Here is a 144,179-nt window from a genome sequence, read left to right as displayed (position 1 = left end):
GGTACGACAACATGAAGGGATTGGAAGGGCGGGAGTTCAACGATGAGTGTGCTTTTACTGAGCCCTGACTGCGTTTATGAGCGTGAAACTGCCCGGGTGCAATGGAGCAGCAGCCTGGTTTATCCATCCGCACTTCACCCACATGGTCAGTGGAGAGTGTTTGAATTAATGGGATTTGGGGGGGGGAGATATTTGCTTATTTTTTTGTGTTTTTTTTTTGCTCATGAGAGCTTGGTTTCGAGACAGAAAAAGAGGCCAGTGGCTGTTTGAGAAAGAGGAGATGCGGTTTAGTTGACACACAAACATGCGGCCTGAGCTGCCGTGCAAAAAAACCCAAAGAAAAACTCAAAAGGGAACATGCACTTCTTTCCCCTTCTGCTTCGGATTCTCAGTACTCAGCTGCAGCACGTCTTGTTATGAGTCTGTCTAACCACTTCCTCATGCTGCTGGCAGAGAGGTCAGGGTTCAGTCAGGTCCTCTGACAGCCAGAACAGGCTGCAATAACAAGAGCTCTCTTTCATTTTCTCTCTTCAGCTGCTACCTTTTTCCTCTACCCACAACCCCTCTCCTTTCCTTCCTGAATCCAGAAATTATATTACAAGTGAATTCTTTTTCACAGGTGGCCTAGTTTGGTACATCTACTATACATGTCAGTGTCTTTGTGACACTTTCCGATTTAATCAACCAAAACCAAATCTTGAATGGAAATATTTAGAACTTTACATAAAAGTCACAGGTTTATAAACAGCATTCATGCAAAAAGCCAGACATGCTGCCTAAAAATGATGCTATATCCATGAATGCTGTTGTGAATAAAAAAAGTATTTAAAAAAAGTATAATGCTCACAGCAGCATGGTGATTGGTTGGTTGGATGGATGGTTGTTGACACTGGGATATTGACTTCATCACAATAAAACAATCTTCTCTGTGGGGAGCGGCATTGTTAACTATACTGTATGTCAGTGAGCTCATTTTGCTGCTTCAGGAAGAGCTCTACGCTGAATTAAGCACTACACACATGAGGATATGCTGACCTCTGCTGGTGAAAACTGATGCTGCAGCTGCTTAACTTACAAAATATTGCATGCTCACTAAAAACAAAACGTAAACTAAACCTACAGATGAAGAGTAAAAACCTCCAATGCTGCATGGCCAGCTGAATCTTTGCATTTTCTCACGTGTGTTCATATTTGTTTGTGATATATCTTTCAGGTGTTGGAATAACTTTGATGTTTTCAAGGAAAATAGTTTTTAAATCCCCTTATTAACTGTTTGACACATTTAGAGTGAAATAAGCCGGAATGAGGAGTTAGTTTTGGAAAAGTGTTCTGATGATACTTTCAATAGTTTTTTGTTAAAATCATAAAATTCTTACTTTACTTTGTCAGTGTTGTTGAATAAAAACAAGTTGTGGAGAACTAAAGGGACTTAGGACATCTTCAAATGTTACATAACTTTTCTCTTTCAGCACATCAGGCTTTATTCAGCGCTCTCTTTATTCAACTTACTTTAGATGCCTTTAAAAATAGTTTTTAGATAACAATAGATAAAAATCATCACTATTTTAAAAATGGGAATACAGAAATACTGTAAAAAATATAAAAAAAATCAATAAATAAACATTAAATATTACAACTGTCTTTTCAGGATATTCTTTGAAATACATTCTTAACAGTCAGTGAGTTAAAAGGTTTGAGCTCTGTTTTTACAAAATGAACGAAATGTTCTCATATTTGAAAACATTAAATACAAAAGTGTCTGCATTTCTTTAAAACCATGCACAGCTCCTACAATCTCAGCCATGTTCTGGCTGATCCTACACCTTCATCCTTTATCAAATCTTCAGTTCCTGTTTTTGAGTATAAATAATTCAATGCATCTTTAGAGATGGCTTTAAGTCTAGTAGTTCCTTATTTAATCAATCAGTCAATCAATCAATTTTTATTTGTATAGCATCAACTCATAACAAGTGTTATCTCGAGACACTTTACAAAAAGCAGGTAAAATACCTTACTCTTTGTCTTTTAACGTTACAAAAGAGCAGGTAAAAAGGCCATACTCATTGTTATGTTACATAAAGCAGGTAACTTACTTATTGCTATATTACAAAGATCCGGCCTATCCATCATGAGCACTTTAGCAAAGCAGCAAAAGTTACAGTGGTAAGAAAAAACTGTCTTATTAAAAGGCAGAAATCTTCGGCTGGATCCCCGGCTCATGACGAAACAGTCTTCACAGGCCGAGACTGCGCCGGGCTTGGAAAGGGATAGGGGGAGAGATGGGATAATGCTTGGTAGTTTTAGATGTCAGGTAAAAAAAAAAAAAAAAAAAAAAAGATCCCTGGAGGTCTCTAGAGGAGAATCTTCTGTCAATAACTCTCTAATCTAAATGACAATTTAACTATAAATACTATAAATAACTGTTGGGCAGCCATGTGACACAGCCGTGTGTGTGTGTGTGTGTGTGTGTGTGTGTGTGTGTGTGTGTGTGTGTGTGTGTGTGTTTAACAGATCAGAACGATGCGTGTGACATGAAAGTGAGGTGAGACAGACATGTGGATCCAGAGACGCTCTGATAGGTCAGTCGGTGGACTGTGAGGTGTGTTTGCTCTTTTCTGGTGAGGGTGTTGAATCGAACGGTTTTGACCTCTCAGATCCAGCTCAATATTTGTTGTGCAATGATTTATTAATATTTCCCTTTGGTCTCACCAAGGGCAACATATCATGGCAGGGGAAAACTCTCTGTGAAGTGAGGCCAAAAAGTGAGGTCTGTGAGACACTCCCAAGCATGCACACAAACACACACATGCACTCACACGTGTGCACACACACACACAGACAGACACACGCACATGCACACAAACAAACAAAAAAACAAACACACACACCCTTTCTTTCTTTACTGTGCAACACACAGGCACCTCTCTGCAACCTATCAAATGTGAAATCCCTGATCAGGTGAAAGCACTTCCCATGAGACTTCAAACTAGAAGGCTGGAAACCTCCCACCATCGTGAATTTGAATCAAAGACATAAGGACGCAGTCATCACCAAATGAGGCTGAGATCATAGAAAGACAACTGCTTTGACACAGACATTTTGAAAAGACTTTGTTTTTAAACCCTGAAGTTATGTTTAATGAGAGAAAAAAGAGGCAGCAATTAAATCTGGTAATTTCACAGCAGGTGGTGGACGTTATGAGAGGAGACCTTTTCTGAATATCAAAAGGTTAGAGTCAGTGATTAGAAGAGGATGCTTTTCACAAACTGGCATCATCACAACAACCAATTATTATTTCATCATTTATTTAATTTTGGAGTTATTTTTGCAGCTTTACGTAACAGATATAGAAAAGCTGATGTTGGAATCGAGTAATATTTGAATCAAGCCGAGAAGAAGTAATTCTCAAAAGTCATAAATATTAACTAGGTATGTAACTTGTGTTCTTTTACATTTCATGAAAAAAATAAATAGAATGACATGAAGCCACAATCAAAACTATAAAATCTTAGTGTAAGACTTTGTCTGACTTAGCCTGCTTGATCAATTTTCCTAAGAATTGTATTGATGATCGGGCTCAATCAAATCAAAGTTTGAGTTGATCAGGGGTGAAAATTTGAATTTTATGACACATTGTGAGTAGGAGAAAAGACACTATGAAGCTCGACTCAGTTAAAACATGTAAAGTATGGGGCGCTGGTGGCACAGTAGTTAGTGCGTGCGCCCTATGTATGGAGGCTATAGTCCTCAAAAGCAAGCCACCCGGGTTCAAATCCAGCCTGTGGCTCCTTTCCCACATGTCATTCCCTCTTCTCTCTCCCTGGTTTCCAGAAAATAAATAAAAATAAATATTTAAAAAAAAAACATGTAAACTCTATGTAACTAAATGCTAGCTGCACTAATCATTTTATAAGCATGGCAGTTTTTATTCAGCCATAACTTAATCTCTAAGTCAAATAAAAACTACAGTATTTGTCTCTGATGTGTTTCACAGTGAAAGTGTGAAGTCAGCAATAAAAGGGATATGTGCAGTAGTTCAAAGGAAAGTACCATCACTATAACAAACTTTACAGTATTAAAGTTAATACTTGCAGAAAGACAGAGATCATGTACTAGAGCAGATTCACAGACTTATTTTTGACACATGCTTTCAATTGTTGAAGAGAAGTCCAATCAAAACTTGGCTAAAAAGCTTCACTTGAACCTTAACAACAGATCATTTAAACATTTGTTTGGCAAAATTTACCCCTGAAGAGTTTTTGATCGTGATCCATGCTGACTAAAGATTACCAAATGTGGAAGAAATGAACACAGATGTCTGCACTTTACAGCCTGTTTACATCTCGTGAACTCCAAAGAAAAGAGTTTCCTTTTATGTGGCTAATGAGACGGTGTGACAACATGAACTTGTATAACTCATCCAACTCTGAACCACCAGCTCAGGCCTATAAAGTGGACTTGCAGTCAGACCGAGTTAATATCTACGACCCTACATGACGATAACTCAGCAACTGAAACCACAGCTGAGACTGAGTGATTGACCTTTTAACCTCTTAGCTACTGAAGTCCCAGCTCTGTTGAGGAAATGAACCCCAGAACCACTTTATCATCGTCAAGCTGCTACAAGCTAAGTCATGTTGGTAAGGAGGACGCAAATAAGGCAAGAAGTTCAAAGTTCTGAGCTGTTCTCAGTCTGGTCTCCACTTAATGGAAACAAACAGTGACCATTAGAAACCACTGGACTTCTGTATTATCTTTAAAATTATAAAATTATCTATTATTCAGTGATTTATAATGGTTAATTCCAAAAACAATTGAGAAAAACTAATTGGGACATTTCTTACATTAAGTCTGCCCTTTTTGCTTATAATGAAACACTAGTTGGAGACTAATGTACTAATTAACTCATTTACTTGAGCATTAAGTACAGTGCTGGAGCTGGCACCATAGAGCGATAAGCTTAGCTTAGCATCACTGCTAACAGCTGTTGTTTAAAAGGCTTAGCAAATTATAAATGACTTATCCTACAGATTTACGGCTACCTGTGTATTTGGTACAGATAAGCTTAGCTTAGCAAAGCTTCAATTAGTTATTTTTTTTATGACAACATTTTCATATAGTAAAAAAAAAAAAGGATTACTCTCATGGAAACCATAAATGATGTTTTTCCTGCCTGGACAAAAATGACAAGATAGGTATGTTGGATTATATTACCTTAGCAGCCGGTTTATTGTTTTCTCCTTGTTTGAGGTCTCCCTCAGTGTTTGACTTGAGAGTGGTACTGATCTTTTTACCCTTCAACAAAAGAACAAAGCACTTTATTTTATTTTTTATTCTAATGTTCTCTCTGAAATGTACCTGTATAATAAGGTTTAGTCAATTTAAGCTGATTATTTCTTTGTGGATAGTTTTCTATTCATAATTCTTAATTAACTAAAAATGTGTGTTTCAGTGCACTGTTGTCATTCTGGCTGATAAAGGCTTTTGTTCAAGTGTGGAAAAAATATTGTCTTAATTATGAATCTTTTTCATGATAACAGCATTTGAGGGATCAGCGCAATAAATGTGTGCATTTATCTTCCAATGTCCAAAGATGGAAGATAGATCTAAGTAAGATATCAGCCAATTTATGGTATCATCATTTCTTTCCTCCTTAATATCAGTATATACCTCAAAAATCCCACATCAGTCAGGACCTATCATTAAATGGTTGAATCACATACCTTGCAAATATTCAAAATGCAGCAAATATTTCTGGTTCTGGTTCTGATTCTGGTGTGGTGATCAAACAGAGTCCTTCTGTAGAAAGTCAAAGTCTAAATATTTGCAACACTTATTTCTATATATTTATCTTGAGCCAGGGTAATATTGAACAGTTACCTCCTTGACATGTAATAAGTCTTTACTGTGGTTCTGTGGCATCCTTAGTGTCAGTGGTTTGTTTCGGATGAACTGACTTCCCAACCATCATGCCATCACAAGACGCCACTTTTGAAAATAGAGCAGCCCCCTAATACCAACATAGAGTCAATCAGTCCTCCAGACTCCCGTCTTTTCATCCAGGCCTCATCATGATATCAAACACAGCGTTTTCCAACCGCACTAACAAGCTGGAGCTAACACCCTCAGGCCTAACCCGATGTCTTTAAGATGATTGAAGCAGTCAGAGGTGGCCTTCACCATTTTTCCAAGCACCAAAAAAAACCCAGAAGCCTTGTGCTTTAAACCACATAAACCGTCATGTGTGTTGCACCACTAACAGAAACAACTGGGGGCCATTTTCCATTAGAGAGCAATACATTTAAGTTAAGAAGTGGTGGGTAGGATGACAGTCAGAGGGGAGAGGGAGATGTGGCGGTTTTGGGGCCCATCTGGTTCTTGCTAAGTCAATGAAGGCAGGAAGAAAAGCTGAGCAGATATTCTAAGCATTAGCGGTTAACCAACTACTAATGAGGGGAAAAGAAAAACATTGAACTCAGATGAAAACATTTAGCATTAAGAGGAGTGCAATGTCCTGACCGGGTTTCAGGGAAAGATGGCCAACACTCACGTAAGCCTCAAGTGTAACAACCAAAGGGATAAAAAAAAAAAGTGGTCCTGTTTCTAATATATCTGTGTGCATGCTTTAACTCCATCCTCAGAGTGTAGGAATCTGTTTTAACGTGTGTATCTCATACATGTACAACCTTAAATACAGCCAATGTCCAAGGCACTCTACTCCGCTGTAGCCTTGGCATGTAAAGCTTGATCCTGCTGCCAGGGTTTGATGCTTGAGGGTTTTCATTCCTCTGATCACCTCTCTTCCCTCACAAACGCTCCCTGCCTCGCCTCCGCCCCCCCCCTCCCCCAGAAAGCTCTGGAATAAATCCTGGGAAATGAGAGGGCCCCCCTGCCCCCTTGCTGCTACTCATTCCCAGGTGTGCATATCCCAGGTCACCCCAGGATCAGACGGCTACACTGCCATAGTGTTAGAAAAAGGAATAATAAATGACTGCAGATGAAGAGTACAGTGGGATGTGGGGTGAGGAGCAGGAGGAAGGTGAGATGTGGGTAAAGAAAAAGGATCCAGATGAAGAGAGAGAGAGAGAGAGAGAAAAAGAAGTGTTTGGTTTTGGGAGTGTGAGCCATGCTGAAACCATTCAACTCAAATCAGCACCATGTGTCCTCCAGAGCCTTATTATCCCATAAATGAACTTTATTGAGGCAACAAAGTGCTTTGGAGCTCTGCGAAAACATTAAAGGGACCTCGCCTGTCTCGGGCCCAGAGCCAAGAGTGGTCCGATGCCTCAGGGGACTAATGAAAAAAAGAGGGGCCCCTGGCCTCGTGTTCACCGTCCCGTCCCATCCCCCCCCCCCCCCCCCCCCCCCCCCAGTGCAGCCTCGCTAGCTGGCTGGCCGGCACTGGCTGAGTAATGGCCTATTAGAGGGAGCGAAATAGTTGGCAATTACATCAGGGAGACAAATATGGCACAGACTTCATGACTGACCTGACCCCTGGAATTAACCAGGAAGGAAGACAGACAGACAGGAAGGAAGGAAGGAAGGAAGGAAGGAAGAAGGGAGAAGGATGTTAATAAAAAATATGACACAACAGGACAGCAAGGCAGGACGCCCAAGCACAGCCAACAACTGTTCCTGCGCCTTTTTACAAACTTTGATTACTCACAAACTTTGGGGTTAAGTTACACCACTGACGTTAATATCAAATGGGTCCTGCATTGTGGCCGACTCTTCTTGATCTTTGTCTTAAAGACTCAGCTTCTAGACCTCTGCAACTTTCTACTCATCTCTTCATGAGGCTTATGGCCACATTGGCTATTATCACAACAGAACAGAATATATGATTGAATTATTGGTAGTCACACTGCATTATGGGTAATGAAGCTGTCAGGTTTGGCAGAGAAAATAGAATTTGAGAAGCATGAAAGACAGGATGTTCTGACCTACATTATCCAGTTTGATCCTTTGTCTGTTAAACTGTCCATCACGGGGAGGGGAAGAGACCAACAGTAGATTTTAGGCTCTTAAAGAGGTTTATGTGGTCATCAAAGTGAGAACAGAGGAGAAAAAAATCTCATGACTCATGTTGTCAAAACAATGAAATGTCCAAATGTCTGTTAAACACAAGAAGAAGAAACTCAGAGTTTGTTGAATGGCTGACAATGCGGAGCAGGTCCTCCAGGAGGTGGCTCACTGTTGTGCGAGATAACAAACATTCGCGACAGCTCTGGGGACTGGAAGCAAAGATGTGGGCGTGTTTCTGTTGTGTATATAACCACCCGCCTGCTTCCTCAGCCAGTTCACCGCTTACGAGGCATGCAGCGGACGGCCCGGGCTTATTCCAACATAAATAAAGTCTCTGATCCTTCTCAGGATGACGACTTTTATAAAGATGGGATTCTTTGTGGCCAGGAAAGAGGTTGCAATGGTAAACCAAACAGCCGCAAGTGGATGTATGGGACTGATTAGGAGGCTGGAAATGAGATTAAAGAGAGATCTAGCAACAGATTGAATTGTATTTGCCATAATTGCTGAGAACAGCTTATTCAGTGCAGACCACAAGAAAGAGAATCATAAAACCAAGGAAGGAGGAGGAGGAGAGGAAGGACGACTGCCACTTAAAACCAGCGAGCTTTCTCAAAGAAATCAAACCCAGGACAAGCCTTGCATTAATTAAAGGGAGTGTGTATGTTATGTTTGTGTGTGTGAACAGAGGATGGGATAAGGGATGGATTAGCCCACACTCATGAACTTCAAGTCCTGCTTGTTGCTTGTATTAACGATTTTTTTTAGTAAGTATCAGTAGTCTTGATTTTATTCAAAGACCAATTCAACCACATTACACTTCTTAAATGGAAAATCCCCTCAGAGCCTAGCCTGTGCATGCAAGAATGTATCTGAAATGAGATAAGTGAAATAGCCGTGACCTCAGTTCTCAGCATCTCGCTCAAAAGAGCTTTAATGAAAAATAAATCTTATAAGAAGAAAAAGAGTAACAAACAAATCAATAGAGGCACAGGCTCAAAGATAAAAGTGAGCGCTGTGTGCCAAAGAGATACTCGCTCTCATTCCTGGGTTGATTGTACTTAAAGTGAAACCACATGAACGGAGCTCCAAACCACAGGGGAAATCACAGCGTGTGGAGCTAAAGCACACATATGTGGTACAACTTCAAGCTCCTGGAAACTCTGCATTTCACTGTTACATTGTCTCTATAGCTGAATGAGAAACAACTGAGGGTTAAGTTCAGCTAATCTGCATCATCAGGTGTTGTTTCATCACTTCTGATCACCATGATCTGGCAACAGAACCGCACCTTCCAACTGTTATCCCAATGTGACTACAATTACTTTCAAGTTGATATTGGTGCACTAAAGTTTGCGTAACCACGTATTTTAAAAACACAAACGCAAATATGGAAATCTAAAGAAAACTGTTGTGATAACTGGATGACTTTACAGGCATGCTTCTTCTCCCGAGCCACTTTGAACAGAAAGCTATAACATCCTCATGCTAACAGCATCTCAGTGACAATCTTTACAAGCTGAGGTTTAGCTAGTTTATATAAGTGCATCTGAAGCTCTATGAATGTCATTATATTTCCATGAATTTGTCATAAATCAAAGTATTGAAGTTAAAGGTGCACTATGGAGTTTTGGTAGAGAAATGTCAAAGTTGGAGAAATGTACAGATTATGTGGTTCATAACTCTATACACAAACTGTCCTCAGAGGAAAATGTGTTCCCTGGAACTGTTTGAAGATAAAATCATACGCCAGAAGTTATGGTGGTGGGCCCGCAACAGTGAAACTGTAACTCTCCTGGTAGCTTTTTAGCTCCAGTCTTCCAGGGACCTGTTTTTTCCTTTGAATACATTTTGTGTATTTACTTCAGAAAATATAGCATAGAATTGTTTCACTTCTCCGACTTTCAAATTTCACAACCAAAATCTACATAGTGCACCTTTAAAGCTTAAACATAAAAATATTTTTTAATAAAATAGAACACCTTACAAAACTAATAAATATATATAATAAATAGACTCAAACTGACAGACGCTGAATATTACAAATACAGTGGTATCATTATACATAAATGTACACACATGCACATCTGTGTGTATGAACAAGTGCACAGATTTTGTACAGTATCTCTGCAAAGAGCAAAGAAGTAGCACAGACAGAATCAATATTTAAGAAAATTAGACATTTTCTTCCTGGAAAAATGCTCCAAAGTCTGTAAAGGAAAGGATGCAAAGGCTTCCACAGTCTCCACAAATCAAAAGCAATCCTGAATAAGTAGGGTTGCATTAACGACCATGGATTATACACTGCTTTTATTATGCATTGTTAGTCCATGAAAGTGCATCATTATTATTCAGTGACAATGCCGATATGCAAATGCAAAAGCATAAAGTTCAACTTAAGCGTAAGAAGAAGTAATTGGTTATCTTATGTAGTTGGCCAAACTGAAGCTTGATCCAAAGGTAACTGGACTAACCTCTCCTCCTAAAGCAGTTCAGCTGGCATGTTAAACCAGCTTGTTAAGAACTGAAGAAGCTTTTTGGAGGAGAGCTGAAACATCTTCAAGATCTTTAACTAAGTCCAGTTGTCTTTGGATCAAGCTCCGGTTTACCATGACCTGAATGACTGAGATCCTATACAGACATTTGGCCATAAGACAGAGTCTATAATTGACCTGATGATTGTGCTAGAAGAAGAACCACTGGATCATAAAAGTGATAAAAAAAATTAATCATCTAGGTTTAAAATGTATTATAAAAATATAAATAAGTACCTCTCTAGTCAGTGAAGCTGTTCCTAATCTATCCAATAAATACTTAGATGTTTTACAGCACGAGTGAAAACTTTGAATGGTTGTTGAAACTAGAAAGAAAATGTCAGGTGATCTTCAAAGTCAGAGGGATTCATCCTCTGGGGACGACGAACATATGTAGTCTCCCTTGAAATGTATTCATCAGACTTCAGAATGTTTTTTTGCTCTAGTTAAGACAAAATACTCTGCACAAAAATGTAGTTTTCTATGTTAGGCACTTTATTGATTTTTGTATTAGTGATTCACAAACACAAATATTATTGTCAAGAAATAAACAGATTGGTATATTGTTTACTTATTAAGAGATTTACCTGGATGTATAGATAATGTTAGCAGTAGAGGGAAGACAGAAAGAAATGTTCAGAAAGTTAGTTTTCATCCCCAGAAATCTGCATCACAAAATGCCCATGGTAACGTTACTAAACTAGATGTTAGTGAAAACAGAGGTTGTCCGAAATATAAAAAACATTTAACTGTGTGTGTTTTAAAATGTGATGGCAGGAGCATAAAGACAGGAGTGCTTCGAATAACACGTGTATGTCCACATAAATAAGAGGGGATGTGTTCTATTTCTATTGAATGGCTTCCTACGGTAAATGTTACCCTGACCATGTTTGTGCCGTTCTACTTCCAGACCTGCTGAATATCACAAATGTCACACTGTAGTACAGTAATCAAAGTAGTACAAATCTATGAAAAATATAACGGTGTTAAGGCATGAGAGACTCGCTCAACAATCACAACACCACTACACTACACCATCAAGAGTCACAAAGAGCTGGCTCAGGGGTACGCAGCATTCGCCATAGGAGAGCTGCAAAGTTCACTGCTGCATTAATCAGCTTTCATATTTAGACAAAATTCAGTAGGGGCATATGCAGTCTTTATAATGTTTTGTTCAAATGTAGTAGTGAAAAATACCAAATCTAGTAGATTCATCTTGTTCAGTTTAGTGTTTCTTGGTATCTCATGATTATCTGTAAGATTGAGTTTACATTTCTCTGAGGTTGAATGAATGCAGAAGATATTAGAGCTTCCTAAAACAACTGCTGCCCACCCCTGGGCCACACTGATTATTACAATTTCTATCAACTTGGCCTGCCAAGTCTCACCACTAGAGGACACTCTGGTTTCAACAAAAGGACGACGTGCCACTGCAAACTGTAGGACACAGCAAGAGACCTCCACTCCACACGCCCCACGACTCAAATCCAGCACAAACCAAGTCCAGACTTGATGCTCTGTGAGCGACATAACTGATAGCTCTCCAAATCTGTCACAGTACTATCTACTATGTACCAGAACAGCAAATAGTTTAAGATTTGGATGCCCCCACCCCCCCACCCCCTTCAGATCTTTGGTATTTGGAGTAATTAGAAAATAAGTTTGGAAAACCTGAAGATGAAGAAACGTGCCACGAGATGTCCAGCCTCAAAGAAGTAGCTGAAGTTTCACAACTGATATGAAAAATATTAAAAGGACAGGTTCAAGGTCTCCCTTTATACGGCAATACCGATATTTACATTTATAGAGTCACAAGTTAGTCAAAGCACGTAGGCAGCTTTCAAGGTAGCAGACATTTTAGTGCAGAATTTGTTCTTTTTGTATGTCATGTCGGCGGCTCAGCAAGGACACCGTCTGAGGAAACACAAAGAGAACATTTCACACTAAAGAGACTGAAAGACGCCTGCTGTATCTGACTAATTGTCACTGATGAAGCATTAGAGCTACAGTTAAAAGCATTTTTCAAATAATCCTTCATGTAGACTGAAATGGGCTTCCAGTCTGTTCTACAACAATGATCTCATTGAACAGGTTTAGTGTGTTATAATCCCCCTGTTCTTCAAACTAGGCATTAAAAGGTGCCTTCCTTATACGTCTTTAGTCTAAGTGATGAGGGACAAAAGCTTCAGTCCACAATCTCTAAGATAATCCACTGCAAAATTATCTGAAATGTATGTTTTCCCCACTATGCTACAGTCTGTTTAGTACAAAATTCACTCTTTTTGTAACTATACTGTCCCTGCAGCTCAACAAGGAGGCACTGCTTTAGAAAATACAAATACAGCAGGAAATATACATCAAAACTGAAGAAGTTATCCACTTTTTTCTTTTCTTTTTTACTTACTATTATATCATCAGAAAGCCTTTTTAATTGAATTTGAATTTAATGAAAGGTGTAACTAATCCATGACAAGGACCTACAATTCATCAGATCACATGTCAGTGAGTACAGGGGGGTTTTAAATGCATAGATATAATTGTTCAGAAATGTAAGGAACAGCATCTTCACTTAATGCTTTGCAATAGAAATGTTCCTTCTCCCTTGAAGTTTATTAAACAGGTTTAGAGGTCAGACTGATACTTTCATTGATACACTGATACATTGATACGTGCATTTATGATTTATGCATAGACTGGACTGTGTAATTATGATCTACAGGTATTCACTTTCAACTACAACACATAGATTTGGAATCCAGGTAGCAAAGATGAGCCATTCTACATTAAAGGAGATGAGTTTCAGAGCAGCCTGATTGGAGACATTTACTGAGGCACAAACACACACACGCACAAACACACACACGCACGCACGCACCCACGCACACACACACAAACTGGACACCCATGGGGGCCACAGCAGGGACCATCTGCAGTGGAAGAAGTGAAAATGACGGTTGGAGTCAGCAGGTAGCGTTTTGTTTTGTTGGGCGAAAGCTTTAACAGACAAACTCCTGTCTCATGCGGATGATCTGCAGTAAGGCGGCCTGGACATCCTCGTCCATATGACCCTATGAGAGAAGAATGGTCAGAATGAGGTTCAGTCACTCTGTTGTTATATAAATCTAACTTATGATGTGCTGCAGCTGTTGATGCCGAAACATCTTTAATGAGTCATTAATAAAGCTGAAGAAAGGCTTTAAGAAGTGATGCTTGGATCAGGTGTGACACAGGGATTGTTCATTACTAGATGAAAATGCTTAATGACAAAAGACCAAACACATTTGGGTTCACATGAATGTTTTTAAGCAGATTACGGACTAGTCTTTCAAGTGTGTATTTAAAAAACAAAAACAAAAACAAAATATTTTAAAGGCTAACAGTTCAATAAATGTTTATCAACTCTGCTATGAAAGAGTTTAAACTCAACTATTTGAAGAAAAAAACAATTGGGGGGGATCAGACAGACTTTCCTCGTCAAACATGTTAAAGCTCAGGAAGGTCAGACAAATCAGTCTTTTAAGAGAGGTTTCTAGGATGAACTTACCTGTGCAGCACTCAGAAGATGAGTTCGATAAATTGAAACCACCTCCCTGTGTTGCCTCTCAGCATCCTTTAGGAGCAGAAGACAAAAATAATATCAGTCCTCTAGTATCTGCCATCATGTGATTTGAGTTATGATATGTGCAGACGGGTTTCAGCTACAGTGATGGAGATATTGATTTTTTTTCTTCCCCCATGTAACGGAGGCACAGCAAACACTGTAGAATCACTGCTCACATCAGATACTTCATGTGGTTTGTATGTCTCACTGTATGAACTAACCAATGTGTCAGTCATCCATAATACAAATCTCTTTCGTCTGTGCACACCTTTTCTAAATCTAGAGATAACCAAACCAAAAGTTAGCAGCATTAACTTTTTCTAGACTCTGAAATAACATGCTGGATATTATGCACACTCAGAGAAAAACAATGACTGCATTGAATAGCAGACTAATTAGTACATATATATTTCTGTATTTAATATTTGACATGTTAATAATAATGTGTCTACTCACAGCCAGCTGTTGCTGTAGGCTCTTGATCTGGGCTTGGAGTGTGTCCATGTGCTGCGTCTGTCTCTTGTTGGGCACGTTGCTTGTGTAGGCCAGCTGTGACAGACCATTCAGTGCCTGCTTCAATCGCTCAACATCTGTCAGCAGCTCCGTGATCTGACGTAGAGACACCAAACACAAGCAAGTATTCATTTCCGTACATTTTTCTGAGAAAAAATGTCATACCCAGGAATAAAAAACAAATTGTGTCTTTAAAAGTCTACATGCATTTTCCTTAAAGAGTTGGAGTAGATTAACCCTCAAACAGATGCAGTTTAACTAACATAACAATGACTAAGCTCATCGGCATCTATTAAAAAATGGAATTGTGATATCATGTTCATGTTACCTTCTTGTCTTTAGATTCAGTCTGCTGAGCTGATGTCTGAATTCTCTTCTGGAGGTCACAGATGGTGCTGAGAGACTCATCATATCTCTCTTTAAGCTCTCTGATTTCTCTCTCAATGGCGTGTCTCTTCTCCTGGACGGCCTCCATCTCCGTCCTGGCTCTGGTCTCACCCTCTTTTGCTCGCGTGGCTCCCCGTTGGGCTTCCTCACACGCCTCCGCTAAGCTCAGCAGCTTGTTGCTCAGGTTGGCAGCCTCCTCCTCCAGCTGCCGCTTCTCCTTCTTAAGCTCGTTCATTTGGTCTTCAGGGTAGTGAATCTCCTCGAGAGCCTGTGTGGCTTGAAGGAGCTCAGATTGCAGAGCAGATACGTCTTCGGCTCTCTGGGCGTTGTTCTCCTCCTCTTCTCGAAGAGCAAGCCGAAGCTTAGCAACCTCAGCCTCCAGGGCGTCATTGGCTTTTGCGTGTTCTAGCAGCAGAGCAGCCTGATCCCCGCGGCGTTCTTGCAGCTCTTTCTGTAAGGCACAAACCCTCTGTGCCTCCTCCTGCTGAGCCTCTCTCGCTTTCTTGCAGTCAGCCTGGGCTTGCTGCATGGCATCGTTGAGGGCTTTAAGCTCCGTGTCATATGTTGCAATCCGGGTCAACTCTGATTTCAGACGCTCCTGGAGGTTCTGGATCTGTGTGTTGCAGTGGGCATTCTGCTCCTGAAGATCAGCTTTCTGCCGTGTTAGTTCCTTGTACTCCAGCTCTAAGTCGACCAACTTCTTGGTCAATTCTTCAGATTTACCCTTGAACTCTCCCTCCACGTCTTTGTGCTTCTCACTGGTGACTATCGCAGTGTCCAGTCTCTGTTGAACAGATTCCATCTCAACTTTTAGTTTCTCTTTCTCCTGTTTGATGCTCTCTCCAGCAGACCTTTCTTTGTTATATTTCTCTTCTATTTCCAACAGCTTTACTGTCAACTCCTTCACCTGGGTGCTGTAGGAGTTTTCTTTCTCCTCGGCTGCTGTCAGTGGGATAAACTTAGACTGAATAGCTTCCTGTATGGTATCAAGTTCTATTTTCTGAGCCTCCAACTCTTGGGTAAGTCTGATGTTTTCCTCCCGAGCCGACACATGCATCCCAGACGCTTCATTTGCTCTATTCTCTGCCTCCACCACAGCAGCATTCAACTTATCTAGGACACATTTGTGGTCCTTAACACTTATATAGTCTGTTTTCATCTCCAACTGGACTTTTTCCCACTCTTCTTTCAACATATCGTTTCTTTCTTTCACATTCTTCAGTTCTTCACCACTTTCTCTTCCCTTGGTCTCCAACTTCAACATCTCAGCTTTAACACTCTCTAAGGTGGAGCTAAACTCCATCTTCACCTGCTCATGCTGCTGTCTGGGAACATACTCGCCCTCCAAGCTCTCTTTCAGAGTCTGGCTCTGTGTGCTCAGCTGTACACATTCTTTATCTCTATCGTCACATTTCTTCTGCAAAATTTCAAGTTTCTTCATCAGGTCTGCATTTTGAGATCTCAGATCATCCGTCTCGGTCTGCTTCTCTTCACTAGCAATTTTGAGGCTGCTGATATTCTCCTGCAGCGAGGTCCTCTCTGCCTGAAGCTGCTGGACTTGTGCCTCTGCTTTTCCGTAGCGTTCACTGGCCTCCACCAGTTTGTCCTCCAGGTCCTCCAAAGCCGTCACCATGTTCCTCCGAGCTTCATCGTGATCTTTAATGGGTATAAGGTCGAGCCCGATCCTGCTGTTAAACTCATCCAGCTGCTCTCGCAAGATATCTCTTTCCTCTTCACTCTCCTCCACCTCCTGAATCAGAGTCTGACTTTTTGCAGTCAAATCCACCAGTTTTCTTTTCAGTGTTGCATTTTGCTCTTCCAGAGCTCCCAGTATCCTCTGCTGCTCCTCAGACATCGCCCCTGATCCCCCGTGTGATGATGGACCATCCAGCTTTTGATGGAGCTCAGCCACCTCCTCCAGCACGCGATCATAGTCTTCCCTCAGCTCAGCGATCTGCCGTTCTTTTTCATCGACTGCGTTGGTCAGCAGGTTTTTCATGTTGTCAAACTTCTCAGCAGGAACTGTGTTGCCATGTTTAGTCTGGGCCTCCTTCAGCTGGTCTTCCATTTCTAAAAGGGTTTCGCCTAGTTCATCTCTTTCTGCAGTCAGAGCTCCCAGGTCTTGGTTCAGCCTCTCTGCCTCGGCTGCTAGCTGGCTCTCGCTGCTCTTGTACTCTTCTAAGGCCTTCTCACTCTGTTTGAGGCGGTTACGAACGCGGCCCACTTCTGCTGAAGCACCTTCATACTTGGCTTTGATATCTTGCAGCTGGGCACGCAGTTCCTCAGTCGACTGGCCTCCCAAATGTTCCTTAACGGCGACCACATGGGCTTGGAGCTGCTTGACTTTACACTCAGAATCCAGCATCCTCTTCTGGACATCCCCCAAGGCGTCCTCGAGCTCTTGCACCTGCTGGTCTGCCTGCTTCTGGATGGCGTCTCGGCTCTGGACCAGCTCATGGCATTCTCGGGTTTTACGGCTCAAGGCAGATTGAAGCCGTGCCGTCTCTTCATCTGCTGCCTGTTGTCTTCTCTTAACGGCCTCGAGCTCATGTCGGAGTGTGTCCAGTTCACCAGAGAGGTCCCAGGCCACAGCAGTGGGACTCCTCTCTGGAGGTCGGGACATGGAACGCATCATTGCAGCTTTCTGAGGTGCCTGCAGAGAAAGAGGAAAAACACACTGAATATCACACCAAAAGAGTCACAAAAGACTGAATACATTGGAGTTCTGAACAATTTTTACCTAGGACAAGCAAGAAAACCAACCAGGTTCTGGAGACTATTTTAGCATGTTAATCTTTACACCTCTTTTGACACTTATTATATTCAGATATTTGTAATGTGAGACATTTTTCCAGATTAGAAACATACCTGATCAGAATCCAGGCTGTGAGCTTGTTTGATGAAAGAGTTCTCTTTACCTGCATGAAAAAATAAGAATTTAGAGCTTCTATTCCTCTGCTGATGACAGAGATAAGAGCTTCTGATTTTTCTTCAACATTTCAAAGATCAATGGAAGATTACCTTTGATAACAGACTGCCCGGAGTAATCCCCCTGTGAAGACACATAGATGCACATACACATTACAAATGATTGATCAAAGACATTTTAGTCTAAAATTAATTAAATTAAATGTTAGTACTTTAATGTCTAAAATGCATTGATTTATGTAAAAAAAAATAATAATAATAATAGTTCATTAGGTACATCCGGTTTAGAGAAAGTACAGCAGCCTGCCATAAAATAATGTGTACTGATAGGTGCTTCTATTTCGATCCTCCCATTAATGACAGACCAGGCTCTCTGAATAATGTTCAGTAGTAAAAGTTCACCAGTACAGACAACATCTTCAAAAACTTCACAGCTGAATCAAAGCCGCTATGAACCAGGTTCACTAAAACTGAACATTTAGTACAAAGGATGTCATGCTGGACTGTCGTGTTAGGCTGCATTTTATCAGTTGTTCCTAAATTCTACACCACTGTACATATAATAAAGAACTCACTTAGACTTTCCATAAAAAGCCTTAATTCTCTGGTCAGCAACATATTTAACACAGCTTGAGAGGCACTTGAAGATACACATATATACATTTCAAATATTTATTCTAAGTCTGAATAGGAATTAAGAAATCCTAAATCCATTGATTTCCCCCGAGGTTAAGCCTCTAAGCACATGTCTGATAAGAATTAAGTGACTGACCAAAGTGCTCCGGAGCTGGACTTTGACAGTCTCCAAGCCTCGAGCCCCTTCCTCTCTTTCTTTGGCACTGAGTAACACTTTCAACTGCTCCCTCTGGGTCAACAGACAAAAGAGGAAAAGGCACAGGTCAGGTCGAGTCATGAGTAACGAGGCACTTTCAATGACTTGATGTTAGCACCTTTAGTGGGAGTTCATGTCAGGAAACATTTTGTACTGACTTCTTACTGTAACTTTATTTCTATGATCCAGCAAATCGAATACAAATCCTGTAATTGTTAATATACGTGTTAAACAAAAACTCATTTATATCTTAATATTTGTAGATCTAGATTTTCAAACAATATATTTCACTTGTACATTACATACACTGGTATGTGTTGTCTTTTAAACTCTTACACCAAACACCTACTAAATAATTCAGTGCTCTGCAGCCTGACTTCTGTCACTACTGCAGATCCTTCAAAGGGGCTTAGGGAGGGAACTGAGAGTAAAATAATCCTTCAAAGTGCCTTAAGCACTGAGGCAATCCAAACGAGAACACACCAGGTTGCTCTGATATGTATGAATATATATGTATTAAAGGTTCTGAACCATATTGACAAATACAGATCCAGTCATTCAAAGTAACCGTGTCTGAAACATTTACTGGGAGAAAAAAAAAACACAAGGACACCACAACATAAAAGTTTCACAGGAAATACAAGTAATCTTCATTTTCATCAGTTACTTTAATGGAAATTAAATCTCTCAGTTTAATTTCCTGAAAATTCAAAATCTGAATTTTTTTACAATTTCTAAAAAACATATATTCCTTTATGTTTATTTTCTGTATACTATTAAATCTTGAGCTGCAGTAGCACTTGACCATGATTCCTGAGTTTGGGGACTTGGTAGGATGTTATCTGGTGCTGATAAGTCATAGCTGATGGCACTTCAGGCTGTGCAACTTTTATCTTCAACCCATGTGCTTTGAAACAGCAACCAGCAGCTTCCTCACAGGTTTGTTCCAGTTTCATTTGCTTTTTTAAGGTTTCAGCGGTCACACATTCATTTAAGACTGAGGCTTTATACTGCTGTAACATAATATGCTTCCAATGTAAGAGTCTTAGGAACAGATTAAAGACCTGCTTGAAAGAGGCCCACAATAAAAACGCATACCTCTTTTTGAGTGTCTTCCACAGTAATCTTCTCCTGCCGATGAAAAGAAAGATGAAATACAATCAGTTGATTGAGTAATAAACTATTGACAAGATGCCACTGAAAGTCATTCACTAAATGTCTTTTCCCCCCGCAGTGAATAGATAATGGATCCTGTTGGATAATGGTGAAATTTTTATATTAACTTAATGTAGCCTTTTAAAGGTAATCACCAATCTGTTTGTGAGCACTTTATTAAAAGGCAGCCTCCTCTAAAAGGCTTTACTGTTGTTATGTAAATGGAGCCCAGGACTATGGGATATCAAGCCGAGAGAGACGGACTCAGCTCCACTCTTATAATTATGTGTCACTCAAAGCTCTTGGAGGACAATCAGAACTGCTTTCCAACCGACAGAAAACCATGTGCACTGACAAAATTGAGCCCGTAAAGGGCAAGCATGGCCAGAGTTTTTTTTTTTTTTTTTACTGTATTGCATTGTTTCATCAACGTCACTTTCTCTTGTTCTCTTCCAGTTTTGTTTACCTGTGTGAGCTGTTGTTGCAGCATGTTGACCTTATCTAACAGGACTCTCTGCTCCTGGTGGTACTTTCTGAGACTCTCCTGCATGGTCTCGTTCTGCCTCTCTAAATCCTGGAGAAAAAAAAAACATTCATGCATAAACCATGAAAATATGCAAACAGCCAAAAATCTAGTCACTGAATGCTAAAAAATGTATTGTTCATCAGTACTTCAAAGATTTGGATATCGTGATGATTCATTTTTACTCTTAATGAAGGGAATTAAAGCAAAATTGTCTTTCATATAAGCTGCTTAAAGAAGCATTAAGTTGCATTAAAGAAAATAAGTGAATGGATGTTTTATTGGACAAGGGAGGCTGAAGTTATACAGCACTTACATGTATGATCTGATCCCTTCTACAAGCCTCAGCAGCCTCTGATCTCTCCACTGAATGCTGCAGATAAAACAGGATCCTTTTAACAACCTTGCTTTGAAGATATAACAATACCATATTCTTTATAGAAGTACGGAACAACTCTCCTTTTGAATCACTAGATGGCAGTCATGTACATCCGAACACCAGGGAGAAATCAACAGTTTCAGAAATATGATAAGGCTGAACTCATCAACAGCAAGTCCAAGAAATAATGTGTGAAATATGGAACATTGGGATGAAAAGGCAGAATCTTAAGACACACACTTCAAAGTGTATTAGCATTTAAATGCCAGACAAGAAAGGTCGTTGTTTAACAATTCCATCGAGGGCTTTGTGGTTTTACCTTGAACTTTGCCATATTTAACAAAGAAGGAGTGGAATGGACGAGACCAATTTACCCATCATGCTGTCCATAGACATGAGGGTCCTCACAAATATGTAAAGCTACTGTGATTTTAAATGGATGGGGTCAACCGGAATGCTGCAGGATTACCTGTCGCTTCCACTGTTCCATCTTTGCAGCTTCTTTATCTGTAATGAAGGACAGAAACAGTGAGTTCAGATTTCATTTTCCTCGTACGTCGTGTTATCAAGATTCAACACAAACAGCTATGTTTACAGAGCAGCATTATTTAAAGGAAGAATGTGCAACTTTTTGATCCAGTAGATGTCGCCCTTGAGCACCAGCATGAAACCAAAACAAACTTCTGTTTGTGGCACCTCCACAAGCCTCCACTCTCCTCCAGCGACACACCTCCAACCCTTCTCCACTCGCTTTCGCATGAAGGAGTTGTCAATTAGAAAGCACCATAATAAAGCACCATTAAGCGAAAGCGGCGGACAAAAGTGTCCTTTTCTCGAGCTGCAATTGCCTGAGTCCTGCATCGTTGTGTTAGCAGGTTAACGTTAGCACACTTTGGATAACTCATAGCTTCTTATTGCACATAAACTGACACAGAATGGCGTGATCTAAAGACACTTATGTGACATCCAAATAAGCAGTGTATGTCAAGACCATGGCTTTAGAGGATGGCTGTCTCTTATTATAGGATCAGTTGTACAGGATACAGCGATCGTGCTTATCATGCATGTGTTGCTGTTTTTTCCTCTCACCTCTTGAAACTTTGTCGAGATAACTTTTGACTATCGCAGCAAGCTCCTGGTTCTTGCTGAGGCGAGCGTAGTGAAATGCATCGTGGCCCAAACCGTCAACTGCCTTCACGTCAATGCCGTTCTTCAGCAACACCTCAACCGCATCCTTACAGCCAAACTCACAGCCCAGGATCAGCGCCGTTCTGAAGGTCAACAGAGACAGTTAATGAACTGAGCAAGAACAAGAGCACTGACTAGTTATGAAAAACACTGTGTCTATAAAAAAACATCACAATGAGAAGCAAAACAACAACAATGCCCTGTGTTTTGTTTCAATGATGCTGAATAATTCAGGCCTGTGGAAGCTGAGTTGAGTTGTTTGACTATCTTGTTTATTACATTTTAAAGAATGATATTTATTTGTGTAATGCTGCTATAAAGCCACAATACTATAGTTGAACTAAATATTATTATACTTTTATGATTACATTTATAGTGGAAAGGTAAGACTTTCCTTTAGATTTATATTTGCAATGATTTAAGTAAACACATTTTTAACAACATACAGAATTAAGCTTTTTTTAATTCTTCAGTGCATATTTAAAAGCAAGTTTATAACTGTCCTGTACACATTCACCTTCTATTACTGTTGCAGACTTCAATGCTGTCCTATTTTCATTTTTTCTTCCTGTTTTGGCATTAATCTTCAACACAACAAAGGTTTATTAAAATGTTGTAGAGTTAGTGTATGATAATTGTGTTTATCTGATAAGAACACAGAATATTCTGTGAATTAATTTGAATATCAGGAAGACACTGTAAAGTCTTTACAAGAAAACAAAAACTAAATTGTAATAAGCTAGACCTTTTTTGCATCATCAACCAGCACCGTAACACAAACGCTACCTTTTGTAAATAACACACATTTTGCATTATTAAAGTGCACAGTAGCCAGCCCTACCACAGACAAACACCACACGGGTTGATATATCTCACTTGTTTTGTTTGTCCCTCGTGGTGATGTCAGCCCCTCGCTCCAGCAGCAGCTGACAGATGCGTGGATGACACATCTGGGTTGCAAGAACCAGAGGTGTCCTCCCGTCCTGGAGAAGAAAAAAAAAACAGACATACAGATAAAAGAAGGCACACAGATACATCTATCCACAGACACAGCTATAATAGTATATAATATAACCACCTATACAGTCTAGACAATATTTTTGTGCTGCTCAAACCAATCATACATGCAGGTGATTGCGATTGACAAGGTAACAATTTTATTTTCTACAATAATAACTATGCATGAGGAAGAGGGAAAAAAAACATGGAAATGAAAGTAGTAGAATTTTCATTCATACAAAATCACTGGCATTCACAGACGCTCCGCTGTCACAGAGAAGTTTCACGCTGGAGGAGCAGCCGGCCATGACTGTGGAGGGAAAAAGAAGGGTGGTAGACATTATCTATAATCTAAAGCTTTGGATGATCTTTTAATGCAATGACAAACACATAGAACATTTCTGTAGTATGTAAGGGTTTTCTTCAGAGGAGGGTAGAGAAGGGAGTAAATGAAGTTAAGTTGATAAGGTCGATTTTAGAGTCAGCACTACTGCAGCACAGCAGAGTCATGTCTTACCAGCATCATGTAGAGCGGTTCTTCCTTGTAGGTCCACATTCCCAACTGGACAGTTGTGCTGTAAAATATCACATGCACACGTTGGCAAGGCAGATTCAAGAGCAGCTCGTTATTTTACTAGAACTCGAAAATCCTCATCCCTTTAGAATACATTTATTTTTTAAATAATCAACTATTCAACAACATATTGTATTTTGAAGTGCCACCACTGAGAAAGTTGATTTAACTAGCGTAGCATAAATACACAGTGCCATTATTCATGGCTCTATAGGCTAGGACAGATGATGCTGTTGAGTCACTTCCTTCTGGTGTTATACTCTCTGAAATTACTGTCCATGTAGCTGAGCGAAAAAAAGGTCAAATGGGAACAAATTTTAAAGTGGATAATGAAGTAAGTCTGATTTCACTGCAGAGTATTTGAGCCTGAATGTTCAGTTATTCAAAGCCAAAATTATTTAGAAAAAGTGTAGAGCTCATTAACACTCACATCGACTAAAACCAGATGGAAAAAAAAATCATTTTACAACGATGAATTTCATAATTAATTCCTGCCTTTCTTGCCTCAAATTTACTTTCAGTAAGAATTTAAAGTTATAATTTAATTGCAACAGAAAGGGAGTCTTGAAACATTTATTTCCACTGGTTGATAGTAGAATTTGAGCTGCACAAGAAGGTAGGTCATATTAGGCCAAGTGGCGCCGCGCTGATATGTTTGTGACATCGCTACACAGTCAGTCAGCTGGTTCAACCTGGATGGTGATGAGGGCCTGCTATGAAAGCCTTGAGGACTCAATGCTAACAGGGGCATGGTGTTGCTGGGTAAGCTTGCCAGTGAGCTCAGCCCCCCCCCCCCCCCCCCCCTATAAAAACCCAACTCTCTCTAGCAACAAGGGCCAAAAATTAGCAACACGCTCAAATGACAAAGCGCAGACGGGGGAGGGGTAAAAAGAGTGGCAATGGGAGCTGACTTGGTGCCTGGAGGAGGGATATCCTATACCTGACAGAGGGGGCTAGTGGAGGTTGTAGGGGTTGGGTGTTGGGGTCCAGCTGCTATGTCTGGTGTGATGACGGCACCCAGAATGGACGGCAGGTTTGCAGCAGGGAAGGCTTGTCAACACAGCTGACAACCCTCCTGCCAAAAGCTGTGACCCCTGTTAGATCACTGCCATGCCATGGAGGGGGGGCTAACACGCTGTGAGACCACAATATTGCAGAGATAGCTGCCTCATTGTAAACACATAAATCCTCCAGTAGGTCATGGTGACTCAACAGGGCCTACTGTTGACCGATAAGAAGTGGGCTCAGCTGCCAGAGCTGTTTGGCCATAATTATTTAAAGGAGATGAAAAGGAAACTGCTCCGACTAGAAGATGACGAGGAAGGGACTCTGTGAGTCATGCGTACAGCAGTTTGAGGATACAAAAACCAGCAGGAGCAACAACACCAAAAAAACCCTTAACTATGGAAATTAACACTATATGAAAAGTTATCTTGTAAACTGCCACAGTTTATCACAGTTACCATCAGATAGTTTGAGAGGAACAAAGGGAGGATCTCTGCACTTTTACCTGCAAGAGTTTCTGCACACAAAGCGAATGTCCATTTCTGCAAGCCAGATGGAGAGCATTTTTACCTGAAGGGATAAATACAATAATTGTTAAGAGTCAAGATTTTGCATGTCTGTATTTTCAAAGCCGAAAGCTGCATTTGAAATACTGAACCCATTGTAAACATAGACAGTGTACCTGTGGTGCGTTATTTGTTCTAATTGGTTCGTAATTGGCTCACTTTGCTTTAAGCTGCAGTTTCTCTACACACAGACTCTGGTGACATACTGCACACAGCTTTCCCCCGCCTTTCTATCTACTCTTTATGCAAAACAATTTAGTTCTCAACTCAATTGAAACTGAAAACTTTTTCTGTTAAGTTTTAAGACTAAAACTCATGAGATAAATATTCATAGTGTGTACTTTTCATGAGGATAGAAGCTATTCACAAACTCTTGATAGAAATTTTGTCAGTAGCCCTCTTCAGACTGCCTTTCATGGCATGATATTTACGTCCCTGCGATGTTTTGCCCTGTCTCGTCTTCGGAGGTAGTAACAGAGGTGTTACAGGGGTGAAACAGGATCAACTTATCCAGCCAGAGGGGGCAGCACTGTGTGTTTGTACATGTCTGACTGTGTGTGTGTGTGTGTGTATGTGGAGCTCCAGCTGTGCCATGCTTCTGCAATGCTGAAACACAATGTAATCCACAGACTAAGACACAGATAGTGCGCTGTTTCAGAATCAATATGAATGTCCAAGGACGTAATGATGGTTGAGCTTAGTTACAGCACTTTTGTGAAAACGCAGTCTGAAAAGAGCTAGTGTTTAATTTAAACATTGACCACCAACAAAGAAAGAGTGCTTCTATTCGTTCACTGCAGAACAAAATGTTCAATGTGGGGGCTGGTGTCCTTGAATTATTTAATTTTATTTTGCGAGATGGTTTTAATTAACAATAATTTTCTCAACACACAGACGCAAACCTCTGGTGTCATACAGCACACAGCATGTTCTTGTTGAATTATTTTATTTATACTGATACTGTGTGATGTTTTAAATATATATTACACCCAGACTAATAATGAGAATAACCCCAGCAGACGACTTCCATTTAACCTTAACTCACCAGTGGCGTCAGTCCCAGTGATGTCAACATTGTGTCCCAGGATGAGATTGAGACATTCCAGGTGTCCTCGTGTTGCAGCCAAATGAAAGCTGAAAAATAAGACGAGATATGGAAAATGTTAGGAGAGAAAAACAGAGATGAGGGCATATGATTAAAGGACTGAACAGCATTCAGTACATACTAGAGGAGGTGCAACAATGACAGGGTGTAAAGAAAGAGAGGGAAATGGAACCACTGGGCATATGATGTTTCCATGGCAATTAAAAGCTACAAAAACAGCATTTTCTTTTCTCAATGTTCCAGCGTCACATTTTTATATTTGAGTAATATCTATTGATAACAAAAAAAAACAGAGGTTGCAAAACAACTTTCTGTCCTTTTTTATTTTCCATTCCTCCCTTTCTTATGTGGATGTGAAGATATCACCTCTGGCGCTGTTCAAACTGAATAAACATCTACAGAAAGTGAAAAGAGTTCCAAGTTTATGAATAATGTTTTTATATCACAATGAAACTTTCATAGGGGCTTTAATCTCTGCTTTCACTTTTTGGCTTGCGTAATGTAAATGGCCTGAATGATAACACACAATATGACTCCCTACCACAATCACTGACCTCAATATTATTTCAGTTCATTACACATTGAAACACTGGTTGAAATCTAGGGGCACAACTTTTAACCCTAAATTGATAACAAAAGTAAAAACTAATAAAAAAAAACATTGTTTTGCCAATGACAACATTTCAAGATTGCACAACAGTTCTACTTTTACTTGTTATCTACTGACTCTATTGAGCAGTTTCCCACTACACGTTTGCCAACAAGTCTTTAATCATCACTTCTGACTGGAAACATTCCTGCTCCCCTTCTCTGATTTAACCCACAGTAGCTCTGCCGGCGCTGGCTGTCAGAGTCTGCAAAGCACTTGTGTGTAAACCAATCTCTGCCTGTCACCCATCAAGCTGCTTGAGCCCGTTTATACACTAACCCTGAGGTATCTGCCAAGGAGACAGCGAGGCTGTCACCTCAACACTGGCGTGGGTATTAAAAGCCGTGTTGATGGCCAGGAGATGTTGGTTCTCGGGGAAGCAGAGGAGGGTCCTGACCTCTCGGGGCAAACAGGAGACAGGAAGCAGACCAGAGCTATCCAAATGAGGGGGACATAAGAGATGCGACTCTACAAGTTCATGAGCCAAAATCCTTTCCAAAGGTTGACTGAAGGAATGCTTCTGAACAGAGTCAAAAATATATACACGCAAACTTGAACTGGGGTGGTGGATTTCCCCACTGACTTTCAGACGGGGAGTTTCACTAAAAGACTGGAAACCGTGTCTGAATAACTACATTATGACTGTATGCAACAATAACAAAACGTGTTACATTTAAATAGATTTAATTCCAATAAAATAGTCTAAAATAAAGTAAACTAACTCAACCCAGCGACCCCTGCCTTCAAAAACAGGAAAAACCTAAAAGAACAGAAAAACGTCAGACAACGAGCAAGCACAATGACTCGGTTCAGTTATATATTCTATAGATTTCAGTAAAATGGTTAGAGGTAGATTTTGGCAGACGAATGGATCTGGCTTTAAGGGAGCACATTCACCTATGACATTTCATCTCCACACCTGCTCCTTGGGCGGATTTCAGGTTGACAGCCTACAGGATAGGGTTGCTATTTTTAGAGGGAGGACAGGGAAGAGTAGACCCCAGAGTAAATGTTGGTGGCTAAGCCATATACAATATTGTGCGTCTGTAGAGGCACAACAGTCAAAGTATCGTGGCTGCTGTAGTTTCCAATATTTTCTTCGATCATTTCTACAACCTTGTGCAAGTCTTTGTCAGTCAATATAATACAAAACACTTTATAGTGTTCGGGACAAAATGTTGACGTCTTGTAAGTTGGATTCAGACCCAGTATTCAATAGAGTTGTTTTGGTACAACACCAGTTTCTTCATCAGCCTCTGATTATGCCTAAAATTATTTTTTTGTGATTAAGCCAGTACTTGTAGCCATCTGATACCATCACTTATTAGCCCCCAAAATATAAACTGGTTTCAGTTCATTTATAATGTGATAATAACAAACAATGTGATGGTAGCAGAGAGTGTTAGCCAAAGCTAGTAAAACATCAGCAATCAGCATTTTCCCAACAATAATATGGATTTTTTTTAAATCCTGAGAGATACTCAGTACCAGCCGACACTTAAGACCAAGTATCAGAATATTATCAGGAAGGAAAATGTTTCATCTGAACATCTCTAGTATTAAAAAACATACGCCGTTTTTGTTTAGGATTGTCTAGACAATATCTTCAGTCTGTTCCAAATATATAATAAGATAGAGCTCCACCTCATGTAGCTGTGAAACTCGCAGCTTGCTATTGTTGTCTTTGAAAGACACTTGAGCAGAAAATTCATTACTGCTAATCCTGACAAACAATGTGCCAGACAAAGTCAGTGCCAGTATCGTGCTGCGAGCTGCAGCAAGCAACAGCCTTGAATAGTGGTCTGCTGTCATGTGGATGACTTCTGCTGCTAAGCCCTCGTCAGCGAGCTAGCACTACTGCACAGAATGAGCAGGTGTGATGGGTTGGCTTACCTCACTGGGGTCAGGCTAATGCCATTGCAGAGATGTAAACTGTTTACTTAGCTGGAAGCCTCAATGAAATAGTTACAGCTGAATTCATTAGCTGAACACAGCGATGCTAATCCAGGATACAGCAAATTATATAAGGGGGCAAGCCGTTTGTAATTAGTTTCCCCACAGAGGTCCATGATTACAAGGAGTAGCCATGCAGCATTCCTTTGTTGGTCAGAGAGCCATCGACATGTGCTGGTCTGTGTGTGGCCCGCTCAACTATAAGCAGACATGCGATTGTGGTACACTTTAGTTTTGGCTGGAGTTGGCAAAAACATGACCTCTTTCTATAAATGTTAAGTGTTGATTTTATAGTTAACTAGTTCTACACTGTCAGCCCTGCAGGGTCTCATTAAACAACAAGTGTGCTGACTGTGTTCGTGTACAACAGCCTCCTTAAACAGTCTGTCAGTGGTACAATGGCTGCCATCATTCTTGATTTAGTTCTGACAAATTCTAGCACCTTATTATGAGACCAGGCATTTATGAAGTTGTGCGTTTAATTCCGTTTACTTACATGTATGCATGTATACAATCATTGGTCTTTGCAGTGGTAGCACCAGGGAATTTCACACACTGCTGAAAATACTCAGCATCTCTGCTTCTGGGATCTGGTGCTCCATACTTATATTCTCTAACAAAGCCTTTGGTCTGCGGTATGTGCTTCAGGTTTATTTTGACAGTGACTTATTCAGATATGTGGGATTAAAGTGAGGGCGCCTGGCCTCCCAAAGTGCTGCAGTGGGAATCTAGTTTCGTTTTGGAAGAAAACAAAGTATGTTCTCTTTTAAAACAGCTTCATGCAATTCTTTTTAAGGCAAGGGCATTATGATCATTAATAGGAACAAATAGGATCTGTATGAGATACCTGAAATATCTGTGGTCTTGCCTGGTAACCATGCAACATGTGAGAATTCCTTGGACATATTTCAGTGAAGTTGACCTACTTTTCCCCCCTACACCTTCCATTTCTAAACAACATTATCCTTCTTAATATGGTTTTCTAACTAAAACCATATAAAAGGTTTAAGACCAGCTCTTCGCAGAACAAAAGCCCCAAAAAACTGAGTTCACCGCTGAAAATCCTATCTATAAGGAATGGTCTTTAAGTTGTTTACTGATCTGGACGATAGCCTGCAGCTGGAACTACATGTTGACGATCTTACTCTGCAGGGAGTCATTTCCTGTCAGGACTAAACAAACAGACTCTGGACAATGTGGTCATGACTTAACTTGCCACAAACATTCTTTATACCAACTCCCACACTGACCTCTTCATGGACACTAGAAGGGAAATTTCTGCATAGAAAAATGGAGATATAATTGATTGACACAGCAATCATTTTCTATGGGAACATTTTCTTTTTTTTTTTTGGATGGTCATGCAGGGAGACTTGACAGACTATGTGACCTCAAGAAATTACATTATGGGGGTGCTTTTCATGTCCTTATTCTAGAGATAGGACAGTGGAAAGAGTAAGAAATCGGGGAGAGAGAGAGTGGGGAACGACATGCTGTAAAGGAGCCACAGGTCGGATATGAACCCGGGCCGCCTGCTCTCGAGGACTAAGCCTCTGTACATGATGCGCGTGCACTAACGGCTACCAGCGACACCGCCATTTATTTACTTAATTGTTCAGAATTCATAATGTGAAATATTTTTTGTGTTTGTTTACAAAGGCATATAATCTATAGGTCCTGTCTAAGTGTGCATCAGTACAGAGAAGTATTACCGATGTACAATTTAAACATGTTCATTTCTATATATGTTTGTTAAATGGGGTGTCACTCTTTGAATAGCAGCATCAACAAACTGGACATAGATGTGTGGACGTCATAGTTTACTCACGCAGAACGTCCTTCTACGTCGAGCTTGGTGGGGATGATGCCCTTTTTGCTAAGAACAGCAGCAACCTTGTCCACCTCACTACGTTCCACCGCCTTCATCAGCCGGTCGTCATACTTGTTCCAGTCTGTGTTCTGACAAATACAAAAGTAAACCATTAGACATACAGTGACAGTATTTCCTAAAATTTCCAGTCCAGCTAAGCAGGTGTTTCTTCAGCAGAGAGTAAAACCTATAAAACAATTAGCATTTTTTGGTATGACAAATTTATGCCACAGTGACACACGCACACAAAGCACAAAGTTCATGTTTGACACTAACAGAACAGACCTAATGGCAATGTAAATGTTCTTTTTCTAATACAATAACATACCTCAGATAGGGTAAGAGTGATGACTACCAAGTATGGAAACAGAAAATTCAAAAGATTTCAAAGAAGAACATTTAAACAAATCACATGGGCACAACTTGTTATAACAGCTTTGATTTAAATACAGGACATTTGGAAGAACATGAGCAGGAAGCTAAAAGAAATAAAATGCTAAAATAATAATTAAACCATACATAAACTGTACATGTACATAACAGACAATATGTTAAATATAAGGTAATTATGGAGCCTTAATGAGTCACTAAAAGGATGATAATTGTTAGCCTGAAGAGGTTCAGAAAAAATTCCAACACTGTTTTGCCACTTTGTTATAAAAATAGAGTAACCACCAGACAAGCTATGGATGAATGATACAAGTTACAAAGAATACCTACAAAGTGCATGGAGGCGCATTTCAGCCAGCGGCTCATCTTGGGTGAGTGCAGCTGGTCCTTGCACCGTGCTACTGAAAAGGTTGCCATGATTTCGTTTTAAAAAGCCACAAAAAAAAAGAGAAGAAAAGAAAAACAAAGTTTACAAAAAATGTCCTCAGTCTCTTGGTGCTCTCAGCCAGTGAGTGCAACACAAGATGGAGACAAAAGGGTGACAGTCTAAACTGCACTGGAGGTCCTCTTAAGGATCAACCTCTGGAGTTTCCTTCCCTCAAGGCAGAAAAGTTCATTTGGCAGGATTTTCTAAGCATTCCTGAGTTGCTCATAGGCTCTGCCTTGAAGTTCATCACTGCACAGCAGTTTAGTGACGGTTAAAGGGAGAGGAAGGAGGAGGAAGAGGAGGAATGATTGGAGGTGGAGAAGCAGTTGGGCCAGCCCTGCCAGCCTTGGGACCTGCCCTGGCCGGCAACTGCAACTCCTCCTCTGGAGGAAAAGTCAGCTCAGCCTGGCTACCTCCTGCTTCCCCCAAGTGTCTTCCCTTCTGTTCCCGCTTTTATCCTCAAACCTTCTTTTTAAACAAAATCTTCTTTTGTTGCGATACTCTTCCTTTTCTTCTCTGCACAGTAGAGCAGTAACTAAGGAACTTCTCTCTTTGCCTCTTCTGTCCTTTATGAGTGGTCTCCAGTGTCTTCACCCCACCAAATGGCAAGCGGCAGGCTCAGCGGGGTAAATATGTGAGCTCTCCCAGGTTTAAAATATCATCCCCTCCCCGGTAAACAGCAGTGGTGCAGACAGCACTGCAGACTGGTTACCTCTTTATTTTTTGACCCTCCAACCTTTATGTAGTGACTGATAGGAAGACAGGGGCTAAGAATACATTCTGCACATGCCTGCACCATGAGTAATGGCTTTAGTGTCTATCGGCACTGCCAGCATGAAACAAGGCCAGCCAAAAAGACCTTGCTTACATTGCCACCCCCCACCGTGCTCCCTGCTCGCCTCCATCTGAAAATATTAATGTCAGGGGGGATTATGCTTTGCACATTTGAAGTGGTCTTGGCTCTGACCCTCATAGGACACTGGGTTAAGAGCTGCTGTAAAACCATCCATCTAAAGAGAGTGGTGTGGCTCCAAAGCCTCCTGATCCTAGCAGTGTGGTAGCAAGGTTAAAGTCAGCCTTTTTACAACCACCTGTCTGAGACTGCGACCCCACAAAACTACACTTACACTAATCCCCAGACTGTAAACACTGCAGAACTTTCACTTTGACTGGCTAAAAGATGTCAAGAAGAAGATGCAGAGAAAGCTATCCAAGGAACCGTTTTATTTACACACGGCATCAGCTTCTTGTGGCCTTGTGTTACAGGCCAATGCCTGACTGGCGTTAACAGAGCAGAACTGATATCCACAAACATGCAAAAAGACCTCGTCCACATGACATGTCATATGAAGAAGTAGGTGTCAACTTACGAAAGCTGCTCAGCCTTGCATAGAGACAAAGGCGCCAAAATGGCACCTAGCCACAGAGCATACTGTACATAGGTCACGTAAATATCTCACACGGGTACTCTGGTGTGTGTGTGTGTGTGTATTTGTTAGGGAGTCTGTTAATGTACTAGTTAATGATAGGGCTGTAAGCGAGCCACTGAAAGAGTCAACTACTGGTCAATACCAATAAAACAAAGTACACTGGTTTTCAGGTACAACTTGATGTTTTTAAATCATTTTGATTATTGACTCCTTTTTAAAGATACATGGTTTTGAATATAAGGTTACTGAGAATATTTTATGGATGTGATGGCTATTTGAAAGTTAAATGGTCTAGATGAATTCACTTGACTATCCTGCCCCCTTTACGAGGAGGAAAGTTAACGACCAGAACTCATGACGATATCTAGTTTCATATCATGACGTCAATATGATGCAAAGATATCTCCCATCTTTAATTTCATACGATGGAATTGCACCCTGCTGAAAAAAAGACAACAACTTTTGGCATCTGAATATGTCTGAGGTTTGGAATAAATGGCTGAGCTCAACAGCATTTAGTTAGAGGAGTGTTTAGGCTTTAAGGCATTTGAGAATATGTGCAGTATTTTATCTGGATGCTGAAAATGAATCAAACATGTTTAAATGTTCCTGTATTTGATCCATGTTTTAAAAAGCAATAATGGCTTTAAATATCAGATGTTTCTTTATTGTATATTTACTCATTTCAAAAGGCAGATACAAACATTTTTATTTAACCGTTTCATTTGTAAAGGGACCAATATACAATATTAAACATAAATCTTGCCATTTGATGCATTTTATGAAAGTTAGCTTGGAGCTAGTTTACATCTGCAGTCCCTTGGCAGGTCATTGTCGTGTCCTTGTACACTTTTCAAATCATGTCAGAGATATAATTGTTATTGTTCATCAGATGTGCATCTTTTGCTTCTTTTTCCAAACAGAAACACTGGAAAAGCCAGACTCCCTTAGAGGTCTATAGACCCAAGAGGTTAGAGTTTACAGCCATGCTTTTAGCTGCCCCTCCCCCCTTTTTAAACAAGAATTTTTCCTAGGATTGCTATAATAATTGTGTAGGGTGTTGTCGTCATGCTAAGTTTGCTAGTTTCCACCAAACACATAGTATAACTAAGGCTGATAGAAATGCTGATATTAAATTGTGAAAGTGATGGTGCTTAGGTTCCAAAGGCCTGTTTTTTATTTTCGTGTGTATGTGTGGGGTGGGGTGGGGCTCTGTTTAGCTTGCATGTATCAGAAAGAATCATATTAAAACATTACTGGGAAATGTATGCAATGGTGTTTTGGTTAGAACAAGTTTGCATATTATGACAGGATTATATCATATATATATATATATATTATTATATATGAAAACTATAAAAAAGCAATGTATCACTTTTTTCATGTGGGTCCTGGAGGGTTCAGAGCTTTTCTAAGTTACAAGTAGGGGGGGCACCAAGGCAAACAGGCTAAGAACATTAAGAATGTTCTAGATGAATTGCCAGATTTACCAATTTTTCCTTAAAAATACATGAAAGTTTCATGGCTATTCTATAGAAAGCAGTTGTTTTCTGGTTTTACTATTATTTAATGGTGGTCAGGATTCATTTCCATTTTTTTATTCAAGCCTTAATATGGTTACAATAAGGAGAAAGATCAATAACTGCTAAAAACCTTGTAGATATATATATATATATATATATATATATATATAAAATATAAATGTTTCAATATACTCAATTTGTGTAAGACTATTGTTACTAAAATGCATACAGACTACCTTGAAGTACCCAGCTCTCCTCATGCACTGTATCCTCAACAACATGACCATATACAGTATAGGTACACTGTGATGTTGATGCCAAACCGTGTTGTGTGCAACTGAAACAAACACATTACCTAAAGCTTCCATTTTAGCACAGTGACCTTGTGGACAAAACATCACCTGACACTGTATGAGCCATGTCAGGCCTCTACCTGTCCACGCAGATTATTCTGGGTCTGAAAATACTAAGAATACTAAGGCTAAAGACTTTGTCATCTTCAACTCAGGTTTTCCACAGCTGTCAAGAGGCAGTAATTCATTCCAACGCCTCAGTTTCCTGCCTGTCTCTGCCCCTGGCGAGACTAATGGGTTGTTAATGCGTGTAATGTCCTCACAGATGAAATCATCAGCAGAAAATACCCGGCTGGTCATCTGATAACAGACTGGTGCCAACACATAAACATAAAACTATACACCAATATGTGAAGTGATAGTCGTGTCAAAAGCCAAGCTTCAGTCACTGATGGGCTTTCATAAGATTATGACTGTGTGGAGACATGATCGTAAGACACGTCTGGGAGAATACAATCTGACATGTAAAGGAAACCTTTGACATCTTGTGAGTGATAATAGTGAGTGGCACATATGATAACCATGATCGTCCTCCCATATGAATATTTGCTAATTAGCACTTACCAGAAGTCAATCAATCAATCAATCATTATTTGCATAATGCCAATTTATGACAAGTGTTATCTGGAGACGCTTTACAAAAGAGCATATGGGATAATATGCAGGAAGGATCTCTCCTGTGTATTCGAAGAAACGAAGTGCAGCTGGGTTTTAATTGTTTTGTCTTCAAGGTTGAGGTGAAGAAGGTGCAACAAAAAAACTTGACATGTTAATTTTTTAAGTCTACATGAGATGAGTGTCATGATTTACCTTTAAATTTCATCCAATGTGAGCTTTTAAGAGTGCCGTCTGTCAGAAGATCATGAAGCATTTCCAGGTGAATACCTTTTTAGTCTTTAAAAATCACATCACTGTTGTTTTTTAAACTAGCTAACATTACAAGATAAAAGATTCAAACAAACAACAGTATATAATTCAACCGTTGAATTGTTCAGCCTGCATTGCTCTGTGTACAATCATGCAGCTTAAATCTGAAGTTCAGATATTAGACTAACAAAAGGGCGAGCCAATTTTAGATCTTTTCAATGACTGTTTCGAACAATCAGCTTATAGGTAGCAGCCCTTCTCATACATTTCATGACAAACAACAGAAAATCTAATAATTTCAAAACTTGCGAGAAATTGGTAACAACACGACCCACGCAGCTTATCTGTACAGCGCTATTTGATTTCATAATATTTTGCGATGATTATATCCTGTCTAATCACACATGATCTGAATCATCATCTGAATAACTACATTTACTCATCATGATGAACCATCCTGTTAATTCACTAAGTTTTATGAGGTTAACATACCAATGCTAGCTAAATAAGTGAATGGATGACTGAGTAGATAGCCTCAGTCATTATACACTCAGAAGAGCTTAAACACAAAAGTTTTTACTACATTTTTTTACATCAGTGTTTATTTTTATCATTTGTCCTCAGAGATAGCTCTTTGTGACACTAAAATAGCTGCATGCAGTGTGTGAGTGTGAACATGAAGGCAAGGTTTCCTATAAAATAATGTCACTGTCTGAGCGAAGCGTTCCTAAAATAACCACTGATCAATTAAAACATGCAACTCCCTCATTCCTGCTGCCACTCTTCCACAATCATCAAGGTATTTCTAGGACACACACACACACACACACACACACACACACACACACACACACACACACACACACACACACACACACACACACACACACACACACACACACACACACACACACACACACACACACACACACACACACACACACACACACACACACACACACACACACACACACACACACACACACACACACACACACACACACACACACACACACACACACACACACACACACACACACACACACACACACACACACACACACACACACACACACACACACACACACACACACACACACACACACACACACACACACACACACACACACACCTCTCTCTAATCTGCGACCACAGACCTACACATGCATTGGTGCAACTGTCTGGGCATGTAGAGTGTAACCAAACCCCCTCAGGGACAGAGACAGAGAGGGCGGAGGAGGACAGAAAGACAGAGAATATGTGAGGTGAATGAAAATGTGAAAGAGGTGAGGGAGTGACAAGAATCAGTGTAATTGCGGTCTGTCTGTCACTATGGAACAGGTAACTCGACGCTTCAGAGTGAAAGTCCCACTCAGAGCGAGCCGAGCCTTTACTGATGGTTCAGGCCAGGTGTCCATTAGATAGAGACACTCTGTTTTTGGTATGTACACAGGCACTCGTTGCATATCTGGGGACTAGCTTCTAAACACAGGATCACTCTCGCTGGGCAGAGTGTGGGCTAGATGAAGGAAGACCATTAGACACAAACGCCCTCTGGTGGTGAAGACAAAAATAACAGGTCTTACTCACTCAAGTTTCTTTGTATTCTGGCACAAAGAGGAAAGGAAGAGAAACTTTCTTTATTAGAAGTTTTGGATTTATTTTAAATTCAGAAGAATGATTCGGTAAAACATAAAGAATAGCAGATAGTAAATTTGAAAAAAAAGCACAATATGCACTCTTAATTTAATTATCACACTTTATGTTATAGCAATGTTGAACAATGTAATTGTACGAAGCATATTTTTACCATATCATGCAGGCTTAGTATAAATCTGTCTACAGCAGTTGAAACCCCAGAAACTGAGAAAGCTGCGATCACAGTTCTGTTTTATGATCATTTTAATTAAAGCCTGAGCCTTCTGAAACTGCAACAAATCCAATCCAAAAAGGAAAAATGAATAATTGGGAGTTTTGTGGCGACCCCCCAAGTGAGAGTCTCACCTTGTATTCCCCATAGATCCAAAATTAAAGAAACCAGCCCTTCCAGCTGCTGGGTCACATCATTTTAGATGACCTATGACCCAGAGGGCAAAGCTTTTCCTTGCTATTTTCTCTTACTTCTGACACCCGCTGCCAAGGCAGCAGAACAGCTCTCCAGTTGCTCAAACCATGTGAACTTTGCCCCTGCCAACTCCCCAGGAAAGGCTCAACTGATCACTATAAACAGGAAGGACATAACAGAGTTTCTGCAAACAGCTCTCGGAAGACAAATGTGTTATTCATAAAACAGACGTCAAAATGGTGCACTTGGAGTTGTTAGTGTCTGAAAAAAATATGTTCATTAATCACATGTTGATATTTGCTCAATTCACTTATTGGCTATTGTGCCTGCAGACCCTTAGAAAAACAATGTGACACTGATACAGGTTCAGTTAGCAGACGCTTTGTCCAAAGAGCTGCTTGAGTAACTTTTAGGGGAAGGCTATAAATTAAATTGTAAAAAAAACCATCACAGCAGAAATGCTAAAATTGTTCTACAGTTTCTTTGTCCAGAACACTTTGGATCACTGAACATGTAATTTAGGCACATTTCAAGGAAGCTGCTGGAACTTCCACTATAATCAATGAAACTATCATGAGACAAACAATGCATAATCACCACTTAAAGCCCCTCTGCCAACAAATAAAGTGTATATCTTCAAACTATTTTCAACAGGAAATGACTCCAGCTAATGGGCTGTTTTGTTTGAGGCGTATATTTCTTCAGTATTTATTGTTTCTTACCACCTGTGTCCTTTGCAATAGCAGACTGAATGACATATGAATGATCAAAATGAAATAAAATAAAAAGATGGTTCCCGAAGCAGCATCACAACATTTTATGCCTTTGCACAACTCCATGTTGTATGTGTGCTACAGGTAGCTAATAAGTAAGATCCATTCTGCTGCACATCCACTCCACAAACATCTCATGTCCAATGTAGCCAGAGCTTTAGGCATAAAAGTTACGACGCAAGACAGCTCTCATTTGTTGGTTATTTCCGATGTTTACCAGTTAGCAATACTGATATGTAGGCTATTTGAAAGAATGTTTACAACCACAAAGCCAAGTAAAAATGATAAAGGCTGTTTATTTAATGTATAGGCACATTGTTATTAATATTTAGGGTAAATGTGCCAATTAAAACATCTGGTATTCTTAAATATTAATATATATATTATAAATTAAGGATAGACAGCACTACCTTAAAAGAGTGTATCATAGAATAAAAGTCACATTTTGCTAATGTCAGAAAATAATTAACTTAAAAGCAACAGATCCAAAATTCCAGGAATGACCATGAAGGCACAGGTTCTGCATAGCTTTCGCAAAAGACTTTAAAAATTCCTATTTCCTGTTAAAATGTCAGCAGCCTAGCTGACACATGGTAATAGCCATCATTGAAATAACAATGTCCTGAAGCTGGGGAATTCAAAACATGCAGGGGAATGGGCTTTAGTGGAATGGAGATATTATTCCAGCTGGTGTGATGATGTGGAGATAACAGAGAAAAACAAAGAGCAGACAGAAGCCGTAGGGCTATTAAATGATTTCCAATAAAGAGCTACTGAGGTCACCTAATGCAGAAACACTGCAGTAAATTAACAAGCTAGTAATTTTGGTAAAGAGCTACTATATTTACAAAAACACCCATCAGCATTTATGTGCCATGAATAACAACAGGGGAATGCACACCGGAGGGAATGAGAAACAGAAACAAACTGAAAAATTACAGAGTCTACCACCCGTGTTTATGCATGTGATAATGGTACTTTAATATTAGGTGGCTGAAGGGACTCGTGAAGAATGAAAGCTATTGTTTTCATCTCACAGAGAGAAAACCATGGGGACAATAATAGGGAAAACTCTAGAGGAGTCTTAAGTCTGACATGCCCGTATTTGGTTAAATGACGAATGCTGGGGCATGCTGGTATACGTGGGACAGATAGGGGTGATGATGCCTTGGCCAGCACCTACAAGTCATTACACACAGGCAAGGCGAGGAATGTATCTGCAGGGATGGTCAAATGTACTCATGCATATACTGAAAGCTATTCCACATTGTTTTGTAGAATTTATTAAACAATAGTTACTTAATGCTATATTAAACTTTTATCTGTTATGTGACAACACAGTGTTTCAGTTAGAGATTTTAAAAAGGTTTTCCTAAAGCCAATTTATGTAACACTCTGCAGTCAAAAGACTCATCCCAACCATAGAAAGCATAAAACATGGACGTAGTTTTATGTGATGAAGCCCAACTCCTGTGGGGAGACTGTGTGTAGTCCTGTGAGTCGCGTTGTACAGAGGCCCTACTCGACTAAACAACATCTGTAAAATAACTTTTGGAGCCAGTACAAATAATGCACACATTATTGTTTAACGATAATCAGATGCTACTGTAATGAATGATCAGGGTACATTTCTGGACAAGACCCAGCCATAGAATGGTGTGAACCAATAAAGGCATGAGCTTTTCAAAAAAAAAACTGTTTTTGTACCAGGCTGTAAACGTGATTATTTCCGCTTTCAAAAGGCATTTTAAATGTTGATTAATATGACTTCCAGGGCCTCAAGGGGACACTCCAAGAACTGCAGATTTTTTGCACTTCCACATTGGCTTAATTTTTCACCACCAGAGGTTGATGCTTGATCACACCAAACATCTGATAAGTGCACTTAAACCATCTAAATTAATTGATGTCTGTAATAGCTTTAAAACATAATGCTAGTGTAGTGAATGATATTTGAGCTGCTATAGAGAATCCAGAAAGGCGATCCAACTCCTGAAAACAACAAGACTCCCGTCATGTGAGATAAGGAGCAGGTAGTCACAGAGCAGGTAGTAACTTGTCCCTCAAGTCAAATGCTCCCACCTACTTTTCTTTACAATGACCAATTTGTGACTAAGCAGATCTTTCCTGGTTCCAATCAAGTTTCTTTCAATCCGAGTCACTTAAAAGTTAAACGCAAGTTTCTCAGAAAACAGGCTCCAAATCAGATACTTCTAATTTACTGGGTGACAGCTTCTCAGTGCACACTAAGCACAATTAACATATTAGAATCAATCCAGTGTAGGTATATGCTTGACAACTGAAAAGCTTTGCAATGCAATAAAATGCCGGCATTCAAGCTTTTCCTTTATCTTTTTTTTTGTTTTACAAAATAACTAACAATAAAATAAACTCTGTCATCTCAAATGCCTGGTCCCTGACTGAAGGGAATGTATCTCTCCTTTATGTAGTATCTTTCAGTTTCTGTTCCTCCACATCTTTTGAGTGAGTTACATAAATCATTTACTCTTACGGGGTTTTTTGCCTGTAGGACTTTTGTTGCACTTCCAGTTACATGGTGAGAGTGTTTGTCATTGGGAAAACACTGGGGACTCTCATACAGCAGAAATAAGAAAACTGCTCATGCTTCGACTTCCCTTAAAGGTCCCATATTATGCTTTTTCTGGTTTTATATGCCCTTTAGTGTGTTTTCCAAGTGTCCTGTGCATGTTTAGGCACATCCATGTGCAAACATTCGAAGTCCGCGGAAACGCCTCCTGTTAGCTGTAGCATTAGCTGCATGTAACGCTCGGTTCTAGCCCCCTCGATAAAAATTTGTCAGTGCGACGTCTTTGTCAGTGTGAGATCACTGATCTAAGCCCATTGGCTCGTTGTGGCAAGCCCTGCAGCTCATGTTGAAATTTCCGAGAAGCATGCTGAGCAACTGACCAATAACGACAGAGCAGATCGGCAGACCGACCGAAGTAGGTACATAGATTAAATGCACGAACCCCAAAAAGGGCATAATATGGGCTCTTTAAGTGTTGACGATGGCTGTTCTGCAGCTTCATAGCCAAAATAAACACTTGTGTGATAGGTGATGAAAAAAAAAAGATTGTAACAAGCTCCATAAAGTTGATAACAATCAGTCAAAAACAGGAACTCACAGACAAATCCAATGTTTAAGATTTACACAATACAACACAATTCATATCAGAGACTATAAAGCCCAGCTCTTATCTGAAATAAATGAACACCAGTCACTGCCAATTTGCTCTAATTTTTACATCATGTAATAGCAGTTACATCTATGCAAGGTGTCATTTTATTAAAGGCTGCCAAAAAGTTCTCAAACCCACACTTATCGGTCAAATTAGGCTGTCATTGTCAGGAAAAGTATAGCGTAGACCAGAATGGGGGTGTTTTTGTTCTTGCCAGGTGTATTTGACTTGGCTGTAACGGGGAAATTAAAAGTGACGTTAAAGCGGCTGATTATCAAAAGAAACCCTGTGTGCCAAATTGTCAATTTAATCAAAGAAACAATCAAAAACAATTTTAACATGCAGATTTAATCTCATCAAATTCCTACATTACAGAAAAATGCCAAACCCAACAACAAACACATTAAGCACACATGACAAAACAAGTTCAACACAGCATGCAGCACAGTTATGGTTTAATCTCGATTATCTTGTTTTCATGATAGTGGGAAGACAAAATCGTAATTGAAATTGAAACTAGATTAATTCCCCAGCCCTACCACAGGGATTTTAAAAAAAGAGACCAAACTAAAGTAAATCGCAGCTACATGACCCAAAAATGTCCACCCTTCAAATGTAGAGCTACAATTGTGCTAATTTGAGTAAATATGCAAATTAACACAAATTAGCATCGTACATGACATTCATGTCACTGGCAAAAATTTGAATCCCCCAGAGTCAACTGGATTCTTTGAACTATTTTTATATTGTTGTATTATGCAAGAATACGCTACACTCTGGTAAACACAAATTAAGGTAAAGCCTTTCTGTCACTGGTTAGAATGGGAAACCCAAAAGGCATCCAACAGTTGTAATCAAACACTGAACCATAAAGCGAGCTTCATGGAGCACAATTATGCTACCCAGAGGACCTTTTTTTGGACATTCAACAAAATGTCTCTTTATTGGTTTTCTTGTTTTTTTTGTGTGGTATCATAAATATCGACTCAAAGAGCCTCTAGCAGAATTCTCAAATCTTGTTAATAACATTAATCACCATCTCAGCCTACTCACAAGCCAGTAATTGCTTTTGACTTCAGGTGTTAATAAAGTTACAGCTACAATTTCAGTCAATGCAATCTACAGGCTCACCTGAAGGAGCAGGTTATAAACCCTCAATATTGTTTTCTAATGGAGGGCTCCTGCGGGGTTGCAGAGGGGCTTTTCAGGTGATGAAATTCAGCAGAGGTTGACTACATAGGTCTGAAGTCCATGAAGTCCTTTAAAAGACTACATGGTGATTATGTCTTGATGACGTTAAAGCGGTTCGTTTCAACTGACAACATTGAACATTAATTATTCATTACTTAACCCAGCTCTCACTGACTCATGGGACACAGCTTGATAGGGCAGTTTCTCAACCAATAGTTAATGAAAAGTCTTAAAGAGACGAAAGCCTGAAAGATTTCCAGTTGACCAGTGGTAACCTGTGAACTGCATTGAACCCAGCTGTGGAGTTGAAGACCAAAAGAATTAGCGCAACCCCTTCCTTTCTCACGCTGTCTTTTCTATCATGACAGAGTGACATAAACTTACCAAATATTACTACATTAACTTTCTGATAAAGCAGAGACACCTGTTTAATCTGCATGGAGACAGAAATATAAAAACCCACACAGAGCACAGCATGACAAGGCTTAGTCTGAGCCATTTCACAGCAGTTTGTCCCCCATCAGCAGAATCATTGTGCTCCTGTTGCCCAGCATGCATGACTGTATGTGTGTGTGTGTGTGTGTAGGTCAGCTGCAGCCCACCCAAAGTCAGTTAATAATCTCACCCCCCTCTCAGATGCTTAACTCCCTCAACATTGGTAATCTCTTCCTCACAAACCCAACATACACAAAATTCATATTATACATAAACAGCCTACAATCTGAGACTCTAAGACTCCTATACTCACTCAACAAATTAGATACAAACAGACACACATGATCTCCCCTGCGTGGCTCTCCCACAGAGTCAGCTCTCTGCTCCATGGGGACCGTCACGGGTGAAGCATGGGAACACAGACTGATAACACCCCTGAGATGACCTCATGGCTGCCCGCTGCCCCCATGGAGCCAGACACTAATCCTAAAAACACAGACCGTCACGCTACCACCCACTCTCTACAACCACCACAACATCCAGCCTAAAACAAACTGCTGTTGATCCTGTCTGAGAGCTGGCCTCCTACAGTGAATATACATTAATACCAATGTTAACAAATAGGGATCTGCAATATTACAGCAATGCAGAACTCGCTTGTTATTATTAAGATCTCAGTCAAACCTTGTCTCGAACGAAGATATCAGCTACTGCTAACCATACTGCCATATAAGTAGGCTGTATACTGTAGTATGGTCCCCTAATGACTTCTGGTGACCTTACTGATTATCAAAAGAAACCCTGTGTGCCAAATTGTCAATTTAATCAAAGAAACAATCAAAAACAATTTTAACATGCAGATTTAATCTCATCAAACATTACTTTCCTACATTACAGAAAAATGCCAAACCCAACAACAAACACATTAAGCACACATGACAAAACAAGTTCAACACAGCATGCAGCACAGTTATGGTTTAATCTCGATTATCTTGTTTTCATGATAGTGGGAAGACAAAATCGTAATTGAAATTGAAACTAGATTAATTCCCCAGCCCTACCACAGGGATTTTAAAAAAAGAGACCAAACTAAAGTAAATCGCAGCTACATGACCCAAAAATGTCCACCCTTCAAATGTAGAGCTACAATTGTGCTAATTTGAGTAAATATGCAAATTAACACAAATTAGCATCGTACATGACATTCATGTCACTGGCAAAAATTTGAATCCCCCAGAGTCAACTGGATTCTTTGAACTATTTTTATATTGTTGTATTATGCAAGAATACGCTACACTCTGGAAAACACAAATTAAGGTAAAGCCTTTCTGTCACTGGTTAGAATGGGAAACCCAAAAGGCATCCAACAGTTGTAATCAAACACTGAACCATAAAGCGAGCTTCATGGAGCACAATTATGCTACCCAGAGGACCTTTTTTTGGACATTCAACAAAATGTCTCTTTATTGGTTTTCTTGTTTTTTTTGTGTGGTATCATAAATATCGACTCAAAGAGCCTCTAGCAGAATTCTCAAATCTTGTTAATAACATTAATCACCATCTCAGCCTACTCACAAGCCAGTAATTGCTTTTGACTTCAGGTGTTAATAAAGTTACAGCTACAATTTCAGTCAATGCAATCCACAGGCTCACCTGAAGGAGCAGGTTATAAACCCTCAATATTGTTTTCTTGTTTTCTAATGGAGGGCTCCTGCGGGGTTGCAGAGGGGCTTTTCAGGTGATGAAATTCAGCAGAGGTTGACTACATAGGTCTGAAGTCCATGAAGTCCTTTAAAAGACTACATGGTGATTATGTCTTGATAACAAGACATGAATAAAATCTTTAGCTCCCATGCTATTAAGTATGACAAAACAGAGCAATTTTAAAATCAAGAACAGCAACACTTCAGCTCAATGCTGTAAATCAATGGAAAAATGTTTTCAAATAGAAAATTGTGTAGTTTGACATCCACTTCATTCATGTGCGACTGCAATCTTTGCTTCATTGTTCAGCAAGAATAACATTTTCCAGACAAAAGACAGACCAGTAATTTAATTTGACAGGCTTGTTGGGGGAGATTTTACAATCAAAAACATTCAGTCAATACCAACTCAAACCCACAGAGTAAACAAAACTCACTTTTAAATGGAGAGAGACAGGAGGAAAGAGGTTTTTATAAACCTTGAATCTTTTAACCACCATCATCAAAGGAATAAGAACGCCTGCTGGGTCCTTCCCGAATTAAAGCCTAAGCTTGCTGATGAAAGTTTTTAGTTCATGTTCAGTAGGTGCTCAGTGCCCAGAAGACTCCTTAGCATCTTCAGAAAGTTTCCCCATAGGTAGGAGACTGCAAAGTACAAATTATAACTCTGGACTAGTGTTAATTATCATTAAATCAGCAAATGAATTCTAGTAATGCACATTTGAATAACTCAGTCTGATTCAGCATGAAGTCACATCTTTAGAGATACAAGAAGTTTGCTGCCATCACAACTACTTGCTGGAAGAATAAACTGAATATCCTTTATTGTGCCTCTGCACAATTTTTTAACACGATTCATCAGAAAATTGAAAGCAATGGGAGTTCTCTCCCAGGGTTGAAATTGCAGCAGTAGACAATTACAAATCTCTCCATAGAGCCACAAAGGCCCCCTGAGCCTTATAACCCCCGTCATGTGATTATAGGCAGTTGAAAGATCGGAAAATCTTGTTATCATAATGGTTCAATTTCTGATGACGCATGTAAACTATAATTTCTGTCGGCTGTTCCTGCGCCAACCAAATAAGTTGCAGTTTTCCACAGTTTGGAGCATTCTGAATATGATTGAGGATGTCAGAAATACTCAATTTGAATTTCTGCTTGAAATGCCCAGTATTAATATATAGTGTCTTAAATCATTTTAATGAAGAATGCTACAAATGTAAGTGACTAAAACAGGCGTTCCAACTAGTTGTCTGTTTATCAACTCAATGGGGATTATTAAAAGCCTGTGGCATTTGAGGTGCAAGGGCAGTATAGGAAATGGCAGGGGCTAGCATTTGTCAAAACAAAAAAACAACCATATATATTTGTTGTGTAACTTGCAAACTATTGTTCAGGGCTTTGAATGGATCATACACAGTCAGTTCAGAAAGCTAACAACAATAGAGCATTCAGACAACAACAAACATCAACAGGCTGAATAACATTGCTTTTCAAGCGGTCGGTACAAACTAAACTTTCTGCAGGAAGTTTCAAGGTGATTGTGTTCGGTAGGTGCTCAGGGCCCTTAAGACTCATCACCAGCTTGAAAAAGGCGAAGAGCTGAAAAACATTTATTTTCAAAATGTCTTTGACCTGAGACCCACAACTGTGGCAAGCTCCTGTTGACATCTGTTATTCAAAAGTGCGACACTGTGCAGAAAACAAGATTGATCTTACACAAAAGGTTTTCTTTTTGTACAAATTTTGACGGGAAAAGAGGTTTTTAAATCAGCTTTCGAAAATAGATTTTCTTTCTTGCATAAAATGAATGATGTTGATTACACACTTTCAACACTTTCAACAACTGAGACCCTGTAAGAACATATTTTTGTAAGGCCATTCCTAAGAATATTTCTGCTACTTCAAAACCGTGTCACTGAAAGCAACAACACAATTCTTACAGCAGAGATAAGTGCTTGGCAGCTTCAGAGTCCCATTCCCACCCTCCTTTAAAAGAACACTGAAATCAGAGTTGAGTTCAACCTCCAAACAATACAGTCAAACTCTATGTGGTTCCTCTAACCTCCCCTGCAATCATCAGCTCCTCCACACCCTGCTCTCTGTTTGTAAAAAAAAATACTACTTCAAGGGCAAGCGAGGATCTAACATGCCACCCTATAGGTGCCTGGCCAAGTTGATGATACAAAAGTAAATAGCTTCAGTTCAGTTACACATGAATAAAGAGCCTTGCTGCCATGTAAGATGTGAGACACGTACACTAATACAATCGAGTGTGTGGATACATGTTGTCAACACTGGAGAGGCAGCAAATACTTTAATGAATGCTTTATCCTTGATTCACCCCTTTCATTTCATTGTGCTGCGTCTTTGTCTGAGGGAAGCTGCTCATTAGATGAGTATGAACCCTTCTCTGATGAAGGTTTTGCAAAACTAAATTACCTGTTTTGACGATGAGTTTTTTTTTTTTTTGTTGAGACTGCTTTCAAACTAACCATGCTAAACAGGACAACACTTACAAGTCTGAACCTCTCTGTCTAAGGTTTCCTGAAGTACTTTTAAAATATATAGAGGGAACAAGAACAGAACAAAATACATAAAAATAGGAGTTGTTAAACCATAACAGCTGTAGCAGTAAAAAAAAGGTTAAATCACAGAATATGTTGATGGAGTGCAGCCCAGTAAAACAATATTTCCAATGGCACACCCTTACAGGGCCGGACAGTATGGCAAAATATGATTACATTCACTTTTACATGTTGTTGAGGATGAATATTTATCAGAACATAAAATGCGATAATGTTGCAAGTTTGAAGACTGTCCTGTAAATGACCTTAAAGAACTAGAGGCCTTAGTGTAATAGTATGGTTGGTTACTCACAAAAATTTAACTCCACACATTTTGAGACTGTAACTTCATTTATTTAAAGTCAATATGATAGAAGCCCTAAATGTAGCTGTGAAAAAAAAAAACATTTCTCAATGACTCTTATGTAAGAACTCAAAATGGCAAATCTAATTTCACTCAATCTGTTATTATTCATGCATTATTCATTATCCAACATAATCAGAATTGATAAAATAAAATGTGAAATAAAGCATTATCGCTTTAAAAATCAGCATTTATTTTACAGTGTTACGGGGGCTTCGATCTGAGCTGTCACATTTAGCTTGTTTCGATCTTAACTGGGAGACGTCAGTTGATTTAATCCCTTCATCAAGTTAAGAAATATTCAAAAAATTACTAAGATTTGTAAGGTGATGTCTACAGGACTTTCAAAGTTAAATCTCCGGTGTGCAACTAAGAGGGGTGACCCATTGTGGAATACAGAGCCTCTGTCGACTGCCAGTCTCACAGTTGAGCACAAGGATAATTTTTATACATAGATTTGCCTGTTTCTCCAAATAAGTCATGGCTCATAGCCTATCTTGGCTTGAATATCACTTTATTCATATTTTCAATTCAGTTCTGAAAACCACTTTACTTACTTTACGTACTTTGAATCAATCTGCTTAGTGTATGCATGAAGAAATCACCCTGAAGTATTGATTATAGCAGCATATCCATGTTTAGAGAATTTCATTGGCTACAAGAGATGTCAGTCATCGGCACAGTCGTGTGCAATTGGTCAGAACATATCATATTGGCTGTTATGAGGCTTGAGCAAGAGGTCAGCAAAACAGCTGAGTTTCTTGAAGCAATCTGCGGATCTTTATGGATGTAATGTGTTTGTAATGTGTAATGTATTAAATCTTTTACTGGATTGAATCATGGGGACCTGTATTTGGTGGATTATTATGATCAGGAGAGTTCAGTAATTCTCCAAATGACATTGTCTGTTTATCGGTGGTCTGATAGATAGGTAGATTGTTGCTGCTGTGGTGGTTGAATCTGCACACACTGGGCCGTAAGTGGGTGTGTCTTCTTTGTTGTGCATGGGCAATATCACTATATGGTCACCTTAATGAGTGAGAAAAAATGATGGATGACGTCCTATCATAGAATACATTGTTATTCCAAATCTAGAGGGCAAATAGCTAAATGATGTGGTTAAACTCAAATGAGAAATATGGATAAATGAGCGCAAAAAACAACAACAACAAAAACATCTGATGATCAGTTGAAGAATCAGGCTCTAATACATAACTCCTAGTCAAAGACAGAACTAGTGATATACATAATAAGGTGAGGTTCAAGGTATTTAATGAAACCAGAGGGATCTAGCTCCAAACAGTCCTTCCTGCTGAAGTGCCCCTTAGCAAAAAATTAGATCCCCGTTTACTTCAAAGGCAGAGTTTAAAGTTTAAAGCTGCAAGCAATACTGTTAATCCAATAATGCTTCTTCCCAACTCCTAGCTTTCTGAAAGTATGCAACAACAGAAATCAAACAATAAGAACTTAAGTTACAGAAAATGAAACTGTTAATAATTGTTTCCCCACAACAGCTCTGTTACATGCACTCTAATAAGACAGAAATGTGAGTAAGCATGTGAGCAAGTTTTGTGTTATTTATGACACATCTTTCACGGCAACATAAATACATTATTTATTCTTAATCCTCTGAAAATTACAAATTGCAGGGTGAAAAGCAGAAAATATTCTGCAAGTTGACTCTAGATGCTACAAAAAAAAACATCCTGTGCCATTAACAGCAATTGGAAGGATCTTTTACTTCTTCAGTCTGAAACATTATCATAAATTAAAGCCACAGTGATCAGCTCAGAGCAAACAGTATTTGCAACATCACAATGGCAAAGTATCACGTCAAAGATCAGGTTGTGGATTAAAACAAGGGGTAAACTGAGTTATGTAACTTGGAGAGGCATCTTTTACCACAAATCACTCTAAAAACGACACAACTAAAAGGATGAGTCAGTAAAGAAACATTAAAACTCCTTTATCGGATGAATTAACTGCTCTGACCATTGACCATAATCAGATTATATTTAATCTGGGATCAAAGATCCCAATAATCAGCCTGCATAAATGAGATTTGTTTGCTCTACAGGGAGTGAAGCACAAACTTCAACATGTCTGTGATGATTATCGCTGAATGTCTGTGGTCTTAAGAGGTGTGGCACCCGATGACTTTCATTTCAACTCGCATAATCCACGTCATATTTAAAAATGACTCAAACGTTTTCCTGTGTAAAGAGTTTCATTGGTGTTACAAATTAAAATGTACTGTGACAGGCCTAACAATGTGTTGAGTGCATTTCTAAATTTAAAAAAGAGCTGTTTGGGAAGTGTTAATATTTTCATACTTTTTTTATTACTGAGCATTTAAAAAACTGTTCAGCTTATTCTTTTTACATTTTGACAAAGTACCTGAACTATTAAAAAAAACTGTGTTGACACTGTCACCACTCTGTTAAGAAGCTAAAAACCAGAGGCACAATTTAGATCACATGGTCTGTGTGCTGCAAGTGCATGTGTGCCCATGTGCATGCACCCACCAGTTTAACAAAACAAAGAGCCAATCACTAGTCTATACAATGTGCCAACAACACCAGAAGAAGGGGCTAAGCATTCACTTGCCGTTCTTTAGATTCAGCCAGTCTGTTTTTTCTAATCAGATTTTTTCTTTTTATCAAAGAAAGTCACCTCTTAAAATATTTAATCACTGCCCTCAAATGGAAATGTTTAGAGTCACACCAGCATCTAATCCCCACAATGGATCACTTTTTCTTGATCCTTGGCCACATTACATATATCTAAAGATTTACTTTTGGGCTTTCTGCCTCCATTTGATAGGAAAGTGGACAGAGCAGGAAACTGGCGGGAGAGAGCTGGGAACGACACACTGGAAAGAATCCACAGGCCGGACCTGAACCTGGGCCGCCCGCCGGAGGACGTAGGCCTCCACACCCTGGGCTGGACCCAACTGCTAGGCCAACCGTGCCCCGTAAGTCTGAGATATCTGATTAAATGTGAAATTTAAAATACACTATCACAACAGACATGAACAATACTACATAGGGAATTGTTGCTGAACATAATAAGACAGAACTCCTTGTTCCTGTTCCCATTACCGATGTATTAAGTAAACTCTTTTGGATGGATTTTGAGAACAACATAAAGATAGAGATCAATTAAGAGAGGATGAGTAAACTCTTTTGGATGGATTTTGAGAACAACATAAAGATAGAGATCAATTAAGAGAGGATGAGCCTTGCAAATCCAGACCAGTTTTCTTTTCATTGAGGTCTGTCAGGCCCATGGAACAAAAGATCTTCCTGAGAAGGACACATCACATGAAAAAACATGGACAGTCTCACTAAGGTCACCCATTTGTTTGTAAAGCAGATATTGAAGCATGTTGATGGTGGTCGCTATGCTGAAAATTCTGTCTCAACCTTACTTTTAGTCAACGAACAACAGGCGAAGAGCTGGAGCTGAGACGAGTTTAAAACATCCAGACAAACAGCTACACCACAGCAACCATCTGTCATCTGCCAAGCGCCTGATTAATAAATAACCCCCAGTACAGTGTGTGAAGCCATGATCTAATCAGACCAATTTCGTCTGACTTAACATTTTTTATTTCTGCTGTAAAAACCGGTATTTTTAATGGGTGTCAATGTGAATGTGACTTCGGGTGCTTCTGCAACCAGCCTACAGACTCAATGATCTGCAGGTTTTTACCCTTCGGCAATGGCTTCATTTTTCAACCTTGGAGCTTGCTGCTTGAGCCTCACATACAAAAAAAGTGGAGTCCCTGTATGACAGGACAGATGTTTGTTGTGACAACAAACTGTGACTGTGACAGCTCAGACTAATCCCAATACTAACCAGGAAATCCAGTTACTCACATTTTCCTCCCATGGCTCGCCTATCCTCTCCCCTCTCTAGATAACTCTGTATTAGAGCCAAGTTTTGCTGAAGTGGAAACATTTTTTAGCATATTTCCTTTAGAAATCTGGGTTTATGTCCAGCTAAGGTGTTGGAATTATGTCAGTCCAGACATAAAACATCAGATTGTATTCCTGTAGAGGATATCTTGAAAAGACATTTAGGCATATTCAATTACGTCTTTTAATAACGTCTTTCCTGTTGATAAGCAGCAGCTTGACATATGCCAATTTCAATTCAAACAATAGAATGATCACATTCTTGGAATTTGTTGCCAAAATCTACAACAACAAATAAATAATAAGGCTTAAAATTAAAGCCTTGTTTCTTAATTTACATTTTTGGCCAGTTTAGAAAAGATAAAGGAATCTCCAGTGGTTGACGCTCAAAGCATCTACTGTCGCCATGATAATACATTTCAAATACAATATGTGAATCCCAACTGTTTGGGGCAGATGTGGTGTATGACCCAACAGCGAATTGTAAAAAACTGAAAAGTTTCACTGAAGATCTGTTAGATAACTAGAGTAGGCTATGAAAAGGATAAATTAAAATAAATACTGATAACAATATAATTATCAAACCAAGCTGCCAATAAACTAGAGTAATTTCCTGTAAACATGTTATCTATTTTTAAAACTAATTTGACAATTTATTTATTCATTGCTATTATTTTGGACCATTTCTGCCTTTATTGACAGGACAGAGAGACAGGAAATATTGGGAGCAGAGAGTAGGGGTTTACATGCAGAAAAGTCAGACTCAATCCGAGGGGACTCAGTCTGACTTTGCTGCATGTCAACCCCTGTGAGGACTGAAGCCTCCACGCATTGTTTGGGCGCAGGCTCTATCCCCTGAGCTAGACTGGGGACTTTACACTAAAATGAACCAAATTTTTAGGAAATGTGATACATTTAGATATCATCAGCAAGTTGCTCAACAATTAGAGCAGGACCGCTTTATTGTTAGGCCAAAGTTATTGGCCTATTAAAAAAATACAACACCAAATAATCACAAGTTGCTGTTCAGTCATACTTTCTGTCTAACTTAAAAAATAGTATGAAACCTTCTTTGTTTGTACATAATTAATCATGACATTGTCAGTAATGATATGCCTTTTCATTAATCAGTCTTCAGAGAATAAATAATTGCTACACAAGACTTTAACAAAAACTGGAGCCCTGCCTGGTGCAAACCCGAGCCAACACTCGGTCCCTGCTGTTGTTGAGGGAATAAAAAAGCCCTGGCGTTTTGTTTCCTGGTTTCTAAGCGTTCAGCTTTGTTTTTCAGATACCTTAAATTGTTTGGCAAGCCTATTTAACATTCCTTGGCTGAAATAAGCGTGTGCCAATAACTTTTATGGTTATCGTAGTTGGAAAAAAAAAATGACAGCATGTGATAACACATAGAAAATGTCACAGTCAATTTATGGATTATTAGCTTAAAAATGTAAAAATAAATCGATGAATTCTTGCTTGAGGATTAAGATAATACATTTATTAGAGTGGAGGAGGATACCGTTTCCTCAGCAGATTTGTTTTCTATGGACAGCTAAACCTTGTTTACATATATTATTCCCGCTCTCCTTTCCCTTGCTTGAGAAATGCTGGTTTATTTTTCTTGATTATGAGTCAGTTACCCGCTCAGGAAGAGTGAGTGAGTTTGCCTACAGGGCATTTATACCAATGAGGAGGGCATGAATCTAAAGCTCAAAACTAGGACTCAATCTTCTAATAAAACACTGTGATGCTGTGATTTGTTTTCTAAAAACAACAGTTTCAGTTAGGCCTGAAGCAGCGTTGATGATCTCAAATGTTATAAAGGATTGATCTGCCTATACCTTTTACTTTATAAATGAGCAGTGACCTACATTGGTGTGTTTCCGTAAAGGTACTACCATCCGTCTGCTTTTCATTTGGTATCTGCCTGCACAGTGGAATGTAGAGGGGATCATCACTCAGACCTGTGTAAATGTCTTGTCTGTCTCCTCACAGCTCTCCTCCAGACTCTCCTGGGGCAACTTTTACAAAAGAAAGTTGCACAGAAATTGCCACAGGGCAGAACAACAGCCTGAAATTCGAATGGTTGTCTCTGCTTCTTGCCGTAGGGGTGAGGCGACTATCAATGCAGATACAATACAATTTCACTCCTGAAAGGCTCTCTATGAAAAGGGCCAGATAGTTTACCGCACACAGTTCCTCTGGCTTTGTGCCTTTCTCATGGTAATTGCTGGGAGCGGAGAACAGAGTGCAGTGCCAAACACCCACTGCATGTTGAACTGTGCAGCATTGTAATGACTGTCTATTCAGGAAAGTTCAAAGGCCAGATTCATAGATTTTGAATAAATAATACAATATTAAGGTCCACAATGAGTTTGCTGAACATAGTTTAAATGCATTGACCTGAAGGATATTCTAAACAGTATTGTGTATTGTGTTGTTTAATCAGTACTCTTGGGTGTTAAGTATGCACTCTTAACTTAGACAGAAAAAAAATGTAACATTCCTGCAGGGACTCAAAGTGTATCCATGGTGCTGTACAGCCTCAAAAGCTAATTGAGCCCTAAGACCTACCTCTATATAATATAGGGTTGCTAGAACCCAGGGAACCTTAGGCTTGCCCTTTTCTGTTACACCTAAGTAAATATGTTGTATGCCAGGCTTATCGATGCATAAATAAAAGCAACATTTGTAGACAGCTAAGGTGGTGTAAACTGGTGACACTCGGACACCTCACTGTGTGAAAGACGTGGTGTTTATTACCATTCTAAAGAGCAAGAAACAAAGACACCATATCCATTTAGCCATGTCCTGCCCTGTGATTATCTTCAGTATTAGGCTGAATAAAGGGAACGCACATGACATCACGGTGGGCGGAGTCACTGCACTATGAGCCAGCGAGTGGCATAAAGCACGTACTGGTGTGTTAGAAATCAATAAGAAGTAAGCAGTAAACTGCTTTAAATTAGCGAGCCGTGGGTTTATGAAGTTAGTGTATGAAGATGTTCTCTTTGTAGGCGATATAGATCATCAGCTGATGTGAAGATTTTATAGACACTTTGGATTTGTGACATTACGTTAATAAAGACGCAGAAGACGAAGTGATCAACCCTCTGTAGCGTCTTCTGAGGTAGTAAGAGAGGCGAGACGGTGTTGAGCCGAGCCAGTGGAAGTGCACAGCGCTGTGTGTGCGTGCATGTCTGACTAGGCGTGTATGTGGAGCTCCTGCTGAGCCATGCTTCAGCAATGCCGAAACACAAATGTGAATTCACAGACAGGGACACTAATATCACGCCATTGCGGAATCAACATGAATGTGCAAAGATCTGATATGGCTGAGCTTAGTTACGGCACATAATTAAGCAGGGCTATGGACAAACTGGAAATGTGTTGAAAAGCAGACGGGCTGTGTTGTGAGATGCCAAAGACCCATTTTGATTGACAAGGTGTACAGTAATATTACCAGATTTTGCACAAATATGACTCTTCTCTACAGCCCGTTGTTGAGCCTGAGACATAACTTGTGTGAGATGACTTTCTGCACCTGGTAAAGCTGCTAAACATGAGACAACGATGACACCGATACCAATACAGCCTAACATTACATTGCAATCTGTTATGAATAATATACGCAGGGACTCGGTCACGCTCTCGTTTTCTCTTCTGGCTTCATCCGTCACCGTTTTCTTCCATCTCTAAGCCTCAGCTTAGCTCTTAGCTTTAGCCATTGTATCAAACAGTACTGAGATGAGCAAACTGGCTAGTACTGTAAAGCAACTTCTTGTGAGAGAACCACAGCCTGCTGCCAAACTTCTACAGTGCTGTAAGCAACAATCGATCTGTGGACATGGGAGAGACGCTATTCTGCCTGTTGAAAGTTGTTGTACTAGATCGACTTTGAAATTTAAAGATGGAAAAGTTCAGTATTGTTGCTTTAAACTGATCTAAAACACAAACATTAACCATTATAAACACCAGTCGTAGAAAATGAATCAGTAAGCGTTTCAATAGCTGTTGTATTAGTTTAAGTCATTCCCTAACACAAATGATGCACCAATTAATTGAGTCATGACCTGTTAAGGCAAATCGTGAAACTATCCTGTAGTTTGTTATGGTGTTGTGAAAACAACAGAAACATGTTTTTAACATGTAATATTTAATAACTGATCAAACAAGTGCAGTCAAAATTCACCAATGACATAAACAAGGATCGTTTTAAGACTCAGTAGGATTTGCTACTTGTCTTTGTCATTCAGTAGATTAATGTTGAGTCTTTGGGTTTGGACTGTCCTACGGTGGGGGGAAAAAAAAGAGGAAATCTCAAGACATATTTTGGGGTCCTGGAAAAATTTAAATGTATTTTTTCCACATCATTCTGACAATTCAGAGTAATGCTTTTAGAGTAAGCAATAACGCATGCACCTTCCCTGAAACACGAAACATTATCCTTCAACTGTTGTACTAGACTGCACACGTTTTTAAGATGTGAGTAGGCCACCAAATGAATAGCAACCGAGCCTCTTCCTGGAGGTGAGCAGCTCATTTCCAGGCGAAAACTCTCAGAATCTTTACAACACGCAAACAAAACCTCGGTCCGTGTTTTAGGAAGCATGGGTGCACCTCGCCACAATCAGGAGACAGACACTGCTGCACTGATTTGCTTTCCTCCCGACCGCGCTTTAGGAAGAACAATAACACGACCAGCTGTTATAGATTCACGCCATGCCATGGAAACGTGAAACAGAAAAGCATGCTGTGTAGTAGGTAACTTTGTTGGGCCAACAGCCAGCGCAGAGGTGCAGGTGCCTAACTTGCTGGCGGTGTGTTTTCCAGCCACAGCAGCAGCAGCAGCAGCAGCCTCAGCGGGAACATGACCGCCTTTAATGTGGTTGTTAAGGACAGGAGGTCAGGCTTTCTAACAAGAACCTCCGCAATGTTAAAACACAACGAATGGGCTACCATTACTAATGTCCTTACTCGCAGTTATTTCAATAGCAAGAGACGGGGAAATTAGCTAAACTTTGTCAAATACAGGGGGAAAAAAACAACTTACTGTGATCGTAACTTCGTGCTTTTTCAATCGATACTTCAGGCTCTTCATCTTGTTAAATGTTGGTCTCTGGTTTTAAAAGTTTCCTTTGGTGATTAAAATCATAAATAGTATTAAAAAAACTTTCCAGAAAGTTCGACGTAGTAAGTTTTCATCTATCCCTTTTTTCCTCCCAGAGCGAGTTTCACCTGACGCCTAACCGCAAACACTGGTCGCGTTTTGATTGACACTTGTAGAAGCCAGTCAAACCGACAGACTTCGCGGCCTGTTTCAATTTTGATCCAATCGGCAATGTTTTGAGGGCGGGACTTCCTTGTCGGGCGTCGTGGGGAGCAGTTGGAGACATGCTGGGACAGGGAAGGAAAAACCTGGCGTGACGTCAGGCTTAGGCTACCTGACGACCGAGAACACCTGGATTCATTTCCTACAAGTCTGTGAACAAAGTGCTACACATCTCTCTATGCCAAGTGTTTAATGTAAAAACACTTTATTTTGGCTTCTGTAATAACCTGTCATTTAGCCTTCACTAAATTATCTTAAAAAACTAAACAGTCGGTTGGTTATCTTTCTGACATGCGTCACGGAACAAGTTCCCTGTACCGTGGACTTCAGGTGTTCATGACATGAGGTAGCCTAACCTAGTCCTGCTATTTACATGTTAGCTTTGTGAATCCTTTAATTAGAGTTCCTCGCTGTCTTGTCCCTTTTCAGTGTTTCAGTTTCAGTGTCGCTGCCTTTACACATTATTGTAATTCATGAACATATATGGGATCGTACAGCTTGAATGCCAGAAGAATAATCAACACACAGCTACATTTCCACGTTATATTGCTCTACTTTGTACTCTTTTGACAATCACATGTCCCTCATTAACATTGTGTAGTGAACTTAGTGATGTACCTGCAGAAATAATTGTATTAACATACAATCCTGCTTCAAAAGCCACCAGTAACTGTTATTATTCTAATTATCAGGTTTACATTAAAAAGAAAAGCTTGTGCATTTATTTAAGAAATTATTCAGCATGTATTGCTATATGTGAATGATTCATAAGGGAGCACTGACATTCAGTGTGATTCTACATTCATGAATTTTACATTCTGGATATTTAACAGCCTAATATCTAATACCTTTAATATGCAGTCATATTCATCAGCATCTAAATATAAAAACTGTTGGTTTACATAACTCAACATTTATCATTTATCTACATTCACTGCATTGATTAAATATCTGAAATATTGAATAGCCATCTACTTCTTCACACACCCTACTTTTATCTTCAGGAAAGAAGTTGTACAATATTTTCTATGAGAAAAAATTCCCTCTTAGTTTAGTTTAGAAATATTGACAATAAAGGCAGCTACAGTTCAGTATTCACTTCTACCAACAAAAGCATGTTGCAAACCACCACCTTTATCACACAATACCAAACTGATAAAGACCAGCAGATAAGAAGTTAAAAGGAAGAATGTGCGTGATGTGTTCAAGGACATAAAGACATTTTATAATTCTTCGACTCAGCGTTTTCTGTGATCTCTCGTTGAACTTCTTTATCCTTCCATTTGACGTCAGTTCAGAATAACACAGAAAAGAAACAGTCATTGTGAAACATAATGACATTAAACTGCACAGACAACTCAAAAGATGTTATTTACAACCAGAGCAGAATTTCATACCTTAATGTAATATGTTCTAAATATCCTTGTAAACATTCAAACCAATCATTGTATAGAATTATATATTACTATGTTGGGTTTATTTATCGTAGTTGGTGGTTTTTGTCACCAGCCAAGCTTAAAATACTGAACAGAGACATTTTAAAGGAGTATATCAAATCCAAAAAAAAATGTTATGTTGTTTATTTTAAAGACTAAACATAATTTGGTCATTATGTCTGCAGATACTTTTGACTGTTTTCCTGTTGTTCTCAATATCACATGTAGTCACAATTAAATTGAAATGTAGCTAAAATTAATGCAGACAGAACAAATATATAATATATATATAAATGATACCCTATAAAGACAAGATGGTGAATAGAGAGGAAGTGGTACATGGACTGCACTTATATAGTGCCTTTGTTCTAACCACTCCCTGTTCACATGGATGGATGGATAGATAGATAGATAAATAAATAGACGTGAAAGTGAAATGTTTTTTAAATTGTCAATAAATTGTAATCAATCAATTATAATCCTAGTGACAGTATGTGGAGCGGTACAGTTGTATTCACAGACTCACAGGACTCGATGTTTTTGAACACCTCGCTTTATTCAGCCCAACACACGGGTCACATAACACTGAGAGCCCCGCTCTATCTAAACCGTCTTAACACGTTAACTGCCGTAAAGCTGCCGAGTGTCATAACTCCCTCAGGCACACCGGCTGTCGTGCATACATAACATTTACCCCCCTTCAAAAACCCACAAAACAAGCAAACAAATCAACGTGTGAAACAACATCCTAACTAGGTAATCTGGGTAGACTGCCAGTTACCAACAGAGCCATGTGGATTATTTTGCCATTTAACAGGCCCCGCAGTAGATTAAAAGTCTGTAACATAGTCTTTGAGGTAGTTTGGCCGTGCCTGGACTCGAGCTGGCCTAGCCTCTGGCTCGTCGGGGGTCCCTGTGTGCCCAGTGGAGTGTCCAGCTGTAAGCTGTGGTCGTGCCCCGAGGTGGTCAAAGTCCACTGCAGAGGGGGTACAGTTCTCTGGGGAATCGGGGTGCATAAGAGGAGGCGGCGTTACCTTCTGAAGCCGACTGGCATGCCAGCGCGAACCATCCGACAGGCGAAATGTTGCGGCCCCAAGTTGTTTACAGACCTGCATCGGTGTGGACCAAAAGGAGAGCAGTTTGTGGCTCCGGTGCGGTCGACGAATCCGGACCCAGTCCAACACCGTGAAACTAGGTGGGCGTGCTCTCCTCCTCCTGTCAAACCGCTGTTTCATCTGGCTCTGCTTGTCTGCAACCCTCCTCCTCTGCTGGGCCGAGTGTGCTGCTGCGGCCTCTGTAGGTGGTCGGAGCCAATCCAGTGGAAGCTGCAAGTCTCGGCCAATCATGAGACGGGCTGGAGAGCTACCTGTAGTTGAGTGTGGTGTTGCTCGATAGTGCAGCAGGGTCTGGAGCAGTACAGCTCAGGCAGGCCATTTTGAGTGAAGGTCATATGCCACAACCAGAAAACGCTGGTGCTGTGGGACACCATGAAGTTCTCCGCAGATGTCTACTTGGATGTGGTCCCAGGGAGAGGCTGGCCACTGCACCGGTTGTAGAGGTGGAGTCGGCGGTGGGCCAGTCTTCCCGCTGACGAGGCAGGCTGTGCAGTCCTTTACCATGGTCTCCACATCCTGGTCAATGCCTAGCCACCATACCAAGTTCCTGCAGCGCTGCTTTACTTTGACAATGCCTAAATGACCATCGTGAACCATGGCCAGGATACGTGGTCGCAGGCTGCTGGGGACCACCATATGAAACTCTCGGGCTATGCAGACGTCGTTCCAGCAGGAGAGCTCCTCTCTGACCCGCCGGTAGGGTGCCAATTCTTCTGACACCGACCGAGGCCACCCCTGTCGGATGAAGGTGCGGAGCTGGGAGAGGAGAGGGTGGGCTTCGGAAGCAAGCTGTAGTTTTTGGAGCGAGACTGTGGTCTGAAGGGGTTCATGAAGCATCAATATGAGATCTGGTTCTGTAGGGTCCGTGCCCATGTCTGGTGTTGGGTGGCTAGGGATGGCACGAGAGAGCAGATCTGCCACCACATTTTCCCGGCCTGGTGTGAATTGGGGAGAGAAGTTGTACTGCTGAAGTCGCTCCGGCCAGCGATGGATCCTGAGTGGTTTATGGCCAGACCCTGATGAAGCTAGCAAGGTTGTAAGGGCCTGATGATCAGTCTGCAGTGTGAAATGCCAGCCGTACAAGTACGTGTGCCATCGCTCACATGCCCAGACACAAGCCAGTGCTTCTTGTTCTCCCACAGAGTACTTCTGCTCAGCTGCCGTGAGAGAGCGAGAGGCGAACGCGATAGGACGCTCTGTGTTGTGTTGAATCTGGGACAGCACAGCGCCAACTGCTGTGTTGAATGCGTCGCAGGTCAGGATTGTGGGGCTCACTAGGTCAAAATGCGCCAGCACAGGAGGGGAGATGAGTTGTTCCTTAAGATGGCAGATTGCTGCAGAGCGGGCTGGCGTCCATATCCAGGGCGCATCTTTCTTCAAGAGGTCACGCAGCGGGGCTATGGTTGAGGAGTATTAGGGCAGGAAACGTAAGTAGTAAACTGTCATCCCCAGAAAGGAGGCAAGCTGAGTTGGATTAGTGGGCTCCGGGAGGCGCTGCACAGCCTCCACGTTGGAGTGGAGTGGGCTGAGGCCATCAGCAGTCAGGCGAAAACCCAGGAAGTCAATAGTGGGTACAGAGAAGGCGCACTTCTCCCCCGTTCAGTGTGAGATTGTGACTGGCAAGCACGCCGAGCACCTTGGTTAGGCGCTCATCATGGACTGCTGCTGTTGGGCCATGCACCACTATGTCGTCCAGGTAGATGCCCCGGGATACCTGCAAAGATGGTGGACATTATTTTCTGGAAACAGCTGGGGGCTGAGCTGAGGCCGAAAGGCATCCGGGTGTAACGAAACATCCCGGTGTGCGTGACAAAGGCTGCGAGGTTCCGGCTGTCTGGGTGTAATGGAACCTGTAGGTAGCCCTGGCGGAGGTCCAATTTTGTGATCACAGAGGAGCCATGGAACTTAGCAGTCAGCTCCTCCACTGTGGGTAGTGGGTACTTGTCTGGGATCACCGCCTTATTGACTGACCTGAGATCGATGCATGGGCGCAGTCCCCCATCTTTTTTTTTTAGCCACCACCAAATTGGAGATCCAGGGTGACGCATCTACTTGCTCAATTATGCCCGCGTCCAGTAATTTCCAGAGCTCAGTGGAGACGTCATCACGCAGAGCAAGGGGCAGGCGTCGCTGGGGCTGAATGACAGGTCGTACTGCAGGGTCAAGCAGGGGCTGGTGGTTAAAGGTGGTGAGACAGCCCAGGCCATTGAACAGGGACGGCCATCGTTGTTGCCATGACAGGCCCACAGTTTGGATTGTGCAGCCGGTGTTATCAACAAGAGAGAACCCCAGGTCACAAAACAAATCCAGGCCCATGACGTTAGCTCCATGCTTGGACACTTGGAATGTGAATGACGTGAGTGCTCTTGTCCCATAGGGACAACAGGGAAGGATATTGTCCCTGCCATGCCAGTTTTAGAGTTGCCATAGTCATATAAATCCTCTGCATTGGGCGTAATTGTCCGTTGGGAGAAAAGTCGCCGCACACTCCATCTAGCTCAACTGTGCACCACTTGAATGGCCGGGAAGGTGAGCTCACTGAATGGATAGTCGTTGGTGCTGGAGGGCCGGTTGTTCGGGTGGCATCAGAGGGGTTAGAGCGACAGACCTTGGCAAAATGATTTTGTTTGCCGCAGCGACACCTCTGCCCTTTAGCTGGGCAGCTGGGGCTGCATGTGGTGTGCAATGAAGAGCCACAATTTCCACACTACCACTGCGATGATGTGTTACGACCTCCAGCAAAATTCACATTCAGGCAGCTCGTCTCCAGCTCAAATGGTGCTGGGGTGGGTCTTACGGTCTGCGTGACCAGTCCGGTTGGCGAGTGAGACTCAGGTGTTAGCTGTGATGCTAACTGTGCTGTTGATTCGAACTGTTATGTGCACACATAACAGGTACTGCTCTGACATCATTTATTTTCTGAGTCCCTGTCATAGGTTAAAAGAAATACGTTAGTTTAACTGCCTCGCCTCGGGGTCACAACGACATATAGTTAAATAATTATCAACACTGGAGCTTGACTCAAAAGGTGGGCATCAAGTTTTTTGGGGGGGATAAATTATTAAGAGAAAATGCTGCCCCCTAGTGAGCTCTTTCCACAAACAAAATAAATAGGTATGTAAAGTGACATAATAGAAAAATACTCAGCAGTAGGATTTAACAAAGGTTGGATTACAAGTTTGTTCTACAAGCGAACTGTACAGAGTCTGTTAATAGACTTATCAGTTTACTCATTAATGTTCATGAAACATCTTGATCAGTCCAATATAACGGCGGACGGTTATTTTTTCTAGTTGCCATTTATATTCTACTGCCTTCTTTAATGAAATATCTGCCTATGCCACATTACTCTGATTGTTTTTCTCACAACAGGGTTAACACTGAAGCGATAGGTTCAACATTAAAGGTGGGAGGGAGACATGTGACTTACTGTGACTGTTCACAGTGAGTATGTGAACCATGTACACAACTATTACTCATTTATATAAAGTTATGCTCTTGATTGAGGGATTTGTTCATTTCAAATGATCAGTTTTTTTAACCTCTTTGTTGATGAATTTCAGGTGAATTATTGTTCTTTTTACTTCACATAACTCATTTAGTACTAATACATGATTTTTTCGTATTACGATAAGGCTTGATTGCTACCAAACATAAAATAGTTAAAAGTATCTTACCAGCTGCGGCATTCAAGTGATGCATTATTAATTTTAAAACAATAATATTGTATAATTCATACTTAACTGGATCATTCTACATAGCTTGAACTTTTAGTACTTCTATTTGCACAAAGGTTGAGATTCTTCAGCTTTCATGATCTAAACTCATGTGCATGAAAGATGCATGTTTTTGTTGTTGTCTTGTTAAAGGAATATAAATCCATGCTCTACAGTGCACGTCTATGTATATTTTAAAGTTGTGCCTTGATGCTACATGCATCCATGACTTACAAAATAGCAAATAATTCAAAAGATGTGATCAAGAAAACACAGCTTACAACACAGGGATTGTGTAGAAACAATTTTTTTTTTAACAAATCAATACAAATACACAGGTTACAGATAAAAAAAACATTAAATGCTGAGTGCTGACAACATAGTCCAGCTTTGAATTGCACCACACGTGGCAAGAGAAACAGTCAAAAATACACACATGCAACAGTTAACAAATATCTATCAGAGGGAATGCACAAAAACATCAAAAGAGCTGCTTGTTGAATGTTGGTGACAGAAAACTGAATCTTTTTTTCATCTTTCTTTTAATTAAGTGCCAGAAAAGGACGAAGGGGAGAGAAAAGAACCGAGATAAATCTTTAAAAAGTTTTTCTTAATCGTTTTTTTTGTTCTTATTCGTAACAAGCTCCTGAGACCTTTGTGGAAGAAGCGAGCTGCTCAAGTGAAAAATCTCATCCATGTGTAGTTTTTACATGTGGTCTGGGAGAAGGCAGGTGTGCTGAGAGCTCTCACACAGCCTTACGGTGATACTCTGGGGGAGCAACCTCGTAGTCCGTGGCACTGAAGAGGGTGGAGGAATTCTTCACCAGGTACCTGAGGAAAATGTCAGATACATTGTTGTAGTGAAGTGGGACAGAAAGGCACATTTCTGGAGGGTGAAACAAGCTTTTAAATCAATCCAACAACAAAAAGGAACACAAGGATTTTCAAACTGAGGCAGGATGTTAAATGCCGGCTGTCTCTTGAGAAGATTTGCATAATTATCATCCTGTCAGACTAAGAAACTCCCAGCAGGAGTCTTGTTCTGTTGGAAATTAAATTTGGTTTGTTAAGATAAATATAAAATGTGATAATAAGGCAAAATTACACTCTTTTCACAGGGCTCAAACATGAAGAAAACAAACACATAAGGCCAGCTGCTTTTCAATGGAAAGGAAGCTTTTAATGGAAAAATAGCCTTGCCAAAAACTGGACATGCTGCGTTGAAGGGGGGAGGAGGTGTTAAAGACAAGTCTTTGCTGCTATAAATGAAAAAGGCTTTGTAGGAAATGACATTTTTTTTGTTCAGAAATGTCATTGGATTTAATCTTGGAGTGACATGATTAGTCACAGCCTGATAAACAGAGAGTTCACACAGTGTTCAGTTTCTGCTTCAGTTATAGTATGAACAATAGCGGACAGAGAAAGCACACGCTGACATACAGAAATGTTATTGTCATGGGTTTGAGAATGTTACTATTCACATGGTATTACTGAAATTACTGCATATGTCCCCTGTAAGTACTGTACATCATTTCTTTACTTTAATATATGACGCCAAAGCCTTCTCATCCCCCATAGCCCAATGCCTGATCCTCACTGAGAAGAAATCAGCAGAACCCCATCTCACAAGCAATAGTTCAGTGATGTCATGTATCAGATAAAGCTAATGTGTCTACCATGATATTGAACAAGATTCTGCAACCAAGTCCGACATATTTGCGTAAATAATTTGCCTCTAACTATCTTGGGCAGCTGCTGACCATCCCCCTTTTAGACATAATACGTTGTTTATATTGTTTCATTCTATGTTGTTGTTTTTTTTTTTCCATCTGATTGTTTTTTCTTTCTTTTTTTTTTTTTTTTACTTTATGTTGATTATGAATAATGTTCCAGCTATATGGTTATATGTGATAGTGTTGTAGTCCTCGAAATTGGTCTTTTATTTTTATTGGTTTCAAGACTGGTCGCGAGACCACTTTTTGGAGGTCTCGGTCTTGTCTCGGACTCCAAAGATTTGTTTACTCGGTCTTGTCTCCGTCTCAGACTGTGGACTGGATTTTAAATCAAGACCGGTCAAGAGAAAATGTTGTGTTAAAAATGTTACGATTGGCCCTTTCTCATGTCATCACTGTGATTAGAAGGAAAACCCCCCTTTCTAAAAAAACGAAATACTTTAATTAATTCACGATTAGATTTTATCACCTGGTTATGGCCGTTACCTTCTCTGTGTGAGTGACACGCCCCCTGCACACAAGATTTTTTTTTTCATTGATATTTCTGGTCTTGACTTGGTCTTGATCCCTAAATGTCTTGGTCTTGTCTTGGTCTCGGGATGACGTGATCTCAGTTAGTGTGGCCTTGACTACAACACTTATATGTGACACCTCATGCCACTTAATCAATTGTGTGGTATCCATATACTATATGATACAAATTACAATAGCTAAAATAACAACAGTGTGCTTATTGAAGAGAAGAAAACCTCATGGTGTTCTCCTTTTAACATTTGTTCAGTCTAGTACTCAAGCAAGAACTGAATCAGTTCTCTAAAACTCCATCTTGACAGTGACATACTGACAGGCTGAGTAATTTCTGAGTGTGCGGTCATTCTAACCCAAAGAAAAAATGATTCAGGGAAAATTGATTTTGCGGTTCATGTTTTCAGGTTTTTGAATAAGCTTGGTTGCACTGATGTGAATTTGGATGTAACATGACATTTCAGAATCAGCCGAACATGGCGTCAAGTCTCTGAGGTTTGGTTGGAGATAAAACTTACTTGAGGAAATCTTGGAGGTAACTCAGCAGCAACGCCAGACTCTTTTCATCCAGTGGAGTGTAGGCCAGCATGGCTCCTATACGAACTGTCAGAGGACGACATGAGTGAGGAGAGAAGACAGGAGCATATACAGTCTGAGTCAATGATGTACCAACATCAATTAGTGTGAAACAGAAATCAGAGGAATTAATTTCTTGTCTTTCTGCTTTAAAAAAATATTTATAATAAAAGGTGCTTGATGTTGGCAATAAAGATAAAAACCTTCTCCTCTTTTTTTATAGATTGTAATTTGAGTTTATGGTCTTAAGCACCAATTTGAAGTCTTCTTTATTACAGCATGATTGTTTTTCAAATTATAGCATTTAGACTAAAACAAGACAATAAGCAGAAAACGCTTTAGGACATAATTACCTGTGATTGACAAATCTCTACCATGGCAACATCTCATTTATGACAGAAGCTAAGGCAAATCATTTTTTTTAGGTCAAAAACCTGAGAAAAGCTCATAGTTTCAAAAACCAGCTAGTTATGTCCCAGCAGAGCTGGGAATCTTTGGGTGTCTCAGGATTCGATTTCGATTCTTTGGGTCACGATGCTGGATTCATTGATCCAAGTCTATTTTTGAATTAGTACTTCAGGATCTACTCCAGTCACCTGTGGGACTGGCTGAATTTCTTGTTGCTCTATTTGTCATTCTACTGAGTTAAAGAGCTAGCCTTATAGCACTTTTATTAGCAGGGAGTAACTGATTAGCCCCCCCAAATTTTTTTTTTTTTTTTTTACATAAATCGATTTTTCCCCAGCTCTTTGTCACAGTGTCCATTTGTACAGACTATGTTCCAGACTCTGTACTGTTATAAGTCATTCATTCATAAAATCCAGTGCTAGAATAACTGTCATTTAACAAAGATGATGCTAGTTCTATTTGATTGTGTAATTATTTGTGAGGTCCTAAAAATGCACTGAAAAATAATTTTTAATACACTTGATGCTTTATTTAGCGAGAAATTAAGATCAGCGTTATGATCTGATGAAGAGTAATTGGTTAGCTGCACAGTTTTTCATCCTTTTGACTGTTGATGTTAAGTATGACTAATGTGTGATATTAAAGTCATGTATGAATGACTATGAATAATCGAATGAGATCAGCAGTTCTCTTCGTGCTCAATGATAATCTCACCTCATTAAAACTCACAATGACTTCATCTGTCAAAAATAATTCATCCAAATTCAATATCAGAAGAAGTGGGAAAACGGAGGCCAGCCACCAATGATTCAGTATGACTGACTGTTATTCATTGAAATGACATTAATGCCTGTCTTAAGTATTACGTGTTCAAGCTTCTGCAGAGATAATTTCCCAAGACACGGACAAGAACGAAATAAAACTCCTTGAACATTTACACCGCCCCAGCCATTGTATGAATATGACGGTTTTCTAAGAATTATATTAAAGCATTTGAAAGAAATTGTAATAGTACAGAGAGTGACTTCTATTCCTCTTCAGTTACAATGAACTATCTCTCAGTTTAAAGCAAGTGTTTGATGTTTCAGTGTGTGTGTGTGTGTGTGTGTGTGTGTGTGTGTGTGTGTGTGTGTGTGTGTATTGTGTTCATGTGTGTGATTCAGTGTGTGTCAAGGTTCCTTACCAAATAGGCGCAGCAGGTGTGGAGCCCCGTACACCTGAGACATGGGCATGTCCGGGTGTTCAGCTAAGATCTCAGCATACTGCGGCCTCTCAAACTTGTAAAGCAGCTGAGTGCCCAGCATGACGTTAAAGTACTCGCGAATCCCCGCCACAACTTCGTTTACAGCATACTCTCTTACAAGAGGGGGAGAAAAGGCCACAAATTACATTCATGGAGACTATCACATAAAAACAAATCGTGCATTTGTGCTGCATAATTTACTGTTATAAAGTTAAGGGTTGAAAGTTGGTGTGTTCAACTGTTTGAAAATATATTTGGAAATGTGAAAAACTGTAAGTAACCAGGGATGCAGTGAAAAATGTTGTTGCATTATTTTCCTAAAAAGATGCTTTTTATTTCAGCACATGAACACACAAGTCCCGCAAACATTATATAATCTGTTTTAAAGGAAGAATGTGCGACTTTTTGATCCAGTAGATGTCGCCCTTGAGCACCAGCATGAAACCAAAACAAACGTCTGTTTGGCGACACCTGCGCTATTCTGAAGCCTCGCTCTCCTCCAGTGACACACCTCCTCCAACCCCTCTCCACTCAAGTTCACACAAAGGAGTTATCAAATAGAAAGCACCCTTCAGCGCAGGCGGTGTACAAAATTATCCTCAGCTTGAGCTGCAATTTTCTGTGGTCTGCATTGTCGTGTTAGCAGGCTAATGTTAGCACACACATAAATGGACACGTAATTACCGTGATCTAAAGACACTCAAAAGACCAAATAAGCATCGAGTATGTTCTTCTTCTTTTCTCTAGTCCTTGATATGAACAGCTTTATATGCAAAGCTGTCCTGTCCATGTAGACATGATGTAAACACGGCTCCAACAACAATACAGCTGGCAGGACTCACACTTCTCACTCATTGTAGACAGTCATGACTCAGAGAGACATTTACAGAGGATATCCTTGATTTCTGCTTTATTTATGTGTAAAATGATGTCCCACATTCTTCCTTTAAGAATCACACAACAGGGGCCACAGATGGCCTAGCTTTTAGGCTGCACCCCATGTATGGAGGATATAGTCCTCCAAGAGGGAGACGTGGTCTGACATGTCATTGCCCACTCTATCTCCCTGATACCCTTCTCTAACCATTGTCCTCTGAAATAAAGTCATAAAAGGCCCACACAAATAAACATGACATCATTTGAATAAAGCGAAGAATTCTTACTTGTTGTCAGAGTTTCCTTTAGATTTCTTATAGCTTGCATAGTCCTCCAAGACAGTCTCGACGTTCTTCTTAGCAGGCAGATGAAATAACTGTACACATCAGAAAAATGAGATTTTAAAACACAGACACTTTCTTTACTGTGGAGTCGACTTTCTAAACTACGGAAGGTTATTATAGCTGAAGTAAACCTACAGCAAACATCTGCGCTCTCAGTGTTTGTGTTTGTTTTACTACCTACCTGTTTCTGTCGAGTGATGAGGTCCCAGTCGTCCACCAGCCAGGGTTTAAGCTCCTCCGGGATCTTTACCTTCACCTCCACACGGTTGGTGAACATCTCCTCCTGCCAAAAAGACACAAATATGTAGAATGTATTGAGTGGTTATTTTAAAAGTGGGTGATTCAATACAGCAACACATCTTTTTTTTTTTTTTTTTTTAATATCTCTCTAGTGCTCAAGGTTCCTCAGTGAACCGTTCACATTTCTCTGCTACTTTCACGTGGACACATTTCCCCACGACTCACTTAGCAAATATTTCCGTGAAATTGAAAATCTGAAAAGAAAAACAAACATTTAGCTTTGCTGTAGAATGACGCAGTTTAATATTTATAGCTATTTTTTTAAACGAAGGAAAACATTTGAAGTTTTTTATTATATTGATGCTTATTTATAAATGTTCTGTAACATATTAAATGTCTCTGATTTATTTCACAACAGGTCTTGCTTGTTTATCAAATACTGCATGACACAGTATATTTATATTGCATATATTTAAATTTCCTCTGCCCTCAAATATTCAAGCTTTCAATGACATGAGAACTGTTTTCTTTTGCATAAAACTACAAGGTTTCAGAGCAGGTCATAATTATTTCTGCTGCTGGCTGCATGGTGCCAACATGGACGTGAGCTTATAGCGCTTTTCTAGTCTTTTCTAGTCTAGTCTTTCTATGTAGTGAGACCATCAAAAGTAACTAATCCCATTCATACGCATTCATACACCGCCGACGAAGCAACGGGAGCAATTCGGGGGTAAGTGTCTTGCCCAAGTACACATCAGACATGTTGCTGACGACCGACTCTACGAACGGAGACACAGCCGCACCATGTTTGTGTGTTTGTTTCAGAGGCAAATTAAACCACACCTGAAAGAACTGTGTGCTGAGAGTCTCAGCAGTCACCTGCTGCGGGACACAGGGAGCGTAGTCTCAATTCACAAGTCACAATCGTGTTTTTTTTCTTTGTCTTGTTTGTATGGACCCCAGCAAGAATGGCTGTTACTGTGGTAACAACTAATGGGGAACCAATGTAAATAAATAAACGTGATTAAATAAATTCATGCATGAATTACGTACTGAAAGAACAAGGAAATTAGTTCAGCCCATCATTTCAAATGTCCAAATTAGTTTGGAATTCTCAGGACATTTTTATTATGAATTCTCAATTCTTATCTAGCTTTCCCCCCGTCTCAGAAAGGAAGGCCAGTCTGCAGTGTTGTGAAAATCTCTCAAACGGGCAGTTTGGTGTCATGCTAAGTGTACTAAATCCCAGTGATTAAAATGCCTCCTCCAATCAAAGTAAGGACATTTCCCCACAGTTTTAAACCTAAAACAATGCAACGAAATGATTTAAGCTGAAATGATCATCTGGACATGTTTTCCTGTGTGGTTACCATTAAGTGATGATACATACACTCTCCACAGTGGGATCAACTCGAGCCCTCTTCTTCCGTGGCCCCTGCGGCGTTTCTCCGCTGCTGGTACCTTCCCCCGGCCCTGGGACTAAAGAAGATACCCATTATAACTTATGTATTATGAAGGATCAACGGTTTGGGGCTTACATTAAAAGGTTAAAGTATCTTTTTTGCATTTAATTGATCAAATTACACAATGCGTCTGAATGTGACGCTGTTTATATCCATAATATATGAGCAGGTAATCAGCTACTCTGTATGTAATTTTCTTTTTCCTCAGCCACAATTATCTCTAAAAACGTTGAAGGACCTGAATATAAAGAAGCACTCGAGTTTATTTCATCCTTCTTAGAAATCAAAGTACTCTCTGGGGATTTTTTCCTGTACATAATGCCTCCAGATTAATGGCTGTTGCATAAAAGACAATTATGATGTTATGAAGTGGTTCATCTGAAAATACAATTCATGGAATACAATTTAAAGCCATGACTTTTTCCAGGCTGTTGATGAGCTCATTTGGTATATTTCTACCCTAAAACTGACATTAACAGTATCAGAAAGAAGCTGCTAGACTGCAATAAGAGAAACAAAACAAAATCCGCAGCTAAATATTCCCACAGACAAACATATTCCCACTCTGTCATTTAGAAACATTTGACTTACTTTTCTGTTTTGCCTTCTTCACTTTCCTACGATGCAAAAAGACAAACATTCTTTTAATAAAATATAAACTCAATGGCAGCTTCATTAGATACACACTACTGTGTGTTACAGTTCAACAGCGCTGTCATAAATTCTGCCTTTACAAATAATATAATGTTCAGGTTTGACTGGTACTGTCTGAGAGCTTTGGATTGAACTACAGTTGTTATTACTGAAGTTGAAGTTTGCAGTGGTGTTACAAAAGACTGCCCTCTCAGCAATCCTCTCTCCGCTGCTGTGAACACACTCGTGTGCATAGAAATACTTTACGAGTCTCTCTTTGTATGAACAGTTTAGCAGTTTAAATCGTGCCTCCATCCCCAGACCTATAGTTAGCATTGATCAGTCATGTTAGTAAAGTCAGTGGAATATGGATGGTGGACTTAATGTGTGCCTAAAAGTACCACAAACAAAAAGTAAACTAGCTAACATGTGCTCTTTCTCTCTCCCCCCTCTTTCTTTCTTTATTCATTTTTAATAAACGTTCATATCTGTTTATAGGAGAAATCAAAAGTTCAAATATCGGGTAAAATGAATAGTGAGAACCATAATTAATTTAAAAAAATTCTGAGTGTGTAGCAAATGTTTAGTTATTTTTCATGTTCATGCACTTTTTGTATAAGATTTTATTTTGGAGGGAAGCAATGAAGGGATGTAACTTAATACATCCCTTTCCCCTCACTAGGCACAAGTGACACTGAAGAGATAAATTCTACACTCGTAACTCCAGAAATAGCTCATAAATGATTTTCATATAAATCATCAACTGTTGTATATCCCTGTTTGAAATACACTCAGTCATGAGTTTGTTTTAATGTATTTGGTTGTTCCAGTAACAGTGTCACAAATGGTTCTATTAATTTAATTTTAAATTAAAATGTGCTTTTGTGAATTTGAGCCTCTGCCCCTCTAGTGTATGTGAAAGTCAGGTACGTTACAGCCTACATGAAAAACCTAAAATATAAGTATAAATTCTGTGACAGTGTCAAGAGCAACAGATTAAACAAAAGGCCTCATGTCAGAGCTGTTGAACTGGGTCACACTGTACATTTGTAAATAACATGATGCCAACATCATGTGACATAACGAGAGGCATTTCACAACAGGTTCCATCAAAAGAGGTGACAAACAACTTACAGATCAACATTTTTCTGCTGCACAGCAGCAATCTTCTTGCTTGGTGCTAAACCCCTCATCTTTCCCTCAACATAGTGGTCCCTGCGGAAGAAATATGAGTAAGAGTTAGTTAATAAATTCACAACAAAACATCTTATCTGATATTTATCCATTAAGGTGACAATTGTAACTCAAAAAGCAACAAATAAAGAATTCATGTTCAAATAATTGAATTAAATAGCTACAAAGGATGTAACCCTTTGTTAACCCTTGTTAAAGCCATGTTGTAAAAAGAGGACAAAAGATTTAACATCAGCGAATTATTCTTTACAAACTGATTTCTAAAAACACTATTCTACTTATTTTGAGCACACATGAAAACTTACTGATTAGCCTTTTGAAGCTCTTTTTGTTTCGCAAGGTTGCTGTCCACATATTTGAGAACTCTGCTCTCAGGAACCCATTCATCCCAGCTGCAGAAAGACAAACAGCCTTCAGTGAGTTTAATCAGACCACATACAGTGCATAAGCTGACAATGAAAACAAATTAAATATTGTGTTAAGTACTGATAGAAAAATGTGGACATTAAAAATCTGATCACACAGCTGCTCACTTTTTGTTCCATCCGCTGTAATGAATGAAGTATTTAATCTGCTTCTCCTTAATGTTGATCTTTACACACTGCAACACAAGAAAACACACAGGTCCACAGTTTGTTTTTTAAAAAGTTAATAATCAACAAATAGCACGCATTTAAGGTACATGTGGAAACAAACCTTTGCCTCATAGAGCAGTGGCCCATGAAAGCACAGGACTCTTTCACCTGAGGGGACACAAAAACAAACATCTGTTTTCACTGTAATAACCCGTTACTAGACCAATATAAACTCATTGATGACTACATGATGGGCTGATATAAACTGGTTCGACATGTTGGGCTGATATAAACTGGTTCGACATTGTATCAGGGACTTCTTTGTGTGTCCATAAAGATTAAGCTCATAAACATGGCAGCAATAAGCTACCTAGCTGTTAGCCTCACGTTAATGTCAATTTTGATCCGCTAGCTTTATTTGAAGAGATTCATCTTTAATGTGTGACCATGTTTATGCTTTTACATCTTTAACTAATGTCTTTATTTATATGTAAATGGTCAGTAGCTTTTTATTTATCTGGAAAACATAATGGTGAAGCTAGAGCATCAGCATCAACAACAACAAACCCGCCCCCTTCAGGCGTTTACCGCCGTGTGGGTTTTTTCGGTACCGACCTTCTTGAAATTTAGGTTTAGGGTCCTGTTTTGGCGCCATTCACAGACTCAACTGATCGGATCTCTGAATGATCAAATTCGAGCATTGCCAGAGTCCATTTCTTCCAGGCACAAACACCTCCGACATTGGAGCCAAATCGAAGGAGAAGAAGCCGAGAAGGGCCTGCCTACTGCTGGATCACCTGACCAATATGGAGCCTCTCGGAGCTGTGCTGCGTTCAAGTGCTCCTGTCAAAACTCGTAAAACAGAAAGCGCAGTGTGGCTGGCTGGCAGACTTGCTTCTTTATTATGGAGGCCGAGACCTGACAAAAGTATAAATAAATAAATGTATAAATAAATACTGGAATAAATAAATAAAATAATTAATAAATAAATAATTAAATGGTAAATAAAACTGGTAAATAAATGGGACATAAATAATTAAATGTCTTAAATTTATTTCTACATTTATTTATTTCCACATTTATTTATTTCTACATGTATTTATTTCCACATGTATTTATTTCTACATGTATTTATTTCTACATTTATTTATTTCCATATTTATTTATTTCCACATTTATTTATTTCTACATTTATTTATTTCCATATTTATTTATTTCCACATTTATTTATTTCTACATTTATTTATTTCCATATTTATTTATTTCCACATTTATTTATTTCTACATTTATTTATTTATACTTTTGTCAGGTCTCGTCCTCCATACTTTATAGGCATTTTTAAGATTCTTCTGGCAAAAGCACAACATTGATATAGAAGAATATTTGATGTTCAAGGGAATTTTAATTTACAACACATTGTGCTGTTGTTAGCCCTCTATTCTCCCAGCCTCAATTTTCACCGTGACTAAAACATTTCTGTCTAAAATCATCACGTATCTGCATCTTAATTGAAACAGAACACACTTATTATACAGTCTGATGTGTGAGAGCCTGACACACGTCCCTGGAGGCAGTGCAGGGACAGCCCTTTGGTGGAATATTTGCACAAATCATCCCCCACATTGCCTCATGTAATGTTTTTATACGGGCATTCAAATTGATGGTTAGGTAGTTGTTATTTTGTTTTCCTCGACTGTAATTTTGATATACTTTTGAAGATCCCAACATCCAATGGCTTACATGTTAATAACTGCTGTCTTTTATTTAAGTCTACATGATTTGGGTGATAAAATGTTCTAATAGGGGTTGTGGCTGTATCCCATGATAAATCATTGCTGTGTTACTGCATCTCTTGATCTGGGATTATTTTGTCCTGTCCTGGTTTGTACCTCACCTCTTGAGAAAAAAGTACTTTGCCTCGGCAAACAAATCCACTTATTGTGGTAAAACACATTTTAAAAACAGTTTTCTGTTTTTTTATATCAAATTCCAAAATGTTTGATACATTAGGCTTTGACCATTGTCTATAGCCGTCATTGTTAAATCTATTATAGTTGGCTACCTTTAAACTCTACTCCCAACCCAGGAGAAAATCTACAATATCTACAATAGATTGTGGAACTGGCTGAATATAGCTGCCATCACTGTTTATCTAGTTCTACTGTATACCAGCCATTAAATAATGACCCTAGATCTGGAAAGTTTTTAAATGGATGTTTTGAGTGAGTAAGAAAAAGGTTGCAATGACGTTTGATGACGCTGAATTGGTTTCCTGTTATAGGACGGTTACCTCAGTGTCGCTTGACTACAAAGAGAACAGCAATGCCATCATTAAAGAGTCCAGTCCAGGCTTGTTTTCCTCAGGTGTAACTGCTCCTTTGGTGTCTGCAGGTCACTCCTGTGTGTCTGTGTTATAAAGGCAGCAGGTGTTGCTTGTGATGCTTAAAGTAAGGTGACAGGAGCAAGATCAATGAAGCATCCAAAATTAGCCTGACTCCCCGCCTGCTGCAGGTGATCATACAGCAAAGCGCAGCCAGAAAGCTGCACAGTGTTTTACAACAGCAGGATGTCCAATGTTCTCAGGGAACACGTTATTTTAGCTCATTTCTTTTCAAGACGGAGGGCTCTTCAGAGGAAGGAATTCTTTTGTACCTGCCGTGGTGACCTTTTTTAACGATCGTATCTGAAGACTGCCGATGTTTTTGGTTATGCTGGGGCTTATGCTGATATCATATATTGCCACTTAGACATTTTCCAACCTTCATTTATTCTCAAAAGGACATTGAAGTTTATGACATTGGGATTACAAGCACATTAAAACAAGAAAAAGATCAAACACACAAAATCAGTCACAAAAACAACAGAACAATAAAGGTCAAATAAAAGACGCCACATTACTGTTACAATGATGATAGATTACTACTGTGCTGTGTTCTGTAGTTTTGACCTTCCTAAAGAGGTTTATATATTTTTCTATCAGCACAGGTTATATTGCACAAGTGGAAAATCACCTATACTTCAAAAGGTTCCCACAATGCCTATAATACACTAAGCGTTGGTAAATTTGGCAAAGTTGTCGGGCTGCAGACTTAAAAAATCGTACATTTTTGTGGAGTCACTATTTTAAGGTTTCTCAGCCTTTATTTTTGGCCTGTAAACATGTTTTTTTAGGGTCACACATTTCTCATGAACTGAAGTGTGCGTTGCACTGTCATATGGATTTGATTACGACATACTTTTGTGTCAATCAAACGGTCATTTATCAGTATTTGAGGTTTTCTCTCACGCTCTTCTTAGTATGCCAGTTGAGTAGAACAAATTGCAGTGAGTACGGCTACACTAAAGAATGAAAGGTCAATTTGAGTGCAACGCCATTTTTAGACATTTTACATCAAAGATAAAGGGGAAGTACTTGGGTTGAAAAGATGTGTTGTCCGAGAAAAGACCACTGCATCAACTATTAAATGTAGGTTCATTGTCCTGTGATGCACTGATGCACATTTTTTTTTGTTGCAACATATTGACTCCCTCAAAGTTGGAAATGTCCACTAACATCCCCAGAGGAAGAGCCAGGCCACAGCTCTCTAACTAATTACCCTTTCAAAACCAATAAACATCTTTTCATTTCTTGAAATAGTGTTTATATGAGGTCAAGCTCAAATGGAAACCACAGGCCTAATGGGACTACCCTGTAGAGATTATTGATGAGGTACTGCATGAGAAAAAAACACAGAATCATTTTACAATGTCAAAAAGACTTGTTATTTGGTACAAATGTTGAATGGAGTATATGAGAAACACAGGACTTTTTGTAAATAACCTACTTCGGTTTTACTTCAGAAAAAAAACCGCTGAAGTGTAAAAACCTGCATCTCTATTTATGATTTTGTCTGCCTCTGACATTATTGGCAGAGAAGCGTCCACTCTTTTTGTCCCAGGAGAAACTTGTCTTGCAAACAAAGCTAGTTACATCATTTATGAATACATCATTTTCATTTCTTTAGATTTCCTTTTGATCTTTTTTATTTGTTGCCTTTGCAAAATAGTTTCTGAAACATTGACAGAGTGAACTGACATGGAATCAAAATGAAAATATCACAGAAACATGAGCGCATGATGCTAGAAATTTGCTCACATAAAATAGAGCCGAGAAATGTCATTGTACTTTTCACACTGAAGACACAAAGGCTAAATACGACTCTGTAATGTACAAAGTGTTACGTGTTAAAGTCATTGACTGTAGGACATTGTTCTTTTGCTAATAGTTTATCATCAGAGTTCAGCACCTAAAGGGGACTGGATAAAACAATAGCTTCAAACTGTTTGATTGACACTTTGGCACATGGCAGAGGTTTGGGCATGTTGAGAGTCTGCATGTTTTTTTTTTTTTTGTAGTTTTCATGCCTGCATACATGAGCAGAATCTGGTAGCCCAGGCAACCCTGTTTACTTTGTTAGTGTGAAGAGCTTCCCAATGTGGACAGCTATTACTGAGAATGTGATAAAAGCATTGAGGTGTTAGCTCATTGAGTAAATAGTATTGATAATGGGTGGATAGTTCAACCAGAGTTTGTACGCAGTACCACAACACAGAGAGACAGAGGAGGGGAATATTTGAAAAAAGAGCTTTAGCTGGAATAAAGTCACAGCCGGAGAAAAACTCCTCTGTCACAGTTTATACAGCGTACTGCAGATACATTGTGCTCCACAGATGCTGTTTTCTTTTAGTTAGCTGTTGAATCAATAACATAAAAACCTTGAGTTTGAAAGACATAAATGAGACAATATCATCTTTATAAGTAACTACGTTCTGTCTCAGTTGGCTCCTTGTTCTCCATCAGACATGTTGTTGGTATTCCATGTTTTTAATATATTTCTTAACCTTTGCACAAATGTTTTTATGTCTCATAGTGAGGGTGATATTGTAAGTGGTGTTGTATAGTCTTTGTTGGGTCATTTGACCCTGACATTAACAAAATATATAATCAGCTTTATGCCTCTAAAATGTTGCTGTTTTGTTTGCTGGTAATTTATCAGTTTAAAACATTACGTGAAGGTTTTGTTTTAAAAGATAATAGTATAGTATAGTATAGTAAAAGATTGTAGTGTTTCACATTTGATAACCATTGTGAAAAGGAACGTTTTTAAAACCAGTTTTTTGTACGTAACATATTCAGCCTCATATTGAATTGTAGCAGAAGTATATTTAAAGCCAGTTGCTTTCAAATCCCTTAACTCAGCTAAACTATGCCATCTTTTTGTGTTTGTTTACTTTACTCTTCAGACTCAGAGGAGCATTTTATTCACTTCAGTGATAAACACATCAAGCCTATATTTTCATCGTATCGGTCCACCCTCCCCAAAGAGCACCTGTTTGCTGTTCAGCTCCATTGAGGACCCAAGCAGCGCTCCCAACCTAATGTCTTGTAACCAGCTGAATAAATACTTGAATCTTTTCATTCATAAATCCCTTCTTTCATCATCCTATAAAGACCCTGCACTTTGAAAATGAACCTCTTAATATTTTGCTCAAACATTTTTACACAACCCACTCTTAAAATCAACACATTGTCATTTTAAAAATGTCTTTAAGGGGACAACATAACGTATCATATCCTATACAATCCTATCATTTACTTTCCTATGCTATCCTCATGTATCCTATCACATTAAACAATAATTAAACCAATTCTCCTATGTGTGTATTGTCCTCTTTGTTTTTTAAAATTTTGCTATATTTGGAAAATCATTTCAAGTGAAGGCACTCTACATGGTTATATACCCGTAGGCTATGGCATTGAGCCTTAACACTGCTTTTTGTCAAAAGCAAAAAAAGAGGCAAATCACAGCTTAAATCATTACAATTGCACTTTACTCTATCAGCAATTTGGAGCTCTTTTTTTTATATATACGATTAATCTCAGGTTAACTGGGTACCTTCAATTAGTACAGCAGCAAGCTTCAATGAAATCAGTGGAGGTAACACAGGGACCTGTTGCCATGCCTACAAAATCTCTGCTGGTGAAACATATGCTTGTACATTATGACATGAAGTGTGTGAGTATGTCAAAACACCTCAGTACATAAATGCAATCTGAACAGAAGACATTTTGTCTTTGTCATGAATAACAGGCACGAGAGGAAAATAGACACTTTACTTTCTATTCACTTGAACATTTTATATTTAGTCAACTCAAATCCAATCAACAACTAAAGACATTGCCCATACTTTAACACAAGATCAGACCCTCATTTCCAGGGTCCTATAGGACACCCAGGTGTGTATGCATGTGCTCTGCAGCTCTCACGCATTCAGAGAGGACTTTGTGCACATGCCTTGTAGTGTTCTTGCCCTACCTTATCCTCATGGTTTGGAAAGAAGTTTTAGAGAAAAAAAAAAAAATCCATTATAATCTCTCTATCATCCGCCTGTGTGGCGTTTAGGTGAAAGTAAATTCAAAGTTTATTTTATGAAGCACCTTTCAGAAAACCACAGTTGAACAAAATGCTGAACAGGTTAAAAACAATATAGAAGGACGTAAGGGAGATTACATGTTATATCTATATTCACTTTCTTCTGACTAAAACCTGTTGTGCTTTGACTTGTGCATTATCAGCTATTAAACATGTGACAATGTGAGAACACTCTTATAATTACACATAATGGGTAATACTGTTTTTTTTTTGTTTTTTTTTGCGTATTTACAACAATCACATTTTATACATGTTGTTACCGTTTGTGCAATCCCTTTACATCAGAAGGTGATGAGGTGTTGTTGCATCCACGACGGTCAAAGTTAACACATCATTTTTACATTCAGTTACAGCATTTGCTAAAAACATTCAAATATGGATTTTTAACAGCACTCACTTGCTTTCCATGTGCTCTGTGTTTTATTCAGACAAAACAAGTATCACGAGAAGAACAGGAAAAATGCAGGTGGCGCTAGAATTAAGACTGCAGGTGTCCAAGTCTGCACATGCAGATACCTGCTGCGAGAGATTTCCACGGGGCGCAGGCTGTCACACTTAACACCATTGGTCACATAATGAATACTCGTGCACAGCAATGCGTAATAAGTTTTCATTCGCAATTACGCACGCAGTTTCTCAGACTGTGAATACATTAAACCTAATTGCTATTTATCAAGCAGTGCGACAGCAGTCGTAAGCGCAAAATGTGAACACATATTTAGACATTCCTTGCGTATACAGCCTTATGTTAGCTGTGGTGGGTTATATATAGAACTTTGCCACATTTCACAAGCCTTTAAAGACATGAAGCAGTGGTAGAAGTAACATTTAACATAACATACATGAGAAGTATCGAGTCACTTATAGACGGGGTGTAACCTGTGCGCACTGGGTCCATGACAGGTCGCCCTTCTCTCCAAATGCCCCTTTTTTCTTTACGCAGTCGGCGCGTCTTGGTTAGTATTTGTCAACATGTTTTGCGCAAATTCAGTTAATCCAAAACAAGTTACAATACAGCCTATCCCCTGCGAATCAGTCCTCTCAGTTTATTCCTGAACTCCTTCCTCATGAGACAATAAATAATCGGGTTCAGGCAGCTGTTGGTGTGCGCCAGGCAGACAGTCAGAGGAAACACATAAGTGTGCACTATGTAGTACGCTTTGTCCCAATTTGCAACGTTCAGTTTGACCAGGACACTCCACAGGGTGATTGCATGGTTCGGCATCCAGCACAGGAAGAAGGACAACACGACTATGGTGATGGATTTGGTGACTTGGGATCTCCGTTTGGGGTTGCTTGTTTTCATGCTCCTCAGGCGGATGAAACGCAGCAGCATAATGTAGCTGATGGTCACAATGCAGAATGGTAAAACAAAACCTACAAGTATTTTTTGTATGTGATAAACTGCAAGCCAGTACTGCCCACCAGGAAACTTCAGCAGACATAGCTTTTCTCCGGTTACGTTGCTGACAGTGGAGAAGATCGAAGTCGGCGCGGTCGCCAGAGTCGCCACTGTCCAAATGATTGCGCAGATCCACTTGGAGGAACAGGACCTTTGCCCGGTGCTGTTGTTCAGAGCTGAGGCGACTGAACAGTAGCGGGTCACGCTCATGGCTGTGAGAAAAAACACACTGGCGTACATGTTCATCACGGTGACAGAGAGGATGATTTTGCACATGGCGTCACCAAACGGCCAGCTGAAGTCCAGCACGGTGTCCACGGCCCAGAAGGGCAGCGTGAGCACGAACTGCAGGTCCGTCACTGCCAAGTTGAACACGAAAAAGTTCACTCTAGACTTCTTCCTTTCGTGTTTGACTCTGATGAAGAAGAGGACGAGCACGTTGCCCATCAGACCCACAGCGCAGACCACAGAATACACCAGGCAGATGAGGAATCTTAGGACCGGACTCCCGTCTGCTGTCACGTCGATGTCCTCCAGGATGCTGAAGCAGTCCACGTCCACGGAGCTGTTTAAGCACACGCTCTCGTTTTCTTCGCTCATGGTGTCACCAGCTCGCAAACTTTTCTATATTCAAACCTGAGAGTAACATTCATGTTTTGATATACTTGGACCGTGATGCCATGCCATCAACCAATCCTTCATCTGAATCCTGCCCACCCTCCTGCTCTGTCCTCCCCCTCTTCTCCTCTGCTCTCCAAGACGCACAGTCATTCAACATCCACAGTAGAACGAATGTATGGCTGAACATTAGGTGTGATTCGTCCATCAGTTTTGTGCGTAAAGGACCCTCCTCTAAGCGCGAAGCTCCACCATCAGTTATGATCCAAAAATAAATGTCTGGTAATGGAAACAGAGGTTCACGTTAAGAATATATTTAGTCAATTTCATGAAAGCAAGGACTGGAGCTGATTAATTGTGCGTAATTGGTTTTTGTACCTGCGCTGCATGGAGGGAATTGACCACGACTCTCTGCTGCCACCCAGTGCTCGTTTCTCAATATAACATTAACACAGTACTTCAGAAATAAAGGGAAACACAAAGAAATAACAGAATGCATTTTATTACATCTAAACTTTTCTACATAAACAGGTAACATTCAATAAGTAAACAATTTCTTCAATGCATGTAATAAATATTTTTTTTTCACTTGGTATATGTTGTACAAACTGACAAAGGTCTACTGTACACTGTCTTCTCCTTGCCCTCCTTGAAAAGCCTTTTTTTAAAGATTTGTCTCTCAGATTTGGAGCCGTGAAACTGAACCTGTGAATGTTTTTAAGGCAGTGAGTGCAGATGTCGACTCGAGTCTGACTTTGAGATTATTTCACTTGTTTAAGACTCTTTATTGGCCACAGTCCTTTTTTTTTTATAATAGTACAGCTTTGATTTTCAAAAAAATATATAAATTAATTTATTCTCTCGCTCTGAACTGACACACAAAAAGCATACAAACGGACATCAAACACCCACGTTTGGATCTTCATTTTCAGCTTTCGGGTTTTGATACAGACATAATATACACATTGTAGATTTTTCCCTTTTTATCTAAAGTGACAACCAGAACATTTGGCTGCTTTCTCAAGGTCGCCCATGGAGAATTCTGAAAACACTGCAAATATTACTGATAATAGTGGCGTTACTCCGCTCGTTTCAGTCTGAGCAGACCCATATTTAGGTGAAGTCTCCAGTAACAGGTGAACCAGAAAACACATACAGTAAGCTGCTTCAGCAAATACGTGTTAACACCTGTGTGTGACTCAAGCATAGAGAGGGAATAAGATGCAGCAGCCCTGACTCATCCTCACACATAGCCCGACAACTTGATATATTCTAACAAGACAATTTCAGTTTGTTTAAATCAAAAAGGAACAGCTATGACCTCTTGTCTCTCTCTCTCTCAGAAAAATAACAAAAGAGAACCACAGGGTGGAGCTGTGGATCACTTCAAATCAGGAAATAAGTGGGAGGGTGAGGAAGGTGTGATTTCCTTGTAGACCCCATTATAGAGCATAGAAACACATTCAACACGGTCTGCACTCCCACTTCATGGATGTCTTTGTTACCTGCTGCAAGTGTGAGGACAGAAGAGGACGTTTTAATAAATAAAATGGTGATGAAATGAATCCATTAACTGTGACCTCTTTATCAACTGTCCAAATATGGGTGATTAACATTCATGCTAACATGAATGAAGCTGAAGGATCACCGTCCTCATCAGGACAGAAAGTCAGTGTAACACTTTATAACAAAGGTACAAACACTTTTTTGAGTCATGTAGAAATAATGAGTAAGTCATGAGGATTTTAATTGATTCAGTTTGTGTTTTGAGTTCATGCTGCTCAACATTCAGAAGTGATTCATTTGCATGATGCTTAATGGATCCTCAGTCAATGAACATTAACTCAAAGACACTTTGTCTATTCATTCATATGCCATGACAATAAGCTCGATAATTAGCCCTGCATCTTCAAAACATTTATTTTCAGAAGCTAGCGTGCGAGTCATTTCATCCTGTTGTTTACGTGTTTTTTTTTTTGTTTTTTTTTTGCAGTTGCTTAAAGAATTTGAGTGTAGCACATCAGATAATGACAAACATGTGCCAGCTGGCAAAACAGCGAGTAGACTGATGCACACTTCAAAGTCTACATCTACAAGAATCTACATGTGCTAGCTCCTCTGCGTAAAGCTAACATCAGGATGCTAAGCTGGAGACCAATACAACATTTCTACCATTTATGACCGCCTCAACTAAAAAAAGTAAGATTGCAAATGATACATTGGCTTGCATAGGTGGTCATAATGTTTGGCTGATTGTAATAGTGTTACAATGTGATACCATTACTTTAGCCTGTTGTAACGTGAGCATTACCTTTTTTAGCAAAAGTCACAATGTACAGCTGAGGCTGGTGGGAGTGGGGTTAGTTTTTCAGACAGTAAGCAATTAATCATTGGACACGCTAACAGTTCGAGCAAGATGAAATTCAGAAGATCATCTACGTCAGTTGGATCAGCCTCTGGGGAACACTCGTGTCTTTAAAGACAAAAACACTAACTTTCATAATATTTCATTCTAGAGCAAAGCTGCGAACGGACAATGAACTCTGTCATGCAGCTAGCAAGGCTGATAGCATGCTAATGTTGTTTCAGAAATCTTCAATTAAAAAATTAGCTTCATATTTCATTTCAGAATAAGTGCTGCTGCTTTTTCAGCATAACTGGATTCTTGCTTATGTGACGGCACATAGACTGATGTTGGCAGTAACTGAGTTTATCATTAATAGATGATCCATTAAGCATGGAGTTATCACATAGCCTCACAGGGACTTGATCAGTTCTTAATGGAGAACAAAAGGAAGTCATAAAACATCTTGAATGTATAACTGAATGAAATCATGGCGCACATATAAATTACGACTGTGTCTAGTGCCCTTACAATAAAGTGTCACTTATGTCATCTCCCATTAAATCACACACAGCTTTTTCCATGACCAATAACTAAGCGGTACCTTTTTTGATAAATAGCGCTGCTGGCAAAGAATAATAAAATCCATATTAAATTAAATCAAATCACAAAAGCTCCCCGGCGACAGTGAGTCACCCATGGAAATCATACAATATGTAAAAATATAATATATAGAAATAAGAATACAAAATAAATAAAATACTGCACAACACAGGAAATACACGACTTGCTCTGATCAATAGAGTGAGAGCCGGGGGTCAGCTTCCATGAGAATAACAGGAAATAAACTTGATGCATTACAAGAGAGAGGGAGGAAGGGAAGAGGGGTTTCGGGGGCTTGAATAAGTCTCCCAGATAGTTTCAGGAGGAGAGGAGGGTGGCTGCACTCAGAAGTGATTATCTCATCATGGTCGGACTAATGAGACTTTGAATTGAACTTCAGACGTCTGGAAAGTCTGACATCCAGGAGAGGCTGAGAGAGGGGATTCAGGCTGAAGACAGGGGACCAGGTCTACTGTATGTCAGCCTCAATGTGACCAGACTTCAGCGGATCTCTACAGAACGTCTTCATGTTCTAACTGACATGAAAGCGAAAAGACCAAAAGCGTGTCCACCTCTAAAAATTGTACAATACATTCATGAGCAAACTGCGTTGTTTTTTTTTTTTCCGGCTGAATTGCGAGAACATCGAGGTATTCCCAAACCTCTGCCTCGCTTTAACACTTCAACATCGCTCGATGAATGAGTGACTGATGGGTCATGTGTTTTTAAACCAGCCGGCTTTGTGCCCGGCCTAAGTTGGCATGTCCAGATCTCCTTCTAAAGCACTAAACTGTCTGCTTATACTCCTCTACACTAACACGAGCAGTTTCCCAAAGATGACTCCCAAACACATTGTCCAGACTGTCAGAGGTTCCAGTCTTTTCTAAACAACGGTTGTTTTTTTTTGACCATTTCAGACAGTCTTTGAGTCCTTCAACACGCTGTGACGCATGCACACAAACAGGCACTAGTTAAACTTGGTCACATGTCATTATAACCCGTCTGTTTTTATAAAAAGGCCTGATGCTTGACTTTTCATCGTGACTCCTTTTTAACAGTCAAGCACAAAACACAGACACTGGGACGACAAGACACAAAAGGACACAAGTGTCACAAAAAAAAAAAAAAAAAAACACACCAGCTGAAAACGTAGGAGTGGACACTTGACTGAAAACACTGGCACACAGATTCATCTCCACTTTCATTATCCTTTTCAAAGGTACCGCATGTTATTTTTGGCATTGTGCAAAGAAAAAGAAAGATACGCTTCCAGCTCAAAACTTCAAAATTGGCGAGTATAAATAGTCTAAAAATCTCCTCTTCTAAATGCTGTATGTCTGCAAAGTCTTTGTGTGAAGGTGGAAATCAAGGAGAGAATATTTATAAAAAAACGCCTACACACTCCCCACAGTATTCACCTGAAGGTCAGAGGGAATGCATATTTATATATTTATAGATATTTATAAATGTTTAAATAGTATACACAACTTAAACGCAGAATAAAATTATTAGAACATGAATAAACTGTAAATTCAGTGTCTAAAAAGTTCTTGTCATAACATAGATGAAATCATAATTCATCACAACGAAAAAGAGCTCCAGAAAGATAAAAAGCAAAGGAGAACTAAAGTCTCTAAAGGAGAAATGAAAAAAAAAACAACCAACAAAGCAGGAAAGAGCCTCAAACAGAAGGAAAGGATAAACACATGGCAACAGGCGTATGTACTGTATGGGCTTCTGTGAGAACTAACAAGCAACCTCAGTCGTCCACTTGAAAAACGCGATTGAAGAAGCTCACTAGACTGAATATGTTCTGATTTAACATACAAAAGTAAAAGAGGAAAATATATTTTGTTCTCTGTACACGGTGCCACTCGTCTGTTTTGTAAAAAAAGAGACGTCCTCTTTTGCTTTTTTGCTCAGGTAGCTTCTCTGCTGCTTGTGCGGGGTCGGTAGTGTGGCAGTAAACTCCTGCGCAGGTTTCTTCTGATCTGAAGTCAGTTCACCAACGCGCCATGTCCACAGCTGACCCCTTCAAATGAGGACTCTGTGCTGTTCTCAGGTCAGTCAAAGAGAAAGGAACCGTCAGCACTCAGAGTTACACACTCTTAATAGTAGTGCTCCTCCATAGGTTGTCTTTTTATTATGACCCCTTATATGAGTTTCTAGACTTGGGGCCAGTCTAGTTTCTGGATCAAAACTTTACCCTGCAGTAAAATGTTTGTTACCGGATAACAGCTGGACCCAAAGTGTAGTCCCGACTCTTCTCGAGTCAGTCCAATGATATAACGTCAGGTATTCCGCCGTAAATAGCTGCCACTGCCGCCTCAGCGCTACTCCTGCTGGCCACCACCCCGGGGTGTGTGTGTGAGGAGTGTGAGGACGAGTGCGTGGAGTGTGTGTCGCGCAGGCTGCTGGACGAGACCAGGCTGCTGGTGCTGCCCGAGTTGCTCGCCCCGTTGGTCTGCCCGGTCAGCGAGTTGACCGAGGATGCTCCCGATTGGTCTAAGTAGAGCTGGGAGGAAGAGGAGGAGGAGGTGGTGTAGGGGAGAAAGCGGTTGAGAAGCAGCTCGTGGTCGTCTGAGGCTGAAGCGGCGGCCGCTGCTGCCATCACCATGTTGTAATGCTGAAGGGCGTGTGAAACACAAGAGGGCAAGAAGAGATCATCAGACATAGGTTCACATCTCTTATTTTTCAGAATTGATCCAATTACTAAAAGTAGCTATGTATGTGTTGAGTGTCGGTTTTTGTTTGAAGTCCTATTTTTCATGCTATTATCTCATTTTATGTTATTGCCATTGTAGATATAATTTTTGAGCTTATAGCTGCGCAAATCTTCACAAAGCCGTTGAGCACTGACGTTCGCTAGCGAGTCTGGAAAAAGTAAGAGGCAAGATAACGAGCTTAAATGCTCCAGAGTTTGGTAACAGTGCAACATTTATGGACTTTTTCGAAAGCACACTGTAGCTGAGGTCACACATTAATCACAAGAATCTCGAGACAGTTGATATTATTGGTAACATTATTCAGCTAAAGCCACAGGTGGGATATCCAGAATAATCCAGGGATTTTAAAATGTGTTATTAATCTTTTGGATTAAACCTTTCCTTCTGTGAAATTATATTTCAAATCATATGTCCTGACACAGCAAAGTCGTCTGTCGTCCCTTTACTGTTTAAAACATACTATATAGATAAATATATACATATACTTATCTCATCTGATATTCAGCTGTGCAAGTAGTTTAGGCTTTGCTCTTTAGTGATGCTTAGCTTAGAGCTTCAGAATACATTTTAAAAATTCACCAGCAAGATCATTTCAGAGGCAATATCTCTGCTTATCTACAGAAAGCTCTGCCTTTAGTCTTCATTAAGGAGCAGCAATTTACCAGAAGAAAACTAGGAGACCATTCACAGTGATGCCTGGAGGAGATGTTAAATATCTTATATTTAATTTTATGATTCTGTATGAAGCACATTATGAAATTCTTTCACCCTCACAAGGGAAAGAAAAAAATCAAAATTAAACCGTTCGAGAATCTTCTTTAGATATTGCACCAAGGAAGGTAAGTCAGAAAAAAAAAAACCTCTTTTGTAATTTGGGAGGCAAAATATTAAAAAATGTTGGTTTTAAATACAAGAACCAAACAGAGCTGAACGTAAAAGTATCAGAAATAAAGAACTATCTTTTTTTAAAGGTATTTTTGGGCCATTTTTGGCTTTATTGGATAGGACAGCTGAATAGAGAAGACCTGTTGGAAGCAGAGAGAGCGGGATAACATGCCGCAAAGAACAGAGGTCGGATTTGAACCCACGGTTTTCTCTAAGAACAGATACAGTGGTTGATGTTAATTATTGCATCATTCATGAATTCAAACAGCGAGTCATTGTCATGGTGTGATGCTCTGATGTACGAACCTGATGATTGTCGCCTTGGAGAAAAGAGAAGAAGTTCAACTCTGGAATTAAAGCACAGACCGTCAATGCTGAGCGTTCAACAAAAATTTATCTCACAAATGCAAATAAAAAAAATTGTTTTTACTGTATGTAAGTATAAACACAAATATACAGTTTATTGTGTTGAAATGTTTTTAGATTACATGACTACTAACACTTTGTGTGTATCTGTTTGTTCCAACTCTTGATGAAGCCGTTTTAATGACTTTTCATGGTTGAATATAAATAAGTTAAATCGATCAATGTTCATCATCTCAGATTGTAAATATTATATTTGAAGGATATCAATTCTGAAATACAATATTTTATATCTGAGGACAATTGGAATGGGACGTAATATTCGTAAGAGATTTACAAGTGTGTTCAAACTAAATGGAGTATTTCTAAATCATCTGAGGTTCAGGGTGTGTTTGTTTAGTACCTGACAGGTCATTGGGGGTGTGGTAGTACGGTCTGTAGTCCTGTATAAGTGGAGGGACAGGAGGGATGTAGCTGGTGTCCACAGCGGGCATGCTGGGAGTTCGGCTCAGGGGAGACGCCTGGTGGTGCAGGTTCAACACTCTGAAAGAAGAGGAGGGAGAGGAGGCTTAAAGATGAAGAGGTGCACAAGCCTTTTTAATAAATAATTAGGCTTTTATTTCATGTGTCCTCTGGCGACCTTGAAGCACAAGAGTGTAAAGACCGACAGCTACAGGGTTCATCAAAAAGGGGACGGAGTGCTTGAGTTTCTACACAGATCCACAAAATGAATTTTAATTTGACAGAAAACAGATGTTGAAGTTTTACAGAGCTTGAATTAACTTCTTCAGTACCACCAGAAGGGCCGCTGGTTTGTAAAATATTTCTCTTGCTGCATTTTCATTTCAGGATTGTCTTTCAACTAAATCTTCTACTAACATGCAAACACAGCACTTCTCTGGATAATGTACTGATTATACAGTCGGATAATAAAACCATTTTCTTTATCCATCATTTAGGTAAGAATGATGGTTCTCAAAACTCAAACACCCATGAGCCTCTGCCACTGTTGCCATGGAGAGAAACATAGAGACCCAAATCAGAGCAGTAGAGGATTGAAAATGCCGTCTTGATGTTGTAGTTCACAGAATGTGGCAGTATGTCGCTGAATTTAGCCAAAGCCTGATCTGATGAATGTACAGATGATAACAGCACAGTCTGGAGCTGATTGTGACACATTATGTTAAGCTCAGTGATTAAATGTCTCTTACAGGGATGAACTCTGGGATTTGTAGTTGATCTTTGCCAACAAGATGTGTACATACACATTTTGCATTTTACTTTTTTTTTAAATAACAACAATTTTCCAGCCAGTCTTCTTACTTCTGTGCTATAAGATCTGTTTGTAAGCTTATAAATATTAAGCAATCATTCCTGATACTCAATGATTTAATTCAATCTTGTTTTTGATCCGCTTATGAACAAACTTTTCAAAATTATTTTGTGCAGAAATCTAACCCATTTGAAAATTTTCCTTTTCATCCATTTAGAAATCTCTAGTTTAATTCTCAAAAAACAGAAATAAGACTCAGGGTCTCTTCAGCTAGAACACTCTGCCACCTTCTCTGAGTGCTGAAAAAAATGAAACATAAAAACATAATTGTGAGCTCGAGTGCAAAACTCACGATTGATTTAAGATCCTGATACATAACTCCCCACTTGAACAGCTGAAATGAGCCTTATTTCCACATTTTACAGAACACAAAGTGTGTATGGAGAAAGATGCAATCACAGTGTTGCTGTGTCTGACCCTTTGTTGATGACAGGCGGCGAGGTTGGGGACAAAGAGGGGCATGCTCTTTTGGGTGGAGGCGGGAGTGGAGGCGGCGGCGGAGGTGGTGAATCTGGTCCTTCATCTTCTGAGGAGCTGTCGAGTGTCAAGTCGATCACCTCTACTTTTTTGCTGTTGTTGCTGCTGCTGCCGTTGCCGTGGCTGGACGACGAGGAGCTCCGCTGATCTGAGCCTGAAGACGTCCGACATGAATCTGCAGAGAAGCAGCAAAATGATCTTTTAGTGTGTTTTTAGATTTCAAATCATGATTTTCTGCCAGTACTGTGATGAGGACACACATTCCCTTTGCCCCCATATGTGATACAGTATGTTACTATGGAGACAGGCGGTTTACTCTGTGGCTTTCTGATTGATGCCTCACCAAATCAAATCTGACAATGCATAAACAAAACGGGGTGGGGATGTAAACGCTATGAAGAGCCCTCTCCTCTTACGTGAATCCTATAATACTCATTTAATTACTCCCAGCTTTGTCTCACTGCCGTCAAGACGTGAGTAACCTTACCCCTACCGCTCAAACAAGCATCCTTTCTGTTTCTTATCCCACCCTGTCCCCACTCATCTCCCATGACATGTCTCACCATCCAGCCCGTTATTGTATGAGGCAGAGGAGACCTCTTGCACTTCCTTCTTAGACCTCATGGGGGCCCAGCTGCCATCCTCCTTAAACTGGATCTCATCACAGTCCGTGCAGCTGTTCAGGATCTCCACGAAAAGCCTGAGAGCAAACACACACGTCATGCACAAACACAGCCAAGAAAATGTACACAAACACACAGAAATTAGTGGAGGTTTTTAAACAAAGGCTGAGGAGAGTGGAAAGCCCCTTCACTTCAAATGAGTTCTTAGAAACATAAAGTCTATTCTAAACAGTCTAACATCAACACTGCTCTGTAAAAGGCTCTCTGCATGAAACACTCCAGTGAGTGAAAGGACACTCTGTCTTTTTCAATAATATGCTCATCACCTGCAGGCTACTTCACAAACATTCTTCACACACTTCACATTCTCATGAATCGAACATTCATGCTGTGAATCTAAGCCGACGTTAGCTGCTGTCCTCACAAAATTTCAAAATGAAAGCTTTTCAGAGCGACCTCCAAGCGAATAGGCTCCTCATTACTTGCTGTTCTTGTACAATTTCATTTTATTTGTGAAGCACTCTTGTCAACTCTCCTTTTATCAATAAGGCATGTTTTTAAATACGCCGTATTGATAAACTTTGATTCATTAAAAAATGTTTGGTTGCTACAAAAGTCTAAACATGATGGGATTTAGAAACCTTTTGTGAGCAGCAGAAGTTCAGAGTTGTGTAGGATAAGAAAAAACTGAAACAATTTATTGATTCTTTAAAAGTCGGTATTTCAATTGTTTTTAACAATTAACCAAGTGGTACAACTCTATTGTAAAAACCAACAACTTGAGATAATATTTAATACATACACACACATATATATATATTATATTTAGTTAAAAATATGAGCAAAAATAATCTAACAAGTGGACCTTGACATTTTCTTTGACACACAAATGCAGCTTAACACTTCTTTTTAGAGTCTGAAATTAACTAGTAATTACTGTAATTATTTTCTTTTTTTTTAAAGATTTATTTTGGGACGTTTTGTGCCTTTATTGTAGAGACACATCAGTGGACAGAGTCAGAAATCATGGAGAGAGAGAGTGGGGAATGACATGCGGGAAAGGAGCCACAGTTTGGATTCGAACCCGGGCCGCCCGCCTGGAGGACTACAGCCTCCATACTAGGGGCGCACTAACCACCGCGCTACCAGCGCCCCTAGTAATTAATTCTTAATGACGGAAACAGTCATTTGACAAAAAACAATCTCAAGTCAAGGTCAGTTTCCTCGATTATTAACAGCTAACTTTAGTGTTGAGTGAGTTGAGAGCTCAGTGTTGAACATGTGGTTATTTGTCAGAATTTGCTTTCTTGGCAAAAGTTTTTTTAAAAAGGACAAAAAAAATCTCATATTTAAGAAAATGCAGCTACAGGCTGCAGCTTGTTAGTTACATTTAGAAGTCTACAGGGGGAAATCGGCAGGGTGGGCTTTGTCCAAAGGTAGAAAAATGCACCGGTACATCGGAAACTCCCTCATTGAAACGGTACATGACGAGTTGTCTGTTCCAATTAGAGTTTTGTTGTTTTGGTTACATTTTCTACTAGAAATGCTTCACACTGTTTCCTGACAGGTAATCTGTATAAGGGGGAGATGGGGGATGGGGGACTAACCCGTCGATGATGAGGTGCTCATAGGGGGCCTTCTTGTCACAGACAGGACACACCCAGGTGGGCTTCTTCTCGTTCATCTGGATGTAGAGTGTGGCGTCAAAGCACTGCAGGTGGGAGCATGTCAGTGCTCGGCACGGAATCATCAGCCGCATCTTCCCCAGCTGCACAGCGCAAACACACATGAAGTCAGGGCATGAAGAGGACACACACACACACACACACACACACACACATTCACATGTGCACACACAGCAGGGATAGGGGATGCATAAATATACAGACACCCATGACCCAGATGTGAAGATGATAAGGCATGAGGAGAGAAATGGACAGGGGGATCATATGCACGACCCAGAGTTAAGGACATGCAGGCATGTTGAGACAAGTATAAAGAAAAAAAAAGAAAAATAGACCGACATGTCTTGGCAAGACTGAATCTCAAAAAAAAAAAAAAAAAGCCTCAGAATTGATGAGGAGCAGGATGACTGTTTACCGGACAGAGCAGCGACACTCGAAGGCTGGTCGTGGCAATTTCACTGTCTGGGTCTGCTGTGAGCTTCTCTTTGACTGCAGGAGGAAAGTGAACCACACATCAGAGAGAGAGAGAGAGAGAGAGAGACACAGAGAGAGAGAGAGAGAGAGAGACAGAGACAGAGACAGAGAGAGACAAAGCGAGAGAGAGAGAGAGAGAGAGAGAGAGAGAGAGAGACAGAGAGAGAGAGAGACAGAGAGAGAAAGAGAGACAGAGAGAGAGAGAGAGACAGACAGACAGACAGACAGGGAAGGGGGGGGACACAATCTGCTTAGTTCAGCTTAATTCAGACTGAAACTCATTTACTACTTTTGCAAAACAAGGTCACGAATGAAGCAGCATTCAAGAGCGCTACATGATTTATTGGACTGACCGAATCCCCTTTGCACTTAAACTTCTTCTAATACCTTCCAGGAAGTATAACATTTTATTAAAATAGTACAATAACTTTGAAGAACAATATATATGTGGGGATCAACTGAACACACTGGAAAGTTATTTTATGTGTAAATGTCTATACAGCAATAAAATAAATGTAGAATGAGAAACATATTTCACAAACAGCCTTATCACATTTTGATTCACAAATATTCAATACATTCACTTAAATAAAAAAAAACTACAAAACTGTTGTCATAACAACACATATCGTCCAGTATATATATCTGTCTTTTATAAACATCATAGGACCAAAAACACTCACATAGGTTTCATTTATAGGGAAAAATGTTGGAATGTAATATTTCAACATTTTCTTTGCCAATTCTTCTGCTATGATTTTGCTTTTTATCCCACATTTTAAAATCTGTATACATCACTGTGTGAAAGTCTCCTGGGGCATTTTTTCCTGTAGGATTAAATAAGTAAGAGACTGCTGTGGTGCCAAAAAACTAAGTAGGTTGCCTGTCTTGAATTTTTAAGACAGGCCACCTACACTGACTGAATATATTAATCTTTTGTTTTTTTAGTGGATCAGTCTGAACACTTGACTGCGAAATAAGGTCAACATTTATAATGAAATTGATGCAGCAGTTTGGATTTCTGAAAAAGAAGAGCTTGGCAGTCCTTACTGAGAGCTCTGGAGTGGTCTGGGTTTCTGATGCCTTTAGCCCGTAGTCTCTGTAAGAGCACTGTGGAGGACTGCTGCTTCACCAAGTACACCGCCATGGAGTAACTCTGTGGACACACAAGACCCCATCAAGAAATGTCATAATAATAATGTGAAAACAAATACTTTAAACTCCACATAGTCACAAACTGTCCTGAGAGCGTCATCAAAGAAGCTTATTATTCAAGGTGACTTAAGTTAGCAGACCCTCCTGCTCTGGTTTGCATTAACAAAATATCTATTTAAAATAGAAGTACTGTATGTATGCTTATTAAGAAATAGGTCATACATGTATTTTTATTGTTATTCTAGATAGATTAAAGCATTTATTAAAACAAAGGGAACAAATACTCCTTGTGTATGAGCCAAAAGTTATTACACATAAAAAAAACTATACGGTAATTGGACAATTTTAAAATGTCTGTATAACATTGCATAAACCAAAACAACCACAACAACAGTGTATGAGGTCAAGAAAGAGGAAAAACAAGCCCATTGTTAGATCACAGAAAATGTAAAGAAGCAAGTGTTTAAGGATCTTACTCTGAAGAGACAACGTTTTGGACAGGAATCTGTTTCATTTTCAGCATCGCAGTGTCATAAGTACAACATATTTAACAAGGACAGTTTTGATTTGAGTCAGAAATGACTTCAGTCTAATGTGGTGTATGTTAAGAGGCACACATGTCTTGAACAAAGGAATGTATCAGGGATTGTGACAACTACTCAACCTTTGAAAATAAAATCAATCATTGGTTCAAACAAACCAATCAAATTATCTGTCTCTGTTCCTCGGGGGTTCTGGCTCTTCTTGCATTTAACCTGCTCACCATATGTGGGTCTTTTATTTGCAATAAATCAAACGTGTCCATTAGTAAGTAAAACTGTTTGTGAGCGTGTTTCGTCTGGTGGACTGTCCTTTGAGGTGTTCTCTAATTGTTAAAGTTGTTTTAATGTCTTTTTATGAGTGCGTGCCTCATAACTATGGAGGAAATTTAGCAATCATGCTAATTCCAACAGATTTACATCAACGCATGTTGATTAAAGTGCACTGTCATGATTCAATAAATAGAATAAATAAATATAATAATAATAATAAATTACATTATCAGTCATGTTAGTTCCATAGCCGCTGTCAGAAACGGTGAAACTTTGGTTCTTACCCGTCCAATCTCAGCGGTCCACGACACCACAATGGTATTAGGAACTGTGGTGGACAATCTGACCAGTGAGGTAATGTTGATGGGCCGGCTGGGCCGCTTCGGCTCGACGCCATTTTTGGTTGGAGGAAGATAACCCTAGATGAAAGACAAAAATAAAAAAAATGTTCCTTCTTGTTTTTTAATTCTTTCACTCTTCAAGGAAAACACAAACATGCTGGATGGCTGTCAATGTTGTAAAAGCAGAACTCCTCACCGGCAGGTTACACGGCTTTCCGTTGACTTTCACACACAGATTGGGTGGGAAATGGTCTTCCTGAGGACAGCTTGTCTCCGACAGGCAAAACCGCAACTGGACTTGAACTGAGAAGTCACATTTGTTCCCCGAGATGTCCCTTTGAGCACAGAAACAAATTGGTCACCACACATCGACAGAAACCATGTACAGTCGTGAATAATTCATGAATGATACAGAGTGCAGCATTGACGGAGCAGTGTGCATCTTACATCGAGCTGCTGATCTGCTGGACTTGCTGTGGCGTTAATGCAAAGGCGAAACACGTCTCCTGAAATCTCTGGCTGTTGTCTGATGCTGCAGAGAGACAGGAACAGAGGGGGAGGGCAGAAATGTTTAATGACTGGGAGACTTGGGCATGCACCAACTTTAAACTGTAACAAAAGTTGGCTTATACAAAAGAGTCTGTGACTCACAGACAATGATGTAGACACAAAAAACAGTCAAATAAAATCACAGTAAATCAGTTTAAATTCACAAACAAAGCATCTGCATGAAACAAAAACAAAAAAACGGTGAAGAAATGTGTGCACAGCAGAGTATCAGTGGGTGTCCAGGGGAGAGCTTGCAGACAAATTACAAATAAACTAAAGAACACCTGGATGTCAAAACCAGACCATCTCACATAGGGGTGAAGAAGTAGAACAAAATGAACGTGTGTGTGTGTGTTCTATTTTTAGGCCCACAGAGAGGTGCTGGAAATAACTGGTACTACTAACCCAGCCCGTATTAAAGAGACAGCAGATTCGCAAAGACAAGAAAAAGTTTGTGTGTGCACGTTAGAGTGATGTAACAAATAAAGGAGAATCGGTGAGCGGTGTACAGTCCTGTGTTCTCATTTGATTTTAATTGAAAACTCTGGTAAAATATTTCTTGATGAACTGTTTATAATTTTACAAAAACAGTCTTTGCGAGTTCAAGAACAAACCTCATGACTACTCTATGTGATTACGAAGTTGTACTGCATGACATAATACATTTATAATAAAGAATAAAGTTCAATGCTCAAAACATTGTCTTTTGAAAAATAAAATAAAACGTGTGTGTGTGTGAGAGAGAGAGAGAGAGAGTCTGGAATCTGCTTAAAATGATCAAGAATTAAATGGAATTTTAAACAGAGACCTATCACACTTATAGACACCATTTTTTTCAACTGAATCACTTCGTTGCTAAACTTGTACAGATTTAACTTTAACTGAAAATGCTATCTATTTATTCCAACTCTGAATGAGGGATACATGCACCTTGTTTCTATTCCTATGGGGGGTAAGGAGATGAGAGGAACAACAACTAACCAGAGGAAAAGAAGGCTGCAGACTGGGAATAAACTAAAAATGGAACCATTAATTAACAGACTAAGTAAAAAAAGAAAAAAGAAAATGAGCCCCGCTCAAAAACAGCTCAGTTCCTGCAGGAAATTGTTCAATTACAAAAATGGAACTAATTAAACTGTTCACCACTGAGTGAAAGCTTTTAGCCTTCATCACAAGAGTGAGCAGAGCACCTTGAGTGTGCATTAGCAGTATAACTATTCTTAAAATAGTAAGAGTGTCTCTTTGTGTATGCACACCGCATTTTGGGAAACCTAATTGCTGAATCTCATTGGAAATCTTTTGGCCTGAAGGCTGAGTAAGTGAGGGGGATGATGAGATTCAGAATTACCTGTCATGTATTGTGACTGTTGCTTTAATCAGGCTGAACTGTCAGTGAGTGACAGCTTACAACACCGCCGAGGATCTGTGTGCATGCATGATCACAGTCCCACACACACACACACACACACACACACACACACACACACACACACACACACACACACACACACACACACACACACACACACACACACACACACACACACACACACACACACACACACACACACACACACACACACACACACACACACACACACACACACACACACACACACACACACACACACACACACACACACACACACACACACACAGTTTCTCTCCATGTAGGGCACTGAGGGAGGTGAATGATTACTGGACCAATCACATCCCTCCTCTCATCAGCCTTTCAAACAGCCATTTATTTTCACAGTTATGACCCATCTACCCACCCACATGGTGTCTAATTTGTACAGCATGTATATATAGCATGTTTCTATTCATGCATCTTTTAAGAGGCAGCCTGTACACTGCAGAACAAAATCATAGGCACTGAGTGTGCTTTCGAACAACAGTCTTCCTCCTCTCCGGGCTCACACGCTATAAATAGAAAGTTCTCTCTCACTCTCTCACTTTGTCCTCTCCTGCTCTCCTCTCACTCTCTCTCTCTCTTACTCCCCCTCTTCATCTCTCCATCGCTCCATAACTCACTCTCTCTCTCTGGTTCTCTCTCTGGTGGTTGGAGTGTTTCTGGGGTTTTCGTGTGTGTGGTGAGGAGAGATATGAGACTGTTGGAAATGAGCTTTGATGGATGTCTTCCTCTCTCTCTCTCTCTCTCCCTCTCACACACCCCCACACAAACTTTTTTTACCCCTACCAACACCAACCCACTGTGGCTTCTTTAGCTCTTTTATTTTAAGATGCAAGAGAAGGTCTAATATCACATTCAGGATGTTTGACAAACTGGGATGATCAAACAAAAGTCATTTTCCAGAATGTAATTCTTCTAATGACCAATCAGCTATCATGTGACCTCAGTGGCCAAGACCAATATTTAAGTGCTTCTGGTGTAGCCAATGAATATCTAGATGATTATATGTCTGGGTCAAGTCCTTTTTCCAACTCAAACGGAAACAGAGCAACAACAACATTTTGTAGTTTATATTTTCAATTACAGGTAGTTTATATTTAATTACACTAAATTCATGCAACACCTAAAATGTTTAAGAATTAAGCCATTATAAGGAATTAAATATGCTGAATCAATGCAGAATTTAGTTTTTATCAAATTAGTCTTTTCAACTTCACTGAAATAAAACTCAAGATTAATGATGCTTTTGGGCAGAGCTATTACTGATATTAAGTACAATTCTGCCACTGCAAGTTATCAGACTTCTGCTTCACGATGACTGTGAGAATGTGAACGTGAATAAACACTTTTATACCTACATCGAGACATTGTCAGTGCAAAAACACAAAAAAACTGGAGTTTGTTCCGTCTGAACATCAAAGCTGATACAAGCTCACTTTCTGCAGCCATTGAAGGGGTGGAGCACAGCTTGTGATGAACTGTGTGTGTGTTGTCACGCTATACATTCATTGCAATGCCATGAAGTAATCAGTCAGGAGTCTAGTGAAATGTGAAAGGTGTATTCATACTGACAAAGAGCTCTGGTACAGCAACTGTATGCCCTGAAAAGCTGCAGACCCCCGATGCACAGACAACTATTGACATTGTCTTATAGTGTGTGAAATGTGTGTGTTGGAGAGACAGATGGTGGGCAGAGTGACAGATGGGAAAATGACCTTCAATGGGATGATGTTTACGATGGAGAGAAATAACCCAAAACAGTCAACTCCCGTTCTATGGGGTTATCTATACTGAGGGGTATATGTATGATTTTGTCCAGTTACTGTTGGGTTAATCAAAAGGGTAATGATAACATCCCCTAGTTGAAGTCCTGGTTTGTATTGATTTTGAATTTTAATGGTTCAATTGGCATAGTTTTTATTTAATTATTTTTTATCCTAGGAAAGGGGATGAAAAGCATTTTAAACATCTCAGTAAAAGAAAACACAACATGCATCTAAAGTAATCACATAATCACAAAGGAAGCTGTTTTTGACAATGACAACTTTCATGAGACTATTACCAATTTCATTAGACTTCTAGTTTTAGCTCGGATGGCAACTGAGAGTGCATTACATATTGTGAAATGAGGCACACTTGAATAGGATGTAAAAAAAGGTGTGACAACTGCACGCATCCTGTTTAGAAGCACGCATATTATATATTAAGAGCTAAAAGCAGCAGTGAAGAGTAACAAATAGAGACTTGCAAAGACATTTGCAAATTTAATGTTTGTGGTTTAGGGGATTTGTCTTCATCCTCGCTAGTCGTCATCAGAAGTACTAGTCGCAGTCAAACTGATTATCAATATAATCTATATGTAGGCCCAAGACGGTTAAATATTGTGTCTAAGCTGTATCGCAGCCACTCACCACTCAACAGGACAGCAGCTCTGGATAATGGGCCTGATCTCCGTGCTCTACTGCCAGGATGTAAACCAGCACAGTGGACAAAGGAGCAGCGCAGGTACACTGGCATATAACCACTCAACTGGTGCAATGCATAACCACATTCAGCACAGGTCTATAGACTTAAAGCTGCAAGGAGCATAGAAGGCTGGTGATGCTACCACTGCAAACCAATTTCACAGCATTTACCCATAGAGTAAGAAACACGTCGCAAAGTGACACACATTTCAGCAAAGTCAGACTTGAACCTGGACAGTCCACTTAGATGACTTTAACCTCCGTACAACGGCTTACCACTTGGTCATCTGCGTCCAGTGTTTTCTAACCTTTTAGACTAGACGACTACTCTTTAAATTTCCGTTTAATCGACGGGGAAATTGGTTGCTAGAAACATCCCTAGTAACAATCAATCAAGCACAGCAGTTTAGGATACTTTATTACTCCACTACATTTTATAACATATTCCAATTTACAGGAGCAATATGTAACTCATGTAGCCTTTAAAATGGGTACTGCAGTCCAAATTCAAAACATTGGAGCCCCCCCCCCCCCCTCCCCAGAGTCTATGCACACAAGAGTTGCCATGTCATGTACATGGAAGCTTCAGTGTTTAGCCAGCTCTGCATCATTCTTGAAACAGTCTAACCTCTCTCCATTTTCAAAAGCACCTTGAATATTTATCCTAGTTTTACCACGTTTCTGGTTGTGAAGCTTAGAAAAATACATTTATGAACTGAAAAATAAATAATGTTCTAATGTGTGCTCTTCAGCCTCACTAAAACCTAGCTCTCTGTATTGTATTTGTATGGGTGATCTATCAAAAAGCATGGAGAGCATGAGTATTCTCACTATTCTGAACTTACACTCATTGACAGAACTAGAGAATCTGTGGCTCTGGGTTAAGTTTGAAGAGAAAAAGTGTGAGCTAAGTTACAGAGAATGTGCTCAGCTCTATAGTCGAGTCCTCGGCACAACAAAGACCAGCTGGAGTTTATTAACTTGTTAGTGGCTTTGCTACTTTTTCTCTGCCTGGTACACCACAGGCACACGTATGCACATCAACACACTAACACACAAAAACAAGAGCAGCCACTTGTACATGCACAAACAAAAGCACACACACTATTGTTCAAAGGCAGAACAAAAACATACGTCACTCAAATTGAAAATTATGACGCTAAAAGGATCCGGAACAAAAGGTCAGCTCTGGATGTTACGCCCACATTCAGGGACAATTGAAAACTTTCCAGAAGTGTAACTTCCTCTCCTCTCACTATAACAGCAGTGATTCCATGTTATTATCTGCATGAGGGTGTTGCACACTTATACATTGACAGGGCTCATTAAGGCATTCCAGTGTGCTTACAGGACAGCCACAACATGCTGCCATTACTTTCTCTCAGTCTGGCAGCGGGCCCTGCTATCCCCATTAACTTATATACTTTAGCAGCCATTTCACAATGTCTTAAGAGATTGGCTTCATGTCATGTACGGCTTGCTTTAGTCTTCAAGAAACAAACTAAAAGAGTGAGAAATGTTAAACGTCAAATCAGGATTTGGTTTGTCAAATCAGAAGACTCTTTAGGATGATGAAAAACCAACCCAGGCTGAGAAAATAACGCTGCTTTTACAGTATTTCAGAGGAGTGGGAAGCCATTTTGTGCTGTGTGTTTATGGTTCGGAGGAGCCAGGGGCTCCTTTGTTGATATTCATTTGTTGTGAGGAGGCAGACTTGTTTACAGTGAGATAAGGATTTTGCTCGGTACCACGAAGAGCTTTTATGAGTACGAGAATCTCAGGTTGTGTTTTTGCAGGGCGAGTGAGGAGGAGGTGCCTTATTGCTTTCTGTGCGGTGGATGTTTGGGAACATTACCACCATGACCTGTTGCATAAAGCTGATAATATATGTGATTAAAATGTTTACTTATTCCCCGAGCAGACATGTATCTGCTGGCTAATCCGGGGTCAAAACAAGACGCACACAAACACTGATTTATAGTGATACAGCGTGCTTGCTCAAGGACACTACAGCAGGGTGGATAACAGCTCTTCTGGGAACTTGGACTTAGGATTCAGGTTGTTTTGATTTCTCTCTCTCTCCCTATCAACCTGAACTGATTCTTATTTTTGCTGCAGGATAGAGTTGTAGCAAAGACCAATTTAACTGAGATAGAACAGTTTGAGACTAAGGCAGGAGCAAAACCACATCAACCCTCCCAGTATCATGACAGAGGCAAGTGACACAAGTTCTGGTGGACCATGTCTTTATATTCTGTCACAAGCGCTCTGATTTCCATTTTTTACTTAAACCGGAGTATTGTCTAAGTGACATTTCAGCAGAGTTTGACTGTATGCAGTAAAAACAGTCTGATTGGAGAGAAAAAGAGGCAGAACACACTCTGCTGTAATGCAGTCCTGGATCCAATTAGCTGTAACCTCTGATGTTAAAGCTCCGGTGAGGAACTTTTGGTTGGTGTCTATTTTGGCAACCCCTGTGGACAAAGCGGTGCCTCTGATCTCTGATTTTGTCCTGTACATGTGTAGGTAGGGTTTTTTAAGAAAGTCCTACCATGGTACAGAAACATTTCTGAGGGAAATATATATTGATTAAAAAGGCTGTTTGCAGCTAAATGCTGCATCTGACACATACCAGGGAATATACAGCCTCCTAAAGAGTCTATCTATCTATCTATATACAGCCTCCTGCCTCTAAAATTGTAGCCCATGGGTGAAGAGATTGTCAGCCAAGTGAAGGCTTCCTAAACTATATTAATCATTAGATACTAATCAGATCATATAACTCCTATTCATTTTTCCATTGTTGTATTAATTTCAACGATTGCTGTTGAACTTATAGCATAAAAGATCTGAAAACCCCGAAATAGTCAAACTTCATAAATCAGCTGCCAGTGGCTTTCTGCTCGTTTCCCAAAGCCCAACTGAGGAATAAGATTTGTTCTCTGCAGTCAGAGCCCACAATGGCTGATTGTGGGCTGACACAGATCTGATCAGACAGAACTCAAAAAGTTTTGCTGACTTTATAAAATTTCCATTCTGAACATTTTGATTTATTCAACTCTAGTTTTATTTTTTCACATCTTTCTCTAACAACAGCATTGTGTTACAAGAGCTCATTATTATAACTATTATATATATATATATATATATATAACACACCTTAATCTTCAAATGCTGACATCTCATCTTTCCAGTGTTTATTTATCTGTGATTGGCTGAATATTTACTGTTGCCATGGTGATATTAGATAAGTGAGGGATGGCATGGTTGATTGGATCTATTTATTGAACGTAATCTCACATCCTGGTCTGATCTACAACATGCATCATTAGTTACATATTGATTATATGTTACAATATTTGTCTTCTGCTTGCAGTGAATCCCAGCTCAACCCTTAATGGGGAGAGAAGGTGTTTCTGCTCCTGAGAGTGTTTCAGTGTGAAATAACAAATCAGCAAATTAACACCGTGAAGGCAAGCAGATCAGTAAAACAGAAAGTGTTTGTTTTACTGTAAATAGGATCAAATATGTCAAACATTTATGCTTTCTTTGGTCACAAATGGAAAGTAATTTTACATGTTTTATCATTCTGGTGTGGACTATTTGTATGACAAAATAAGCGAAGCGAAATTTTATAAGCGAAATTGAACGATCAACTATTCTATAAATAAACCTGCAGATTCATTGTTGTACATTTCTATATTGCTGCATTAATCAAAAACATGTGTAGAGAGGAAACATGTTCCTACAAGGTATCCTAGTTTGATAAGTTATTATGTTTGCGATGTATCAGACAATATTTAAAACTAAAATTAATTATTCACATCCTGCCATTTACATTTGCCAACACACACAAACAAGAAATATTCTGTCTATATTACAGTATATTTCATTTTCCAAACAGAATGATCAACAGCTGATGATTCCACTGATAAGGATTTCTGCTTCTGTTTTCTACTTGTTTTTATGGTATAAAGAGTGTTTGGGATTTGGCTTTACTTTGGACCAAATAAGAAACATGAAGACTCCAGTTTTGGTTCAAGGAAATTGTGATTCAAGATCTTTCTATAATGAAAACTAAAACAACCATAACTTGCAGTCCTACCTGGGACAAAAGCAAACTGTATTTCGAGCTTCAGCGGCCTTTGAAAATAAACTGGAGACAATTAAATGACCTACTGGCCTAAATATGCAGTAAAACAATGGAACTCAGACATCTAGTTTAGCTTTGTCCAAGATAATATATACCAAAATATCCTCATGGTGGGGTGACTCATCCATGCTCCAAACTCTTGATTAGACTTGGATTTTTTTTTGAACGTGATTCCCTCCATTATATGAATAGCAGAGCAATCTTCTCATGAAACAAGCCATTATGCACGAAACGCTCATCAAACTAGGAATGGGCTTGCATCCTTTTACCGGAGATGTGGTGATTAAATCATGTATAATGCATGCGAGCCACAGTGAAATCCACAATGAGTACAGAGGCATAGTTCTCAATGGAGGACTGAAAATGACGGAGATGAGACTGGAGTTCGAGCAGCGAGGTCACCATGGTAATAAAGGAGTAGTTGTTGATCAGTTTGGACTGGCGGGGCTAAACTGTGGGCTCACCTTTATCCTAGGAACTGAGCAGACTGAGCAGAGAGCACAAGGCTGCACGGGAGGGAGGGAGGGAGGAAGAGGAGGGATAATGACAGGGAGACAGAGAGGGAGGATGGTGTGAGATAGATAATGACTATGTTTCCATACAGGCAAGAAACCAGGTTACAGTGAGAAATCAGGTACAGGCAGGAAATCTGAATTTACAAGCATTTAAATTCCTTATTTAAACATGAATATAGATGCAGCTGGTCAGAAAACACTTTTTTTTCACTCCTCTGCCATATTTGTGAAGCATGCCTGTCTTATGTCTGGTTTATGATGGAGATGTATGTTACTGCAGCTTGAGGAGTTTGCAGAACTTGGACTGATGTCGCATTGAGGAGGCTCTCTATTGACGGAGCACAGGCTTTAATTATTACTGAGTGATGCTTTCATAAATCCATCTACAACACCCTTATATCTTTATATTACATGTTTCATTGTGTGAAGTGCTAATATTAAAGAAAACCATTTTTTTTCCAATTCAGAAAATATGAAGAACGAAATAAACCACCGCCAATAAAACTAAAGGCTCTAACACTTGGTTAAATAATAGAATAGCACAGATTGAGCATAAAGTAAAACGAAACACAGCATGAGAGAATCCTAAAGTAGCTTACATTGATGGATTTCCAGCAGAAGAGAAATATGCTGTTTTTTTATTTGAAGTTCTGATTTTATATAACAGATGCAGTAGGGAGCTGTTGTGCAAAAGTCTTGAAGTGTTCATGTCTAAGGATGACCTTGTAAACACAGTATTGTATCAGTAGAGTGTAATTTGGAGATATTTAATGGTTACTCTATTCTAAAAATAGCAGCTTCAAACAGCTGCAGCTTCAGCCTACACATTTACAATCAATAAATCTTTAATCTACTCGCACGTTTCGACCTTCAGCTTGTCTGTGGGTTGATCAGCTTTAAAATCCTGCAATTCCTGTAACTCATTCTCTCTTTTCATCCTTCACAATTTTGGTCTTTCATGCTTTTCACATGTAAAGGCCAATTGCAATGCTTCTGCGTTGCAGGAGTGTGTGTAAAAATGTGCTTAGTTAACTTCACATTTTAAGGTTTATCACTTCATGCTCCTCTCTATGATGATGCACATTATTTGTGCTTTGTTACATTTATTTGTCTTGTAGACTTTTGGAGGTCGTGACCTTTTCTCTCTCTCTCTTTTGCATCAAAATACTTTTATGCACCAAAATTATCATACTGCTGCACCCCCTTTTAAAAGCCTTTAATAAATGTTGAGGACAGACATTGAATAAATGGGCTATCTCCTGCAAAAATAAAATGAATCTCACAAACCAAGAGAGCAAGCCAGCAAGTGGGGGAAGGGAGCCAGTAAAAAAAAAAAGAGAAAGTGAGAGATAAAGAAATTTGAGGCAACAGGAGAGGCAGCAACAACGGGGGAGAAGAAGAGAGAGGAGGAGAGGGATTGAGCTGTAATCAGAAGATCAGAGAGAAGTAAACATGCAGAGAAGACCGACTGTGGTGGAAACTGAGACCAAAGCTGCTTCAAGTAAGAGATAAAAAAAAATCCCCCAGTCTACCCATGAGCTGAGACATGTAATTAATTAAGTGGATTCATTACTGGCCTTCAATATTATTACCATAAAGAGGGTCGTCATCTCCAAAATGAGTTTCATATAGAAGAATACAATTCCAGCTGAGTTAAACAATGTGCCCCAGTTTCCTCACAGACATCATTTTTCGCACTCTCTGCTTCTCTGGGAACAATACGATCAGCGTGCATTATTTATTGGAAAGAATGTGTGTGGTTTGAACGGACAGTATGTGCAAATGTGTGTGTGTGTGTGTGTGAGAGAGAGAGAGAGAGAGAATGAGAGATGTGAACTTGCGATTCAGATTCAAATGAGAGGAGGGTGTGTTCTGCAGGCACAGGTGTATGCCTGTGGGATTTCATCACTTTGCATGCAAATTTGAACCGAGGATGGCCACGAGACACAGAGTGAGCGTGGAGGAAGATGGAGGGACACCGAAAGGGATGGAACAAGCAGGAAATGGACGGAGTGTGGAAGGGAGAGGGAAGAGGAGAAAGATGGTGTGATGACAGAGCTGCAGGCTCTGTGTTTGTACATGCGTCTGCAGGCAAATTAATCATGAGATGGTCTCTCTAACTCCATTAAAATGCTAATGTAGGAAAATGTAGACATTTACATATATTTGCAATACAGTCCAGAGCCCAAAGAGAGTTATTATGCTAAATGCAGGCTGGCTGCTGGATGCACAACTGAACACAATCTAATCAAGATAAAGTGAAGATTAAAAGTCTCCAAAGTAGTGAGTAAGAGTGACGACTGGATACAAGACAGGGTGCTTGCTTAAACACTGAAATGTAAACTTATTAGAGCCATGTACAACTATTTTCTCAATCAGTCTTCCTGCGAGAGGGGATCTTACATGAACACCACTTTTGTGTTGTGCTCATTTTATGTGTTAGACTTGTGCATTAGTCTCACTGATTCTAAATGACTTTTTATAACATTTGAATTCAAAATGAATCTCTTAACCTTTGGTGGATCATTCGATAAGTGCCAGTTTCTTTAGCATTTTATCAGCACACAGTCAGGTAGTTCTGAAGTAGTACATTAGCAGACATTTAACTACAAACATATGAATCAATAAAAAAGTCTGTTTCATGATAAGAATGTAAACATTTTGAAGATTTGAAACCATGTTTTCAGGTTCTTGACAAAGTTTTAATCAAACATTAAAAATACTTTAACTGTTGCACTCAAGTACAAAGTACATATTTATCTCTAGTTTTTATTTTATTTCCTTGTTTTACATGACATTATGACGGTTTCTCTTGATGTTTAGTCATGCAATTCAAGTTATTATGGTAATCCTCCAATTACTGTAGGTTTTTTCTGCTGGAGTTGTGTAGTAATGAAATAATTTTTTGTACTTGTGATGTCTATGCATAGGTTCTGTGGTCCTTTAAATATGAAGGTTTTGCCCAACTTATATTGTATATTGATCTTGGTTTTGTATCACATGATCTGTCAGGTGACCTCAGGGGTTGTATATACAGTTGCAGGAAAAAGTATGTGAACCCTTTGGAATTACCTAGTTTTCTGCATTAATTGGCCATAAAATGTGTTCTGATCTTCATCTAAGTCTCAACAATAGACAAACACAGTCTGCTTAAACTAATACCACACAAACAATTATATGTTTTCATGTTTTTGTTGAACACAACATGTAAACATTCACAGTGCAGGGTGGAAAAAGTATGTGAACCCTTGGATTTAATAACTGGTTGACCCTCCTTTGGCAGCAATAACCTCAACCAAACGTTTCCTATAGTTGCAGATCAGACCTGCACAACAGTCAGGAGGAATTTTGGACCATTCCTCTTTACAAAACTTTTTCAGTTCAGCAATATTCTTGGGATGTCTGGTGTGAATCGCTCTCTTGAGGTCATGCCACAGCATCTCTATCGGGTTGAGGTCAGGACTCTGACTGGGCCACTCCAGAAGGCGTATTGTCTTCTGTTGAATCCATTCTGTTGTTGATTTACTTCTGTGCTTTGGGTTCGTTGTCCTGTTGCATCACCCATCTTCTGTTGAGCTTCAGTTGGTGGACAGATGGCCTTAAGTTTTCCTGCAAAATGTCTTGATAAACTTGGGAATTCATTTTTACGTTGATGATAGCAATCTGTCCAGACCCTGATGCAGCAAAGCAGCCCCAAACCATGATGCCCCCTAAATTGGTCATAAAATGTGTTCTGATCTTCATCTAAGACCCAACAATAGACAAACACAGTCTGCTTAAACTAATATCACAGAAACAATTATATGTTTTCATGTTTTTGTTGAACACAACATCTAAACATTCACAGTGCAGGGTGGAAAAAGTATGTGAACCCCTAGGCAAATGACTTCTCCAAGAGCTAATTGGAGTCAACCAACCTGGAGTCCAATCAATGAGACAAGATTGGAGGTGTTGGTTAAAGCTGCCCTGCTCTTTAAAAAACACACTCCAGTTTTGAGTTTGCTATTCTCAAGAAGCATTGCCTGATGTGAACCATGCCTCGCACAAAAGAGCTCTCAGAAGACCTACGATTAAGAATTGTTGACTTGCCTAAAGCTGGAAAGGGTTACAAAAGTACCTCTAAAAGCCTCGATGTTCATCAGTCCATGGTAAGACAAATTGTCTATAAATGGAGAAAGTTCAGCACTGTTGCTACTCTCCCTAGAAGTGGCCGTCCGGTAAAGATGACTGCAAGAGCACAGCGCAGAATGCTCAATGAGGTGAAGAAGAATCCTAGAGTGTCAGCTAAAGACTTACACAAATCTCTGGCACATGCTAACATCTCTGTTGGCGAATCTACGATACGTAAAACACTAAACAAGAATGGAGTTCATGGTGAGGACACCACGGAGAAAGCCACTGCTGTCTAAAAAAAACATTGCTGCACGTTTGAAGTTTGCAAAAGAGCACCTGGATGTTCCACAGCACTACTGGCAAAACATCCTGTGGACAGATGAAACCAAAGTTGAGTTGTTTGGAAGGAACACACAAACACTATGTGTGGAGACAAAAAGGCACAGCACACCAACATCAAAACCTCATCCCAACTGTGAAGTATGGTGGAGGGGGCATCATGGTTTGGGGCTGCTTTGCTGCATCAGGGTCTGGACAGATCGCTATCATCGACGGAAAAATTAATTCCCAAGTTTATCAAGACATTTTGAAGGAAAACTTAAGGCCATCTGTCCACCAACTGAAGCTCAACAGAAGATGGGTGATGCAACAGGACAACGAACCCAAAGCACAGAAGTAAATCAACAACAGGATGGATTCAACAGAAGACAATACGCCTTCTGGAGTGGCCCAGTCAGAGTCCTGACCTCAACCCGATAGAGATGCTGTGGCATGACCTCAAGAGAGCGATTCACACCAGACATCCCAAGAATATTGCTGAACTGAAAAAGTTTTGTAAAGAGGAATGGTCCAAAATTCCTCCTGACTGTTGTGCAGGTCTGATCTGCAACTACAGGAAACGTTTGGTTGAGGTTATTGCTGCCAAAGGAGGGTCAACCAGTTATTAAATCCAAGGGTTCACATACTTTTTCCACCCTGCACTGTGAATGTTTACATGTTGTGTTCAACAAAAACATGAAAACATATAATTGTTTGTGTGGTATTAGTTTAAGCAGACTGTGTTTGTCTATTGTTGAGACTTAGATGAAGATCAGAACACATTTTATGGCCAATTAATGCAGAAAACTAGGTAATTCCAAAGGGTTCACATACTTTTTCTTGCAACTGTATATATATATATATATATATATATATATATATATATGTGTGGAGGTGTGTCCATTTCACTTGTTCATGTCTGATAAAGGGTGAGGGCCCGAAACGTTACAGGTAGTAATGTGTCTATTAAATTTAATTTAATTTAATCGGAGCAGCTTCTGGAGTGCGGGCTATTCTTTCTACTTTAAAAAATATCTTTTGTACATACAGTAGAATAAGGTGCTGTGCATTACACAAAGCGGTAAACAGTGGAATATAATTTGACACTGAGATTATAATTAAGAGTCGCCACATGTGGAGTTTAGCTTTGTTCAGTAGCACATGGTTTCATTCAGAGCTACAGCAGAACTGTTCCCTCTGCAGAGCTACAGGATGACGGCTATACTGCCTGCACTGTCATTGCACACTATATATAGTTTCCTCTAGGACATGTGACCCTATGTTAAGATAAATGCAATACACTCAATGTATGTAGCTGATGATCCACATGCAGCCTTTCATTTATATTCAGAGCCCTCACATAGCTGTAAAAATGTTCTCACAGCTTGATATATAACATACAGTGAAAGAATAATGACAATTCATCATGGGGGGGGGGGGCACTCAATGCTCATACTCAATGTTCAGGCCCACACTGAGCAAACTCCAGCAAAGCAATCCATACAAATATGCAAATAGGAGTGATTATTTACCTACAATGCATTCAGTGACTGAATGTCACTATTACCTTGAGATACACAACGACAGAAGAAGAAAACCATGCACAGAATGATTTTCAGGTTTGTGTCTAAATGCAGCCGCTCATCCTTATAAATGGACATTAACAAGAGAGAAAATATGACTTCTTCTCAGTACACCACGTAGTACAAGACAACCTGAGATGCTAATTGTTTTCTTTTTTTATGAATGAAGGGATGGTTAAAGCACCAACTTCATATTTTTCACTATAACGTCTTGGTAACATTTGTGGCCTTCGTCGACTCTCTCTGTCTTTTGGGGGAAATATGCGATTGTATTTCAGTAGTAGTAACAATTCTGTGTCGTGTTATTACGTTAGCAGGCGGCCACAGCATCAGCTCTGTAGACTGCTCTCCAAAGCAAAAGAAAACTCAAATGTCAAAGACAGTTTTTAATTTAACTGGATTACTCGTCGTTAGATAGGGGTTAAATATAAACACGATAAAACGTGTTATCTGTGACTGTCATGGTGTAAATAGTTAAGATATACTGAAAAGATTGCGTTTGACCTTTCTTGTTATTTTTTAATTCACTGGATTGTTGAAAATACAGATAAGAAACATATGGCGGGGAGAGAGGAGATGACGTGTACAAAACCTCCATGGTTACTATAAATGGTGTGTGTCTTAACCACCTCCACAACAGAACGCTCCGCAACCTTCTATTCAGCGTGTATTTTTACATTTCTACATATAGAATTTGGCTGCTGTATACATTCTGTTCTGTATAAAACAACAAACATATTTAATTCTTAAAATTTGTATCTTCAAGCCAAACCACACTTAACAAAGTTGAACCTAGTCTTCAGTGTTGGGCGGTAATGTCACTGTAAATAGCAGCATTAGCATTTTAAGCACATTTTTCAGAGGCTTTGTGGAAGCGTTGCTGTTTCCTGACTCGCGTAGCTTTTCAGCAGCTAGTTACAGTGGTAACATCCAGCCAAGCTACATTTCACCCACAAGAAAGTTGAAGCGCAGAGAACGCTACTTCTGTATGACAGTGACATCAACTGTCTATTCCTCAATGCCTCCTACTACTACAACTACTACTCGTAATAATAAAGCTTGCTTCATTTCTCCGAGGTGTAGCTTTGGTGTAGTGAAGCTTAATATTAAGTGGAGTATACAGTAGAAGCTTAGCTCACTACATTATACGTGGCTTGCCCAACACGGCTATTCTTGTATATTTAAACCAAATTTGACTCTTCCATATCACTAAACAGCAAACTCTTGCTATCAGCTTATCTGACAGACATGCCATAAATCATCCAAACGCGTGTATTTATTTATTATTTATTATATATGTATGTATTTAGCAAAACGTTGTGCTTCAATGTGTCCATCTACCAACTCTCACACTAAAAACACTCACACCTGCTCTCACCTAGACTGGTGGGCTTGATGAGCTCGTCCAGCATGTCATAGAAGGGCAGCCTCTGCAGTTTGACGTCTGGATGGACCGGATGCAGCGTGGTAGAGTTGGACAGATGATGTGTCAGCCCGGTCAATTCGTGTTTCCCTGGCCCGAGCAGTGAGAGGGGCAATAAGGCGGCAGGCGAAGGGGTTCCTCCATTACCGGCATGGCCCTCATATGCCAGCTGTGTCAGGCCAGCGGGCAGGGCAGCGCCACCCCCTCCGACCATTCCCGCTGAGGCTGGGTGGTGTGGCCCGGGCATGGTGAGCTCTGAGTGGGATATCATTTTTGCGGGGAAGCGTCGTCGGTAGAGCTCTTTGACCTTCATGTGTACTGCGGGGCTGCAGCCGACCTTCAGCAGGTGCAGCGCCTTCGTCAGCAGCTCGTGCTTGCGTCCGTGCTTGTTGCGGCCGGCGTAGCCCAGCAGTACCTGCAGCTCCGACACCCGCAGGCTCATCACCATTTGCTGTAATGGGGGAGAGAAAGAGAAAGAGGACGAGAAATTAACTTTTGAGAAGCAATACCAACAGCAAATTCAAGGAGATGTACAAAAGGTATTGATACACGGCCAATATAGTGTTGACATGATACTCAAACCAGTGAGGCTGTTGGCCTCCATTACTTCTTAAAAAAAGCTCATTAGCCAACAAAAGAGTCAACTGGTTTTGTTTATATTATCGTTGACCACAATGAATGACAACAGTGTGACCTGTGACGTTAGAAGAGAGTGTAGTGTTAGTCAAAGGTAGCCCAATTGTCAATAATCAGTGTTAGTCAAATATTGTGTGAAAAAATGGTATTGGACCATATCTAATACAAGAACCTCCTCGCCCTACAATCAACAATTATTAATGAGTAAAATCTAAAAGTCGATATATCATTTTTAAGGTATATTGACATATTTCAAATGAGATATCGGGTAAATCAATATACTTGTCTTCAATAGAGCCACCAATTCACCTATTTCTTTTATCCATTTAGCATTCTCAAATTGATCCTCCTTGATGGTAATGCATATTTTAAGCAGCACCTGGGGCAACAACACTGTATGAAACTTGTATGAAACAGTTTTTCTCTTGAGGCTAAAACTCAAGAGGGTTGAGTAAAGGGCACAGTAATTCAGGGGAATATCTGATAGAAACCTCTGCAGGATGAGAAACTATTTTTAGTTTAGTTTAGTTTTAGATGCTTTTTGAAATGCGGTGTCCTGTGTGGGTAAGACTGAATTTGTAAAGATCTCAGGACCGAGCCAGGACAAAAAGGTACTGTAGGGACATGTCATACATACAGACTTCGAGCTTGGACAGATATGCAGCAAGTCATTGTGAAGAGAGACCTGGATATACAGTCTGCTGCTGCCTGCAGAGCTGTGCAGAGATTTTAAAAAGGCACACAGCAGCACTACAGGGGAAAAGTTGAAAAAGCTGAACTTGATGCAAATTTCCTCTGGTGCAATGTGAGCTTCAATCAGGTGAGAGCAAACCACGCTCGGTTTGATTTCTTCACAGTAACTACACTGCTGAGCTAGCAGAGAGCGAGAGTGATGGTCCTTTCCATCACAGGTGCAAATACGCAATATCGCTCCTCTTGTTATCATTATATCATTCAAAACATTCATAAAGAGCCAAAACAGACACTAAATTTGACCCTGATACTATTTTGTAGAAACAAACAAACTGCAGCATAAAATGATCAACTTCCTCCAGTTTAATGGCTTTGCCAGAAATCAATTCTTCCTGTCAGAGCACAGTATGTAGTATGTTAATTATGTGCTCATGCAACACGCACAATAGTGTATAGGAGGCCAGAGATTTCCTGCCACTCCTTTTCTGCACTCCCTCCCTCCTCTGCTAACCTATAGGTGTAAAAATACATAGCTGGGTTGAATTTCAAAAGATCTGCACCCGTGGTCTGTCTTTATCGGGCTTGGTTTTTGTATGTCGTACAACCCTTTTTTAAATAATGTGTATACCATTAAAGTCATAGTTTTAGAAAAGGTTAATCTCCTGATCAGTTTAGTCGAACCTGTCTGCTGGATCAGCACCTTTCCACACAAAACTGGAGGCAGTGCAGACTGGAGCTGCTGCAGCAAGTAGTGTATATGGTATTAAGGCAGCATCCACTGACTTCTGGTACAGGTTCAGGTTTAAGGGACCTGTGCAAATGTATACGTGCCCTCCTTCAGGTGAAACTTAACAAAGAGAAGACAAGGACGTTACAACCTCAGTGAGTGTAATGCAGCACTTCCTGTAGCTGTAAAAGATTGAGTTCAATAATAAACATATGAAGCCGCTCCCTGCAAGTTGCTGACATTCCTCGGCTGAAGTAATCAAAAAACAAACGCTTAATAGACACCCAGCTTGGATTTCTAAAACTAAACATCACACCAGAACACTGCTGTTGTTATGACACATTTAAAGTCTTAAAACCTCACTTAAGTCAGGCTGGCTTTGAAGGGAAGAATGTAAGACCAGGAGGAAGTATTAGAAAAGTTTATACTTAAATTCTACCAGAAATAAACGCCACGGTAGAACTGAAAGAAGTTCCACTTCCTTTAAATAAAAAGGTGATTTTTTTTATTTTCTGAGAATGAGAACAGTGGCACTGTTGTTTCTTATGATCACTTCTCTACAGCATGAAAGTAAGAACTGTACAAGTTATAATTAAAGATCCGGATTTTCAGCTAGACAGATTAACAAGTATCAATGAAGGCAATCTACACTGTTTATGTACGATCAGCTGTGTGTTTCTTCAAGCTAAAACGCACACACACACACACACACACACACACACACACACACACACACACACACACACACACACACACACACACACACACACACACACACACACACACACACACACACACACACACACACACACACACACACACACACACACACACACTGCCTGTAAGACTGTCTTTGACAAACCTCCTCCCTTCATCTCTTTTAATGACAGACCAGGGATAAAAAGCACAAAGGCACCAACACACATGGCTTCAAAGACAAAGCATGCAGGCTGTCAGTAGTCATTGTGCTGCTTTCATAATCAGTTATTGTAACGCACATTTTTATTGTTATTTACAGCATTTTTGTGCCGTTGTGTCCGTACAACGGACTAAACCTAAAAGCCTTTGAATATGATTTGTTTCGTCTTCTAATAATAAGACACATTGTTGTAGGCTTTCTCTGGAGTTTTTGCATGTAATTGACATTTACAAAGACATACATGAGCGCTGGGGGCTTTGTTTCCTGACCTCACCATAGCAGTGGCATTTTGATCTGGGTGGGGGGGTTTGCATACACATAACAATAGTATAGCATTTCTAATATCTGCAACAGAATTCATGAATTCAAGAATTATCCTTATATGGCCTATTAATTAATGATAAACTGTAAAAAAATAAAAATAAAAGATTTTCTCTTGAGTAAAACAAAAGGATAATGTTACTAGAATGCATATCATATTTGTTTAAAGAACTTGCCGTATACATTAACCAGACTGAATCTTATTTTACCACTTTCAAACGTTGCTACAAGTCAAAAAAGTGAAACATCGAAGAACCTAAAAACTTGCATTTTGAAGCCTTGGTGTGAACTGTGAAGAAACCCCTCTCACTCTGATGAGTGAGACCAACCACAGAGCTGTACTGTATCATTATGACTGATTTGACAACGGGGGGTGGGAAAGGAACTGAAACCCTTCAAGTCATGCACTTTACTGTAAAGCATGCTCCACTTTTACACTTCTAACTTTCAGTGCCTGCATAGTGCAGAACACCACAATATACTACAAATAACAGAACTACATTTAATACATCTAAAAATAAAAAAACATCAATATCAACGAGTGGAAAATGTGCTGCATTTTATTTCCCATTCGATATCTCTGAAAAAGAAACTCAAAAACAGTTTCAGGATGACAGAAGAAATGGATAACGATCAGGCATGATCAGAAGTCCTGGCAACAAATGGCCCTACAAGATTTCTTATTTGTGGATCCTTACAAAAAACACTACAACTTTATTAGGCCTGCTTATTGCTTAGACTTTACCAAAACACTATTATTCTGACAGACGACACAAAGATTTTAATTTGATCAATTGCAACTAGTTAACTAACTAACTAACTAACTAACTAACTATCCATCCATCATGTTGGGAAATCATCACCTTTTCTATATGCTCAGTTCTTTAAATGGGTTAGACTTAAGGCACATCAACACATAGAAACACAATGTGGAAAGACAATTCCTACAATCTATAAAGCTGGCAAAATGTAATAAAACATGCCTGTGTGATGTCTCCATTATTAGTTGCTGACAATATGTCAGAAAAGAGAAGACAAATGTATAAACTTCCAAAAACCAAGGTGACATCTTTCAACTTGTTTTACCTGGAGCTCAAATACATTCAGGAAAAAGACGAAAAGAAAGCAACTAAATATCTGCATTGAGCTGCTCTAACCACTGATTCATTTATCTTATATTTTGCTTAAAATGGGACAATATTGATTCCTATATTATTGTGAACTAATTCTCTGTGAAATCAACTGATGGATGGATGGATGGATGGATTGTTTTTTAAGTACAGGTTAAAAGACTCACTGTAGTATGTGGTTTTTGGGTTCCTGCATTGAGAGAACCGTTTTGCACCATTTGGGCTAAACCCACGCTCTACTCTGCTAAAAGTGACAGAGCAGAGGCTTCTGTTTACAGACCAAACACTGCATCCTGTGTACAGCTGCCACATATACAGAGCAATGCATACACACACCCAGACGCACACACACAAAACCAAAGTGTCTGATGTATACAACACCAAGACAGAATTCCGAGTCAGGACGTAGACCGATTCTTGTCGTTTGTCACTTCAGACAACCTGTAAGCGCACATGTATTTATCAAAAAGAAAGCAGACCCACACTCATGACTGTGATGTTGATGCCTTCAGTCTGAATCTGAACCACACTGCAGATAAAAAAAGACATCAGTCCAACACAGGCGGCTCTTCCTGCAGCACGAGGAGCACTGCCACAGGTGCCGCAAACAGGCAGCTGCTGTCCGGTGTGATTTTTGACATTTAGAGATATTCATTGACTGAACAAACATTTAAATAATTCAATCATATTCAGCCTGCACTCTGACAACAACAACAACAACACACACACACACACACACACACACACACACACACACACACACACACACACACACACACACACACACACACACACACACACACACACACACACACACACACACACACACACACACACACACACACACACACACACACACACACACACACACACACACACACACACACACACACACACACACACACACACACACACACACACACACACACACACACACACACACACACACACACACACACACAGCGGGGTGGTTTGGCCAAGAAACCCTCCTGCTGGCGACATAATGACCGCTTCCATGAAATATGCATGTGGTGGAGAAGACGGGTGTGTGAAAAAATGATGACACTGGCTGCCCACCATTTCTCTCTATCACGCACACAGGGGGAAAAACACACACACACACACACACACACACACACACACACACACACACACACACACACACACACACACACACACACACACACACACACACACACACACACACACACACACACACACACACACACACACACACACACACACACACACACACACACACACACACACACACACACACACACACACACACACACACACACACACACACACACACACACACACACACACACACACACACATTCACCAGTCAAATAGCCTTTCATTTTAGTTTCATTGTATTAAACTAGCAGTTCTCTTTCACAAATCTTCCAATAATCGAAAAGACACAAGCAAGACATTGTGCTGGTCGAGTGACTCGTGTTGAATATTGAACATTTGGCGACTGACCAAGCTCCTGTACTTGACATATTATGAGTGATTACACGCTGTTATAATGTTGGGCAAACAGTAGCTATGGCCACATGGACACAATAATTGGTTTTAAAAGCCTGATCACAATAAAACATGGTTATTGTAAACATGTAAATCAGAGGATTATTATTATTATCATCATTTGAAGCACATTGTCATTCCCAACGAGAGGTGGTTTATGCCGATCGTTATTCCTATCAATATCAACGTACTCACTTGTTCTGATCGTGTCTTCCTGCATTTCTGTCTCTCTCTTTAACTGTAAATATCTAAAGGTCCTTCTGCAGACATGTACTGTCCCTGTGTTTATCAACTGCAGGACAAGTAGGCTATGTATGAACTGCTGAGCCTGCAGCTTAAGTGGGGAAAACAGCAAAAAAAAAAAAAAAAAGCATGATAATGATTATTTAAATCAAGTCTTTTAACCATATAACTTAAAATTGACCCATTTTGGTTGTTGGCTCTGATAGCACCAAAGTCACTCTGTTATCTATTTGACTACAGTTAAAGCCAGGTGTGAACAAAGCATGCCTGTGTGAGAATGTGCTCCATTGTACTGTCTTAGTGAAACAACTTGACGTGTAGGTGCAAAGGGAGGCTGAAAGAGGCGAGAAAGGATACAACACAAAGAGAGAGGCTGGTGGTAACAGCTCTCTCTCTCTCTCTCTCTCTCTCACACACACACACACACACACACACACACACACAGACAGACACACAGACACACACACATGGGGTTTCTAAAGCCAGTGAGGATGTTTTTGCATTACATTTATCAGCCTATGACATTTTGCACTTTCATACAGATATATCAAAATGTGACATTTGTGGAACCTGAGAAAGAACGAGGATTCAATGTGTGCACCACAGATATTCCTGAAGACACATTTTAACCAACCACTCGACACGTACACTGAAACCCACAAAAACACAGAATGATGGCATTTCCTTGTGCAAGTCAACCACACCAAAATAATTTAGAAAAAAAACACTGAGAAGTGTCCAGATAAAGGTAACTTCACACTGCACTACAGAGCAGCAGAAAGCTACAATGAAAATGTAAAGACACTTTATGATAAGCATAAATCTACATATTAAGTGGTTCGATTGGAGATTTCATGTTAAGATGTTGAAAAACTGAATTATGGCGCTGCACTGACTGCACTGTGTACTTTCCTCATTATTTATTTAGTGCATCTATTCAAACAAATGTTTACATCCTGTAGTCCTAAAGTTAAAGTTGGTAAATGCAAATATTTAAAAATAGAACAAGATAGAAAGTAAGGGACATTAATGATGCATGTTGCCTCAGACTCTTTTTTAAGACCGAACCTTTTGAGGAACTTGGTGATTTAATCTGCATTTCCCCGGCCGCTTCAGTTTTGGTTCCTAAGCTTGTACTCCCTGATGCCTCAGGAATCATCAAGAAGTTTGACCCTCGGGCTGAGTGCTAAAATACAATTCTCACAAAAGCTAAAAGCTCAACAGAATTTCAGGCTGCAAGCATCACTCATCACTACCTTTATGAAAAACTATACTTGGGACGAGGGTTTTAATCCTTTATAAATATCTTAATTAGAAGTTTGAGCAGAGATATGAGAGCTAGAATAACACACATGAACAACATCAATCCCTGGATTGATATAAACAGGGGATGCTGCAGGGCTTATTTGGCATTTTAACCCATAACTCATGGGCGCACACTGAATTAAGACTTTTAACAGAGTTCACTTATTTTTGTTTGCCTACATAGATATAAGAGAAATTTTAATAAATATATTCTTCAATTAGAGTCTTTTTAAAGTCATTTTTCCTACCTGTATCAAATGTCTCTTAATATCTAGAAAGATTAAATAAAACATTATATTTGGGCTTCCTGCAGAAGTCAATTTGTTGATCAGGGGAGCAGGTGCTTTTTGAAACATGGAGGTATATGACAGCTCCAAATGTTGAATTTCTTTCCAAAAGTCAGCACATATAACCTTTCCAAAAAGTTCTGAGACCATGTTAACAGACGGACGGATGAACAGATTGAAGAGGATGCAAATAAAACCTTTGTTCCGTTGGCAGAGCAGTAAACATTTGAACATGAGCTGGTCCTTGCCAAGCATCATTTCTCACAAAGACCAGAGACATATTTCGGAAACAAATTGACTGAACATAAACTTTACATCTTTGTGTGGCAGGCAGATTTATAAAAGGACTTCAAATGATGATTTGTCTTTGTGTTTCTGTCTCATGCTGATTCTCTCTTGATGCTTGCTCAGACACGCTGCTGCTTCCTTTTCCCAGAACATCTGCTCTGCTTCACAAAGTCTTAAAGTGACCCCTCTTCATCCCAAGATTTTAACCAATAGAGATTATCCACCAAAACAGGTTTAATCTTAAAAACCCAAACAAAACAAAACAAGTCAAATTTTTGATGTCAAAATGACTGGAAACTTGAATTGAGAAGAAATTGAAGTTACCTACAAATGTTTCCAGCAGTTAGACTGTGCTCAGAGAAAATAATCACTCAGGCAGGTCTGCATGTCACTCTCAGGGACCATTATTCAAATGGAAATATTCATAACAGTCAAATATTCAGCTGAACAGCCAAACCTGATTCGCCCAAATCAATAAATAAAAAAAGAATCACGATGTTGTGTTGGTCTATAGTCTTATTTTTAGTTGGAATATTGTATACTCATATTTCTAACACCATCTAAATATCCATACAGAGGGACCAAAGATAGATCTTTTTCCAAAGCTTGTTGTCTCCTGTCCCATAATAAGCCGGCATTGCGGCACCCTAAAACAGTGGTGCCCTACCTTGTTTACGTTCCGGACCCAAAGAAGGAAAGCGATCGATGTCCTAGATGTTAGTTTTGGTTCATAATGTTATGAATAACGGTGGATAATAAGTGATAATGTTGTCATGTCCGTTATGTCTCAGAACAGATTGTGAGTATCTCTCTTTTAAACCACATTGCAAATGTCATAACAGCTGATATCAGTATGTGCTACTTTTCTGTGATAACATTGTCATTTTATATACATGCTTCATTGTTTGACAACAGAAACAAAAACATAAATATTGTGAGCTCAGCTGTAATGAAAAGCAGCACAGAGGATAACAAAGGTGGGGAGAAAAAAAAAGTGAATAGGTCGTTTTTGCACTTAAATAAAAATAAAATGGTTTAACAAGCTGAGTCAGAACAGAGTCTATCTCACGCTTCATCAGGAAGAGGAAGAAGATATCTATCTATCCTGTTTGCTGAGTGTTTCAGCCTGGATAAAGATCTTTTAAAAAGTGAACGTGAAATTAAATGTAATGTCCTGCCTAAAAACTGTGTCCAATATTTATCTGATATACTGTGGACATGGTCTCACTGTTCACTTTGAGCTCGACTTGACTGATGGTAACTACAGTCTCATCTCCACTCTGTGTTTGGTAGATTCTTGTCAGACTGGAGACTAGTGTGTGTGTGTGTGTGTGTGTGTGTGTGTGTGTGTGTGTGTGTGTGTGTAGTAGGGGGTAATAATTTGCTGTGTCCAGAGCTGGTGAGATGACTGATGGAGGGATGAAGAGGAGGGGGATGGGAAGAGAGAAAGAGAGCAGCTGAGCCTCCGAACCAAATGTAATTCTCCACAGCTCGAGTGAAACACAGGAGGGAGGGGGCGTTCAAGATGTAAGGACATTATTAACCATTCAGTTTTATTCCAGTGACACACTGTTCCTCGTCATAGAAACACACGAGTATCTATCATGTATAAACTATTTTAAATTTGAGTTTGGTTTAACTTTGCTCTCCACATACAAACATGGAACATTTGACATTAAAGAAAGAAGTACTGCAGATACAAACACATATTTTCTATGTTTTCCTCAGTCTATCGTCGGACATTGAAGGGAGACATGAATTTGATCAGAGCTCATAAATACTAAACCAGCAGTCACTGATATGTTGTTGAGCTGCGGAAGAAGTCATTATTTTAGCACAACGTTGTCTGATAAAATGAACAAAACAGCAGTTTAGCGATGAGATCAGCTGGACAGAATATGAGATGACGGCTCACAGAGGAACTTGTATATAATGACAGTAAACAGGCAGCAGGTAGGCCTCTTTGAAGAGGAGGGACAGGTTGGAACTGGCGAGTGGCCGAGTCGCTATGAATGTTCCTTTTATCTGTAAGGAGAAACACCGGCTTTCACACACTCACACACACGCACACACACACACACAGGCTTACAATGAGATCTAGTTTCTGAGAAAATCTGGATAAGCGCAGGTAACCAGGCCCACTCTCCGTTTCACATCTGATATCAGTGTTTCCCCTACCATTATATTAGGGGCACGGCCCGCCCCCCAACGGCGCCTACCGCCCCCCTTGAAGGTCAAGTTGATTAAAAAAAAAGTTATTATTATTATTTTTTTTAGATTTACTTTTGGGCTTTTTGTGCCTTTATCGTAGAGATAGGATAGTGGATAGAGTCGGAAATCAGGGAAAGAAGTCATTTAAGGATACCTGTCCGATAGAACAGGACAGCTGTCATTAAAAGTAACCCATGAACACCAAGATTCCTTCAAGTGTTTGTGTCGGCGTCCGTCTCCCCGCATCATGTCATGTTTTGACACCTTTATTCATTGACATTGTTAAAGTATGTAATGTTGTCTTGCAGTATGTCATGGCAGTGTGAGGCAGTTAAGATAAATACATGTTTCATTACTTTCTTAAATTATTCCTTGATTTCCAGAATGTCAAAATATACTCACAGTAAAAAACAACTGTTTTTGTCGGTGCACCTACATTTTCACAACTCCCAACCAGTCAACACACAGTCAATGTTCTAAAGGGGTCATGACTGTAAACAAGTGCCAAGAGGGAATTTGCTGGTATACAATCTCTCTTCCCACATATGCACCATGCACCAAATAGTTCACAGTTATCATGCGAGGTGCTTCAGTTCAGCTGAGCTCACACGCGGGGGGCCATCACAAACACTGAACATGCATGCTAAGACCTGACCCACAAAGAGTTTGCATGCAAAGGGGGGACATGTTCACACACATAAAGCATTAGGACACACACACACACACACACACACACACACACACACACACACACACACACACACACACACACACACACACACACACACACACACACACACACACACACACACACACACACACACACACACACACACACACACACACACACACACACACACACACACACACACACACACACACACACACACACACACACACACACACACACACACACACACACACACACACACACACACACACACACACACACACACACACACACACACACACACACACACACACAAAGAGATCATTAACATCAAACTTATCGCATGTGCTGGCCAAAATTGCTGCTGTGTGAGAAACCTCAAATGCACCGTTCAGTCCCATGATTATCATACGACATGCACACAATTTCACTTCCTGCCTAAGTGAGTGACTAAATCTGCATGGAGGCTTCATACGTTCCTCTTCAACAACAGAGATGTGAGATTAAAGATGCCTAATGATAATGATTAACTCCACCTGACATTGAAAAAAAATGGTCGGGTGGAAAGACAAATTTAGGGTAGTTTTTTTTTCCATTGCCAGAGGCCACACAGTACTCCATAAATATTTTCTCGCCTCATGACGACATTGAGATGTAATGCATGGAAACAGGAGTCACTAGACCACACCTAGATTCTGACTCTTTGTTGCAATCTTTAGCAATATCAGGATTTTACACTTTAGTTTAAAAAAATCGGTCAAAAAAACATCTTGAGGGGCACTGAACCCGCCATGTTTCTATCACTGATTGAGTACAGTTCAGGCAGAAATAGCTAAGAACCAAAATCTTTTAGTCCAACGTTTACTCCATGAGGCAATTTCTGGCCACTAAATAAACTTAATAAGATTGTCAGTAACACACGCAACTTTTTGGAGTCATAATCAGGAACTTTCAAGGAAGCAAAAATCCAAGAGCACTGAAGCTGTCTTGCATTTTGTATGTACTGGTCATGCCCTTGCCTTTACCAATATTGGACGGTGGTATTTCACACACCATGTCCCAGATAATAAATGTAAAGTTAAAACCCAACCCTCTTGTATGGGGGCCACTAGAGGTGCAGCGATCTGCCCAAACACGAGACCTTGTCCTCTGCTTCTCTTTTGGCCAGGTATGATGTCTGCCAAACATGACGCATTACTGCGTAGATGGAGAGAGGCTGCCCCGCCCACTAATGTGCAATGGTTGGCAGACCTTATGTCCTGCTTAAAGCTAAAGGACATCAGGCATCCACTCCAACATTCACATGAGAGATTTTTCTGAACTGTTTTCTGTGTTTCAGATGCAGCTTGCCCATATCTTTCTTTAATGTGACTGGGGAAAAGTCTACTCATGTCAACGCTGCTAGTGACTGGGTAAGGATTGTTTTGCAGTGTGTTTGGTTTTATTTGTAATTTCATTATTCTTAAAGGTAATGACAAGAACACACGCTGTTGCTGTAGGTTCATGAGTAACTTCCTTATCATGTGCGGTTTTTGCCTCTGTCTTTTTCTGTTTATCTATTCTCCGCCTGTGTTGGAGAGATTGTAAACTGCATGCTGCTGGTGTTTATCAGAACTCAGCTTCCTTTGTCAAAGAAAAGTCACACAGGAATTTATTACTTCACATAAGCACATAAACATTAAATGTAACTTACCATAACGTTGGTGAAAATCCATTTAAGGAACTGATACCAAAACTATTTATGGTTCCTTTATCTGTGGAATGTAAACTATTTCTTCAAAAGACCCAAAGCCAGACTTCTTAAATACCAGGTGTGGACTCCACAAAAGTGGTGTGCATGAGCCCCCCAATATGACATGGTCTGTCTGGTGACATTACTATGTGAATCAAGTACTGAACATCTGATTTGATACCAGCTTTTAATGGTACTTCATAGTTTTTAGTAACCTGTGTTGGTATGAATACATTTGAAGCTTAAGCACAGATGTACTGACACTTCAAGAACAACATCCTTTACAGACAAGCACAGACACAATACCTGACATACAGGGGAGGTTTGCCCTGCTTATAAAACACAGCCGCTAAGCTTTGGCTGCTAGCTGTGACCATATAAAGCATTACATGATTTGTTTGGTCATGTCAGGACAGACAACTTCTGTACGAATATATTGTGCTGCGATTGCCCATACTTTACCTATGTCACTGGATGATGCTTTGCAATTCTAACACAACAGATGCAGGCAGCACACATGTAGAAGAATGACTGGTCTAAACAGGCCATGGTCTCTGACCAGCCGAGACAAAAATATCAGCCCTCCAAAAGTAGGTTTGGTCTGAACTTGTTTTGACTTTCAAAGTTTGGCACTGACCAGAAAACCAGACTTTTAAATGTATTCAGCTCCCCACAACTGACTCTAACATCACAAACCACTTGTTACCACCTCTTTCTTACTTCAAATCTCAACATGACTTAATTTAAATGTCTGTCCAAAACCGAAATGTGATGTTCACTGAAGGCTGGTAGAGTCTGACCCAAGTTCAGGTTGAAATCATTGTTATAAACTTCTGTCAGATAACAAATGCTGGCCCAATTAGATCACTTTCACAGCGTCTGAGCTGAAAGAGGATAGCAGAAGTATAAAAATCTTTGCTAGTCTTTCCTCAAGGCAGTGCTGGACAATTAAATCAAACCAAACCAAAGTGTCTGCTTTCAGCGACCGACATGGTTTCTCCTTGAGTTACCAATGTTTGTAAGCAGAGTTTATAAAAATCTGCTGCACTTTATTTGGTTTTGAGGAGGTGAACAGTAATGCAGTTCTATGGAGTCTCAGGAGACCAGGAGATGGTGAGGCTAATAATGTTGTGCCAAGCAGTTTCTGCAAAGGTTCTGCAGGATGTGTATGTTTGTGTGTGTGCAGAGGTTGTGTGTAGGAGGATGAAGGGGGGAGCGCACACACTACCTGGCCATTATATAAAGCTCCCACTCTCGGCTAGAGGTCTCTGTACTGAGTGCCAGCTCCCTCCCGATCCTCCTCCCCTCTCTGTCCTCCCATCCCATCCCCCCACCTCTTAGCCTTCCAGCGACTCTGACTCAGGCTTAACTCTCTGCCTGTTGTTTTCTCTCCCTCCTGCCTCTATGGTATCACAATCTCAGCACGCATTGTGGATCAAACAAAAGACGGCGTCTGGCACTAAAAAAATGGATCAGGCCGTTCCTGTCCCAGAGCAGTTCATGCTTTCAGATGGACCGAGTTTAGAACGAGTTGTCTTTTAACCATTAGTGCAGGTAATATAGTGCCACCACACCTGAGGCGACAGAGGTCTAGTCCCAGCTCACCACAGGCGCCTAGTGAACCTAAATCTGATCCCCTTCAGCACTCAAAAGGCATAATGCTGCAATAATGGCAAGGTGGTGCAGGTGACGCTGCTGGTAGAAGCAAAACAACGCTGGTTTGATTGCATGTATGAGGATAAAGAAAGCTGGCAGGAAGAACTCTCAACAAATGGGTGAGATGGCAAAGGAAAACATCAACCAAATCCCGGTGTAGAAAGGGAACATGAAAGGCTGAGAAAGGACCGTGTTTGCTATTAACTTCCTGAGCTTTTTATTGAAACGTAAATAATTCACTATTGTTGCTATCTTGTAACTGTAATTTATAAATGATTAAGTGAATTTCATAACACTGTTTTCTGACACACAACAGCATAGTTGAAGATAATACAAAAACAATTCATTTGGACAAGAATGTTGCACTCAAATGTGCTGCAAGTGTGCCAGGGTAAGCATTTTGTTCTTCACTGAGATCAAAGCCTCGATAAGAAGAACCTTCCTGGAAACTTCATGTAAGAGTTTTAAGAAGAAATGACTTAAGAAAAACGTTCGGCGACTGAAGCCCAAAGACAATGAACAATAAAACCAATTGCACTGGTCTGGTAGGAAAAGGAAGAGGAGAAGGAAAAGGAGAAGGAAGACTCCAATGAGCTGAACTAGCCCCCCTGCACCCTTTCAATCCTGTAGAGCTAACGGAGCTCAGTTAGATGAAGGAGAATTGCAGAAGCCTGAGACTTCTGGCTGTGCAGTAAACATGTTGCTGGTAAAGAAGAGAGCACAGGCGCCTTTTTACCACCAGCGTGTCCTCTCTCTGATGTGGAGCTCAGGACCGCCTGGGAAGTGCAATTACATTAGTACAGTCTTGTCCTGAGCTTCATTCAGAGACAGAAGGCATGTGGGCATTCTGTGCTGAAGTCTCTTCAAATTCAATTTATACTCTGCATCCCATCTCACTACAGCGGAGTGATGAAGTCATGTTTAAACATCTGAAAGTATCAGAAATCATTATCTGCAGGTTTACCTAAAATGACATGTTATTTTATTGAGTTATCACCTATGTAAGCTTAAGAGGTATTAAATGACACTGTAGTTAATATTGAATCTTTTCATAATACTTGATGCAGATACAGAACATGTACTGTATTCCTGAACCTTTATTTCCATTTAAAGAAATGCTTATTAATCTATATTTGACAAGGGATGTGTTTAGACAGCAAATATTGAATTTCAATCTTCATGAATTCCTTATTGAAGACTTTTTCCCACATGCACTACTGAAAAATTCTGGCAAAAGGAAGGTGAGAACGTCGTAGGAGCGAGGACATGATGTACAAAGGACGAGGCAGAACTGGCGGACAAAACAGCAGAGTCCGACGCCATATGACAGTTATTTGCCTTCATATCAATGCAAGTGTAACTGAATGTTTTCAAGGTATCACGCAGTGGGAGTGGAAAAGAACACAGTGGCGAGCAGAAAACAAGATGAAGCAGCTTCATTATGTACACAACATCGCAGCGGTTGACCACAGGTCGCGGGGGGTGTAAACACCTTCAAGTTTGTGTGCTTGCTCGCTGTGAATCTTCCAGAATATTTCCTGCTGCGTTCACACATCGACTCACCTTGATTTCCTGCAGGTATGATTGTACTGGGGGCTGGCTGAATAGAGTCGGATTGAAAAACTCAGCTGTTTGCGTTCACACTTATAATTTTTGCATGTATGAAAACAGCTCGAGTCTTTTAATCTAGTTGGTCTGGCAGGACACAAATAAATCTGTGCAGTAGCTTGATGACAGAAACACATATACTACGATACCTCAGCATCTAAGCAAAGAAGAATCTACTGTGCTGAAAGGCTGTACAGCCACATATTTCAACATACATGTTATCACACCTCTGTGATATCCATTAACCCTGTCCTGCCTCACTTCTCCTTTTGCTGGGAGGAAAAACATAATTTCCTTCTCACTGAGGGCCGTGTCAAGAGCAAAGGATGCCAAAGTAACATAAAGCACTAAGTGAAACAGTATTCTTTCATTCAGTTCATATAACCTAATATTTCTGTCTGCATGGCATCCAATGCACATCATGTTTTGTGGGGGCTTTTATAACTCTGGTACTGTCAGATGGCAAAGCACTCGCACTCTTATCAAGAATGCCTCAAGTTCCAAATTTGATATGATGGATGGTCGATAAATATTTTACTCATAAAATGCTGCATGAGGCAAAGGGGATTAGTGTTACAGAGATTGTTGATGAAAGATTCAAAAAGGGATTCCTTTGGCTCAGCAGCTCGATGAGTTTGGGGATTTTATTAACTTGGAACTAGATCAAAAATGGAACCAGCGATGAAAAGTATCCATTCATTTGACATAAGGTGATGTAAATATCTGTTCCACATGTTTAGTACATGTAAACCATGTGCAAAACATTATAGCGAGTGACTGATATTTATTTAGTAGAATAAGCCCCTTTACATGTACCCTCCATTTTCATGGGGGTCCCAAAAAAAAGACAATTCACAGCATGACGTGAAAATTGACAACAATTACAAAAGAGGGGAAAAAAGATTAATGATGAGAATCTATCCAGAATTTAGTAAACATACTTACATAGCAATACTCAAATAAATCAGTGTTTTTGTGTATCCCCTAATGTGCCCTGGTGCTGTGTTTGTGTTCAATTAAATTTAGAGTACAAGAATATATTTGAAACACTTTTTAGTTCACGATTTCTTCAAAACACACCGATCTTGTTTGATGTACCACTATATTGTCTTAAATTAAATAACATCACATCACTAAAGCCCTATTTCTGTCCACTTGCACAAACTGAACCAAACACTAAATAAGTAGATCAGAAAATATACCTATAGGATTTCTTTCAGTCGGGACATCATTTCTATAACAGGCACTTAAGCTTGTAGAAATATTCCCTCACAGGGACTCAACTAATAATGATGTGTTGGGGAAGTTTCCCTTCTTCCCTATAGAAACAATCACATCTAGTTATTTCAAAAATGTCTCCAGAGGTAAGAGGTGACCCGCTGTATCGTCACATTTTCATTTCATTTTATCCTTCAAAGCGAAGTGCACAAAGGATGTTTTCTTTATGAGGCAGGGGGCCTTTCCGCTCACAGCAGGCTGCTTCCCAAAGTATGAAGAGTGTTGGAGAATTAGTGTCTAAAGCTGCAGTCCTTCCGTGTCAAAGGTCATTGGAGAGGTTAAGGCATCTCACTTCTATAATTAGAATGAACCCTTCAAGCTGAATGTTCAGGGCTCAACAGACACATCTTTACCGGGCTGCAGGAGCCACCATCACTTCATCTCCTGAGACAAAAGTCTGCAGGGCTGCAGGTGTCACCGTTTGGCATTTAACAAATATAAGGAAGGGTGGTATTTGCCCTGAAGAGGAAACAGCTGGGTATATGCAAGTGACTCCACATTTGTCTTCATTGATGTCAGTCTGATAACAGTTATAATTCTCCTTCATCTTCAGATGCAAGAAAAAAAAAAACATGATCTAATGTTCATGTGTTCCTCTGCCCAGTCAAGAAGACGCAGTGTACATCCAACAGAGTGAAAGACTGAAAGTGGCAGCGAGGAAGATATAATTGTACATCAAAAATATTTAAAGGTTGGCCATATTTCAAGAATGAGATTGTGAGATTGTAATGAAGGCAAAAAGAATTGTTGCCATGAAATGCAATAATAAGAATATAAATGAGAAATCCTGGTTACAAACCTCTCAAACATTACTAAGTGAAGAACATTTTAAATCCCTCTTATGAAACCTGGGGTCAGATTTATCTACAAATACACAACAACATTACCCATCCTGACACTAACCTCTCTTATTTTTCTCTCACATCTTAGCTTCATGATGACTAGATGTACAGATTACTGTTTTGGTTGTTCAGAGACATTTGATTTAACTTGAATATGAAGCCTACAGTATGTGTACATAATATCAACTAATTCTTTCTTATGTATGACTAAGAGTGTGTAAGTATGGGCAGATGTTCAACTGTATAACAGCATTTGATGATTTATGAACATGAATAAGCATAATTTCTATAGTTTTTTTTATTATCTTTTTCCCCTCTCTTGTCCACCCCTCTCGCTTTTTCCTTCCCTAAATGCTTTTATATAAAGAGTTGTAATATTCATGTACTTAAGCAGCTTCTCTTTTCTTTATGTAAAAAAAAAATAATTCAAACAATGGTATAAGTAAGTTTTCATTGTACACAAAAGTTGGCACCACAATCGTCTACAGGAGGGACATAAGAGTGGATAGGTCACTAATGAAAGCTCATTATTTTCTTGTTCTCTCGAATAAATTTAAGAACAGAAACAGAAATCATAAAGGACCCTCAGATGTTGCTGCGATATTTGACGGTGGCCTTTGACCACAAAAACTAAATCAATTCATCCAAAGATGTGCAGAAGGCATTAAAAATTCCTTTTGAGTGTTGCTGACTCATCAAGTTCACTAAAACGAGAGCAGTGTGAGGTCACAGTGACCCTCACCTTTGAACAGAAGAATCTAATTACTTTGTTGTCCTTTCCTACAAGAGTCAAATTTAAAGAAATTAAGGAGGAAAAAAACAACTAAAAGGTGGTAAAAGATTTTTAGTAGGTTTATCTTCAATTCAGAAAATGTTTCCAAAAGTTCATATTGATGTTCCCATTGTATGCATCTACTTTAAATATACTGTATATGTAGAAAATACAAGTTTTCAAATGCATGTAAGAGGGAGAACCAAATTCTTTTCAAGTAATATTTTCTTTTTGAGTCACCTGTGGTGCAGCTGCTGTCACTTGTTCTAAACGACATGACAGAATATCCTGCACTGAGGTAGCAGGACATAAAACTCAGGCTTAAGATTGATTAGAAAATGGTTCTAATCTTTATGCATGTCATACACCAAAGCAGCTCACGACACTCTGCTCCAAGTTTTAAGTGAATTATGAGTCACAACTAACTCAAGTGACAGTAAAATTAAAACTCTGCACGCAAGTTACACAAAGCTGCGGGACTCGGGTGGAGAGATTTAAGAGCTACACGGCGAGGGTCTGACAGAGACACCAGACTGCTGCAGCAGCAGGACATCGAGATTCTCTTAGTTTTAAGACTTTTCATGAGACGCTTTTAATTAATTTATCGCTCCTGATTCACAACAACAAATCTCTCGTGGTTTTTTCAATATTTTAAAATCTGCAAGGAGGTTGGCAACGGAATCGAAGTCCAGACTGCTACCTACCAATGTCGATCTCAAATATGACGTGTTACCACGGCAACAGGGCCATGTAACAAAATCACCACGGGAGTTAAGAAAAGCTCCGTCTCGCCGGAGCCTTACAGAAGTCGATGGCTGCCGACATTCTGTGCTCTCACGAGGCAAGATATCGGTCAATAGTGGAGCTAAAATGTTTGCTTTACTGGACTAAACATAAACTAAATATAAAGAAGAAGGCTGAATGCGTATGTGGCAGTGATAGACTTCAGTTGATGCTGAGAAAAAGAAAGAAGGCGATAAAGTCCCTGTAAGAGTTTGTTCCAGCTGGGTGAGACACCACTGACTTCTTTTTACCAGATGTGACATGAAACATCTGTAGCATGCTTCACACTGTTAGCTTAAGACTTTCTGCAGTTCACTTTAAAGCAGCTTAACTCCACCTATCTTCATTCAGCATTTACATTTCTTTTGTTCATGCGACAAGATGCTGTGAAAGGCCAAAAAATCTGAGCTGGAAACACCCTCAAATCATCTGCACGTGCATTGTAATCTTTAAATACACTCAGAGCTATCATTCACTGTGCTGACTTCCATCCGAACGTCGAGTTCTCCTTCCACTGATAATTAACTGCTGCGATAATGACAATGACAATAAGAGAAAAAGGCAGGTGTTGAAAGGATGTAGGGGAGCAGAGTAGCAGGCCTGTATCATTAGGGATTAACCTAGCCACAGGCTCTACAAATAGACTGTCTCCATCTATAAGCCGCCAGCGCACAGACACTTATTTGTATTGCCAGGTTGCCACTGCAGCAGCACCACAGAAGAGAGAGAAGACAGTTCAAAGAAGCCGAGGTGGATCGGAGCTCCTGTGAAACAAAATGCGATGCAACAGGACACATTTGGAGGCCTGGCAACATCAGAGGATTTCACACGCACAGATTTTGGCTCCATCACAGATGTGTGCTCAGATTGCGGTTACACAGCCTGAGGCAACATGAGGCGGACGTGCAGCACCGCAGAACAAACCAAATGTAAAACACAGATAAAGGATTAGCTCAATAATTGATTAGTCAACTGACAGAAAATTTACATGAAACTATTTTGACATGCGATTAATCATCTTGATATTTTTCCAGCAGATAACCGAAACATTTTTTTTTTTTTGCTGTTTAACCTCAAACTATGGAAAACTGAGTCATTTGAGGTTTTGGACCTTTTGTCAGATGAAACAATCAACTTCAAGAGATCACCTCAGAAACTTCTAGCAAAGACGAGTGTTTGGATTAGTCATTTAAATAAGAAAAATAATCACCAGTCCTGCCAATTTAAATAACTATAGTTAAGATCTCAGAACGTGTTGAATAAGATCATTTTAGGAAACATGTCAGAATAACACGGCAGGTGACGCCATGCGATCATTATCCAGAGCTTCTTATTAGGGATTAGATCATCTCAAACTTTTGATAATTGATCAACCATTTTAGTAAATGTTCAGCTTCCCATATGAAAGAATCAGCTGCCTTTATAAAATCATAGACTGAATGACCGAACAGCCTAAGAGAGAGACGCATTCATTAAAATAACACATATTTCTATCTCAGGAGTAAACATGCAGCTCAATGCCATGAGGTAGCATAGAAAGTTAAGATTCATTCAAGAGAAACAATATCCTACAGCTGTCTATCTCACTACCATAAAATGATTCATGTTTCTATCTGTTCATCTTAGTAACACAGGAAACTCTGACATTCTGCTTTCAAAATGTGTTTTTTTTTTGTATTTCACAACTATAGTTCACTAAAAACAAAGATGTGTTGAATATATGACTAACTTTGTTTTAAACAAGGTGAAGAGGCTGCAGGATGTTTTTTTTGATGATTAACAGGATCAATTCTAAGCTTTGCCACGACATGAAGTTTTAATACTGTCTGAAGAGCACTTTAAAACATAATTCTATGTTCTCATAGCCATGATGGAAAAAAGGTGGCACGACAACCTGAGCAGCGTTATTCAAATTCAAAGGCCCGGACAACACTAGACTAGAGAAGTGATGTCACGGAAACCAGACTTTCAAACTTAAGATATTATACTAATAAAACTCAAACAATATCGCTACCTGTTTTGAAATCCAAAAATAGAAGTCCTTAAGTTTCTTGTTCACATTTTTCTTTTTTCCCAGGCAAACTCGTGAACATTGTCTTATTGCACAAATACATTGGTAACATTACAGTACTGAAAGCATTGTGTTTGTGGAAAAAAAGACAGGGGTCTCTTTCTGTCACCCTCTACAGATTTTGGTTTAAAATATTACTGAAGATCTGAAGATTTTCAAAAGATTTGGGTCAAACTATTAATCATTAAAATAACAGGGATTGTATCGTCTCAGAAATTGTGGTATCCAAAACTATGGAACATTTTGATAACTTTGGCAGACAGATTCTTCGCTGAGTGTACTGCAAAATAAAACCAAATAATACAACCATTGAAAAAATGATGTGACTCGCACTGTTGTGGCCCTCTCCTCGTTCTTCTATGTTTTGGTATAAAAGACTAATCCTCTGCTGAGATGTTCTATCAGCTCTAGAGTGACAGATTTCCACCTACAACTGAGAAGAAGAGATGTTGCTGTTGACTCACTGAATTCCCAAGAGATGAAAGCTCAGCAACAGTGTTTCAGGTTTCCTGTCTTCTTTTAGATAGATCTCTCACCTGAGCAGAGGTTCAACAGAGGACAGAAAGCATGACAACGAGCAAAGAACTATACCAAAGAACAACAAACTAAAACATACAACGAGAATAAAATGACACCACAAAAATCCATTAGCAACAAAGTGTTCACAAGTGTTCTTCTTTTTTCAAACACTCACAGCTGTCCGGGATTTTCTAAACGGAATTTCCGAATCAGACAAATTTCCAAACGATGCCTTTCTTATGAAAGTTTCATCAACATGAATCATCAGTGATTAACACTTTAAATGACACTAAAAGCATGTTATGGTGGGGCGCTGGTGGCACAGTGGTTGGTGCGCTCGCCCCATGTATAGAGGCTGTCGTCTCAAGCAGGCGGCCCGGGTTCACATCCCACCTGTGGCTTCTTTCCCGCATGTCATTCCCCACTCTCTCTCTCTCCCTGATTTCCGACTCTATCCACTGTCCTATCTCTCCATTAAAGGCACAAAAAGCCCAAAAATAAATCTTTAAAAAAAAAAGCATGTTATGGTCATTCACAACAGTTTCTGGATATTTCCAGCAAAAGCCCTCGAATCAGAAGAAAATCTAGACGAGATCTGAGACTTTAGAGATCTGATATTTTTCCTAGTGAAGTGCCTTGTAGTGTGTGACCTCCATTCACCAACCACTCATGCTCTGTTCAAACAACAACATCTTTACGGTTCTACAATTCATTTAGCGGACGCATTTGTCAAAAGCAGCGTACATCTGAGAGTAAGCACAACACAAGCAAGCATGCTGACATGTAACGGTAAAAAAAACACAGCAATCTAATGACTTTAAATGTCATTGAGTCTGTAAGCACCATTAGCAAGTAACAAATCAATTAACAGGAAATCTCGACAGACAATCCTCACCAGAGTCTCCTGGTTGGTTTGTCAGATCCCGCCCCTGTTCACTGTACACGTGATGCAGTGAGTGTTAAACAGAAATAAAATAAAGCCTCATTGTCGGACTATGATGAGTGTCATGAGGGGTTCATTCTTAAAGTACAGCACTGTGTGAGGTCAACCTCCTGAAGACCTCCTTTATGTCTGTGCAAAGAAGAAACCTCCACGTCTTTCATGTGAGCTTTTGCACTCAACACATCCATCCTCCTCTCCAGATTCACCTATTTATTGTTACTCAGTCAATGTACTGCATGTCATCTTTTGAGCTACAGGAAAAATAATCTCACTCAACACAGAAACAATATGTTGTTTAACTGCTTGACAAACAAACTATTTGTTCCGTTTTTAAGATCCAGTCACTTGTGAGATGAGAAAATGCCAGATTCTTCAGCTCTCCTATAAGGTTGTGAAATTTGTTGAGATATTTGATACTCTCAATACCACGTGTTTTAAAACATTAAAAGATGTTATTTTAAAAGATGATAGTATTGAAAGAACTGAAGTCAGATCTTTAATCATATTTTAATCCAAAAGCTTTACCGTAAGAAAATGACAGTAGAGAAAGAAAGAGAGAATTAGAGAGAGAGAGAGAGAGAGAGAGAGCCTTGTATAAATTGCGTATGCTGCATATTTTTCACAAATACACACAAATTGGCCAATGCAATGTATTTGTGCAATTAAGGGTACAGGAGTTTGCTTACAATCGATGGTAATTAAAAACCAGAAATCACTGGGGGCCTCCTGGGACTTCTTTTTTTTTATTGCTGTTGTATCGAAACAAGTATTGAAATTGTTGGATTTTTAGAGTGAAGTTTAAAATAATGGTTTCATGACAGGACTTGCTGCCTTTCTTAATTACTGTTTAGTTTTCAGGCTGTTATTCTTCTGACAAAACAATTCATTTGTTCTCAGTACTGGCCTCTTGTATATTGTTAATTGACAATAATTGGCTGACTGATCAACCATAAAACTAATCAAGAGTTGCAGCCCTGCCCCATGAATTAAAATGTAATAAAACAAGAGAGACTCAAACAGATCGTGATGTAGAAGATGTAGCAGTCTAACACACAGACAGAGGCTCTGTAGCAGGACCACATCTGGCTGTTCAAAGCAGGCCGGGGGGGGGGGGGGTTGAAGCTAAACAAAACTGTTCATCATATAGAGTGGGACTGAGCAGCAGCTCACACAAAGGAGCATGTACAGACCCACAGATCACGAGCAGGCGGTGGGCACACCGAAAGGCTAAAAATAGCGCAAGACTCAGATCAATAACTGCAAGTTCAATTAAAGCAGCAGCTTTCAGGTCAGACACCAAACAAGAAGAGGAATTTCATGAAAAGCCAAAGTCAGTGATAAAAAAAAAAAAAACTCTGAACAGTCAGCGTCCCGTTATACGAGGTGTGTTTTTTTTTAATCATGTATCAACAGGTAAAGGGAGTCCCAGCAGGTACTGAGGAACAGGCCAGGTAACGTTACTCCGGCTGCATGCAGACTCAGTCTATGATGCATCATGTAAGACACCGTTATTCATTATTATATCCACACATGTGCAGAATCGTGGGATTTGAAAAGCAGATCCAGCGCGCAGGACGCCGCTGTCAAAGTGTCTGACAGGCTGCAGGCGACACGTTTTATCCCCTGATTAAATATCACACAACAAATCACACAGAGGCGGCTATAAAAGAACCAGGAGAACCCCAACATTTATGTCTAAAAAAAAAAAAAAGCACAGAGTATGATAAAAGAGCCGCTCTGCCAGCAGCTGGTGGAAACGGTCCGTTCAGACAAACCAGCTCAATATCAACATAAACATGCTCGCGCAGCTTTGGCGCTTGAGGATTCAATAAAGTTCCTGTTGTGTTTGGACGAAGAAAACAACATATCTGACACCATGTCATCCCCGCGAGGTTTAAATAAGTGACACACTGTGCCGACTGAATATCAAACGCTCGGTTACCGAGTAAATTTGTAATGATTTCAGGCTGCGCCTTACCTTCAGTTCCGCACTCTCCGCCATCTTGTATTTGTTTGCGCAGGCGTGGTGAAGTGTTGTCACATGACTGGGACGCGCAGAGCGCTGCGTGAACGCGCACACTCGAGCGACAGAGGTGCGTTCAGGAGCTCAAATGATGTCGGGGAAAAAGGCTGCAAAGGTGTGAAGGATGACACAGGAGGAAATTCTAGGATGCTTAAATACATAAAAAGGGATTGCGTGCACTTTATGTTAGTCATTATTTATTTATAAAAACAATCTTACTGTTTGATTATTTTTTACATTACTGTTATTGTGAATACTGTCAACATTTTTTGGATGAATTCTGTATTTATGCAGTTTTTTTTCCTTTAAACTTAATGTAAATAAAGCCCTTTAAAGAAATAGAAATATGAAGAGCTGGAGACCGAGATGCAGGCCGGCCTGGGTTCGGGCTCAACCACTGGCTCCTTTCCCGCATGTCTCTCAGTACCAGATTTCAGACTCTGTCCACTGTCCTGTATCTATAATAAAGGCATGAAAACCTGTTTCTTATTTACATATCTTTCAAACAGACTGACAGTCTGGTGGTGGGTTAAGTTTGCTGAATAATATGCTGAGAAAACTACACCGACTGCTGAGGATCAGGGAGATTTAATAGAAAGCTCCAGAAAATAAGTGGCCCTTGACTTTTTATTTCTTTGTGAAGCTACTTCTTGGAAGACCATTGAAGAACTTTCACGCTGAACTAGTTTAAATTACAGTAGACATCTGCATAAAAACAGCCATCATGCAGTTTACTCACACTCAGTTTCTTTACTCAATGAAATTAACATTACATTTTAAATGATGCATTGACATCAGTGACCTGTATTTCTATACTGTTATTGATGCTTTTTTTTTAAACACCCACAGTGTCTCAGGTGAGTTTTCTTTTAGAATTGAGCTTAAAATATAAAATGCATGTAATGTTGTATTTGTGTAGCTTGACTTGCAGCACTTGTTCTTTCATCCATCTTTAATCCGGCTGTGTTTGTTGTTCTTATCTTACACCAAGGAGGTGTGAACATCTGTTCAACAATTCACCTTGTTCTGACTCTTTACCTGTTAAACATATGATGCAAATCACTTGAGAATTAAGTGCAACCTGATAGGAAATACTTCATTAATCACACAGGCATAGGGGAGGCACTGAGGGGTGAGGACCCTCATACCAGACAAATCAGGAAAATAGTAAGAGGTACTCACATCTCTAAGCAATACTTTGAATAAGGAGAAGAGCCCTACACTGTCGTTGTGTAAACTTACTGTCACTGTTAGAGTATATGTTAGTTGATATATATGACACAGCAATCCTAAAATTACCACAATCCAAAACACAAACACTGAGTGAATGATCCACGCCTGAGCTTATCCTCCCTGTCAACACTGACAGCAATAATAATGTTCATTTAAAGTATCAGTAAACAATCATGTGCAATTATTTAATTAACTTATGTTCCTTCAATTCAATTTATTTCACACACCTTTGCTCAGTATCTAACACCAACTTACGTTTTTCCTTTTTTCTCATCCTTCTTATTCTTCTCCACTGAGGTGTTTCATATTAAATGTCAACATTGACACGTTAAAATGTGTGTCATTTCTGAGCATGATGACCAGACGAGCTTATGCGTAGCTGTCCTTCAGTTGTCTGATTAAGATGTCGACTCTTCCAGACACCGTTAGATCTGTTTGAAGTCAGTACTTACTTTGTAGCTGAAAATAACAAGGGGGTAAACGTGCCCTGGAAAATATGACAGGGTTTTAATGTCTTAACATATTAACCACAAACAAGCATTAAACCAGCGACATGATTAGTCTTTTTATTGGTACAATAAGGCAGGCCAGTTTATTACCTATACTTACTATAAGGCAATTCAAAGTGCTTAGAGTCGCCTGAACATTTAAATCCAGGTAATTATTTATTATCACGATATCTTGAAAAAAAATTCAAAAGTGAATCACTGAACACGTTTACCAACAATTGGAGAATTGTCTCCTAAGACTATTTTTATTTTTCTTCTGTACTTTATATTACACACATCAATGTCAGTTCACTGTTGTATTACATCAACACAGGCTCCATATCAGAGAGCTTACCAAGGAATGAGCACTTTTTGTTTCTAGTCCCCATGTCAGCATCAAGGGGACGAGGATCCAGTGTTTCTGAAAGTGTGACCTTTTCTATACTTTTAAAGTCAGATTTAAACCACAGAGGCTGAGATGTTTTGTGTCTTACAAGTCTGTCAGCTTTATGAAGAGGAATATAGAAATGCTGCAGTGCAACTAAAACTAAACCTCTGTTTTAACCATCCTGTGTGATGACGCGTGTGCAGCTTGAAGTCAATGTGTGAACGTTACCTTTAGGAGGACAGGTGGAGATCTGATCCCTCAGAATACACTTCTAGGTCTAAAGTTTAAGTCTGACAGTTCATGTACAACACAGATGTAAGAGGACATAATCCAGTACTGTCTGTGATTTGTGACATTTTCATTATATTTAAAGGTAATTAGCTCTTTGATTTGTAAAATGTTTGACAAATGTCAGACATTAAAATAAATAAATCAGGACTGTATTCTGAACAAGATAAAAATGAAAAAAAAAAGAAGGGCTGAAGGCCTTAAACTCAGACTCCTTGCTTCCACAGCGGGGAAATATCTTATTTCAGATGTTTTATTTAATTATAAAATCACATTTAATTGTACTGGAGTTTCATATGTCAATCTTACACTAATTTATTTTTGTATTTCAATTTGTTTTCAACATTTAGCTCTGATACGAGGATTTGACTTGATGTTTTGGTGCAAAACTTTTAGATAAGCATCTTAGTAAGAATTTATAAACAAAACACAACATGGCTCCTGCTGTCAACTTACTTACATAGAATAAGATGCACTGGAGGCTCTGTGCAGCTGTGCAGGTATGTGCATGATTCACAGTCCAGTGTGCGTTAAAGTGACACATACAGGTTCAGTTTCAGCCTTCACATGACTGTACTGCTCTCTGACTGTGGGGCTGGATGAGAGGCTGTGTTGTGAGGGAGGAGGGAGGGAGGGCAGGGATGGTTGTGATATCTTGTAATTATAACTTCATTAGGTTCAATATATTGAATTGTCAAAAAGATTGAATGGATTAATGACATCAGAAATATACTTTAGCCATGTTTTGTAAATCACTGTACCTTTAAGAAAATATGGGGGTCTTTAACAGAATTTCTAAAAGGGGAAAAGTCTGTAGAGGCCTGTTTGCCTTGATCATTTGTAAATTATATAATTGATGTGTTTTTTCTTCTTTATTATATTGACGTCCTTAAGAAATCTAACTTGTATTTTCTTATGGTTTGCTGTATTTCCCTGTCAAAACCTGGCATAGTGCCCTGTGGTGAATGTTCTTAAGTGCACCTTAAGAGTTTGTTCGTCTGATTATCTGTGTTTCTTTGTTATACTGAAATTCTAATGTTGAAAATCTCAATAAAGACTCGTTTAAAAAAAACAATAACATCTTGAATAAATATTTGCTCCATGGATAATGGCTTGAAACAGCAGTCAGATATTTGTACTGGAAAGTGAAACATGGAGAAAATGTATCCCACCTGTAAGTACTGAACATAAAGTAACTTCAAATCATAAAGGAAGTGTGAACGCTGTGTGAAACATTGAGAACACACCTTTCATTTTCAATTAAACCATGCATTTTCTTTCTGATTATTTGATACTGTTGCATTTTATTTTTTTTAAAAATCAGACGCATGAAAGGGGAACGAAACTGACAGGACAAAGTCAAAGGCAGGTTATGAGCGTGTGCAGCCAGTAGGTGGCGCCCTTTCATTTCTAATGAAGCTGAATCCAAACCAACATGAAGTATAAATCTTTTGCCTGCTCAGACTATTTGTTCCTGTGCAATCACCTCTATGCTCAGTATAATGGTTTCATACTGAACTAAAAAAAAAAATCACTATAACATCAAACACATTAAGCTTTATGTCCATTAAAATCCGAGGACGATCGTTCCCTCTGGGTTCATACAAAGAACCTTTAGTAAAAGACTCTCTGCGGCGAGTTTCATACAGAGAGTATCACAGAGGTTTTATTCTATCTTTATGTTTCTCTGCCATCTGTTGTATTGTTGACGGACAGGTGTCCTCTGACCACACATGTTTATACAAGCAAACAAAGAAGCAGACTGTAAATACTGTGAGACAATATGTCACTGAGGAGGATAAAACATGAGGCTTCTTTAAAATGTTTGGTATTACAGTCAGTGTGTGAAGTTAATGTTGGTCTGTGTTCATACACGCAGAGTGGACTGAACCTGCTGACCCTGAGGGCATGAAGAACAATGAGCCAATGAGCAGAGAGCAATACAATCACTCACAACTGTAAACTATATATAACTAACATGCAGAATACTGTCACACACATCAGAAGAACATTTACTGTACATGAGATTTTTAAAATTCTGCTCCTTTCTAAGACAAGTGTTGGAGAATTGAAGCCCTAGAAATGTTGCACGTTCTCCTTTTCTCCAGCACATTCAGTTTACATTTTAAGTTACTTTTTGTTTTACAGATCAACATTCAACACAAACATTATGACTAGTTAAAAATGTTTCTCTATTCCAGATTAACTCACATTAAAGATATGTTTAAAATAATCTCTACCTCCACCAGCTACAACATTAAAATGATGCTTAAATGTGTTTAAGGATCCTAAACACCTGATTGAATATCAAATACAGGAGACACTACAATATGAGAAGTTTTCCTACTTCTACTCAGATTATTTGTTGCCAGTATATCTTTTATTTTAAGTAACATTGAAATGCTCAACTTTGACCTGCTTCTAAATTCACTTCTTCATCCAGCAAAGTAAACGGATTACAAATTAAGTACTAAATCAAATTGATTACAAGTTGTAACAACATCCAATAAAAAATGACACAAAGCCTTCATGGAGATCCACATTTTATACAAAGCAAGTGATCAAGTTACCCGGCCTTAAACACAACACACTCTATGTAAAAATGTGTTTTTGTTTCTGTTATTTTTACTTTGTAATGTGTTATATTGTGTGTACTTTACTCTTTTTTATGTATTACCAATGCATAACATCCATGCATCAAAAACCATTGAGGGAAAAAGGTAACATGTCGATGAGTGCCTGGCGTTTGTAGTTTCAAAAATGATTTAATTTTCATTTCATTTAAATGTAATGATTATTACATTTAAATGAAATCATTTTTCATGCAAGTGTTGCAGCAGCTTTTAGGCCTCCTGGTTATTAACAGATTTATAAATCAACATCTAAGAGCTTTTCTTTATCCGGGTCTCCTGGAACAGGTCCTAGGCTGTCACCTCAAAGAGGCACTGATATAGCTTTATATTTTTAAATGCCTACAAAAAAGTGATGCAAAACAACTACATTTTGAGGTCATTCAGAATCTTTGAGAGGACATTTTTGTCTCTCAGTGGTCATTTTACACCCTGAGTGGCTGTTCTGTATTTTTGTGTTCCTTCATAGTGTTTTCTCCTATGGGGATGTAATGTTCGCTTTGTTTTTCTTTTTGTGGTTGTCTTTACTCAGTAGTTGTTTTTTTTTTTTGCCTCCTTTCAGTTTGTTTTTGAGGTTTCTGTAGTAATTTAACCAAATTTGTGAGGCGTTTTGAGTGTTTTTGTGGCCCAAGATGACTTTAAATCCCCCAAAAGTTTGAGGAGTCATTTATATGTCACATCATCCCTCACTGCTTGTCACCACATTTCTATGTAAGGCAGTTTTTCCCGATGTTAAACAGCTAAATAAAAAACACAGTAAAGCAGCCGATCATTCCCTCAGTGGATCAGTTGTGTTCAGGTCTTGTTAGTATTCAAAGAGAACCAGCTTTGCCACGGAGGGCAATTACGCTCAGAGAAAATTAACATTCATTATGTGTCAGTGACATTATGTGAGTATCTGTCTCAGTATGAAGCATCCAGGGAGCGAGAGCCATGTAATCAATATCTATTAGCCGTCCCATCAGAAGAATTAGATTTCACTATTAGATCAGCCTGCTCCCCTGATCTCCGTCAAACATTATAAGTGGACTGGACTTGTCATACGCTGATGAAACTGCCTGATGAAAGAGATCATGTTGAACTCAAATACAATAAGAAGTAATATGATCCATCAGATGGGGAGTTATTCTGCCTATCTGCCAGCAGGGGGCAGGATCACACCGGTGACAGAGAAAACGAGGCTGTAACGCAGACAGTGGCTTCCACATTTTATTAATATTGACATTTTTGTACATACATAAATGGGTAACTGAAGGACAGATTGTGTCAGAAACCAGGATTTTTTTTTTTTTTTTTTTTTTAAGCTGCTCTGTGTTTTTCTTTTTACCAAACCAAATATAACAAACGAAAGAATAAAGAAATGCAGCCGTGTGTTTTTCATACAGTGTCTCTGTTGTGTTTTATTAAAAAAGACCATCAGATAACAAGAAACATTTTGGTTTTTCTGTAGTGACTCCCAGATAAATTAAGTGACAGAGGGGGGAAAAACAGAAATGATTGAAGGATTGATTCTTCAGTTTAAACTGTACATGAAATCAATAAACTGCTTCAAGAACTAGTTCAAAGAAAATCATTGAGTGTTAGACGTCAAACCTGTACAGCTGTTGAAGTAAGTGCTCGTAATAATGTGCTCTATTTGAAACATAAAGATCCTCATAGTTTAAGAAATGAATTTGGTATAGGACGGCATGTTCAGATTCAGAAAAAGTTG

At 39.6% G+C, this 144,179-nt stretch overlaps 4 protein-coding genes across 4 annotated transcripts; all 4 read right to left on the bottom strand.

Annotated features, from left to right (window-relative positions):
- Positions 1 to 13,329: 13,329 nt before the first annotated feature.
- On the bottom strand, positions 13,330 to 32,294 carry uacab (uveal autoantigen with coiled-coil domains and ankyrin repeats b). The gene is made up of 19 exons (XM_061033290.1): positions 31,507 to 32,294; positions 30,745 to 30,875; positions 26,255 to 26,343; positions 25,149 to 25,213; positions 23,582 to 23,639; positions 23,304 to 23,374; positions 22,942 to 23,048; positions 21,967 to 22,148; positions 21,347 to 21,384; positions 20,815 to 20,871; positions 20,442 to 20,549; positions 19,919 to 19,951; positions 18,761 to 18,853; positions 18,082 to 18,112; positions 17,929 to 17,978; positions 15,002 to 17,713; positions 14,617 to 14,769; positions 14,104 to 14,169; positions 13,330 to 13,627 (listed from the first exon to the last, which is right to left on the bottom strand). The coding sequence occupies exons 1-19, from the start codon at positions 31,591 to 31,593 to the stop codon at positions 13,556 to 13,558; spliced, it is 4,203 nt and encodes a 1,400-aa protein (XP_060889273.1). The 5' UTR covers positions 31,594 to 32,294; the 3' UTR covers positions 13,330 to 13,555.
- Positions 32,295 to 63,884: 31,590 nt separating this feature from the next.
- Positions 63,885 to 74,211, bottom strand: LOC132960952 (mortality factor 4-like protein 1). The gene is made up of 12 exons (XM_061033278.1): positions 74,019 to 74,211; positions 73,525 to 73,571; positions 73,362 to 73,429; positions 73,134 to 73,220; positions 72,769 to 72,849; positions 71,593 to 71,618; positions 70,929 to 71,017; positions 69,480 to 69,581; positions 69,242 to 69,330; positions 68,019 to 68,191; positions 66,370 to 66,454; positions 63,885 to 64,424 (listed from the first exon to the last, which is right to left on the bottom strand). Exons 1-12 carry the CDS (start codon positions 74,056 to 74,058, stop codon positions 64,340 to 64,342), a joined length of 972 nt encoding a protein of 323 aa, XP_060889261.1. The 5' UTR covers positions 74,059 to 74,211; the 3' UTR covers positions 63,885 to 64,339.
- A 5,333-nt stretch (positions 74,212 to 79,544) lies between these two features.
- Positions 79,545 to 82,197, bottom strand: LOC132960493 (relaxin-3 receptor 1-like). The gene has a single exon (XM_061033220.1). The coding sequence runs from the start codon at positions 81,877 to 81,879 to the stop codon at positions 80,896 to 80,898; it is 984 nt and encodes a 327-aa protein (XP_060889203.1). The 5' UTR covers positions 81,880 to 82,197; the 3' UTR covers positions 79,545 to 80,895.
- Positions 82,198 to 82,383: 186 nt separating this feature from the next.
- On the bottom strand, positions 82,384 to 137,449 carry LOC132960091 (E3 SUMO-protein ligase PIAS1-like). The gene is made up of 13 exons (XM_061033159.1): positions 137,397 to 137,449; positions 112,207 to 112,702; positions 96,166 to 96,250; positions 95,915 to 96,053; positions 95,662 to 95,796; positions 94,461 to 94,566; positions 93,352 to 93,425; positions 92,859 to 93,019; positions 91,192 to 91,328; positions 90,569 to 90,803; positions 89,222 to 89,361; positions 88,762 to 88,802; positions 82,384 to 87,470 (listed from the first exon to the last, which is right to left on the bottom strand). The coding sequence occupies exons 1-13, from the start codon at positions 137,418 to 137,420 to the stop codon at positions 87,117 to 87,119; spliced, it is 2,127 nt and encodes a 708-aa protein (XP_060889142.1). The 5' UTR covers positions 137,421 to 137,449; the 3' UTR covers positions 82,384 to 87,116.
- Positions 137,450 to 144,179: the final 6,730 nt, after the last annotated feature.

The sequence above is a fragment of the Labrus mixtus genome, chromosome 1 (genome assembly GCF_963584025.1).
Source record: "Labrus mixtus chromosome 1, fLabMix1.1, whole genome shotgun sequence".
Classification (NCBI taxonomy): Eukaryota; Metazoa; Chordata; class Actinopteri; order Labriformes; family Labridae; genus Labrus; species Labrus mixtus.
The sequence above is the reverse complement of the archived record's forward strand: the minus strand, read 5'-3'. Positions and strand labels throughout refer to the sequence as shown.

What these genes read in the sequence shown, in the direction of transcription:
- uacab (XM_061033290.1), bottom strand. Translation starts at nt 31,593, where the DNA reads ATGGCAACCTTTTCAGTAGCACGGTGCAAGGACCAGCTGCACTCACCC. An exon ending in TCCAGCTCCGGAGCACTTTG is followed by an intron (nt 18,113 to 18,760) that starts GTCAGTCACTTA and finishes GTGTCTTCACAG; the next exon opens with GGGGATTACTCCGGGCAGTC. An exon ending in CGGGCAGTCTGTTATCAAAG is followed by an intron (nt 17,979 to 18,081) that starts GTAATCTTCCAT and finishes TTTTTCATGCAG; the next exon opens with GTAAAGAGAACTCTTTCATC.
- LOC132960952 (XM_061033278.1), bottom strand. Translation starts at nt 74,058, where the DNA reads ATGGCGCCAAAACAGGACCCTAAACCTAAATTTCAAGAAG. An exon ending in TAAACCTAAATTTCAAGAAG is followed by an intron (nt 73,572 to 74,018) that starts GTCGGTACCGAA and finishes GTGTCCCCTCAG; the next exon opens with GTGAAAGAGTCCTGTGCTTT. An exon ending in AAAGGAAACTCTGACAACAA is followed by an intron (nt 68,192 to 69,241) that starts GTAAGAATTCTT and finishes CCCTCTTGTAAG; the next exon opens with AGAGTATGCTGTAAACGAAG.
- LOC132960493 (XM_061033220.1), bottom strand. Translation starts at nt 81,879, where the DNA reads ATGAGCGAAGAAAACGAGAGCGTGTGCTTAAACAGCTCCGTGGACGTG.
- LOC132960091 (XM_061033159.1), bottom strand. Translation starts at nt 137,420, where the DNA reads ATGGCGGAGAGTGCGGAACTGAAG. An exon ending in CGGAGAGTGCGGAACTGAAG is followed by an intron (nt 112,703 to 137,396) that starts GTAAGGCGCAGC and finishes CCCCCATTACAG; the next exon opens with CAAATGGTGATGAGCCTGCG. An exon ending in AGACCACTCCAGAGCTCTCA is followed by an intron (nt 93,426 to 94,460) that starts GTAAGGACTGCC and finishes TTCCTCCTGCAG; the next exon opens with TCAAAGAGAAGCTCACAGCA.